Source organism: Antedon mediterranea, chromosome 10, assembly GCF_964355755.1.
Source record: "Antedon mediterranea chromosome 10, ecAntMedi1.1, whole genome shotgun sequence".
In the NCBI taxonomy this organism is placed as follows: Eukaryota; Metazoa; Echinodermata; class Crinoidea; order Comatulida; family Antedonidae; genus Antedon; species Antedon mediterranea.
This window is the reverse complement of record NC_092679.1, coordinates 11,272,099-11,416,277: the sequence shown is the minus strand read 5'-3', so window position 1 is coordinate 11,416,277 and position 144,179 is coordinate 11,272,099. Positions and strand designations below refer to the sequence as shown.

Genomic DNA, 144,179 nt, shown 5'->3' with positions numbered 1-144,179 from the left:
TTTTGAAAGATTATTTAAGTATTTATATACAAATTCACATGTGATGTGTTCAAATTCAAAATTATTTTCGGTGAAAGCATCGATTTCATCATAATTTATATCATTTATCGGCTCATGTATTTGTGATGCAAGATTTAAACCTATATTTGAGAAAAATGTATTAATTTCATTTGCGATGTCCTTGGCTTTATAGAGGACATCGCCATTATCATTGCAAATTGTTTGAATAGTTTGAGTTTTCTTTTTTGACGATATAATATCTTATGGTATCCCATGTTTTTTTTACATCGTTTTTATTTTCTTTTATACTTTCTTGAATAAAATTAGCTTTACTTTTACGTATTAATTTATTGCACATATTTTTATACTTTCTGTACCTTTTCCAGAGTGATTCATTTTTAGAATGTTTACATTCTCTTTTGAGTTTATCTCTTTCTCTCATATTTTCAATTACATCACCAGAGAGCCAAGGAGCTGTTTTTTTTACGTACCCTGTGTTTTTTCCAAGGAGCATGTTTATCTAAAATGTTGGTTAGAGTAGTTTCGAGAAGTTTGGCACTCTGACTTACGTCGCCACTGGCGGTAATACCATTCCAATTTACCATTTACCATGATATAGGTTTATTGGTACAAATAAGCTTGCCACTTTTCCTTTCATCCTAGTAGGCTATTGAGTGTGACAAATTTGTTTATCAAACACTAATTAACACCTACCAGGTTACATACAGAGACTTAGGCCTAGCATAATGGCACAAAAAACAATGCATCAATTTATTGAACATAATGACAGGCCTGACGATCGTGATAACAGAAATAGCAGTCAAGATGATTATCCTTCACCTACTGGGGATGAGAATGTAAGCGATAAATCTATGAGTAAAAAACATAAAGCAAAACGTCCCAGACCAAAAAGTAGCTCGAGTCTGATGTAATGAAGTAACACGGGGTTGGGTAATTCTAGACAGAATTAAGGAAATAGAAAAGAGGTTGCTACAAAGAAATAGAGATCTTGAAATACAAATTAAAGAGTTGGACATAAAAATTAATAAGAGAGTAAATGAAGTGGAAAAAAGAATATCAGATGTAGAGAAAAAAGTAAATAAAAATATGGAAGAACAAAATAAGAAGACGGTTAATGTGTTCAATGAAAGAATTAAAGATTTAGAAACTAAGCAAGATAAATTAGATGAGAAGGTAAATAGAGTAACGCCAGAGATGAATAAAATAGGAGAGAATAAACAAGTTTCAGTAGTTCTTGAAGATATGTTCAAAGAATACGAAGACAAAGAAAGAAGAAAAATGAACTTGATTGTATATGATATAGTTGAATCTAAAATAGAGGATACTACTAAAAGAATGCAAGAAGATCTAGTAAAAATACAAGAAATGTTGGAAGACAAAGAGTACCATCTCGAAAAAAAATAATAAGAGTAATAATAAGAATAGGAAAAAGAGAAGATAAAAAGAACAGACCAATAAAAATTGTATTCGAAGAAGTAAAGGAAAGGGAAGCAGTTATGAGGTTTACAGGACATCATAATATAAAAGGGATATCTAGAGATAGAACGAAGAATGAACGAGAAAAATATGTTATGTTGATCAAAAACTGAATGATCGTGAAAATAAACCCACATAGGCCACAATCGACAGGAGATAAGCTGAGAATAAAGCACACTGAATAGATGCATGATTTATATGTAATAAGATAAGATAAGATTTTTTTTTTTTTTAAATAAAAAAGATAAGAGAGAAAAGGAAAGGAAAGGGAAGGGAGAAAAAAGAAAAAGAGAAAAAAAGGGGGGGGGGTGGAATGAAGGAAAAAGAGAAAAAGGAGAAAGAGAAAAGAAAATGAAAAGGAAGGAATAGAAGAAAAAAAGAAAAAAATTCCTGCTATGTTTCTACAATGACGATTGTTAATTTGATTTCCTAAACACATAGAAAGAGAAATATATTTCGAGGGATTATCAAAAAGCTTTTCTTTTTTTTTTTCTGATTAGAGTTTTTTAATAGCTGCTAATCTATTAGATGTTCAAAGACAGTCAGTTTCATTTTGACTGACGATTGGTAATTTGATTTTCTAAACACATAAAAAGTGAAATATATTACGAGGGAAAATTAAAACGTCACTTTTTCTATGATAAGAGTTTTATAATAGATGCTAATCTATTAGATGTACAAAGATAAACTTGTCTTTATTACCTTCTGTTTAGTTTGTCTTCCACCAACTTACATTGAGGGCGTCTGACTAGCTATGGAGTAAGACGTGTACATATCGAGAGCTCCTGAAAAAAAAATATATATAGCAGTTTTTGTACCTAAATCGTCTTGTCGACTGCAATAAACTGTAAGTACATTTCAATAACATCCTGACTATCAAGATCAGCTAAATGGAAAAATCTATAGCTAAAGTAAGCAGGATAAACAGGAAAATATAACGTATCACCTGAGATCGGTAGCGCCTGACGATCGTAGTAAACAAAAGAACAAAGGTGCCGATAGTAGGAAAGGCGGGAATAAAACACAGGTGAGGAATGCATACCTGTTTCGCTTGACGATATTCATTCAAAGCTAGATACAATTCTAAATAAACTAGACTCTATGGAAACAAAAATATCAAAGGTAGAAAACAGATTAAATAAAGTAGAAGAGGTAAATGTTACAAATAAGAAAAGTATAGAGGAGCTAAAAACGTCATTAAATATGGTAGACCAAACCTTTACCGAACAATTAAAGAACAAAGAGTCAGAAGAACATAGGTCACAAGCAATTGTAAGGCTTGAAAACAAAATAGACGATTTAAGGAATAGATCATGCAGGAATAATATTGTGTTTCATAACGTTCCGGAAAATTACGGTGCAGGAGACAACATGTCAAGCGAGGACGTAGTCAGGTTTATCCTTTTCAACCACATGAAGCTTGAAGAAGCAGTAGACATTGAAATAGAGCGAGCACACCGTACACCAGCACGGAAACAAAAATCACGAAAAGAATATCCAAGACCGATCCACGTGAAACTATTGAGATATGGAGATAAATTGCACATACTCTCAAATACTGCAAAAACGCTGAAAAACAACACGTTGAACGGACATAAAATCTTTATTTCGGACGACCTCTCAGCAAGGAGAAAGAAATTAAAAGATACGCATCTAGAAAATATAAAAGCAAAATCAGATGTTAAATTTGCGTTCATACCGATGTTACTTCCACCATGCATCCGATACCAAACTGTCCACAGTAAGAAATCAAGAACACGCAGGAGATGCGCAGCTAGTAAGGATGAGCCCAACTAGATTTGAGAATATATCATTAACATACTACCCGAACTATCTGAACATGCGAATGATTATTCTCTATTTTTGTTGTTTTTTTCTTTTTATTTATTTTTTTTGTGTGTCTTATCGCTCTAATAAAAAGTTATTTAAGTCTGTTCTTTTGCATATTGTAATAAATATATTAAATTACCATGACTGAGTTAAACATTTTTACAATTAACTGTAGAGGTTTAGGAGACAAAAAGAAAAGATGTGATGTCTTTGAATACTTAAGAGAGAAAGAATGGTCCATATATTGTCTTCAGGATATTCATATAAATAAAGAAAGTGAAAATATCATTAGGGCAGAATGGGGATATGATGTTTTTTTATTCACCTGGGACCTCAAATTCTAGAGGAACGGCCATATTGTTTGGTAATAAGATGCAATTTAAAGTTCATAATCAAAAAACAGATACAATTGGAAACTTAGTAGCTCTTGACATAACAATTAAAGAGACACGTATTACTTTAATTAATTTATATGGCCAAAATAGAGATAACCCACAATTTTATACTGATATTGAGGATATCATACATAATTTTGAAAACCTTTATACTATAATTTGTGGCGACTGGAACTTGGTTTTAAATCCTAATGTCGATTACCTAAACTATACAAACACCAATAATCCGAATGCATGTAACCAAGTTATAGAACTAATTCAAAATGACAATCTAATTGATATTTGGCGAGAAAAAAACAGGAATACTAAATCCTATACATGGAAACAACAAAATCCATTCAAACAAGCGAGATTAGATTTCTTTTTAATCTCTAGAGACCTTACGCATTTACTGTAGTTACAAATTGTATTATTAAGCCGGGGTATAGGACCGACCATTCAATTGTTCTACTTTCAATACAATTTAACGATATTAAAAAAGGTACTGGGTTTTGGAAGTTTAACAACTCATTACTTAAGGATATGGATTATTGCACTATTGTAGAAGAAAAAATAAAACAAATTATCGATCAATATTCAAAGAAAGAAAATCACGAGGATGTCCGAGAGTTTAGTATAAATAATCAACTTTTTTTAGATGTACTTTTGATGGAAATCAGAAGCGTAACACTAAAATACTCTAGCCAAAAAAACAAAAAAAATAATGAAATCGAAAAGAAACTAGTAAAGGAAATTCTGGAAAATATTTTTAATTTAAATCCAAAAGAAAAATCTTTTTTTTTTTCTTTTTTTTTTTTTATTATTTTATTTTCTATATTTCATAAAACAGTATACATTACTTAACTTGGTTACATTACAAAGTAATACAAAATAATAATAAAGTAACCTTTTCAAGTTACAAAACATATATGGCTATTTTTATACATAAATATCAACAGCCTAGCTATTTTTAAAAACAATGTACTTTTCAATTTCTTTATACCTCTCATATACCGATTTAAAGTGATTTATGTGAGGTTTTTGTTCGTTAACTTTGCAGTTATAAATATATGTATTAGAAGATTTGACGGTTAAAAAAGAAGAGTTAGAGAAAATACGTAAGATCAGGATAGCAGGAATTATAATTAGATCAAGGGCACAGTGGTGTGAAGACGGCAAAAAATCTATCAAAAATTTTCTTAACCTGCATAAAAGAAAACGATTCTCTTTTAGTTAATAGCCAAATAGAAATCAAAGAAAGCATATATATTTTCTATAAACATTTATACAGTGAACACCCTATTGATACAGCCAAGGCTGAGGAGGTTTTAAAGCGTGCTAAACAACTTTAGCTGAAAGTGATAAATTAAAAATAGAAGGAAAACACACATTTGAAGAAGTTAGTAAAGTCCTCAAACAAAATTAATGAAACATAACAAAAGTCCTGGCACAGATGGTTTTTCAGTAGAGTTTTTTAAATTTTTGTGGAAAAGTCTGGGACAATTTGTTGTTAACTAATTAAATTATGCATTCGATACAGGTCATCTCTCAATAAGTCAGACACAGGGCTTAATAACACTATTACCTAAATCTGATAAACCACGTGAATTGATTCAAAACTGGAGACCTATTTCACTTTTAAATGTTGTATATAAGATTGCCTCATCATGTATAGCCGAAAGAATAAAATGTGTTTTAAATCTTCTAATTAATGAGGACCAACAAGGTTTCATGAAGGGTAGATATATAGGTGAGTGTACTAGAACAATGTACGACATCCTAGTTTACACCAAATTACGTAATATTCCTGGTCTTGTGTTAATTATTGATTTTGAAAAGGCTTTTGACACGGTTTCCCACACTTTTATGAAAAAAGTCCTTTTAAACTATAATTTTGGTGATGATATTTTAAGGTGGATTGACATTTTTTATAACGAATGTAAATCAAGTGTTCTTGTAAATGGTTACCCAACACCTTTTTTTAATATATAAAGAGGATGTCGTCAAGGCGACCCTCTTTCACCATATTTATTTATTTTATGTATATCAGATCAAATGAGTACATGAAAGGTATTAATGTAGAAGGCACCGAGTTTAAAATCAGTATGTACTCTGACGATGCCACTATATACATTGATGGCTCAGAAAATAGTATGCTAGAAGCATTTAGGCCTAAAGAGTTAGATAGTTTTTACAACATATCTGGTTTAAAGGTTAACTACCAAAAAACATGTGCTATGTGGATTGGGAGCAAAACGCATTGTAAAGAAAGAATTTGTAAAGAAAAAGATTTCTATTGCCCAGATGATGGACACTTTAATCTTCTTGGCATCATGTATTGTGTTGACTACACTCAAATGCCAGAACTAAATTATAATAAATTTATGACATCTATACAAAATTCACTAGCATAATGGTCAAAAAGATATCTCACGCCTCTTGGAAGGCTTACTATTGTAAAATCTCTAATTATTCCAAAAATAAATCACATAATTCTAACCATACCAAACCCCAATAAAAATTGTGTTGCAAAGCTCAATACATTACTTTATAAATTTATTTGGAAATCTAGTGAGAAAATAAGTAGAAAACAAATTTGGAAAGGACGCAGTCAAGGCGGTTTTAATATGGTTCAAATAGAAGATTTTTTTCAGTCCTTAAAGTTAACATGGATCCGGAGATACATGTTTTCTTCGGGTAAATGGAAATCTCTTTCTAATTTTTTTGTTCCTCTTATGAGTGGTATAATATCGGGAAAAAGTGTTTTTTTAACTTCTGAAAGGAATGCCTTTTGGAATGATGTTGTAACTGCCTGGAATAATCTGAATCAAAGTAATTACCCAGAAACAAATATAGATATCCCAAGAATATGTTTGTGGTGAAATAACGAAATAAAAGTTGCCAATAGGCCAGTGTTTTTTTAAAAATTGGAAAGGACGCAGTCAAGGCGGTTTTAATATGGTTCAAATAGAAGATTTTTTTCAGTCCTTAAAGTTAACATGGATCCGGAGATACATGTTTTCTTCGGGTAAATGGAAATCTCTTTCTAATTGTTTTGTTCCTCTTATGAGTGGTATAATATCGGAAAAAAGTGTTTTTTTAACTTCTGAAAGGAATGCCTTTTGGAATGATGTTGTAACTGCCTGGAATAATCTGAATCAAAGTAATTACCCAGAAACAAATATAGATATCCCAAGAATATTTTTGTGGGAAAATAACGAAATAAAAGTTGCCAATAGGCCAGTGTTTTTTAAAAATTGGTATGAAGGGGGAATAGTTTATATTAACGATGTATTACATTCAGAAAAAAAAATCTTTTATGTCATGGGAACATTTCAAAAAACATTATAATATTCAATGTAATTTTTTACAGTACCAAGGTATAATTAATTCAATAAAACATAGTAACTAAACTGCAAGCACCAATAATTCCTTTTCATTTAGATATTTTTATTAAAAATCCAACAGGGTGTAAAGCTTTTTACAACAAATTTAAAGAACATATTTTTGTCAGACCGAAAAGTATGAGAAAATGGGAAGAAAAAATTAATGTCAATAAAACAGATGAGGAATTGAAACAAATGTACAAACTTCCTTTTAAATGTGACAGACAAACTGTCACACAAAAAAATCTTCTATTTGAACCATATTAAAACCGCCTTGACTGCGTCCTTTCCAAATTTGTTTTGGAACAATGGTTCCAATATAGAATAAATAATAGAATAATTGCAACAAATGTTTTTTTGACAAGAATTGGTATTCGACAAAATGAAGCATGTACTTTCTGTGATGTACCTGAAACACTTCCTCATCTGTTTGTAAGCTGTAAATATGTAAAATCACTATGGTCAAATATAGAACACAAAATTAGTATTTCCTTTAAAAAAATAACTTTTACAATTGATTCGCTTTTGTTTGGAGATATTTCACAATGTTTTTCTGTTAATACAATTATTATTCTTACAAAGTATTTAATTTATAAATGTAGAATTGGTAAAACTTTGCCAAGTATTAAGGCTTTAAATATTTATTTACGTAATTATTTAATGATGTTAAGGTATATTGCAAGGCAAAATGGAGAATCTGATTTTGAGAAACAATGGGTAGACTTTATTAATTTATTGTAATATTAATCTTTTTTACTGCTTGTTATAGAAAGACACGTCTTTTTGTTTATTTTTTCCTTTTTTTTCTTTTTTTTCTCTGTATGAAATATGAATAATAAAAAAAAAGAAAAAAAAGGTTTATATCTTAATATTAATCTAATTTTACAACATCACAAGGGGCTTCCATCCGGGATGACCGAAACGCAACTGGTGCTGACCAACCACAGTTAGTCGGCGATGGACGCCCTCTGCCATACTTTGTTTGGGATTGGTCAACGGCAAGCAATGTTTTAGCAGTAAAAATGTTGGTAACAGCCACATCCTGAACAGACGAAATTATGTTAAAAGTGGCCGTCAATGGACAACAGCGTTGATGGATAAATATATTTTGGCAGGCAAATGATCTTTATAGACAATAGCTGGCAAGAAGAGTCTAGTTAGATGACTACTGTTGGTGAAGAAGGAAACGGGAACCCACTTCACTATTTTTTCCCAACCTAAATGATGAAGTCTTCAAATAGTGGGGTAGTCGCCAGCCTGGCATACCAAGGTGATACCTCTGGACCCAGAGGGGAAAGTAATGGGCAACAACTGTTTTCCTACGGAAGTTCCTGTAATGACGCTCCACAGGCTGATGAAAGGAATGAAACAAAGGAAAAAATTAATTTAAGACATAACTTGCGTACCGGAACATGGAATGTAAGAAGTATGACTGATCCTAGCAAACTGCACATTCTCCAGAGAGAATTGAATAGATGCAAAATTCCGATATGTGGCTTATCAGAAGACAGATGGATTGGGAAAGGTCATTTCAGAACAGATGATGGATGCACTGTGTACTTTTCTGGCTCAGATAGACTAAGGCGTAATGGAGTTGGTTTTATAATGTCAAGACAATCTGCAAAATCTATTCTTGGATATAACCCAATCAGTGACAGAATTATATCCATTCGTCTTCAAGCAAAACCAATCAATATCTCAATAATTCAAGTGTATGCTTCAACCTCTTCAGTAGATGAGGAGATAATTAATTACTTTTACCAAAACTCCAAGAAACTATTAATAAAACCCCAAATAGAGACATTGTTATTATTATGGGTGATTTTAATGCCAAAGTTGGAAGTAACCTGGAGAAGAATCATGCAATGGGAAGGTTTGGGCTTGGCCATGCTAACGAGAGAGGTGAAAAACTGGTGGATTTCTGCATTGAGAATGACCTGGTTTTAACAAATACATTATTTCCACAGCACCCACGACGACTATATAGGCCTACTTGGATATCACCAGATGGAAATTACCGAAATCAAATAGGCCTAGATTACATTTTGATTATACATCGGTGGAGATCAAGTGTCAAAGTGGCAAAAACGTACCCAGGAGCAGACTGCGACTCAGATCACCAACTTTTAACTGCTGAAATCCGTTGCAAACTAAAGATAGTAAAACGAGACGCTCTACCACGCAGATATGATGTTAAACAAATAAATGACCAATATCAAGCTGGAGTCAGAAATTCTTTTAAAGTAATTCTTAAAAAGGAAAAAACATGGAAACAGAATGAATTGTGGGAGTTGACAAAAAATGCAATCTCATTAGCAGCTCGGAAAAATTTACCAAAACTAAAGAAATGCCGAGCCCCTTGGATATCGGACAAGGTGGTTGCACTGGCAGATGAGAGGCTGCAAATAAAAGCAAATGGTTTACACAGTGAGAGAGACGGCAGTCAATATAAACATCTTAGTAGAAGTATCCAACGTGTTACTAGACAAGATAAACGGACCTTTCCTTAAAAGAAAATGCAGAGAGGTTGAATCGCATTTCGTTACCAATCATTCTAGAGACTTCTTCAAAGCTGTAAAAGAAATTACTGGCAAGAGGGCTGTAAAATTAAATGTTATTAAAGATGGGGACGGTACGATTCTAATTGAGAGTCACCAAATCAAGGATAGGTGGAAAGAATATTGTCAAAGGTTGTATGATAGTAAATATTCAGACCAAGTTATAAAAGCAATGGAGGTAGATCAACATGACATGCCAAATATACTAAGATCAGAAGTGGAATTTGTAATAAAGAAAATTAAGGATGGGAAAACACCGGAATATGATGATATTCCAGCTGAGCTTCTTAAGGAGACAGGGGATGAAGGTATCACTTTAATGCATAATCTATGTAACTTGATATGGACCGATAAGAGCTGGCCAACTGACTGGGCTAGATCAATATTTATACCGCTCCCCAAGAAAGGAGATACAAGAGAATGCAAAAACAATAACAAAACTATCTCTCTGATATCACACGCGAGTAAAATTATGCTGTAAATAATTGTTGAGAGGACTAAACAATACATTCGTCGTGAAATTCCTCAAGAACAAGCAGGTTTTGTGGATGGAAGAGGTACAAGAGACTAAATAGCAAATATTAGAAATATAATGGAAAGAGCTATTGAATTTAACCGTCCGCTATATATATGTGCTTTATTGATCAAAAGCTTTTGATACTGTCCAGAATCAAAGACTCTGGAATGTTTTAATAGCAATGGGCTTTCCAAGACATGTAGTAGAACTCCTCAGGACATTATATGATAACCAGGAAGCTGCTATGAGGACTGCATGCGGCGACAGTACTTGGTTTAAAATAAAACAAGGGGTGAGACAAGGTTGCATACTGTCTCCAAACTTATTTAATGTCTATGCAGAATATATTATGAGATTGGCTCTATAAAACTGCAATAGCGGAATATCTATTGGTGGCAGAACTTTAAATAATATCAGGTATGCTGAAAATGATCATGCAGGAAACCAATTAATTGAAGTTGTCAACCACTTTAACTTCCTTGGTTCGATGATTTCAAACCATGGGCGGATGTTCCATTGAGATCAAACGTCGTCCCGGCAATAGCAAAATCATCAATGTGTTTAATGCACAAGATATGGAAAGACAGAAGCATCAGCAAGGCAACAACAATTAGATTTATCGCAGCTCTAGTTTTCCCAATTGCAACATACGCATGTGAAACATGGGTAATTTATTTAGTAAAAACTGCCGTATAAACAGTTCGCTTCATCAACCGGGCGCTACGATAGCGTGACCGGGCGTGTTGGTGTTTACGCGTTTTCACGGAGGATAGTTTAATAATATTCCTATGTTTAACTTGTTTCTGGTAAAACAAATAAATGTTAATGAAATTTAACATTTTATCCTATTAATAACATGTATTTTATACTAATTTATATCATAAAAAAAAACTGAATTTACCGGGCGTGGAGTAGTACTCTCGGCAATGGTAAAGAATAGGCCGTGCTGAGTAACGATTCGTTGATTTTTGGTGTTGCTGTGTTAGGCCTTTTTTGTGAACTAATTTAGCAAGTTAGTAAATAATTGTCTGTAAAAGTGAATGTACATTAGTTTGTTAATAAATATGTATTATAAAATGGTTTACAATTGCAAAATATATTATCATAATTCTATTTAATGTGACATGTATCATATCTATTAAATCAAGTCTTATTTAGTATGTATACATCCGCCCTTATGAGGGCGGGCATCACTATCTGGAGCTCTCTGTGACAAATTTCTCATGCAAAAATCGCGGAATACTCATTCTTGTGATACCGTACAGCAGACGACAGAGAGAGAGCTGAGACCACCCAGAGACAGAGACAACGACGCTTTGTTATGTGGTGATGATACACATCGATCTTCTTCTCCTAAGATATCCTCTCTACACACTACTAAAAATGTATCAGATTTATTTTCTACTGTTGTCATTCAATGTGCTTTTTGTGTCATGTATAACATATCCGTGCGGAAATTCTTCTGCTACGGCATCGTGAGTATATTATTATTATTAATCACCTGACCTGGTAACGAATCCGGGACGATTCGGCCCTGATGATTCGGCCCGGGACGATTCGGCCCACTTTTTTATCATGTTTTTAAAGGTGTTTAACAATCCGTATTTTATTGATATTGACAATGTTGATAAAATAAATTTACGGTGGCCTATAAGTGTCACGGCAATTTTTTCAAAAAAAGCCACGGCAATTTGAAAAAAGCCACAGCAAATTAAAAATAAAACATCACGGCAAATTAAAAATAAAACATCGCGGCAATTTAACAAAAATACCACGGCAACTTAAAAATGAAACACCACGGCAAATTAGTATTGAAACACCACGGCAAATTAATAATGAAACACCACAGCAAATTACAGAATGCCACGGCGGAAGTGAGTTACCACGGCGGAAGTGAAACCTTTGGAATCTTCGATTTTTTCTGAGGTAAGTCATTATTTGTGCATTGATGTAAATATTATTATTATTATTATTACTTGTATAGCGCACATGTATACAACATTAATTATAATCAGCGTCGCTTCACATCAATTAGTATCGTAAATATGATATTATATTAATATATTTAACTGCAGCAGTTTACGTCTTTATTGCACTCTTCTTGAACTTTCTAGGCCGGGCTAGACCATAGGCCTTATTACAAGGTAGGCCTAGGCCCTATAACATTCTACAATGTTTTAATATATTTACAGTATAAATCTGTTTTTTATATAACAAGTTTTTTTACAGTAGACCTAGCTACTACTGTAGGCCTAAGGCCTTAGGCTAGTAGTAGGCATAGCTAGACCTAGTGCAATAAACACGTAAATGCTGCAGTTAAATAAATTAATAATAATATAATAATTATTTATTTACTTCAATGCACAAATAATTACTTTACCTCAGAAAAAATCGAAGATTCCAAAGGTTTCACTTCCGCCATGGTAACTCACTTCCGCCGTGGCATTCTGTAATTTGCCGTGGTGTTTCATTACTAATTTGCCGTGGTGTTTCAATACTAATTTGCCGTGGTGTTTCATTTTTAAGTTGCCGTGGTATTTTTGTTAAATTGCCGCGATGTTTTATTTTTAATTTGCCGTGATGTTTTATTTTTAATTTGCCGTGGCTTTTTTCAAATTGCAGTGGCTTTTTTCAAATTGCCGTGGCTTTTTTCAAATTGCCGTGGCTTTTTTTTTAAAGTTGCCGTGATATTTTTTTAAAGTTGCCGTGACACTTATAGGCTACCGTATAAATTAGTAAAAAAACGTAATTTTATATTCAATTATTTATTACTTCGAAATACATTTCGACAATGTTTTCAAAATGTTTGCTTTTATTGCATCTTTATCCCTACTACTACTAGGGCCTAGTACTGTGGTGTCAGATGAAATCGGTCGCGTTTAAAATCGGTCGCGATAAAATCAACTTCCGGTATTTTGTATGGCGCGCTGCTAGAGCTATACGTTTGATGATATCGGTCGCGTTTGAAATCGGTCGCGCTATTTTGCATGGGACGCACTAGGCCCAGATGCATTTTTAATGAAAACGCTAATTATGTTTTTAGTTAATTTTGAATATAGAATTTCTAATACTATTAAAGACCCCTTCCCTGCAATTTTGGACGTTTTTTGGAAAAATACATATATATCATGTCATTCCTTGTCTTAAAGTTAAATGTACGTTTTATGGTAAATTATGATAAAAAGTGAGAAACAATGCACTACCTAAGTAGCTCGCGGCGATCGACCTCTCGTGGACGGTCTTTGGCCTAGCCTAGCTAGGCTTAGTTTTGTAGGCCTAGCTGGTAAACATCGATAACGTACGAACATCGTACGCTAGCTATATACCTAGCCTGACGTTGTATAGTTGCTGCATTAATTGTCTTTCTATTTTTGCCAAACTCCGTTGATACAAATTGGGGAAAACCCGGTATTTTCGCTGAAAAGTTAGGAGTTTTCCATTTGTTTTGGCCTCACGATCGATCGAAAAGTGGGCGAATTACAGGTGAAAAACAAAAATATCAATCCGCGTGCAATGCATTTTGGGATTTATAGCGGGCCGCTATAATTATTAGAATCAACTTATTTTTCACATTTTTAACCGTTTAAAGACGAAAAAAGTTATCGCAATAGGACCATATAGTATTATTTTTACATTAAATATAGTTTGTGATCTTAAATTAGATCTAAAAAACGTAGGGAAGGGGGCTTTAACATTTTTTTACCTCGATCGTTATTATTTTTTAAGTACAGTAAATATAAATTATAAATAATTTGGGTTTTCATTTTATCTTGCAGGTGTCAATGAATAATTATAATGTGTTCGTTTTAAAAAGTTTTATTGGATATTGTTTAAGTTTTTGAAAAGATTAGCATGCCACTATTTAAAGTTTTGAACATTTTGAAATAATTTAATATTAAACAAGTAGACGAGCCTATATTATGCAATAAAGGGAGATGATGTATGACAATGATTTTTACCTTTTATCCGCCACTCTTACGTGAGCACTGTTTTAGGATAATACTATAATAAAATAATGTGCCGTTATAAATCAATCTACCGGGCCTATACAGTACGACTATGATGTACAATGATAGGCCTAGATGTGAGAATAATAATGGATGGATAATAAAGGTGGACACGATTCTCAAAGAGGATTAAATATCAGTGCAAGATTACCTCTTTGAGAATCGTGTCCACCTTTATTATCCATCCATTATTATTCTCACATCTAGGCCTATCATTGTTGTGCTATGTCAACATAATGTCAATGTAGATTTACGAACGACGTACGGATGTGAGACACTGAGTTACTTACTTGTTACTTGTTTGCATAGCTATCCCCATTATTGAGGACATTTCGCCGTCATTGACATTATGTTGACATAGCACAACAATGAGAGACATTAATTTTGATGAGAAGGTCATGGAACACTAATAAATTTAAAAACAACTAAAAACCTGAGACCTTTAACCCTTGGTAGGTACCCTGACGGGTACTCTCCTTCCGGGTCAAAGGGAGTGGTACTTAATTATTTACAGAAAGAAATAAAAGATATTCAAATTAAAAACTATAGTATCGCCGACGTATATATACGTAAATTATATACATCGTTTCAACATGGAACTAGGTTTCACAAAAACATGTGCAGGAGGCCTATAGATGTTACAAACGATCGTACATGTTTTGTCCATGATTTAAAAAAGGGGAATCCCCCGTCAGCAAAATAACGTGCAGTTAACGGCTGCACGATCATACTGTAGAAGGCGCATCCACGATATGGCTTATTTCGGGGTTTATTTCAGTAACTCGCCTTTTAACGATCCGCATATAATAATCATTTTTACTAGAAACTATTTTAGGCCTAAACATTAGAAATAAAAATATACACGTGATTTGCCTCAACAATAATCATTATATACTTAATAATATTATCCTACATAACGTACGAACATAAATAAAATAGAAATTAAAATAAGGTGATCCAATAGTAAGTTTTTAACGACATGGATATGATATATCTGCCACAGTATGCATAAGTATACAAATGGATACGCTGGCTTTACGGGCTACACATTGTAACAATTATTGTTTTTAAATAAATTGTTCTCTTTTACGTAATTATTTGCATAATAAGACACAGACGTATATTTTCTATATAATAATTATATTAATTACAGTACATAATAAAATAGAGGTAAATTATTATATGCCTAATAAAATATTTAAACGTGTTTAGAAATGGCCATTTTGAAAAACACAGTCCTTCTCCGAGACCTGTGAAATAAAAAAAAAATTATTGATAATAAATATTTATTACCAAAATAAAAAATATCCACATAAATAATCTAGTTTCTACATAAAAAATGTCAATTAAATCTAGACTATATATAAACGAAGAAAATGTAAATCCCGCTAGCATGTATCTCGCTCCATACAAAATAGCGCGACCGATTTGAAACGCGACCGATATCATCAAACATATAGCTCTAGCGGCGCGCCATACAAAATACCGGAAGTTGATTTTATCGCGACCGATTTTAAACGCGACCGATTTCAGACGCGACCGATTTCATCGTAAACCCCTACTACTAGGCCCTACTGTAGTTAGTAGTAATTAATACCCATAGTCTCTCTGAAAATAAAGTTTTGGGAAAAAAGCTAATTTATGCTTATAAAATGCATATCAAAGCCGATAAATTTCAGTGTGCCTAATTGTCTCCGGGCCGAATCGTCCCGCTACCCCTAGTAACCAGACATCATATTCATATAGTTAGCCTAACTCGCCCCAACGCAAAGTCGGCCCAACGCAAAGTCACCCTATCACAAAGTTACCCCACCACAAAGTTGCCCCACAGATTTATTGCGTTATGAAGCTAGTACGCTGTTTTTAATCATATCGGTTGCATTTGATATTGATCGTGTTGTTACTTTGGTCGCGCTAAATGTCGTATAATACTAATTTAGGCATAGCACACACATTTTAAAATTGTATTCAGTGCTTATAAGATGCAGCTGGGTGAGAGGAACTCAGAACAGAAAAACCTTTTAAAATTGGACTACCGGTTGTTGAGTTATGTTAAATGTTACCCAATTTCAATGCCGATTTCAGCCAATTTCAAAATCGCTTTTTTGCCAATATTAAAGTCTTAAAAAAGTAAAAATATAATCTGTATATATTGTGAATTAACTTTTTCTTAGAATGAAACCTTTGGTTAAAAAAAAAGTAGGAGCTGTAATGTCCTGAAACATTTTTACGTGCTCATGAAAACTGCTAAAATATTTGTTTTTAATGTAATTGAAAACCAATAAAAGTCTAGCTAAGTAATATGCATAATTGATGTAACTTCAGTGTACAATATTCCATAACAAAGAAACTTGGCACAGTTTATGTCTGCATACAGTATGTCTATTTTTAAATGCAATTTCAAGGTAACAGGTACAACATTATTCAAATTATCTACTTAATATGCATTTGTATGCAAAATGAGCTCTTACTTAGATTTTGTTTTCTCTCTTTTTCTATGGATATGTTATGTCACCATGATATTTTGAAATAAAAAGATGAATGAATGAATGAAAAAGCCTAATTACTCTAGTAGCTAGATCAACTTTCGTATGCACTTTGAGGTCCAGAGAATTTGACTTCAGAAATTGGTTTAGGGTGGTCAAACAATCATATTTGGCTTGGTTACACATTTTGAAAATGTGGCGAAAGGTCAAAAGGTCAAGGTGAAAGGTCATAAGACCAAACATAAATATGTCCTTAAATCTCAGCAACCACTTGTCACAACGAGGTAATTTTGGTCTTAAATTAATCAGAAGGTATACATTTATATTCAGTCTAATGGGACATTTTAGTAAAAAATGACCGGAAATGCCATTTATGACCTTTGACCCACAACCCAGGGCATGTATGTATCTCCGTAACTACTGGTCGTAGACACTTGAATTTGGTTTTAAATTGTTCGAAATATATGTTTTGTTATTTGTTACACATTTTGAAAAATGTTACAAAAGGTCAAAGAATCAAGGTCAAGGGTTATTTGAACAAATAAAAAAGGTACTTTTATCTCGGCAACCACTGGTCGCAGCAAGTCAATTTTGGTCTCAAAATGTTCAGAAGGCATGCATTTATATTCCATCTAATGGGGCATTTTAGTCAAAAATGATAAGAAATGCCATTTCTGACCTTTGACCCACATACCAGGGCATCTTCATATCTCATAAAGTACAGGTCGTAGAAACTTAAATTTGGTATCAAATTGTTCGAAATATACATATTTACATTCATTGTAATAGAAAATGTGGTTAAAAGATGAACAGAAATACTCTTACTAATGTCTCAAACAAAAAACATATCTACACAACTTATCCTTAGACAGTAATGTTATGCAATAACTGATACTTTAAATTGTTTTAATTTCAAGTACTAGTTATTGCTGTCCCCGAGGACATTTTGATAGAAACGTTAAGCTCAACAGTTCTTTTCAGAATGCTAGAAGTAACTTGCCATATGTATCCGATTAAACGCCCCTGGCATTTATTGTTCAAAATGGTTTTTAGGGGGAAAGGAGGCATCTTTATTTGGGGTATAATATGGTAACATGTATAATCAAATAAATACCACCTAGATGGGAAAAAATACTGCACAATTAATATCAAAAAGTGATAAAATTATGTCAAAAAGCTTGGTAAATTGTAGATTATGGTAGTTAATGAAATGTGTTGACGTGATACAATTATTGTGTAAATGCATGTGGCATGTTTATTCCACATGGTGTTCTATTTGAGGGAATGGTGGCGTTTATTTGAAGGAATACTCTAATATTAATAATTGTATTTCGTTTCTCAACTGATAAAAGGTACTTTACATGATTCGTTTTCCTCTTTATGCTTTTTAACGAAATGTTTCTGTCTTTTAAAATAAAAGTGATAGATTCCATTAAATGGATCTTCACCTCTAGGTGCCAGTATAATGATATAAAACAATGACACATCATTATCCTGACACGATTGCACTCATAATGGATCTTCATTCTATCATCTATTTGTTTGTAACTACAATTTGACAACAATCTTTTGCATAGTTTTAAATGCCAATACATAGTTTCATTACTATTGTACAATATGTCCAGCTTTCCTGAAAACACCCTTGTGTACTGTAGTACAGTGTTGTAGTATGATTTTATCATGATAAACTTCTGATGCTTTTATTGTCAATGCATTCAGTACCTAAAACATGTCAAAGTTTCTAGTGGTATTGATAATAAATCTCCAGAAATATATATTGTTTTATTATCTACACTGGGAACAGACGTGTATATGTATAAGTTTTGTCGTTGACATTCAAAACTATTATGCAACAGTGTTACGTAATAATGACAATGACTTGGTCTATTATTGTGGTCTCCGATACCTTTTATTACATGATTGTACTTCCTCCAGGATAGAATGAGGTTTAATCCCGTTATTATTCTTATTATATAATATATATTTTTTTTATATATAAACAAATCAGGCAAAGAACATTAATTCTAAACCGCCCGGTGATATACTGAAATTTAATTAATTAATTTGAAACGATAAAGATGAGGAAATCTGTGAGAATGAGAAAAAGTCGCCCCAACCGAGACTCGAACTCGGACCGCCTGCTTGATATGCAGATGTCCTAACCATTAGACCACTGGGGCTTTCATGGTATTGTTCGAACTCGATTGGATAGCGACTCTTTAACATTCTCGGCGTGGTACGGCGGAACAGCACTAGTCCTCAGTTGTACGCACGCGCACCAGAGATCAAATTGATACGACCTCATCTTACATACAGTATTTTTATTCACGAGGCGGGATCTCCGAAGAGATACTTTTATATATATAAACAAATCAGGCAAAGAACATTAATTCTAAACCGCCCGGTGATATACTGAAATTTAATTAATTAATTTGAAACGATAAAGATGAGGAAATCTGTGAGAATGAGAAAAAGTCGCCCCAACCGAGACTCGAACTCGGACCGCCTGCTTGATATGCAGATGTCCTAACCATTAGACCACTGGGGCTTTCATGGTATTGTTCGAACTCGATTGGATAGCGACTCTTTAACATTCTCGGCGTGGTACGGCGGAACAGCACTAGTCCTCAGTTGTACGCACGCGCACCAGAGATCAAATTGATACGACCTCATCTTACATACAGTATTTTTATTCACGAGGCGGGATCTCCGAAGAGATACTTTTATATATATAAACAAATCAGGCAAAGAACATTAATTCTAAACCGCCCGGTGATATACTGAAATTTAATTAATTAATTTGAATTTATATATATATATCTGGGGTGTATTTATTTTGATTATACATGTTACCATTATTACACCCAACAAAATAAACGCCTTCCCTGAATAAATAAATGCCCGAGGCTTTTATACGGGTAACTACAGTAAATTACTTCTAGCATTCTCAAAATGTTCGGGGGTAAACAATAATTTCTAGCATTATTATAAGCAAAAGTAGGCCTACAATTATTACAAACAGTAAAGGATTTGTTTTAATTCCTACAGTATAATGAAATCATTAGGCATCAATTATTGCATAACATTACTGTCTAATGATAAGTTGGGTAGATATGTTTTTCATTTAAAAGATTAGTAATTAATAGTATTTATGATCATCTTTTATCCAAATTTTCTGTTAGAATGAATGTAAATATGTGTATTTCTAACAATTTGATACTAAATTTAAGTTTCTACGACCTGTACTTACAGAGATAAGAAGATGCCCTGGTATGTATGTCAAAGGTCAGAAATGTCATTTCCGGTCATTTTTTACTAAAATGTTTCATTAGACTGAATATGAATGTATAGCTTCTAAACATTTTGAGACCAAAATTTACTCGCTGTGACCAGTGGTTGCCGAGATACAAATACCTATTTGTGTTTATTCATATAACCCCTGGCCTTGACCTTTTGACCTTTTGTAACATTGTTCAAAATGTGTAACAAATAACTAAATGTATATTTCGAACAATTTGAGCCCAAATTCAAGTCTCTACGGTCAATAGTTACGGAGATACAGACATGCCCTGGTTTATGGGTCAAAGGTCAGAAATGGCATTTCCGGTCATTTTCGACTAAAATGTTTCATTAGACTGAATATGAATGTATACCTTCTGATCAATTTGAGACCAAAATTACCTCGCTGTGACCAGTGGTTGTCGAGATTTAAGGACATAATGGTGTTTGATCTTATAACCTTTGACCCTGACCTTTTGACCTTTCGCCACATTTTCAAAATGTGTAACCAAGCCAAAAATGATTGTTTGACCACCCTAAACCAATTTCTGAAGTCGAATTCTCTGGACCTCAAAGTGCATACGAAAGTTGATCTAGCTACTAGAGTAAATTAAATGTGCATAAATGATGTAACTGGAAAATTCAATAACACATGACCATCAAACTTGGTATAAACATTGTATGTTTATAAACGTGTAATCTAATATAGTTATTAATTTTTTTTTTTAACTAATATGCAAAAAAATAGGCATGTTTTATGAAAATATTTAGGCCTAGCCTCTAGGCCTATTCTATCTGTATATCAATATTATTATTAACTGAAAAATGTAATGGCCTACTGTAGGCCTAGCTAACTTTAGGCCTAGCAATAATTCACTTTTTGTAAAAAATGTATTACATTTTATAAATCATAAATCTTACATTAATGTTTCGGCAAAATCCACATAGTAAACCCATCATGCCTAGTTAACCAGGCCTAAAGTTGGTCCGGAACTGTTTTACGACTAGGCTAGCCTAGCTAGTAAACTGATGATAATGTCCATACCATTTCTAAACAAGTTTGTTGTGTGAAACTCGGTCACTTACAATGAAACACCAAAACAATTAGGGTATACTGTACATACAATAATAAAAATAATGACTTCATATTGAAAATGACTCGATTATTTTTTATTCAGATAGCAAACAAACATGCCAATCCACAAAAACCTTTTTAATGCTTCGGCGGCATAGCTAGCGCGTGACCGATACACAATGCGCCAAGCAATCACTCGACGCGCTACTGTTATGCGCGGTGTATGTTATTTCGACAGGTACCATTTTGACAGTCGTTCGTAACCAGATTAGTTACTTTCAAATAGTAAAATATTGACGGTCCAGACCGAACATAGTGTCCATATTTATAGTATATACCAATAATTAACCTATCTACCGGATTTCGTAAAAAAACGCGAAACACGAAGATCTTCGTATTTGGCAGTCAAAGTGTTAAAAGGTAATTAATATCAATCAGAAATTTTGTATATTGTACATATGTACAGTAAGTATTGTTGAAGCACTTGTGGTTGCCTAAAATAAATATTAGACCATTTACTTTTTTTGAACTGTGTCTGACATGGCTCTAAATTTGGTTACAGGCAGAAAATTGTGAAAAAGCATCAACATTTTTTCACTGCCTTTTTACCTAGACAATATTTACCCACTCACATTTATTTTTTGTACCACTTGTTAACACATGTCTGGTGTATATCTGAAGAGATATGAAGGCTGTCTATTTATAAATAATTTAAAACATCTAGACCAGACACAGATCAGGAATTGCAACCAGTCAAACATCACATTATCATTATGCAATAGCATCATCATTTGTATTTAAAAGAAAAGTTGCATTATAATTAAATGTTGCCTACAGTAGGTCAATGGTCACTGTAAATATCAACGTTTTCTGCCCATTTTCGGTCTGTATAACCAACTTTAAAGCCATGCCAGACAAAGTTGAAAAGAGTTAAATGGTTTAATATTTCATCGAGGCAACCACAAGTGCTAATAACAAATGCATACTGTATATACAATATACGGTAAAGCTTTTCTGATTGTTCTTACTTACCATTAAGAGAGGGGTGTCACGAAACCTAAGACCACGAAAGCTAAGACCCCGTGACACCCATTAAGAGAGTCTCTAAAAATGAAAATTAATTAGACCGGTACAATAAATTAAATAGAAAAGTATTGACCCTAGATACCAATTTACAGCTTTGTATCTTAAATTCAAAGTGTCATAAATCATTACAAAACGCAAAATATTCAATTACTAAATTATTTAATTTATATACATAATTTGTGTTTGAATTTTTATTTTACAGGTTTTAATGGAGTAATATGCTTTTTGAAAATCATTTTAAAAATAGTTCCTTATTTTGAAAGTTTCTAAGAATGTTAATTTAATATGATTTTAAAATTAGTTACCAATAGCCACAATTACGAATCTTTTTTCAACAAGTGGTTACCAGTTCATTTTTTAGGATAATATAATAATAAATGTATAAAAGTGATATACTGTACTGTAGTAGTAGGCCAATCGTATAGATTAGTTAAAACATTTGCATTTATTGACAAGTACTGTATGTCTATTGTTATTTAATATTATTATGGTTATAAATCTCATCGCCGATATGATTATTTTATACATGCATGCGTACACGGACATACGATGAATACACACACACATCATCATTTTTACGACATATTTGGTAATATGATGCAATTTTATAATGGATAATGATGGGATTGCCTTTCTGTGGTTATTAATCAAATGTTCATTGTAATACTAATAATAGTAAACTGAATGTTTATTAATAAAAATTGTTTCATGTAGTTTGTTGCATATAAAAAGAGAGACACAGACATAGCCTACGGTCCCTGTAAAATTTCACATTTAAATAATTATGTAACTGTACTGTTAACATACAGTATGCTAAATAATATTATTATCTTAAATTGTCATTTTTGAATGCACACATCTTTCTCCTAGACCTGTAAAATAAACAATTAAAAAAAATGTATTATTAATAATAAATATTCATCGACTAAAGTAAAAATTATTTAGATTTTATCACGACCAAAATTAAACAAGACCGATTTTGAATGCGACCGACATCGTAACAATTTGGAGTAATGCAGAGCAATTACGGGTTTCCCCGATAGTGAGCTATCGTGTAAGTGCGCCCGACAGTGAAGTAATTACGTTGGGGCTTCCTCTTTGTTGCCGATGTACTGTGCCCTAAGACTACTGGTATTACATGGCGGGGCTTTCCCTTTGTATGCCTACCTGTTTCGTGTTATTTTGTGTTCAAATTGCCCAAGAATATCAATTGCGTGATTTGACGCACTTATTTATAAACTATTTTAACGTTTAGGGGCGACTTTGCGATGGGGCGACCCTGTGTTGGGGCGATTTTTGCGATGGAAAACTTTGTGATGGGGCGACTGTGTCTGGGCGACTTTGTGAGGGGCAACTTTGCGATAGGGTGCCTTGACTAGAATCTGGCTACTACACTAGCTAGGCATACAGCAAGCACCCTAGATAACAGTATACTGTAGGCTGGGCTGGGTATTCATGTAGGGTGCTGTATTTCGCACCTAACTTGAAAATGAAATCTCTGCTCATCATAATATTAATAATGCTGTGGTTAGGGTTCTGGCACCGGTATTCAACTGCCCATTGTTACATACACAGAATCCAACATAGGCCTATGCTAACGCTGAGACGATCGGCCCAAAAACCTATCCAAAAAATCTCTCTAGGAATGGTGGGTTATTAAGATGATGATGAATAAAGACAATTGATCGAGAATTGAACCTACAAAACCACTAGATCCCTAAAATTTGTGTTCATTCTGCCGGAACTTTATACACCGCATTATTTAATGTTATGAGCAATTTGAAGAAATTTCAAAATTTAAAAAAATGATATTGTCCTGGAAAAATCTTTAAAAACTGATTAAAATATTAATCTTCATTTTTCATCTTCAAGTATTACAGTATACAAATAATGATGTTTATGAGTGTAATGGTATAAATAATGGCATGAGGTGAATGATGAAATGTATCAACAAGGCGACAGCCAGGCAGCAATACGAAACATCGACAGTCTGAAACTCATGCTAATTATGTTTTTTCCAACGATTCCATGTCTTTTAGAAATATTCCCATTAATCAAAATCATAAATTAAACTCGATCTAAAGTTATTATTTAAATGCCTTTTTTATCTAAATTAGTATATATATATCTCCAAAAATGTACTTCCATCGCTAAACCAGTCACAACAATATAACATTGGCAACGAAAGTACAAAATAAGTGGCGCTGAGTGTTGTATTTCAAAAGCAATAGAATTAAAAAAATATTTTCCAAACGCGAACAGATTTTTCTTTCTTACACAAAAAAAGTACTATTATATTAAACGATCGTTTAATAGTGTGTACTATTGCACGCCATGTGACCCACAATCGTCCAATCAAATGACAGGAATTTATTTAGGTGTTACCTGTATATTACTTATTATTAAACTATAATTATACCTCACTTAAGTTTTTATGTTATATCTTCTTTAAGAAATGATTGGGATTACCTAACATTTTCACAGCATTGGCCACCATCATTTTGCATTTCAGTTTCTGATCAAAATGTAAGTTTTATTTTATAGGGTCCTACAAAACACCACCAGATACCTACCAGAGTAACAAATCCTACCACCCGAGAGCAGCCACCTGCTTCGAATTGATTACTAATGGTATAAAGCTGAATTCTTTCAAGTTGATAAAGTTGAAGTTAAAAGTGAATTTCTCGCCGTCGCAATGCCAGAATCGAATGCATTTGATCACCATAATACTAAATAGTAACGAAATGAACGTGTTCATCTATTTCTTTTGTGTATTGTATTCAGTGGTCAACTGTGAGGCGCTACCAATGGTTAAATAAATTAATTTCTGTAAACTGTAACATTTCAAAATAAATAACGCTTTCACATCATTTATTTGGTCAAATAAAAGCAGAAATTCTTTTCTGTACACTATACATTTAAAAATGAATACATAACTTCACACAATTTGTATTTTTTTGTAGTAGAAATTTGTATTCTTTTGGTTGATATTTGTTTGGTCCTTTTTTAATGAAACCATATTTATTTTCCATTTTTTTTTAAACCATGTTCGTCGCATCCAATTAAACCTTGTTTTGCAAAAAATAGCCTCCATTCATTTTTTGCGTCATTTTTTTTTTTGTACTAATTTTTTAAAGATGTCCGATTGTACATTTTTCTCCAGAATTTGAGAATGTAAGCTGAAAACGCTTGACTAAAAATCCAATTTACACAACCATTTTTATTCATTTTGTTGCCAATTCTATGGTTTCATTAAAAAAGGACCAAAAAATATCAACCAAAGAATACATTTCTACTACAAAAAAAGACAAATTGTGTGAACATACAGTAGTTGTATAGGTTTCACAGTTGACCGCTGAATATAATACACAAGAGACACGGATGAACGTTTGTTTCGTTATTATTATGATGATCAAACTCAGCTTTTGAAATTTATAATATACCATTAATAATCAATTCCAAGCAAATGGCTGCTCTCTGGTGGTATGATTTGTTGCTTTGGTAGGTATCTGGTGGTGTTTAGTAGGACCGTTTTAAATTATAATCTAATGTTCAACTGTAAATTGATTGTTAATAGGAACAAAGAAGCCCAAATTTCCTAGTTTCTACTTCAAGGCTGTGTAATATGATTTTCATTTTTTAAAAATCAAACCTGTTTAGTACTTTCTTAAAAATGTATTTAAAAATCACCCATTTATGATTTTTCTTTAAAAAAAATCTCTGCACAGAGGTGGGATTCACAGTGAAAGTGCAGTAAATGTGTTAATTAATTAGGTAAAAAAAGTAAGGATTTACTTCAAATTTAATATGTCTGTCTCTTTGTTAGAACAAATGTGTTATACCAAGTGATGTAAAAACCTGGACTATACATGGCCTTTGGTAAGTACTAATTTAACACTGTTATTTAGGACATTTTGTTGACAAACAATTGGCCGACAGCCACTCAACAACAAACAGACAAGTTTGCTGATACTATTTTTCTGCCATTTATACGGTTGACTGACACACAGTACAATTTGATTGGCAGACAATAGCCCGAAAGGTTACATTTTGGAGACAGGATACTTTGCTGACAATATTTGTGGTCATCAGTACACATATATATGCGTTTTGAACTAAATTGAAAACGTTTAAACATGTTACGAACACCGGCAACATTAAAATAGCCTTAACTTAACAATGATTTCAACTTTACTAGGAATATATCTTTTATATATTTTGGTATTAAGACATTGAAACCGTCCATTTGAAACTGCCAATTCAATTCAACACATTATTACAATATTACTTATCCTTGAATAGAATATAATACAAATTTTAATTTAAAATGAAATAATATGGTGACTAAATTTACTTATGATGGATGTCCGATCTTCTTGTAGATGATAGTGGACCATGCACTATGCTACAACTGTAAAAGGAACTAGTTTGAAACATTTCGTTCCAATTTAAAATTTTCCTTTATAAAACAAGACAAACTTCCTGTGTTACTACTGAACTGTCAATATAAAAAAGTGAATACAAGAATAAATATATAAACAATTTCTGGCACATGTAATTAACCATTAAAAATGATGCAATATGTCCCAGGCCCGTATCCAGGGGGGTGCGTTGGGTGCAGACGCACCCCCCCCCCCCCCAAGTCCCAAAAGGTCCACTATTTCCTCGGTTGGTATTTTTTCTTGTCTTGTTTAACTAAAGACAATATCATTATATATATACAAAATTTACATTATCAATGGTATACAAACAAAAATATGTTAATATAAAACGAAAAAATACCGGTAATTAAATTACAGAATCTGAACTGACTACAAACTCGATGTAAAACATGCGCAGTCGATCATGTGACGACAAGCAATAGCTTAGCGCTTCATGTACGCGGTACGCAGTTAAAGTGTTTGCTGGAAATATAGACACTATCGAATACGGCGCCTCAGACAGCGTCGTACAACGCTGTCTGAGTTGGCCGAAAGCATTAAGTTCTGGTGTCCATCGTTCAACTAGCTCAAGCCACAACAAAGAATCTTAAATCAGTCTTTAGAACGTCAAATAACGCAAATTTTGCCAGGGCCTTCGGCCCCTCGACCCTGACCGGGGGCCCTTGGCGGCCCCCTGGCCCCCAGCCATTGTTGCTCGCTTCGCTCGCACCCCCCATTACAAATGCTGCATACGGGCCTGTGTCCGGATGTTTACTGAATGACAAAACAAATGTAAACAGTGTTGATGTCTCCATTTACACCCGACAAAGCAGCCAAATGCCTAAAAAACAATGAAAGTCCAGGAAGTGACCAAGTATATTCTGATGGCAAAACATGCACATATGGATGTTTTTAATCACATAGCAGAACTATATTTAATACCAAGTCATATTACACCCAATTCCAAAACCAGCCAAGAAAAAGGGTCCACCAAAATACATCAGGCCCATCATACTGTACCTGTCGGTTCTTGGGAAAATATTAGCAATATGTTTACTAAATAGGATAAATGACAGGTTAGATGAACATATCCCTGCAACACAAGCAGGCAAGCAACCTGTACCACAAGAGGCAAAGCACCACTGAATATGTGCATACCTGCAAAATGTCAGCAGAAAAAGCCATAGCATCATCAAATTATGAAATAGGGAGTTTCCGCATTAGCACCTAAACAATAACGGATGACGGCAACATTCTACTCATTTGCATAACAACATAGTTCAGCAAACAATTGCTTCAACGTACTGTACTTGTTTGTTTTGATTCCGCGCTTCGATGAAAAGTGCAACACATGTGTCAATATGACCAGTTCTTTTGCTATGTGCGAGGGAATACACTTTTAGATATACTGACACACATAATACAAGATGGCGAAATCCAAATGTTGAAAGTTTTGAAAAACTATGTAAATGTGTTTGGATTGGGAAGCAACAAAACGAACAATCCTTTGTTACCACACTTGCAGTACCACAAGGTATGGGGGTGGCGATGCTATTCACACTGTACTTAGCAAAGGCACTCGATCAATGAATTTTAAATAGAAACAGTATTGTAAGTATAGTAATGAACCTCGTAAGATTTTCGGCGAAAATTGCCATGTTGGCGAAATGACCTGTTGGCTAAATGTGCTGTAGGCAAAGTTTCCTGTTTGGCAAATGTCCTGTCGAAGAATTGTCCGGTCGCAAAAAAACGTCTACAGTACCAAGTTGACGTGAGGTTTAGTTAATTTGGAACATAGTTGATGGGGGTTGTTATTTTTCATAATTTTTTAGGATAATGGAGTTAATTTTGTTGTTTTTTTATAGGCCATCACTGGAAAATGGAACAAATCCAGAATACTGCTATTCTCCACAAATGTTTAATGATTCGACTATAACTGTAAGTAATGAACTGATTCAGAATAAACCAAGTTCTGTTGCTATGTACTGACTTTGGTATTAATTCAATTTAAGAAATGTATACATTTTATTCAGTGTACAGTAATTTCAATTTTTGAAGCATATTGTGTAACTGTATTTGGAATTGGCAGGTGTATGTGTGCATTGTTTGCTTTTTACATGTGACCTGTAGTTAATGCTTCATGTACATGACAAATGAATTTAGTTGAATAATAAGAGCTGTTTACAAACACACGGGCAATATGCAGATATTTGTTAAAAGTTGTGTGTCAATAATTTGAATGACATCTATTATCAAACTCAATATTTAGATCACAAAGCCAGCTGTCAGTGTCAATATAAATACATGAACACTTTGTTAAAAGCTATCTTAATTTATAATATATTTTTTGGCAGCCTTTGGTAAAACAACTGAACCAAACATGGCCAAATCTAATATTGGAGAATCCATTTACAGTATTCTGGTAACTATTTCTTCAAAAAGGCTTTTATTTCATTTTTTTCATTTGATAATATTTGGCAACGCATCATAGGTTAAAATACATAAAAAGGATAATTAATAAGGAATTTGGATTGATAGGAGCAATGCAAAAGCTTATATGCCCTTTACAATTAAAAAAAGTTTCCAATAAAATAAAACAAAAACAGACCAGCAAATTAGATAGATGAATTCATAAATTTTAACATTAGAATAAATCAATAAAACAGAAATGGGCACGTAGACCTACAAATAATTGATCTATGTTTAATTATGGTATTGAATTGAGGTTTGTGTTATTCGCTACCAGATTTGCTTACAACTTCTGTTTTTTTAATTTTGAGAATCTTATTTGCTTTAACAAACTCAATGAGGAAGTTTCTTATCCATTAATTTACAGAAAGGAACTATTTTCAAGTTTTAGCAGTTTAGTTCCTTTGGTTGGTTGTTTTTATTACAGGCCATGTATTTTTAAGTTTAACTTCCAACAAAATACAAAAATACAGTAATTAATGACAGGAGTTTATTTATGTCATCCCAATAATTATACAAATATAACAACACAATTTGAAAAGGATTTTAGTTTATTTTTAGATGTTCTTACTTTCTAGGCAACATGAGTGGTGCAAACACGGAACCTGTGGTGAGAACACTTCAGCAATAAATGGTGAATTGAACTATTTCCAGAAAGGAATTGATCTACATAATAACTTGAGTCTGACTAAGTATGCACATTTTTTTGCAAATCTGCTATGTAATGTAATTGCAACTGCAATAGAATCAAAGCTCAAAATGTGTTCCTCTATGGCAATGTTCCCATCCAGGTTGCCTAAAATCTGCCATTCAGGCTACACCCATATCCCTCAGGTACTACCTCCTCGAGTATGATCCCATCCTGATTACATTCACTTTCACATACAAGCATCTCTCATGGATACAGTAGGCCTTGCCTATGATCTTGGCCGAGGTTGGCAAGTAAATAATTTCTCTAAATTCAAATAACTCTTCGGGCTTGTTTCTGCTAAAAATGACTCAAAATATGGTATTATTGTTGTTATATATTATTATATACCTTATTTTGAGCTACCCCGTTTCTGCTAAATTACTTCTTGGGTGGTGTTCTTAAAATTCTAATTTTTTTACCAAAACTGCCATTCCTGTGTTGGAAGTTTGTTTGACCTATCTTTTCATTTTGAATTTTAGTTCTTACAGACATTATACTTTTGTTAGCGTGTTTTGGGACAAGTCAATCCCAAATTTTGCCTTAATTCCATTTGAGTTTATAAACTTTGGTGTCCTTTTTTAGTCCTTCGCACATTTGTATAGCATAAACTGTTTATACAGTATATTCTCCATACACATATTGTCCCTTGCTACCCATGTGTGCTTGAGTAATTTAAGAAAAGCACAGCAAACTATCACCTCATGTCATGGGTCAAAAAAGAAAATGGGTTACATTATATTGGAATATACCGTATAATATAATATCCACAAACGATCACGATATTTAGACCCATTTCTGCTCCCAAAAAAAACCTCTCTGAATTGTTTATTCAGTCAGTAGCCTAGCCTATAGCCTTGGGCGAATTTTGTTTTAAAATAAAAAATAGAGTAATTTCTCTAAATTTAGATGAATTGTTTAAACCAAACATTAGTTTTGCTGTATATTCTTGTATATTGCTGTTTAAAAAAACAACACCCTCTAACTTTTGTAAATATACTGAAGCGACATGGGAAACTCACAAATTCATGGATAATTTTGCATCATCAAATTAGGAAAACACAGGCTAGCCGAGCACAAGGTATGACCATGAACCTGATCCATGATATGACCTAGGCCGCAAACTTCCCATTGTATTTGAATGAATATCTTTAGATAGGCCATTGGATCGTAGGGAAATTGTTCAATGTCATTTTAGTACTTCACTTAGTACTGCTGTAATCTATCCTTTAGGTTTATAACCCTGTGTTCCAAATCAATGGGTTAATTTTCAAACCAGAAGGAAATGCAAAGGAAACATTGTCGTTTCACCTTTGCCTTAATGACCTTTCCCAGGCCAGTTCATCACATTGATACAACTTGCCAAATTATGATGAAACTATTCTGAAGACACTTACAGTAATGTTAGGCAGAAAATCATATCATGAATGGAATTTGCTATATTGACACTAACATGTTGATATTGATACACTTATTTCTGTAGTATAAAGCTTGGTTCCCACTGGGACGCAACACAAGCAAGTTGATCAATGACAAGCGACTGTTCGAATAATATATCGCTTGTGATTGGTCGACTCGATTGCGTTGCGTCTGTAGTGTGAACCAAGCTTAGTTGGTACATTACTCAAAGCATAATTTAGTTTATTATCATTTTACTGCCTACAAATCTGGAAGTTAAAGTACATTAAAGAAACTTTTAAATGATATTTTTCTAGTCATACAATTTTTCTTAAATGATTACTTTAAACAATTCATTGGTTATCCGCACTTGGCGGATAACCCCTTGTTATTGTCATGAGATTTTTTTTTCTATATTCTTCTTTCTTTCCACAAAATTTGTTCGCAGCGTATCTCTAATTCTGGCCAACATAAGATGATTGTATAAGTTTGTCATAAGATTGACCTATAGATGTGTACGTAACTTTGTTATATGACTTTAGCATCGCGCAGCGTAAGTTACGCATGATTTTATGAATTTCGCACATTTAACATAGATCGAACACCATATAACAATTTCAATTGAAACTTAGCAAAATTTTAATTTATATCATGCGCTAACATTCTGTGGAAAAAAAATGACATGCTTTACTGAAAGTTATGCGCGTTTAAAAATTCAAAATGCGAAAATCAATTTAATCAACTTTCTAAGCGTTTCATGTCATTTTAAGCAAGTGAAAACGCGAGCGCATATTTTTACGCGCACGGAACGCTAAAAACATTTTAAAAACGCCTTAACTGTAGTACTAATAGATTAAGAAATTAATTAACTTACAACTAGGTATATATTTATAATGCAAACTTTGACCAATGATTCCTTGTACAATACCCAGGGGCAGACCGCTAAGTATAGTGGGGCCTGTGGCTAAGCGATTTAGGTAAATGATGGTACAAATAAAATTCAGGATGAAATGGCACCTCCCAAATGACTAGGCCCGGAAATGACACTCCTATGTATGTAATTTAACAATACGATCATACTTTTTTTGCCAGGAACCGTCGATTGTTTGATCGTTCTCACAGAGTCGATGGTGTTTTGATTTGATTTGCATTCAATGTGTAGTCAGTGTTCTATTTTTTTTTATAGAGATAAAAAGACATGGCTGTTAAATTTTAAGGGGTTTAAGCCTGTTTATCCGCACCTGAATACCTAATGTTTTAACGCTATATAAATGTTTGATTATTGGTTGTTTTTTTTCAGTGTCCTTGAATCTGGACATATTTTGCCTGGAAGAAATTATTCCCTGTCGAATATTAACAGTGTTTTGTTTAAGGCGTTTAATGTAACAACAAAAGTATTGTGCTTCTATGTAAGTTCAACAAATTTTAATTGAATTTGATTTAAATCATTTGAAATTGGGAAATAAACCCAAAACCTCAAGATCACCAGCCTGGTATTCATAACTCTAGACCATCAGGCATACACTGATGCTTAGGGTTAGATTTGATCCCAAAGAAGCAGCGAGTACTGCACAAACAGCATGATAATACTACTTCAATGTAGATTTGCATCAAGAAGCTAGATAATTGGTCAGATGTTGTCCATGCTATTACTACTGAGCCCTTTGTTTTTTGTAAGGCAAACACCTGACCAATTTCTAAACTCCCTGATGCAAAACTGCTTCGCAGTAATTAACATTATATACATAACATTTTGAATTGATCATCATTCCTCCAAAATTATATTATATCATTTAAACTATAAAACAATATTTTCATACATCACCAATTTTTAATTTCTATTTAGATTATTAGATATTTTGGAATCAATGTAGCAAGCACAACTAAAGTATCTCATAATAATTTTACAATAAAAGTTCAATGCAGAAATACTGAGCAAATTACACTTTTCTTTACTGCAAAAATATACAAACAAATAACAATCAAGAAAATGACGCAGGTACCCCAAGATTTATATAAATTGTTGTGTTACGTTAACAAATTATTTGCTATTTGTCCAGTTTCTTATGGTAGTCATACATTTTCCCTTGTTGCATCCTGTATTTAAAACATTCACCCACTTTTAATTCATTTAAAATTAATTTAACAACTTACTGTATTTATTTAGCAAATTTGAGGACGTGCCTTTGGTAACAAAATTGTGGGGACTTTATAAATATATTTATATTATTTATAAATGTTGATTATTCTTATTGTTGTTGTTGTCTCCGGAGATGTTTAATCACAGTTTTTAATGTGTATAACAAATCAATTTATCACTGATGAAGATAGGTAACTAAAGAAATATATTTCAAGTGCAGCTACCAATAAAAATTTACATTGTAAATTTAAAAGGTGTTGTTATTTTTATCAGATGTCCGTATATTTTAATACTATTTAAAATAATTATTGTGGTTTTTTGTTTATGAATTAAGAATAAAGAACAAGTAGTTCTGCAGCAAGTTGAGATATGTTACAACAAGAACTTCACTCTGAGGAATTGCCCAGGCTCAACACAAAAGAGATTGACAAACCTAGGTAACTGCAGCTCAAAGAAAGATATATACTATCCACCTTTGAATGAGTACAGTTTTTTTGTACATTAGAAGATAAACAAGATGAAATACCAAAGAAATGCATCCTTTAATTTTAACCGAAAGCTCTGAAGGTTTCGTCAAATTAAATAATGCATTGCTACAATTTATTTTGTAATATTTCATAAACTAATTTTTTTTTAAAGTTATCCAGCATAGTTTAATATTGTGTGGGGAATAATAGATTCTCAAATTTTAAGAATACTCTTGTGGACACATATGATTAAAAAAAATAATGATTGAATGTAGACAATATGTATAAAATTAAATTTTTAAAAATGCCAGAATCTATGTTTGTTTTCCTGTTTAACATACTTTAATGTATAATGTTAGTTTGATTCAATTTATTCATTTATAAGAAAGTGTTGATTTACTGCTACTAAGTAAAATCAGTTGAATGTTTAAATATAATTAGGCTACAGTACTATAAAGAGGTCACAGAGGAAAGCAACCATTTTCAGTATAATAAATATACTGTATTATTTTTATTTTTTAAAAAGCACTGTGTTATCAGTTTGTATTTATCATCATTTCTACATGATTATAGAAGTAATTTAATCTACATTTACCAAATATATTAAGAAATAAACATTATATAAGAGGAACATAGTATGATTTATCAGGTCAAATACTTGTGTTTTTTTTTTTAAACATACCAACTTTTTTTAGGTTCAGCGTTAAAGTTAAAAATGTCAGTGTTTATCTTTAATAAAAATTGTGTACTTATTAACTTAAAACATATGTATGTTGTTTCTTTTTGTTTAAATATACACGATGTGGCTAAATTAATTCATGAATAATACATAATTTCCAAACATTTTCTAACTAATTTTTCTTCTTTTTTTCCTCTTTAATATCATTTATAATTTTAACATTTAGTATCCTACCATTACTGGCATATATTTGTTAAATCACATTCATTTATATTTCATTTAGTATTTTTTGGTTAAACCATCTGTTTGCATTGTTTTCTGTATAGTTACTGAACATTATACAAAGGATTATTTACTTTCTTTTTTTGTTTATATTATCTATTTACAAATCCATTTGTATAGGCCTATTGATTATAATTACAAACTTATTGTTTACTCATTGACTGTACTTTTATACTTAACTACATACATTAAATTCATTGTATAGTATACACTGATAGTTTCAAGTATTAACCTACACACCCACATATATGTAAAGAAATACATATTCATATATACATAATAAGAACCTAACCACTGAATATCCCAACATTCAAACGAATAGTATAGGATTCGAACTTACTCTCTAATCAATGTTAGACACAGTCTAACTGATCGGTCGGATGAGCCAATGATGAACATTTGATTTCTTAACCGTATAGATTTTAGTCCCTGAACAATATTTGTTTTCACTTGACGACAGTCAATAATTTCCCTTTGTTGGCAATTCTCATAATACTGAAAAATAAGACGGTGTGGACTGAACTTTTTTTTTCTCTTTTATATCAGAGGAACAGTCCCAATGAAATGTGCAACAAGTATACAGTAAATAAATTACAGAAAAACCATTTACAAAGTATGCTTTGTCATGACAAACCACTGAAAAGGTATTCAAATATAAAACTTATATAGTAAGTAAAAACAAAATATTAAAGTAAACTGAAAAAGATTAAAAATTTAGAGATGTAAAAAATTAAGTTTGAGAAGGAATTGTATTATATATATATATATATAACATTTCGTGTGGTCATGGTCAGAAATATTTTACAATGTTTGTCGAAAATAGTACTTGATAATTCATATTTATCATGGGTTAATTGAATTGGTGTAATTTTGAATTATCATCGAGGAATAAAGTGGAATCTGTTTTAACATCTCGTTAAACATGTTTATCATATTATAAAACCACTACAACAACAACAACTACATCCAGTATGTTTTACATAACAAATACTGCATGTTTGAGAGTTGAATTAGTTAGTTTTTATTGATTCAAGAAAACTTTCGGTCTACGGTAATTGGAACTACGAATAATTAAATAAGTTTTGAATCCCTGTTGTGGCACTGGTTTTTTGGAATCGGTTGTGAAATTATTCATTTCCGCCTATATTTCAGGACATCTGCATGTTTGTTACAATTCAAAAATGTCTTCACCGTTGGCAGACCTATACCTCCAAATCTATGCTCAGGCCACTATTATAACTTTCATTGTAATATAACAATTACAGACACAGAATAACTGTCCGTTGATATCTGAATTGATTAATTTAGAAACGGCAAAAATGATTAAATCTAGTACAACGGGTTGGTTGTAATCATTATAGGCCTACAGAAATGTCCTCAAAATTTTACTTATGATATTTTAGCTGACGATCACTGAAATCAATCTTAATTTTACTTAAAATCTATCTAACTCGGCTTCTTTCTAAGATTACCTAGTATTATTTTTAAAGAATGTACTGTCCCCAAAAACTTTTTCAGATCAGATTTTGAATTGGCCATTCGAAGCTATAGCTTTTAATAAAGTTATTCAATTTCATTCAATTTTTCCACGCAAAGAATGATTTCACTTATAAAGAGACAAAATAAACGGTTAAATTTAGCCAAACAAAATAAGTACTACCGTATTATAATATATATCCAAGGAGTGACGGGTAATTTGGTGCTTTTGAGTGTCTGGAGCAGATCCAGGATTTATAGGCGTAGGGGTCCAGGCACTAACACAACTTACTATAGAAGCGAATTTTGTTTGACACCATTAGATTAGAAATCGTACTATCCAACAAAATGACAAATAGCACCTCTAGTTGGCCGGAGTAGAACAATATTAATGGACACTCTTTGTATCGCACAGCAATCGGCAAAACATCGTAACTTTTTCCGGCAGTAAACCATTAATCCATGGCTAAACATGGGTGACATAACATTGGATAACATAACATGGATCGGGACCGCGGGGGGTTTCGGACACACCAAGTCACTGTGAGCCACTGGCACAACACAACACATACACCCCACACACACACCCCTCCTCCCCCCTCCCACCCCCCATAATCGGACTCGGAAAGCTTAGCATGTATTGGCTTATCTTATGATAACCATAAATGGCGTGGTTTTGATGTAGTCAAGCCTCACGTCGGTATATTCACAAAATTTGATAAAAAATGAAATGTAATGGTACATGCTTTTTCTCTAAATGATTTGAAGAATAAAGGAGGCATGATATCACTTTAATAAATATTTCTCAGACAAAAAAGGCACATTGCACGTGGAACTCTTGGTGTATGAAGACAACCCAATAGGTGTGGTGAATTTTAAGGGGCGCCGTTCGGGACATCACTCATTTTGTCAACAAAATACAATTATGTGACACATAATTTATTCTATTCGAAAAAAACAATTCTGTAACGATAGAATTCATTCTAATTATATGGACAAAATTCATTCTGTGTCAACAAAATACATTTTGAGACGACAAAGTTCATTTTGTGTCAACAAAATTCAATTTGTGTGGACAAAATTCATTTTGTGCTGACAAACTTCATTTTGTGCTGACAAAATTCATTTTGTGTTGACAAATTCAATCAGTGTCGACAAAATTCATTTTTTGTGTCGACAAAATGCATTTTTTATCGACAAAATGCATTTTGTATCGACAAAATTCATTTTGTGTGCTGAGCCTACTCAAGCATGAGACAGAAGGTTGTAAAATGTAGCCTCAAAGATTGACAGTTATATTAATTTTATTTCACCGACCTTCTCTACAAACACTAACACTTTAAAATTAATTTATTTACCATGAATATAAGAACAGATTATTTAAGCAACCGTCTAATAAATAATATAATTATGAAAGTCTTAATAAAATAAAATTTGATGACCGATACTGAAAAGAACGACACGCATTTTAAGTGTAATGATGCATCTTTATTTAAAAACCCCATGCGTCGTCTATACCAAGTGTTCTTGTTATTAAAGAAATTATTAATTTCTCTAATTGGGATAATAGAGATATAAAAACTGAAATAATTGCCTGAATAAATGACAGTTTGTGCGCGCCATAGGTTCCGATATTGCAATTCCATGGTTTCTTTCTCTAAATTAGTGTCGTTATAAAAAAATTGATATAAATGTACGTTTTATATAGTATTACTATAATTAGTACCTGATACAATCTAGGCCTACTTCTAAATAACTGAACAACGTGGTTGTTCACCACCGACATATGGAGCCTCTCAAGTAGCTTGCCACTAGTGTATTAACCTCCCGACCTTTATTTTCCCATCGTAAAATAAGTAAGAATCATAGCTTTTAAGCCAATAATTTGAATCACCTTAAAAGGACCAGTTATATATAGCTCATAATAATACACGTTACACGACCAACAGAGTCGTGTTTGCACGCGACTAAAAATGTCAAAACTAATTTATCAAAATTACAGTAGTAATTGAATGTATATAATATACTACAGTTATATTTAGGCCTATATCATTTATGAAGTGTATAGTTTTAAGTTTTATAAAATTATTTTGGTTGAAGTCATTATATCCATTATTACTTTAAGTTGTGATCTCTAATTTTCTTTAACTTTTTATATCCGAACTATAATATTTTATGGTATTGAGTGTATATTATCTTAATTTTAAAATTATTATATTCATTTTATAAGATTAATAAATAATATTTCAATAGATAAAATTATTAAATAGGCCTAAACAATCATTGTAAAATGTGTAGGGCCTACTTCTGAAGTTCGGCTAATGTTATTTTCCGATATTGTGAAATAGCATATGAATAATTAATTATTAATGACGATGTAGATATCAAATGCGTGCTCAATTGTCAAATTATGACTACTGATTATATCCGATTATAAAATAGATTATTAATACTATATAGTAATAATTAAATGCAGATGCATGCAGCTATCATTATACGGTACGACTGCACTGCTGAAAGATAGGAAGTGATGTGTCCAAAATAGAGAAGCTGTCCAACAAGGCCATATAGATGGCTGCAGTCGCGTGCTTAGTGTTTACCGACCGACCGATCAACCTACCAACTGACTGAAATTACTGAACATGTTTAAAAATGTTGAAATGTTTAAAAACAGTTATATTTTTTTAATTTACATGTGCGTAGCCTGTCACTTTTGACGTGCTCGTATAACGTAATTTCGAGTTGAAAAGTAAGTCAAGAAAACAGAAATCTTTGTAAACGCTTAAAATTGCCTGAAACGTACTCTTATTTCATCGAAAATAAATTTTGAGAATTTTAAGCGCGCGTACGCATGCGTTACATGCGCTACGCACGTAATTGTATTGCCATATGATGATTTATGCCCTGAAATTTATGAGTACCAAATTTTATTTAATTGTGATTCATGGTTGTGAAGATATGATTGCAAAGGTGATTTTGTTAAATCGTGCGTAGACCGCGTAATTTTTTATTGCGCACCGTGAAAACAAAACCACATCGATTCCTGGCCATAAGGAATATACTGTGAAAAATTGACTTAGCTAGATTAAACTGATATCAAGATAAGGTCAGAAAGCGATAAAACGCATAGTGATACCGGACCGACAGGCAGACCGACAGACCGACATAGTGAACTATAGAGTCGCTTCCACGCGACTAAAAACAGAGAAATCTGATTTGTCCAAAATGGGAAATTTATGTCCAGAATTCGGAACTATTTACGGCCATTGACTTTGTTATACACGGAGTATTCCTTTACTTTGAAATATTTGTAAGCTACAAAATGGAACTTTGTGCTGTGTGAATATTAATATAGTGTGCGCCTCAGAAAGTCACAATGTGCATGAGCAGGGCAGACTTGCATTTGCACTTGCACAACGTTTTGTAAACTATTCTTAACAATTGCATGGGAAGAACACAATGAAATTTATAATACTTTTAAATTACATGATTGATTTTTGTACTACATATTTAAATATTTAAATATGTAGTACTTTTTACCTTAATTTGTACTTTAATTTCAGTATTGTTTTATTTTTCCTTTTTAATCACTTGTACTTTCATTTATATTGTAATCAATTAAGTGTTTACTATTATAGTTGTGTACTATTATATTATTTTGTTGCACATCCCTTGTGGATAGTGCCCCTGTTAAAAAAGAGATACAATAAAGTTATTAGTATTATTATTCTACGCAGAAACGTTTAAAAAAGTGTTTAAAACGTTTTAGAAAAACCAAACCTAAAAAACGTAATTTCAAACATTTCGATTACGTTTATCAAACGTTCTGTGTTGCTGAGAACAAAATGGTACAGATTCATTGGCACAATTATAATATTATTTGTTTTACTGATTACCTAATAATCAGTATGATCTTATTAATGTACTACTGTCATCTTTATTAAATATGCTACCGTTATTGTTAGATTTAGAATTATGTTTGTTATTTGTAACTGGAATAAAAACTAATTTCTTTATACTTTCTGTATCTATAAAATCGTTACAAATTATTCAATACCCACCTTAGAAAATCCATGTCCATATCCAGGGAAGGATACCTAAACAAGAAAAATTTCTTACAAAAAACGCTGCTCGCTTGTTGACTTAATAGTTTTAAAGATATATTGTCCCTCTGAAAAATATTTTTTATTTCAAATTTGTTTTTTAATGTCATTTTATTGTCACATAATAGTTATTCAAATTTGTTTTTGAATGTTAATTCACGTTAACTAAACAATCATTTACCTAAAAGCAAAAAAATATTTAAATTGTCTGTCAGATAATGGTTTTGGGGTTATATTATTATTATACAGAATTATATATTATTTAAAATGTTCGGGTGCATGCGGCTTTTGGCCTTAATGGAAGCCTCCCTGCTCCTTTTGTATATTTTTTGCTTTGTATTTTTTTTTCTTTATGGATTGTGTAATATAGTGTTATGAGGTTCCTGACTTGTAAAGAGGACTCTACTCGCTTGACTGTAATAACACATATATTGTTTATTCAATAATACGTTATATACTCAAGACAATACAATGAGAAACAGAAACGGAGGATACGATGATGCTGTCGGTGAGGTGTGAGGTGTGTAGGTCTGCTTCTGGAGAAGTGGCTGTGTGAGGTGTAGATGTTCTTCCGAAGAAGTGGCTGTGAGGTGTGTTGGTCTGCTTCTGGAGAAGTGGCTGTGAGGTGTGGATGTTCTTCTGAAGAAGTGGCTGTGAGGTGTAGATGTTCTTCCGAAGAAGTGGCTGTGAGGTGTGGATGTTCTTCTGAAACTTGGGGGTATATTGGCTCAGTTCATTAGCATAATGTCATTACGTCATTTATGGAGCTAATGATTGGTCCTAAGTTAATCCAGGGGTGTTTAAAGATGTATTGTCCCTTGAAACACAAAAAATGAAGTCAAAATATTCTTAATTTAAATTGGTCATATCAAAGTAATATTAAAGTTATTCACTTTAAGTCGAAAATTTGAGCCAAAAACATCAAGTTTACGTAATTAAGAGGTAAATTAATTTGATTACATTTCGTCTGGAAAATCGTCAAAATGAAAGTAAACAAAGATTTCAAACCATGAGTATGCATTATGCATGATGCTAATTAGGATTGTTTACAACTCGTCACGGTTGAGAAGGTGTTCTCACACAGATCGCGAGGAAGTGTTATGATTATGCTTACAGAGTAGCCAAACAAGCGCGTTGCATTATGAGATATGTTTTGATCAAAAACTTTGACTGGAAGTCAAAGTTATTTTTTTTACAAAAAAACGTCTGTATTTCAGTTAAATGATTTTTTTTTTCCGACTAATTTTTGGTGAAAGTTAATAACTATTATGATACTTCAAAATGACCCACTTTTTTTTCGAAATCTTTATTTTTTTTTTTTTTTTTGGAATTGGTCAAAGGGACAATACATCTTTAAGTAGAGGTGATTAACGGTATAAAAGGTATTTCAATGATGGATAACACTGTCAAATCTGTACTTAAATATTGTCAATCTCTCCTGGTTTAACGATGGGAGAGGTCGTAAGGTTAAGCTAAGTGTTTTCTTTAGGGGTTCAATTATAAACTAAATGGACTTTTAAAACACCTGGACAAACTCTCCTCTGGACTTTCTGGGCCAAGTTTGTGAACTTATTTGAATTCTAATACAAAGGTTGATCCTTAATTATAAAAGTATATCATTATATTACAGGATCAAATAAACTGATTTGTGACTTGTGTGTGTGTTATAATTAAACGTTTCTGTTCTTTTTTTTTAAAGTAAATAAATATTATTTTTTTTGTTACAGAAGTAAATAAATTTTGTATTTGAAGTAAAATACAACAAGAATTCATACTTTGATATGTCATATTGTGCAATTTAAAAATACTGATGATATAATTATTAAAAATGATGTCCAAATAATATTAAAGCCAATTAGACCACTAAACAGACTCACTTTAGTTTATTTTATTGCTAAGGTCACTTCATCAAGTAGATGCTTCAAGTGTAAACAAATTGTATTGTATTACAAACAAAAACTTTACTATTATATGAACTGTTTTGATAATAATTCAATAATTATCTGACAGCGAATCACAGTATTATAATTTCGGTCTAGATTTCAGCCTAGACAGCTAAAATAATGTTTTTATTATTTGATAGTGAATTATTATAATACTGGCCTAGGTTGACAACAAGAACAAAGTCATTATTTATTAAATAAGATTATTTACAGATTACACGCATCTCAATAATACTGTATTTATCATAAAGGTTTTTTTTCTTTTCAATTTCAATCTTGTCTATCTTTTTTGTCGTATTTTTATATGGTGTTGGTTTTATTGTAATATCACGAACTGGTAAAAACAATCAATATTGATTGAACGCGTTGCACTGCACATCAGTCTCGTGTCTAAATAAAGTAAAGCCCCAGTGGTCTAATGGTTAGGACATCTGCATATCAAGCAGGCGGTTCGAGTTCTCATTCTCACAGATTTCCTCATCTTTATCGTTTCAAATTAATTAATGAAATTTCAGTATATCACCGGGCGGTTTAGAATTAATGTTCTTTGCCTGATTTGTTTATATATATAAACACAACAGGCATAGAAATAAATTCCAAACCGCCCGGTGATACACTGAAAATTATTTAATTAATTTTTGAAACGATAAAGAAGAGGAAATCTGGGAGAATGAGAAAAAGTTGCCCCAACCGAGATATATATATCAGCAAATGTTTTTATAGACTTTCTTCTCCCAGACGTGCTTTGGGGTTTGTAATTTGAGCATGACCCGTCCTAGTTTACAAAATCTAAAAAATGTCAGCCCCTCTAGAACTACTATATAACGTCTGCTTGATATAGCAGCGTGAAAATTATATAGAAATAAAGCGTAAAAAGTATTAATTGAAAACTGCAATTAATTCTGCAGCGTGCATGGCGTATAGTTGTTGTCCGTTTGTTGCTGAAACATAAGGCACAAAAAGAAGCAGTATTTTACCAAATCAGCACACTACACGTCTAAACTAATACATGGGACATCCCTATTTTCCCATCTTATTATAATTAATTGTATACTAAACCAAAGCGGCCGCGAGCGAAAGCGGCCGCCAATAGAATCTATGAAACGCCAAGTACGTCATACTGTCGAATAACTAGAGAATAAAAGCATTGTGTTACTAGAAACGTCTCTCATGTATTTAAAGAATATTACATGGTGGCAGCGGTGGGATTGAAACATATAATAAAGTCAATCGATAAGCTATACTAGGCTAGAAGAATAAATAGGCTAGCGTACACGCCGCCGCACGAATAGAATAGTAAAACGTGTTGTTGAGAGTACACACGTGACGTGCGGAGAGAACTGAATTGGATTTTGTATTCGGATAGCAGAAGGCAAAAAATAGCCCATACACATTTTGTTACCACTGTATACAACAACTGACAATATTAAAAAATTAATATTGATCATGGCGAACCTAAATCAGCCAGAACCAATAAATATATCGACAGGCAACATATCCGAGAATTGGAAGAGATTCAAACAGAGATTTGAACTATATAACATTGCCAGTGGAATGTCACGAAAACCAAGTGAAACGCAAACGTCATTACTACTCCATACTATTGGGCAACAAGGCTTAGATGTATATAACGCATTTAAATTTGAAAATGAAGCTGAGAAGATGAGATTAAACACAGTTATGCACAAAGTTGAGGAATATTGCAACCCCAAGAAAAACATTACATTTGAACGACACACTTTCTTTTCACGAAACCAGATACCAGGTGAGAAGATAGACCAATATGTGACCGACCTAAAGAACAAGAGCAAGACATGTGAGTTTGGAGAAATTGAGGAATCCCTCATCAGGGATAGAATTGTTTGTGGACTATTGGACAATCAATTGCGTGAACGATTGCTTAGAGAAGATGATTTAAATTTAGATAAGTGCATGAAAATATGTAAGGCATCAGAAGCGTCGAGAAACTTAGGGAAAGAGCTCAAAACTGATCACCAAGTAGCGGTAGATCAATTAGGTATGTCTAATAATTATAAACATGATAGAACCAAAAATAGAGATAAAAGTAAACCATGCTCAAGATGCACTAGATCACATGAATATGGTAAATGTCCAGCTTTTGGCATGTCCTGCAATAATTGTGGTAGGAAAAATCATTTTAGTAGAGCATGTAGGTCAAAACGTAATGACAAACAAAAGGGCAAATATATAAATGCACCTAACAGAAGTAAGAGAAACGTGCATGGTATAAACAAAAGCAATGATAGCGATTGCGACAGTGAAGATGAATCTAATATTACATTTGAAGCAATTAAAATAAGCCAGATAAACGCTAAAGATGGTGACACAGAAGTGTTCACAAATGTCAAAATTGAAATAAACCGTAACAAACCAACTTTCCTGAAAGTAAAAGTAGATACAGGTGCAGAGGGTAATATATTACATATATATATTAGAGAGATGCATTTCTCCAATATTTGATCCATCTTATGTTGAAAAACGTCTTGGCTGACATTCAGTCCAAATGGTAATCTTAGGAATCCAGTTATCTTACCACATTTAACACTCCAGGGTTTGGAAGATTCAGATTCCTAAGATTACCATTTGGACTGAATGTCAGCCAAGACGTTTTTCAACATAAGATGGATCAAATACCGTATTGGAGAAATGCATCGGAGCCACAGGCATCGCAGATGACGTTGCTGTATTTGGGAAAACAGAAGAAGAACATGATCGAAACTTAATGGACCTGATGGAAACCGCTAGAGAATATGGGCTTGTATTCAATGCAGAGAAATGTGAAATAAAGCGACCGCAAATAAATTTCTTTGGTATGATATATGATAAAGATGGAGTACATGCTGACCCAAAGCGCATTGAAGCCATCAGCAAAATAAAACCACCAACGAATGTTAAAGAGTTACAAAGTTTCCTAGGCATCGCCACGTATATGAGTCCCTTCTGTCCCAAGCTGTCAGACAAAACAGCACCCCTCCGAGAACTTCTGAAAAAAGATAATGTATTTGAATGGAATGGCTCACAACAAAAAGCATTCGAAGAGATAAAGTCAACAATATGTAACCAGACAACACTGACCTATTTCCAACCTAACAAAAAGTTGAAACTACAAGTGGATGCATCCCTGATTGGAGTGGGAGCAGCACTCATACAAGACGAAAAAGTTGTTGCGTTTACATCAAAGGCATTAACAGAAGCGGAACAAAGATATGCGAACATTGAAAGAGAACTACTGGCGGTAGTATACGCAGTAGAGAAGTTCCACACATATGTGTATGGAAACTCATTCATTGTGGAATCAGACCACAAACCGTTAGAGATGATCCAACTAAAAAATCTAATGTGTGCACCACCAAGACTACAAAGACTACTAATGAGACTACAAGGATATGATCTGACAATCAAGTATAAACACAATGCTTTTATTCTCTAGTTATTCGACATCATTGTTATCACAATCATTAGTGAGGTCCTCTAAAACATGGCTTCAGTATAGAAGACCTCACGAATGATTGTGATAACAATGATGTCGAATAACTAGAGAATAAAAGCATTGTGTTACTAGAAACGTCTCTCATGTATTTAAAGAATATTACAATACAAATGCACGTCATTGTAGTACTGTATTATTACTACTAAAGTCGAGGTGACCGAAAACGGCACCTGATCCTAAATATTTTGACAAGATGTTGGTCCTCATAGTATATGTTTCATACAAAAATTGTTTTACTTTCATATCAATTATAATACAGATAACCGAGAGTCACTAAACTAACAAATTCCGCAGTTTATGTGTGTTGACCTGTTTGTAGGTTAGACGATATTTGTAGGAGGCCTATGTAGCTGGCCCTGTTGGTAGTACGAATCCTCGATACTGTACTTTTTTTCGACTAAACCCGTCAGAAAATGTATATAAAACAACAATATAAATATTATTATTGTTGTCGTTGCCTTTTTTATTGCCGTGTTGGCGTTCCATACACTTTTTAATATTTTCTTTCAAAGTGGGAAATTCCCTAATAAATATTGAACATAATAAGAGTTTGCTTATTACGATTCCATATTCACAACAGCACAGAGTCATGCCTTTTCTTGTACTTTTCGTAATGGTCAAGGACCAATCACATCCCAAACACAGTGATCATTTCTAAGAATAAACATACGGTACGACGGATGTACGCGAACAGCACAACTGTCAAAAAGCAAAGGTTTTGCAGTTCTACTCTCTACTCACTGACGACTAGCATAACAACAATAATAATAGCCTAGCCTAGGCCTAGATCTGTTTATTGACTTCTAAGTTCTTGGTATTTTAATAAGGTAAGATAGATTCAATCAAATTTTGATTTTCAATAATTTACGATGATCCATCGCGCGTCGTGTTTGCTGGGCTTAGCAGCCTAACTAAATCATTTTGATTGTTGCGACACCATCTCATTCATTAACTAGCCTAGCCCATGGAGGTACCTCCATGCCTAGCCTATCCAGTAGTACTGTAGGCCTACCGGTGTCAGATGAAATCGGTCGCGTTTGAAATCGGTCGCGATAAAATCATCTTCCGGTATTTTGTATGGCGCGCCGCTAGAGCTATACGTTTAATGATATAGGTCAATATGCAATAAAGGAAGATTATGTATGACGATGATTTTTACGTTCGATATCCGCCACTCTTACGTGAGCATGGTTTTAGGATAATACTAATAAAATAATATGCCGTTATAAATCAATCTACCGGGCCTATACAGTAGGACTATATGCAGTATGCTGTACTACAATGATAGGCCTAGATGTGAGAATAATAATGGATGGATAATAAAGGTGGGCACGATTCTGAAAGAGGTAATCTTGCACTGATATTTAAACATTTAGATTTACGAACGGCGTACGGATGTAAGACACTGAGTGGTACTTAATTATTTACATAAGTGATTATTATAAATGAAGAAATAAAAGATATTCAAATTAAAAACTATAGTATCGCCGACGTATACGTAAATTATATACATCGTTTCACCATGATGTTTCAAACGTATGGTTATTAGTAATAGGCCTATACGTCATCTTTACATGGCTAGGGACAAACGATCGTACAGGCTTTACGGGCTATACATTGTAACAATTTTTAAATAAATTGTTCTCTTTTACGTAATTGTTTGCATAATATTAATAAAAGACAGACGTATATTCTCTATACAGTATAATATATTAATTACAGTACATAATAAAATAGAGGTAAATTATTATATGCCTAATAAAATATTTAAACGTGTTTAGAAATGGCCATTTTGAAAAGACACAGTCCTTCTCCGAGACCTGTGAAATAAAAAAAAAATTATTGATTATAAATATTTATTAACCGAAATAAAAAATATCCACATAAATAATCCTAAAGAATATCAATTAAATCTAGACTATATAAACGAAGAAAATGTAAATCCCGCTAGCATGCATCTCGCTCCATACAAAATAGCGCGACCGATTTCAAACGCGACCGATTTCAAACGTATATCTCTAGCGGCGCGCCATACAAAATACTGGCAGTTGATTTTATCGCGACCGATTTCAAACGCGACCGATTTCAGACGCAACCGATTTCATCGTAAACCGGCCTACCTAGCCTAGTTCCAATGAGGGATCGACTTTCTACTACTACTACTACTACTAGCCTACTAGTATTATGTAGTACTGTACTACTAGAACTACTGTTACTATACTGCACTCGGCCTAGTAGGCGTCTAGTAGGCCTCTAGGAATTCGATCCAACTCGGCCCTAAACCGTCTCTGCCTCGTTCAAGTCGGCCCTAAAGCTTGGTTCCCACTTACGCAATGTAAACACAACTCAAAGCGTGTAGTCAAATGACAAGCGACAGTTCAAATAATCCATCGTTTGTGATTGGTCAACTCATTTATGTTGTGTTACGTCTTTGTGTTGAATCTTTAGTAGGAACCGAGTAGTCAGTCAGCCCCACGTCAACTCGGCCACACGTCCACTCGACCTCAGGTCCTCGGACTCACGTCCACTCGGCCTTACGTCCACTCGGCCTCAAGCCATACTTGGCCTCAAGCCATACTCGGCCAAAAACTATCGATCAAATCGGCCCCATTAAAGTATGGAATGCAAAAAGTCCACACGAAGCGAATTGTTAAAAAATAAAATAATTTTAAATATATTTATTTATTTTTTTTATTTTGCTGTATTAATCTAATATAATAATATCTATCTAGCCTAGGCTAGGCCCTAGATTATTTTCGTTTGTTCGTTCGTTCGTTTTTATTTCACAATGCATCAAACTTAATAGTTTTACATATAATTCAAAGTATTAAATAAAAAATGCAAAGCCTGGAAAAGACCAAATAAGCTCAATATAGAGCTTTAAGCCTGGTTTCACCAGTACAAAATACATTAATAGACCAAATAAGCTCAATATAGAGCTTTAAGCCTGTTTTCACCAGTACAAAATACATTAATAGACCAAATATGCTCAATATAGAGCTTTAAGCCTGTTTTCACCAGTACAAAATACATTAATAGACCAAATATGCTCAATATAGAGCTTTAAGCCTGGTTTCACCAGCACAAAATACATTAATAGACCAAATAAGCTCAATATACAGCTTTAAGCCTGGTTTCACCAGTACAAAATACATTAATAGACCAAATAAGCTCAATATACAGCTTTAAGCCTGGTTTCACCAGTACAAAATACATTAATAGACCAAATAAGCTCAATATACAGCTTTAAGCCTGGTTTCACCAGTACAAAATACACTAATAATTGTATCAAATACAATAAACAATAATTAAATATTAATTAAAGTAGTAGAAATAATATTATATATATATATATTTTTTTTTAAATACACAATTACGCTACAGGACAACACAAACACAACAAGAGGACAAACGTAAAATAAAGGGTATAGTATATGTACTATCATATATACTTGCAGGAGGTGAGAACAAAAAAAGTTTAATGAAAAAGTTGTATTAATACGATCTGTATTGTGATAAAAGGAATTGTTTATAATTGGATTTGAATGTATTTAAGTTATTAGTATTTAGTAAGGATTGACTTAAATTATTCCATACTAGAGGACCATGGTATTTGATAGAATTTCGGATTGTGTTATGGGTTAAATTTATTGTGGCGTAATTGTTGGCATTTCTTTTATTATAGTTGTGAAATTCATTATTTTTGATGAAGAAATGTTTGTATATTATTATATTTGGAAGTTGATTGTTTGAATATCTGTGCATAAGTGTGGCGATTTGTAATTTGTTAATATCGAAGATGTTTAGGGTATTAAGTTTAAAGAAAAGGGACTTTGCGTGGGCTATATAGTGAGAATTGGTACAAATGCGAATAGCCCGTTTTTGGAGTTTAAAGACACCGATGTTTTTTGAAATTTTATTAGGTTTGTTATATGGGTTTTCCAGTTGAAGTTATTATCTATAGTTACACCAAAGAACTGAGAATAAGTAACCCTTTTGATAGGAGTGTTTTCTATATGGATTGTGTTTTGATTGTCATTGCGTGTTCTATTTGAAGAAAAGTGTATATATTCAGTTTTGTTTATATTTAGTGAGAGTCTATTAAGTTTAAGCCAGTGAGATATGTTTTATTTCCTTATTAAAAATTCTGGTTAAGGTGTTGTAGTCAGGATGGGAGGAAAAAATGTTTGTGTCGTCGGCAAACAGGACGTATTCAAAAGAGTTGGAAGCGTTGATAATGTCGTTGACATAGATGAGAAAAAGTAGAGGACCAAGAATTGATCCTTTGGGCACACCGCAGGTTATGGGAAGAGCTTCTGAGGAGTAGGAGCCGAAAGAGGTGATTTGTTGTCTATTTTGAAGATAGTTAGAAAGTAGAGATAGAGGAGTTCCGCTGATACCATAGTGACTTAGTTTAGTTAAAAGAATTGTGTGGTTAATAGTGTCAAATGCTTTAGACAAGTCCAAAAATAAGCTAATAGTATGGTGGTTTTTAGATAAGGCGTTAGAGATTTTACTTTGAATGTCAAGGATTGCAAGATCGGTAGAATGTTTTGGTCTGAAGCAATATTGGTTATCATGAAAAGATTTATGTGAAGAAAGAAAGTTGTAAAGTCTTGTATAAGGCGTTCAAGTATTTTAGAAAAGCAAGGCAAAATTGAGATTGGACGGTAGTTTTCAAAGGAATGTGAATCAATTTTTTTATGAATAGGAATTACTTTGGCGATTTTTAAGGATGATGGAAATTTATACACCATTAGTTAGTGATAGATTAAAGATGTGGGTAAGGGGTCTGGTAATAAAAGGTCCAATTTCTTTAATAATCGTGGGTTCAATATCATCAAGGCTGGCACTTTTACTGTTTTTTAGATTAGAAATTATTTCAAGAATCTCTTTACCAGATGTAGGTAGGAAGAAAATTGAATTTTGAGTGGGATTCCTTAGATAATCAGTAAAGTTGCCATAAGTAGCCGAAATTTTTGAAGAAAGTTTAGGTCCAATATCAGTAAAATAGCGATTGAATTTATTGGCAATTTGAGATGGGTCAGTAATTTTTGTACCATTATCTGTAAAATAACTAGGTAGCGTCTTTGTGGTGTTTTTACAGAGAATGTTATTAATTATATTCCAGGTTTTTTTAATGTTATTTTTATAGTCGTTAAACTTATTTGTATAGTGTTGCTTACATGATGTTCTTATTAGTCGTGTGAGTTTATTTCTGTAAGTATTAATGTAATTGGTTTTATTAATCATATTTGGTGTTTTTATATATTTTTTATATAATTTATTTCTAGTGTTTATAGATTTGATTATACCTTTTGTTATCCATGGTTTACAAAGTTTACGTTTGTTAATTTTAGTTCTTGTCTTTGGGAGGTGAGTATCATATAGTGAAGAAAATCTGTCGAGAAAAATATTGTAGGATTCATTTGCAGAGTTATTTTGGTAGACATCGTCCCAGTTCGTGTTCATTAAGTTAATCCCTAGAGATGCTATATTTTTTGGGTTTATCTTTCTTGAGTAATGTTTTTTGTTACATTTTAAATTTTTTATTTGATTTGAATGAGAATTTTTTAGAATTTGGAATACTGGAAAGTGATCAGTAATGTCGTTAAAAAAGAATACCAGGAGTTATTTTTTGGTCTATCTACTTATTTTTCACATTTTTAACCATTTACAGACGAAAAAAGTTATCGCAATAGGACCATATAGTATTATTTTTACATTAAATATAGTTTGTGATCTGAAATTAGATCTAACAAATGTAGGGAAGGTGTCTTTAATTAAAATATAGTCTAAAATTCTTGATTAATCATAAAGCAGGGCCTACCTGGTATTAAATACACTGTTTTAAGGATGTATTTTGATTATATTTTAATTTTTTTTTATTATAGTTTTCCTTCTGTAGTTGATTTACCTTATCAATCAATTAATTAAATCCACGATCAAACAATCAACTTTTATTTCAGAACAAATTCCGTGGCCTCACTGATGTACAGAACAAAAATCATAATATTAAACTACAGTAAACTATAATAATAGTCGGGTTCAAACAGGTTCCGTGTGCAAATTGTGATGAAAGTTGGCAACATGGCTAGATATATTCAGTGGGTCAAAGTAAACCAGAAAAATATTGTTGTCCAATCTGTAATCCCATGGGGGTCCTTTTCTGGACCTTAAGATGGTGGCCAAATGCATACTTGTTCATATGGACATTTATGGTGTAATGATATCAGACTACAGTAGCATGTTATAGGTGAGGGTTCAAGTCTATCTGTACCACACTGATTGCATTCTTAGGCAAGATACTTTACTCGCATTGCATCGCTTTTCGGATGGGATGTAAAGCCGTTGGTCCTGTGAGTGCGTGCATGTTAACAAAAGAGCAGGGGATCGTCTCCGTTTTCTGATCTAGTAGGTGCTGCACTGCTGGCTGTCATGGAGAGCCTAATCCAAATTTCCTCAGTTTCCAGAGTTAAACTTATGGTTCATTTACCAGAATATACCTTTACCTATACTACTAATCGTGTTGTGCGCGTGGTATGGTAATCAATAGTTAGAATCAGTTCCAGTATCGCTGGATCACTCTCTTCAGTTGCTTTCAAAATCAACATAAGCACTTTTGCACAATTAGTTCATTCTAGTTGAGTTCTGTGTCGACATAAGCCCCACTTATAGGACTGGTCATTATAAAACAAATAATGAATGGAGAGAACACACAGAAAAATACCTATTTTGATCTAGTCCTCTGTCAAATAAAGTTGAACTTGACATAGTCAGAAATATTGGTTAAAAGCCTGAACATTCTATTTAACAAGATAGGTGAGGTGATTTTTTAGGTTTACATTAATTTACAACACACACTACAGGTACTACACATTCCATTGCTGTTCTTTTTTTTGTCCAAATGCACAAAGAGTAGGAGCTACTTCTGGTATATTGCCGAATTTACTACGCAACCCACTATGAATAATTCAGATTATTATACTTTTGTTGGTTATCCATGTCATTGTGCAATTCACTGAAAATTTATGCTAAAAAATTTGATATACATTTAAATTCATTATATTTCTACCTAGCTTGCAACTGAACCTTCTGCCATGGAATTTGGAAATAAGTTTATCTATGTTGCACAAAAAGGGGATGAAGTTGATGTAGAAGATGAGGAACTGATAAATCTTGACGAACACCTTATAGACCAAGTATTCGCAGCAGGTGATGATTGTGAGGTAACAATTTGTTTTTGTGACACTAAACTAAGTATTGGAATAAAAGTATATATGCGTGTTTAATGGGAATATTGATTGTAATCATTGTTTGTTAATCTATGTTCACTATCTAAAAATAAAAACTTTCTTTTACCTCATAACTGTAAAAGGTTCAAACAATCAATTTTCAAGTCTGCTAATTTTTTATTTATGTCATGCCGCTCCTATTATCCTATATGTCTTGTATTTTTAAATAAACTAAAGCAATGATTGATCATATGAGAGAACCTTTTTCTCTAAAAACACTGGAGTTTATATTTAAATAAAAATTAATTAAATTAAATGAAATTGGTACCTTTCAGTGTTTCACATTGACCGTCCCAGTGTGTCTTCACAGTGCACCCACCGGAGAACATTCAGCTGTTCAACCCCTGTGGTTTGAACTCTGGAGTAATTTTACCATTAAACTCTAGATTGTCCTCGGAGTTTTGCTAGTTGATTTGACAGAGGTATAGGTGTGGATGGAGGATTTTTCAAACAGGGAGCGCTAACATATAATATTATTAACTGTTTTCTGTCTAAAAAAAATGCATCAAAAAGAAGTTCATTCTTTCATTTTAGCTGTTTTATTTTTTTGCAGACCTGTCTACTTGATATTTTAGACACAGCAGGACAAGAAGAGTACTCTAAGTTGAGAGATCAGGTAAACAACATTTGTGCTTTGACATCATGCTCATCATAAGAAATTATATTGACACGATTACATACTGTAGACATTTTATTTAAGTAATACATTTGCGCCATAAATACAAATTTGGCATATTTCATGGCAGGTCAAAATAAAGATTCATTGATTACTTTTTGTGTTCAACTGATAAATTCTAAAATAATTGTGCTCAACTGAAAATATTTTGAATTGAAAACGTTTACCAACATAAGCTTTTTCATTGAGAACAATCCCAATGGTCAAAAATGAAAAAGTTGTAGTCAACGGTAAAGTCTCAATCGAATATGACAAATGTAAGATATGGAAGTGTGGGTTAGAGTTTACATGCCATGTGATTTTCATATCCAGACTACTGTAGGTACTGTAAGAATACAATTTTTGGTCTACATCCAGCTATCGGGCTCAACAATTGCTTCTATTAGAAAATTGTCACAGATCTAAAACAGTTGTGGAGAGGTGAAGTGGGGGAAGAGTGTTAACCGTTTGTTTGCCATGTTTTACAGTATATGAGAGATGGACAGGCATTTCTTATTGTGTATTCTGTCACATCGTTAGCCTCATTGGAGAATGCAAAAAGAATATATGAGTTTACGACAAGGATCAGAAAGACGAAATCTGTCCCAGCAGTAAGTACATTATTGTTTTTAACCGAATCAGATAATGGCTACTTATATCTAAAGGTTACGCTTTGTGCAGCTGTGCTAAGGTGAACTGTATAGCAGTACCGTAATTGAATACATTTTCATAAAATGTTGTACTGATGCAAATGAATTCAAATATATAAGAATGGTCCAAAATTTAGATTCAATATGTATGTAAAGTAATTCATTACACAGCTGTAGTTTGCTGCTGATTTGGGATCATACAGGTTTCTTGTATTTTAGTTTGTAAAGTTGATTGTTCTGTTGATATTTTCTTTGCTTGTTTCCATCAGAAGGTTTTGTCTAATGTCACTTAATATCTAAATTTTATTTTTAAATTATAAATTATATTAAAGCATTACTCAAATCTGTAATATAAAAAATGTATGCATAATTTTAGATTTATACGATTTTTTTTCTAGGTGCTCTGTGGAAATAAGAAAGACCTTGATCAGAATCGAGAAGTCAGTTATGAGCAAGGAATGGCTGCTGCCGCACAATTTAATCTTCCCTTTTTGGAAACTTCTGCAAAAACAGGCGAAAACATTCAAGAAGTTTTTAAGACTCTTATTCGTCAAACACCACGTACTAGTATTGAATACAAGGTATGAGATTACAAGAATTATCAAAGTAATAACAAATTTATAATGTGCTTAAACTGTCTTTTCATATAATGAACTGGACTAAGTGTATCAAATTAGTTCCAAACGAACCCAAGCTACATTTCTAGTTTATAATAATTGAATATGGTACTAAATTATGGCTTCTCACACACAAAAACTAATAGATAAAATCCAAAGAGAGGTCCATGGCATGTACCCTTCCCCATAATTGGAAAGAATAAACTTTATTAAAACATTTTTTATTACTTTTATTTAATTAAAATTGTGGCGATTTCATACGTCATTACTCTCTAACATTTTAAGTTAAAATATGGCCTGTACATTGTCAACATTGTGTTTAGGTGGTGGTACTCGGTGATGGAGGTGTTGGCAAATCTGCTATTACAATACGATTTACCTGTGATAACTTCCTTGAAGAATATGATCCAACTATTGAGGACAGCTTTCGTAAGCAGATCACAGTATCGGACATTCCTAAGGACAAGTTGAAATCAGCTAGTGACAAAGGCAAAATGGTTGGCAAGAAGAAGAAGGGAAAAAAATGTAAGAAACATCAAACAAATAAAATATCAAAGATATATAATTTAATAAAAATAATAACTAGACATGAAATTTGTCATTGAGGTGGTATGCGTCAGTGCAATGACGGGCAAGCGTAACATGCACATGTTATACCCCTTTTACACCGCCAGTAAAAATGCTGAGTTGATCCGGAATTATATAACCCGAGTCGTACCCGGGACGCAAAAATGCGAAAATGTAGGCCGGTGTAAACGACGTAAAGATTTACCCGGGTATGGGTATAAGTGATGCGGAATGTGTTCAGCATCAAGTCAACCCGGGACGCACCCGGGATGAACCCATGTTTGCGGTGTAAAACGCTCAGCGTATCTTTACTCGTTTGTTTACTATCCTCGCTCACTATAGTATTTAATTTACATACAATTAAGATAAGATTGATTTTGTTTCTTCGCTTATTTAATAAATAAAACTTATGGTTATTTATTATTCATTTTTATTTCAAGATATTACTCTTCACAAGTAGACTAAATTTGTGTGTGTATTGCCATAAAACAAAATTGTAGGAGGTATAATGAGCAGACCGTTACTAGGGTCTCTCTTCGTGCAAGAGAGGGCGATATTTCGAATGATCTAGAACAATAAACGGGTTGGTATTTTGCAGTGTAAATACACGAAAACCTGTGTCATTCCCGGGTTAATGAATCAGGTGTGAAATGGAAATTTATCCGGACACGACACAGGTTTGTTATAAGCTCGGCGGTGTAAAAGGGGTATTAGTGCAAAGAAAATTGACTATGCCATCCTAGCCTATCACCTGAAGTAAATATGTTTATAGTGCAGAATTGTGTCCATTTTCTGTTTAGTGATAATGTATAATTTTTTACAGTGTAGCAGCATATGTGAAATTATGGTATCCACATATATTCTATTTTTTTAGCAAGGCCCATAAAATACCCCCCACGGGGTTACAGATTGGGAAACAACGTTTTTCTGGTTTATTTTGACCCACTAAAGATATTTAGACAAGTTACCAACTTTCACCACAAATTGCACACGGAATACCTCTTTTAACCTGACTAAATGTTTGAGAAGAGAGCATGTGCCATTCAACAGAATAGGCCGTCACAAAATACAGGAAAAAAACGTTAAGAAAAACAATAGGTGATGTTGTACCTTGCATTGCCTAATAGTAGTTCATTCTTATATAATTCATAAGCAGGCTCTCATTGCACCATAAACATTATTACTCCGATCATTGCAGCGCAGTTGTGTTTTGATGCATGTGGTCTGATATTTAATTTAGTACCTCTTTTTAAGAATTAGCAGTCTATTATTATTAATTAAGAAATGCCCTGAGAGAAAATACTATTTTGTTGTTTTGATTCATTAATAAACTACCTTTAAATAAAATTTCAGCCTTCGGGAAACATAGGATTGGTAAGCAGTATCAGTTGTATTGCTTTGAATAAATCAAAATGATATAAAATTCACTATATTGATTCAGTTAATTTAAATGCCTGTTTATACTAAGAACGATAACGAATGACGATAAATAGATAAACATACATTTTTCTTGCATAAAACCGAAGAAATTAGACACTTTTAATCCTAAAACTACAAAATAACCACTAATGCATAAGTCTTTGATAAAAATAATAATAAAAATCCAATCAAATGATGCCATGATCAATAAGAACAATAAAATTGAAATAATTCTAATAATGATGTCATTTGATCGGGCTTGTGAAAACATTATTTTAATCAAAGGCAGCATGCGGTTATCATAGTTCTGGGATGAAAACTAGTCTATTTATTTTATGAAGGAAAAATGCACATTTATCTCATCATTGCAGATAGTTATCATTTTAGTAATGGTGGGCCTTTAACAAAACAAAAACTATACATTCTTACACTTACAGACTATTAACATAAATATTTTGGTATTTGCCTGGATTTTTCTAGTCCATTAAGTGTTTACAGGAATTAGTCTTTGACATCAAAATGAGTCATGATCAAATATATCGAAACTTCTAATTTTGTGTGTTCTGTCTCTCTATTTGGAGTTAATATTGTTTAAATTTCTTTTTCTATTAAATCTTCTTGAAATAGATTTGCAGCCAATGAAATCTTCAGACAGGAATGTTAATGTTGTGGTGTTATCACTGAGTACATTGGAAGAAGAACCTACTATCATGGCTGGAGAGCCAATGCATTGTATTAAATGTAATGTTGTGTTATCACATTTATCACAGCTTCAAAAAGCAGATGAAACCACAACTTGGAAATGGTAATAACTACTTTTATATTTGAAATTATTTAACCATCAACCACTTTTTGTGTGTTTTAATTACCCGATTTTGTGTTTTTAAGATTTCATACAGTTATTAACAGTATTATTAGAATATTGTTTGTATGAGAAGTTGACTAAAGTGCAGTAAAGGCAGGGGTAATCCAAACTGCAATCATAATATCGGTGCACTTTCAAGGCACTCCTGAGCCATTATTCCTATGGTACATGAGGTTCAGTGTACATGTCTGGCTTGTGTGCACTTCCAGTGCACCTCCAAGAAAGATACCCTGGTGTTCTGAAGTTTATAACTGCATTAGGCTAACAACCCTACCAGTTGAATCACTTTGTTATGGCAAGCACAAGAGTGGCCATCCCAATGGGATGAAAAAAAAACTAATAATAATATGTATCAATGGAACTACAGTATGTAAATTTAATGTTGTTTCAAATGTAAATTGTAAAATATTTGTCTTTCTTTTATTCTATCAGTGAATTCTGTTCAAGTGAGAATAAAGATATCGGTATGGATGTTGAAGAGGTATTTTACACATTTTTATTACCTCTACCTAAAAGGTTTTTGTTTGGTTTTTTTTCTGTGAACAGTCCCGAGCCCACAATTTTGTTATATAGGAAAATTATACTGTAGGCACTCTCTGACTCTAGAGTATATGCACTTCTAGTCTCATAGTTTTCATTTATTATTATAATGCCTTTGTAGTAATGTCCAGTTAATTAAAAACTACTGAATGTCATGTGACATTCATTTTTCCCTCTCTGAAAATAGTTCCATGAACAATATTGTGGATAGGCCTACTGTATTTATTTAATGGTGTATATAATTTATATAATTTATTTTAGATTTCAAAAGAAAATTCAGTTGATTTTCTGCTAGAAGCATCACCACACCTTGCCAGCAGTGTCTCTGACAATGCCACCTCAGTTGAAAGTAATCAAGGTGTTGTTATTTACTGTATTGATATCAGCACGTCTATGCTATCACAGACTACAATGCCTGATCTTCAAGGTAAAACAATTACATCTTTAAAAAAAATACTGTAAATTCCATAATAAACATTCCACAAATAATTTAAAAAAAAAATTTTTTTTCCTATTTTGTTGCCTTACATTGAATTTTACCATAATTTTGTTTGAAGTGAAAATGATGAATCATGGCAAGTCATTCTTTTGTTAAAAAATGTTTCTCTGTGTACTTTTTTACCCTAACTAAATAAATTTGTTAAGCTTCAACCAAACTGGCTGATCAATCAAAACACTAAACACTGCCAAAAATCATTTGTTTATAATTATGTTCACATATTTAATTGCAAGTTTGTAAGATCTCTTTAGATTCATTGATTACCAGCTTTTTTTTTGTATTGTATGATTGATGTAAATCAAAATGTAAACCAACCAACCAAATGACAATATCTCACTGTATAAATGTTGTAGCAATACCCATGGTATGTAAATGGCTCGTTGTGGCCAATATGATGACATCTTATATTATTTAGTAAGTTTGATGGTTTGTGTTGTAGGATTGTGGAATGAAGTAAAGTCTGGTAGTGAACGACAAGTATCTGTTAACCGTATTGATTGTATGCGGATTGCTATTGTAAGGTAGGAAAGATCATGTTTTCTTTCTCCACAAGTAATGTCTTCCAAAATTAAAGCTTCACATTTCATGGGTATTTGTTGATCTTGGAAATGGAAGAAAAAAAATGTATTCAATATCACAGAAATTATTGTCAATGATTTTAGCCATGTTCGTGGTTAGACGCTCCTAATCTGAGCCAATCAGGTCATGAGCGAGTTTGTATTTATAAGAAATTTGACTACCACTCACATATTACTGTATATCACACTTTTTTGTGATCGTGGTATCTGCCTGCTCTTGATATATTTATGTACTGTTTTTCTGACAGGCAACTTGAGCGTTTGCAATTGGAAAATCCTAAAAAGCGTGTTAGTTTGGTAGCCTTCAACAACACTGTAATCATTTATGGTGATGCCACAAATCCTCACACAAGTACCACTCAACGTAATCTTGAGCGAGTAAATGTACAACAACTTCTGAATCTGGGAAAGGGTTTGATGACCGATATTAAAGAAATTGACCATTCCTTGAGGTAATGAAACAATAAAAAATGTTCGGTTTGGCATTTTGTTTACTATTTGTATCTGCTGCATATTCAGAGTATGCTTAAAATATACAATAATATACTTTCCAATTATTGTGTTTTGATGATAATATTGATTTGTATTGTATTATTAATATGTAATGATAAACTGGGTTAATTGTGTTTAATGACTGTATTTGTTTGACATGATAATGTGTGTATGGCTTTTCAGTATGTGTACTTTGTGCATTCTTGCCATCCTCCAGTACAATACATCCTTATTAAAGATCACCCTTAAAAGATAATTTGTTGTAAATAAAAGATAATTTGTTGTAAATAAAAGAAACAGTATTTATCTGACCCATAGTTTAAAAAAAAGAAATAGTCAATGCATTTCTGGTTAATTTAACTGTTTTTTTCTAAGCAAATCATACATTTTTTCTGAAAGTGGATAAATTTATTAAAACTACAAAATAGTCTATTCAAAGTTTTATTTTTTTACTCATATTAATTGTTCATGTTTTGAAGAAAAATACATTTTTAATGTGGACAATATAATCTTTATTTGCCAGTTCCCTGAAGTCTACTGTTGAAAATCTGAAGGTTGCAGGTTCAACAGCCCTTGGGCCTGCTTTGGCAATCTGTGTTGGTATGGTATCCAAGATTCCAGGTTCTGAAATTGTTCTTTGTACTGATGGAATTCCAAATATTGGAGTTGGTAGCATGGAAAGAACTAATTTGAGAACATCATTCTATAATGAGGTATGTCCTATACATTCTCCATTTTATTGTGATAATAATAGCATTATGTTAAAAATCTTAAATTTTTCAGCATATGTATTCTACCCTGATTCTATTTTTTATGTTTTCAAATCTATTTAAAATATTGACTCTTTAACTTCAGATTGGAAACATTGCATATGAGCAACAGACTAAAATATCCATCATTGGAATAGAAATTAAAGAGAATCAACATGAAATGGAAGTTGTTAGTGAGGCAGCAGCCATTTCAGGAGGAGAAACAAATATCTTACATTCTACCGAATTAACCAGACAGCTGAGAGAGATAGCACAAAATGTCATCATAGCAACTGATGTTCAAGTCAATATGATCCTTCATCCTTGCCTGGAGTTTATTGATGAACAGTCTAACTCAAAAGTAGGAGGGTGTTTTTTTTATTAGCTAAGGAGCAGAAGAAGTAATTAATTTCGACATACTGTATGATATCATCCTATTTATTTATAAGGCAGCGTGCATAGTTGCATTAACATACTTATTTGGTTTCGATATTGAAGAAGAAATATGCGTATTAGAACATTAAGCCTCGAATTTCTTACACAATGCACTTTGCTCAGTCATCTTTAAAGTGGATGTGCAAATCTGAAAGTCCCTAATATTTTGTGGAAGAATGGCCACGTTTTTATCAGAAAGAAAAGTGCCTAATACTGTATTCTAAAACACAATACCGTAGTTTTTTTTAATCAAAATAATTCTTTCTTTGATTTATTATATTTATAGGGTACAAGCAAGATCCAGCAAACACTAGGCTGTGTAACAAGCAAGAGTACCCTGACATTCAGTTTCAGGCAAAAGAATGATCTTAACTTGACCAAGTTACCATTTCAGGTAAAATCATCATCTGAGCTATTGGTTCACTCTTTCAATAGACAAAAATGTTTTTCTTAATTTATCATTTTTGGAAATTAAGTTTTAAACAACTGCATTAGAAACACATAATGAATGTAAATGTTATATAATCATCCCCAAGCTAAAATGAACAAAACATTAGATTAGGGTCTATACCCACGACCCACAGAAGCCAGTAGTGAAGTGCCTACCGAGATCAGTAGGCCCCAGACAATCCCCTTCTCTTTTCGAATGGTGTTCCATGTTCTTGAACGCACTGTAACAGAACAAATGGAGAAAATGTAAGATAAAAATTGTCTTAAAATTTTACTTCTAAATTGCAGTGGCCGTATTCACCAATCTCACTTAGGCTAATATAAGGGAAATACTTACCCTTAAAATTTAAAAATTCCATTAACAAAGGGAAACACTTAAGGGGTATTCACAAATGAGTTAAGGGATTCACTTACCTAAGGAAAACACTTAATTTAAGGGTAAAACTTAAGGGTAAAAATAATCATAAATATTCATGAGTTGTCCCATTGTCCAATCACAGAGAATTTAATTCCCCTATGATCCAATCACTTTCCTCTCTAAAACTAATTTGCATATTTAAACAAGAGTAAGGGGTTGGGGGACGGGGGGAGGCTGAAGAGAAAACCTCAGAGGTCCCTTAAAAGTTAAAGGGAAAATAGACCAAGTTAAGGGTTTCCCTTAACCTTAACCCCTTTGTGAATACCACTTAAGTGAAACCCTTAATATTTTCTTGATTTAAGGGAAATTCTTAGGATTTAAGGGAAATATCTCAGTTAAGTGTGATTGGTGAATACGGCCACTGTGTTAAGCCTTCCATGTGAAACCTACAATGAAGACAGAAAGAATAAATCAAAACATAACTTTTAACAAAATTGCTTTTATGATATTAGACTCAAATAAAATACACAAAAAAAGATGGAAGAAAGATGCTACGTGTTATCAGTGACGAACGTGGAGTCACCAAAAGTACTAAAGAATTTGAAGAGGTAACATTTATTGTATTTAATAATGAAATGCAAATGATGCTACAGTAGTACAATACATCCCATTAAAAATATTCTTCAATAATGTCAATTCATAATATTCCAAATTTATGGGATAAAATGTATTCTTTCACAATTAAAATTATTAATTTAAATGTGATGTTCTTTGGTGTATCCAATTAAAGTACAAGAACTATGTTTCACAAAGGCTGCTTGCGCTTTCTCAGGTAGACTGTGGGTGTGATCTCCAATCTGATCTGTGACATAAAAGAAAGATCAAAAATGTTCAATAGTGCTCATTGTTTTGGTTCTAGGACACCTACCCCCTAGACAGTTATCCCCCGGATGTTTACCACCCGGACAACTACCCCCTTAGGACAACTACCCCCCGGACAACTACCCCCCGGACAACTACCCCCTTAGGACAACTACCCCCTTAGGATAACAACCCCCCGGACAACTACCCCCCGGACAACCACCCCCTTAGGACAACTACCCCCTTAGGATAACTACCCCCCGGTCAACTACCCCCCGGTCAACTACCCCCCCCCCCCCCCCCCCCCCCCCCCAATCCAAAAGTAGACAAATATATAGGACCGGTTTCTGTAAAAATGAAATCATCTGTTTTTAACGGGTGTTTCGAAACTAGAGACCCGAGACCAGAGACCTGACACAAGACCCAATACGAAAAGGGAGACCTATATTTGGGTCTCCCTTTTCGTATATTAGGGTCTCCCTTTTCGTATAGTGTGGTCTCTCTTTTCGTATAGTGGGGTCTCCCTTTTCTTATAGTGGGTCTCCCTTTTCGTATATTTAGGTCTCCCATTTCGTATATTTGGGTCTCCCTTTTCGTATATTTGGTCTCCCTTTTCGTATATTTGGTCTCCCTTTTCGTATATTTAGGTCTCCCTTTTCGTATATTAGGGTCTCCCTTTTCGTATAGTGGGGTCTCCCTTTTCGTATAGTGGGGTCTCCCTTTTCGTACGTGGGTCTCCCTTTTCGTATATTTAGGTCTCCCTTTTCGTATTGGGTCTCTGGTCTCGGGTCTCTAGTTTCGAAACACCCGTTTTTAACCGATTATTCTGTTTAACAGCACGCTAGACCCTAGATGTGCTAGATTTAAAGTACCGTATTTATTGAAAAAACGGCCTGGGCTGTTTATTGTTTAGGTGGTTTTTAGGTGGACATTTATTGGAAGAAAGTTGTTTATTCAATGGGAGGGGGTATAATCTAATGGAAATAGACGCCGATTATTCCATATGATGTTTCATGGGAGTGACATGGTCACCGTTTATTTGAGGGGAATTTATTTAAAGATCGACGTTTATTCGGTGAGTGAACATTGAGGTCAAATATCAAAAGTGATATTATTCTTCAAGTGTACAAAAATACATATATGACAAATTTGAGACAAAAATTAATTCTTTTAAGACCAGTGGTTATCGAAGCATTTTCCTGACGCAAAAATTATTATTATTATTAGCGAACCCAGTCTTTACAGTAAATACATGGAGTACTATATAATACGTTCGACTATCCTATGATCATGTGTGACAATCTTCAGTTTATACCACCAGGCTATATTTATGTTCAATCTTTTACTCTTGTTTACAATAATGAATAGTAATTCGTCAAAGTAACGAATTAAAATATAGTTATTAATTAATAGTTGCAGAGTCAGGTTGTTGAATGGTCTGGGTGGTTAGGGTGTTCTAAAGGGATAGTTTTCTGGGTGGTAATTGTCCGGGTGGTAATTGTTCCTAGGGGGTAATTGTTCCTAGGGGGTAATTGTCCAGGGGGTAGTTGTCCTAAGGGGGTTGTTGTCCTAAGGGGGTAGTTGTCCGGGGGGTAGTTGTCCTAAAGGGGTAGTTGTCCTAAGGGGGTAGTGGTCCAGGTGGTGGTTGTCCGGGGGGTAGTTGTCCGGGGGTAAATGTCCAGGGGGTGAATATCCGGATACGCATTGTTTTGTATTTCCTGTCATTAATTGGCATATAATACTTTTTATATTCTCATTTTATCTTGAATGATAGTTCTGAAACATTTTTTTTTTAATATATAATATTTCAATTGTTAATAATATCAGAACAGAATATGTAATGTGAACAGAACTATTAATGTTTTTATTTTCTTCTTTGGTTATAGCCCTAGATTAAAGCTCAGGTACAGGCATGAATTTTAAATATAATCTCTGGTTAATTGTACATAAATCAAATATTTGTAACAGAAATCAAGACAAAAAAACATGAATTTTGGTCAAATACAAAATTTGGCAAAATTCTGCCATAAAAACCAGGAAGTAGTAGTTAGGTAATTTAACCTAATATAAAACATGTCTGGTGACTCCCTAGAAGGTGAAAAAAGATAGTGGGTATACGGTGGATAATTTTGGCTATAGCATGAAAATAAAAATCTAAAGTTGAATAAAAATACCAGAAATGTAAAATTCAAGTTATATTACCTATATTTAGTCATCTGATAACACTTTTTACCACACCGTTTATTTTTCATAGCTTTTTAAAATGCCTCTCTATTTACAAAATTTGTGTACAAAAGAATAGAGATTTTACTGTGTAATTTGAACTATCCCCCCACTGATAAGAAAGTGCTTATTTTAAACAAGCTTGTGTAACACAAATAAAATCCCAAAAAATTATGAAACATAGGGGAAACTATAGATCGATAATTATTGGAATGTATGATCAATAGAAATTTTTTGCCCACACCTGGCCTTTAATGATTCCAACTCCATTCATATTTCTACTTCATTTTTTAGAATGTGGATATTACTGTTGCTGGTACCGCAGCATTACAGATATCTTCCAAGTTATCCAGTGATAAAAATTCCACGCTAGCACGCATAAACATGTAAGATTGTTTTACTTGTAGCTACAAATGTATATACGGTAATAATAATAACTACAATTATCTTTATATATATTTAATGTGATAGATAGTAATCACATTAAATGTTCTTCTATAAATTAGATCAACCACCTCAGAAATGTTTTATATGATGGGAAAAATATTTACTTATTAATGACATATTTCTCATTTTATTTATTTTTTGAAAAATTAATCATTATGGTTATGTGTTTTGATTGAAGACAAAAGACAAATGCTTTGTTTCGGCGAACTTGTGCCAAGACCAAAGATTATGAAGCTGTAGGAAGCTTTGCAAATTTTTCAGCTGTTTATGCTGGACCTCAGGTAAATATGTTTTTTTAGGCTATTTCTAAATGCATTACGAAACTTTGACAGGCAACTGGCACTGACCTAGGCTAATTCTGTTATTTCCATTCCATTTTCATGTCTTGTAGAGATTTTCCCATTAATTAATCAAAATCATAAAAATGATCTAAAGCTAATTTAAATGCTTTTATTTGGTCTGAAATGTACTTTCGTCATGATACACATTGTATCATCATTGGATTTCTAAAGTAATGGTCTTTACAAAAATTTCCAAACGAACAGATTTTTTTTTTCATTTACCAAAAAATGAAAAATGTGTACTATTGCACGCCATGTGACCAACAATCGTCCAATCAAATGACAGGAATTTATTTAGATGTTATATATTACGAACTATTAAAAGTGTTATAATTATATTTGAGATAGAGATATCAATCGAATCTGGTAAAAGTAAAATTAATTTTATACTTCCCTGATCAAATTAGCCCCTAGTCACTGAAAATATCGAACATTGGCTACAAAATAAATAAATAAAAAATAGTTACTATGTTAGCATTGTTTCTTCACAGACAAAGAGCCCAGTATACAGCAGTGCCAAGCCGACTTTGGAGAGTATGGTTAGCAGCAAAGGCAAGCTTGCCTATCTGAAAAAGAAGAAGGTGTCTAAAGATGTACAAGAGCAGTATTATGGTTACAATTCCTAGATACTTGTACATTGACAATAGTTTATCTTACTGTCATTAATAAACATGTTTGTCTTTTTGGAATTAGCAAAATTCTCTTCAATAATTAGGCCAAAAGGTGATACAAATAGTGTAATAATTTGTCAAGTACAACTGTCAAATTAGTGCAATGGCAGCTCTAAACATTTTTCACTTTCCTATTAAACTATTATTTTTACCACTTGAATGTCAAGTCAAGAATCATTGTTATCATGGTAATCATCTGTTCTCATCTTCTCTCATTGTAGCACTTTACTGATGTCCTCACCAATTTTCCTATCTCCTTTCCTCTGTGCTTGTGTAACTATTTGAACTTTATACTGCATTTGATAATTCTTCCCTTGCCGCTATGCAATTAATAGGGAGTTTTCGCACTAGCACGTAAATGTTCACTTTAATGCCAACATTCTATTCTTTAGCATAACAACATACTTTAGCAAACACTGGCGTTCGTGTACTTGTTCATTTTGATTTGCTTCAAGACTGAAGTATAGAACATAACGCATGTGTCATGCACAAAACGTACACCACTCGCATTAAAAACAAATTGAGTGGGTAATTTAGGTGCTTCTGCGAAAACTTCCTAATATTCCCAAAGCGTACTTTATTTGTTTTTTATTCATCATAAAAAAAAACAGAATACAAAACAAGTCAATAAAATGGAAAAAAAAACCCACATGAACCCTTAAAATTATGATAAAAAAGTCAAATTATCATACTGAGATGAAAAGCGTATATCTAGACTAGTTCTAACATTGTACACAAAAAGACCAATTTAAAACTTTTTGATATTTGATATTTAGTCATCAATTCATTGGGGTGGGGGGCAGGCAGGCAGCCGGCCCTGATCTTCCTAAATTTTGCTAAATGTATTGCAAAGCATATTTCAGTTTGGCACCTAACATTTTTTTTTTTAGACCCTGGGCCCCCTATTTCAAAATCCTGGATCCGCCACTGTGTGTATATGCCTGACATAAGCAGTTTGCATAGCAAATGTGTATAGTTCGAGAGAGCATGGGAATAACTATTTACTAATCAGATGCCGTGAATTGAAAGGTGCCGGTAAATGATATTACAAAGTAATGTTTATAGATGTGCATGTGTAAACATATATAAACATATTATATAGTGACATAATTATACTATATATATATATTGTCTGTGTTATCAATCGATAGTTGAATTTGTTCCATGTACGTTGCAGGATTGCCTTGTTGGTTTTGTTTTCTCTTTTTATATATTATACATTATAGTTATACTGTATTAATAAAAACATAGATATCAGAGCACTTTTTATAATGAAAAAAATGTATTTGTGCAAGTTCATAATGTTCATAAATGTGCATATATTGATTGTTCGTTGAATTTGTTCATATTGTATTTTTTTTTTTTTACTATTTTACTATAATGATCCTCATAACAGGATCATTAATACCTTATTGATTGATTGAATGAATAAATTAATTTTTAATTAAATTAATTGTTGAGGCTTATAATATTTTGCATTTCAAATACAGTAACCCATTACAGTGCAATATTGTGGATATTCTCTTTTAATTTGTATACAATTTTAGCTGTCAAATAATCTTTCTATATTTTATTTATTAACATTGCATTTAAAATGATTGTTACAATTTTATTTAAATGACATTGACAGTATTTGTATTTGGTTTTACATTTAAATTGCATATATTGTTGTTTAAAGATGTATTGTCCCCCTGAAAAAATAATTCTTAAAAAAATTTGTGTTGAATATTCCATTTCAATGTAACATATAGTTATCCACTTTGACCAAATATTGGATCGAAAAAAAAATGTATTTACCTGAAAAACATGTAATTTAAAGCAAAAAATGGTCAAATTGGCTGCCAGCCAATGGATTTTTGGTTGAATTTAACCATTTATTTAGTAATTTTATAAGTGAAAACATTTTTTTTTCTATGGAAGTGATTAACTTTATTAAAACTACAAAATAACGTATTCAAAGTCTGATTTAAATTAATCTTGATTTTTCATGTTTCGGGGAACAATACATCTTTAACCTTAAATTGTGTACATTATAATTGTCATTTAAAAAAAAATATAAACTAGATTTAAACAAAAGTAATACAGTATTCAGAATAAATATATGAGGATCAAATTTATGATTTGGAATTTGTGAAATGTTTTTTGTTATATACAGTGTTTATCTTATTTATTCGGATGAGTAAATTGCAGAGAAAACAAATTTGCACTACACTATACAGTACTATACTTTTTTTCTAAATCTCTTTCAATTTTGTTTAATTAATTTGAATTTCCTTTTTCTTTGACATATCAATATTTCATGATTGCCAAAAATGTTTTTTCGGGTCGAAAATTGTGTATGCCTCTCAGTTAACTGTAATCGCGTACTGAAGGCGTTTAGTGTGCGTCCGATAGAATGCGATCACAGTTTGCAGCAAATTTGTTTGCTCGTGTCAGCAGTTGGCTCAGCCTAGTGTGCGCTGGGCTTAAAAAAACTTTTAATAACATAAATTTTAAAACTTTCTTTCACCCAATCCCAAAACGTCATCATCCATCTTCTTTTCAATTTATTTAATACAGCAATGTAGTTGAAAGATTAAGTAAAATGAAAATATTTATGTAGGCCTATAAACATAATTGAGTTTCATGATTTATTGATCACTTTTTCAGAAAAACAATTTGTTTTTTGGTTGTTCTATTCACTTCACTTCAATTCAAACATGTTATCTATACTCGACGGTTAATTAACAATACAATACTGTATATCCAAATTTATAATCAAATCAAATTTCAAATATGCTTATACAAAAGTAACAGTTATTTAAGTTCGATGGGAAAAAATGTAGTAACAATAACAAACACATTAACAAATTGGTTTAAAATCGTATTTGTAGACCCTATAGGCTATATAGTAATTAATGAAATGCCAACTCAAAACATTGTAAGATTTAATTTAATATAATATTGTTTTCAAAATACAATATTGAATTGTAATTTTGTAATGGTTGCTCTTTTGCTTATAAATAATTAGTCTGGGTTCCAGACAGAGTTTTGTTTTAATATTAGTAAAGAGATAAATATTTTGGCACATATGGCGTTTCATACGTATACTACTTGTGTTTGGATACTCCAGACAAAAATCTAAATAAAAACAAATAAATAAAAAAAGACAATGAATACAGACTTATTTTCAGACAAAAATCGAAATAAAAACAAATAAATAAATAAAAAAGACAATGAATACAGACTTGGGCAAGTCTAATCAATTATGTAGGCCTACTTTCAAGAGTACCCCTACGTTCCTTTGTTAAGTATTATTGACTTTGTGGTTTATTTAATCTTTGTTTACCTTATTGCATAACATAGGTCCTTCAGATACCTCCTTTGTATTCGGTATGCGGTTTTGGGACGTAGTTCTACTAAAATACCGAAAAAAGATTGTAATAAGGTGGCGTGCTCTTCCTTATGATTTCAATATAAGTACTGTAGTAACCAAATTGAATTCGTGTGTGCGAAGGTGTTGTGGGATTGTGCAATACAATGATAATAATATACACTCACGCTTCCTTCATAATTGTTGTGTAAAACCATCGGAAACAATAATATCCGGTACACTAAATAAAATATTAATCTCACTCAAAATATGACAAGCTGTGATTGGTGAACAAATGTCATGTTTCAATGAACACAGATGAGTGTACGTTCTTTCGCGGTTACTTTTCCCAATACAGTATTTTGAATGATGTCATCAATTGTTCGTGTGGTATTTGCTGTCACTTGGATATAGACTGTACAGAGCAACAGGCGGGAAATAGTGAAGCAGAAAGAAGAAATATTAACTTCTTACTTTTTGATATGAATAATCTGAAATGTGTTGTTATAGGCGATGGCGGAGTCGGAAAAACGTGTATGTTAATAAGCTATGCTACAAACAGATTTCCACGGGACCATATACCCACTGTTTTCGATAATTACTCGGGTAAGTAAAAGTTTTAAGATTCATATTTTATACATATCTAGGCATATATTATATTGTATTGAGAAGCAGGAAGGCCATTAAACCAGGGAGGTATAAAAATATTATTATTTTTATACCTTCCTGATTAAACTACTAATAAATACTATAGTAAACCTTTTTATACGGTCCTTCCTTAAATACGAATGGAGCCGTAAATTATAGGCCTACATACATGCGACTGTCATTTATCGAACTTGTTTTAAATTATTATATGATTAGACCACTTAATTGATTACATCAAGCTCGAGATGAGGGAAGAGGAGGCCACGATCCTTCTCTCTTTCTTTCCTATGAAACTCGCCAACGGTAACTAAAAATTAAAAATATTACTGGTGTATTATCATTATTAAATGTGTCCTTAAAATGGTATAAGTAAAAATAGAGGGAAGTATGGGGATGAGTACAGTGAATTGTTTGTTGCGGCGATCACGGCATAGGCCTTGTTAATTATTTTGTACAACCATGCAAGAGTGTAGGCTATGGTACATGATATTGTTAAATGTCCTCTCTGTTTTTCCAATTCAATGCTCATCTTTCTTAATTATTTTATTTTCCAGTGAATGTATCAATTAATAACGTTATATATAATCTTGGTTTATTTGATACGGCTGGCCAAGAAGAATACGATCGGCTTCGCATCTTAGCATATCCAATGACTGACATATTTCTTATTTGCTTCTCGGTTGTGGAGCCAGATTCATTTGAAAATGTCAGAGACTTGTGGGTAAAAGAACTTAAAGAAAATAACCCGGACACTCCATTTTTATTAGTCGGAACCCAAAGTGATCTTCGTGACGACGGATTTACAAAGTCTCGTCTCCAACGTCAAAACAAGAAAATGGTATCAGTGGAAGCAGCGGATAAATTAGCCGAAAAGATTGGTGCTGAATGTTATGTCGAATGCTCTGCATTAACACAAAAAGGACTAAAGGATGTTTATGCTGAAGCCATGTTGGCAATTTTCGCCCCAAGAAAGAAATATAAAACGCACTGGTATAGTCGTTTCATGAAGAAGCCAGCATGCATGTCATCTTAATATTACGTCAACAATTTATTATAATATCGTGCTGAGATTATAGAAGAAGTGTAGTGTTCTACGACCCGGGAATTCATAATGGTTATTTGTTATAATTATCATGGTTGTTTTTTTATTGAAACGACTTAAATGCATTCTTTACATTCCTATTAGTAAGCCCTTGACCAAAATATGATTAGGCCTATGAATTGTAAGGGGTTATTGAGCTATTCTACATATGAATACTATTACAATATCATAAGTGATACGGTAATCATGTTGTATTGTATCAGATTATCAGAACTTTAAAGAACCTAACTCACTTTACCACGTTTGAATAGAGGTAAAAAAAGAGTGTGAATGCATGGAGACCGATGGGTGTGTCGTCATGTGGGATGGGGTCGTCCTACTCCTACTAATTATATTTTATTGTTCGTGACTGTGCAATACTTTAAAATGGAATTTACAAGATGAAAAAATCGATGCTGACGACGTATTTGGGCCACGATGACTAGGACTAACTTAATAATAATTTAATTTAATAAATAAAAAATAAACATAAAACTATATTTATTTATTTGCAATTAAAACATGCCTATAGTTGAGTTCTAAAGTTGTATTATAACTTAGTTTCTATAACTAGTTTGACCCATGCACAAATATAGTGATATCATCGTAGAAATTATATGGGCGCATCACATTTTTCACTATTGTGCTGAGTAGTGTAGAATTATAGACCTATAGGGACCATCAATAAATTGTTGTGGATGAAATTTACGCCTAAAGTAACATTTCAGCAGAGGTACGTACAATATGAACTGTAATATAATGTGAAACTTTATCTTAACGTTTAATATGGTCTGTCGGTACAAACACAACATTAATATATATAACAAGTCTTAAAATATAAAATTACAGTGGCGTCCTGCAATTGAAAAAAATAAACAAGTTAAAAGTTAAAACACATATCAATGTTGATACAGATACAGATTTATTCAATCCTTCACATGAAATTCACACGGTTCAAGAATACAATGATGAAATTAAGAAACAACAACAAATTAAGACAGATCTCTGAAAATATTCATTATAAATATTGTATCCCAGTAGGGACAAACGAATTTCTCTATGGGTTCGTGCGTGTCGACGCTGACCGAAGTCTATCGCTCCGTTCAATCAACCTGGAGGCAGGATTGAGGATGGGATGGATCTGCCATAAGCCTACTGTATAGCAATTTTCATTTTCACCCTCTCTCCTGGTAGACCATATCAACGTCGGCATACACTCGCCAACTATCATCCAGGGAAAATTTTCATTTAAAAATTTTGTTTAGCAATATTGCTAATCAAACTGATTTTTAAGTCGAGAAACATAGTTTGTATTGTATTTTTTGCTACACAATTTTCAAAATGTGTAGCAATAAGGTTGTTTTGTATAGCTTTTTGCTACGCTACACTGGCGAAAATGTTCCCTGTCATCCGCCCAGTCTGTCCATATTTCCTCTCATAATCTCTCCATCTGTAGGCCTATACATTTAGCTCAGTGCACCACATAATATGGAATTAAAGAAAGTGAGCCATAAGTTGTGAACATCGTAGCTTTTGAGTTTACGTAGACAATACATTCGATCGAGAGTTTAATTCTTTAACAATGTGATCAACAATGTATTCTCCACACGAAAACGAACTGTAAAAAACAACTCCTATTTATACGACGATAACATTATTTACCTCCGCTAATGAGGTATATGTAGTCGATCGCATTTGTCTGCCTGTTTGATTACTCAAAAAGTTATTGCAAGATCTTTTTTACCAAACGAAAATACAGATAGATATGTGGTTAGGGACCACCACTCCATTACATTTTGGAGTCAATCCGGACCAGTATCCCAATTCTGGACCACTTTTTAGTATTTTTTTCAAACCTGCTACTATTAAAAGATAGGACACAATTTTCAAAAGCCGGCGAGCAGTCTTAAATTAATAAATGTAAACTGAAATTGCATTTTCTAACTAATAGTCCAAAAAACGTCATTTTTGTTAAAAAGATAAAAGTTATATTTTGTGATTATTTAAAAACATTTGATTAAATGTAGGACCAGGGAGTTGTTAATAACTAATAACAACTCCCTGGTAGGACTACTGTTTTTTTTATACTAGTAGTTTTAAAAAACCTATTTATTTTTAATTCACCCGTTTGTTTTGGCGTTGCTGTTCTATTGTTAGTCAACTGAAACTATTAGTGGTTAAAAGGCTGGCTACATAACCATTACACCAAATTCGCATGCACATGGTTGGAGTGAAATTAGCCTAATCCCACACAGCATTAAGACTCAAGAATAACAAAAAAATTATTTTGTTTTTCCGGTGAAATCTTATATTATGTAGGAGAATTTTCAGTAGGCGGATGTATGCACTTTCGAAGTGCCATTCTATAGTTAATACATAGATATCTCCTCTGCTGCCCTTCTTAAGGCCAACTCAGACAGCGACTGATTGGTTGAATTCAAGATACGTACTTACGTTCGTATGATTTGTAAACACGGAAGTAATAGTAAGTTTAATTGATTAATAATAAACCGATAAATCCGTTTGTTTTACCTAATAAAAATAAAACAAAATTTAAGCTTGTATTTTTTTTAAATAATTGAGACTATGCACATGGGATCCATGTCAGTACAGAGTTGGTAGGCCAAACCATACATTTTAGTAGGCCTATTAGTATCTAAATATGGGTCACTTAGTAGAAACTTAGGCTTAGGCTAGACCCAGATCCTTTACGAAAATCAATCACAACTTTATTTATTTCTTTAACATTTTAACTCTAGGAAATTCTGGTTACAGTCAACGATTTGAGTACGATAATGACCCTTGTCAATTAAACCGATTAAGGAAACGCTTCAAACTTAAATTAAAAGTTTAGTCAACATTTTCTCAAACTTCTCTCTTCATCTCAACTCAACTCAATTTACTTTCATTTAATTTCATTTCATTTATTTATTCGACCAACAAAACATACTTTGATTTCTTACGTTCTTGAAAATTAACCGTGTTTTCATATCGAAAACTAAGTATGTCAATTTTGAGTTTTCTTCTTTTTGGGTAATTTTGTACTAAGCTAAAGCCAAAAAATGTGTTACTATAAGCTGTTGGTGTTTCTACGATTGTTACTAATAGACCGGCAGCCCAGAGACATTTGGTTAGATGAGCTAGGTACCAATATCTGACTATTTGAGTGTGTTGGGGGTCACTTGAAGTGAATGAAAATGGGAGTCTGCCGGGTACCCCCTGCTGCGTCTAGACCGGGGGGACCCCGAAACGTGCTAAAAAATCGGCACAGGTTAGATGAGAGAGATACCACCTAATTTTACCACCATGGGATGCCCATTGGCATCCTTATAACAGTATCACAAACGACAGACTTTTTCTCTGCTGCAAAAGGCCCGCCAGACCCCCCCCCCCCCCCCGAGGGAGGGCCTAAAATGGGGTTAGCATAGATGAGTGAGGTACCACTCAAAATCAATTCCAAACGAACAAGTTGTGTTCATACAATACTAAATGGATAACAACAGACTAATTGTCTGCTGCACCGCAAGTGCGAGACACCCTAAAGTTAGACTAGAGGCCCCCCTTCCCTCAACTAACCCAGCTTAGATATTGTAGATACCACCAGCAACCAATGTTATATGATTTAGCACATGTAGGCAATACCAAATGACCTATTACAGACTATCTGTACACTGCCTTGGCCCTGGCAGACCCCTCTAAAGTTAGACTAGAGACCCCTCTTTCCCCAACTAGCCCAGCTTAGATATTGTAGATACCACCAGCAACCAATGTTATATGATTTAGCACATTGTAAGCAATCACCAAATGACCTATTACAAACTATCTGTACACTGCCTTGGCCCTGGCAGACCCCTCTAAAGTTCGACTAGAGACTCCATTCCCCCAACTGGCCTAGCTTAGATCTTGTAGATACCACCAGCAACCAATGTTATAATTATGATTTAGCACATTGTAAGCAATACCAAATGACCTATAACAGACTATCTGTACACTGCCTTGGCACTGGCAGACCCCTCTAAAGTTTCCCCATTTACCCCAAGTATATAGCTTACCTTAGATATTGTAGATACCACCAGCAGCAAAAAAAAAACCACCCAAAACAACATATTTAATTAAATAAAGTTTAACTTTAACCGAACTAACACAAAACAATTGAAAATATATCACATCAATGACGATAAAATGACCATTACCATTTTAAAGGGAAAAATAGTTTAAGAGTTTCACTTCAAACTTAGGCCTATATAAGCCAAATATAAACAAGTACGGATTCGAGTAAATTTAGCATTCCTGTTAAGAATTGTGAGGATCTGGAATTCCTTGCCTTTGAATGTCAAAGATACATTCGTCTGTAACTCTTGCAACCTATTTTAAGAGAAAGCTTAGTAATCACCTTAATCAAATTCAGGATTGTAGTAACTTAATCCAAAGTGATTTGATTAATTAATAGTTGGTAATTTTAAATGCTGTATATTATAATCTTAATCCTCTATATATATTTATATATATAAATCCAAAGGCAAATAACTGAAAAAATGACAATGCTGTGGGTATCAGTGGCTGAATCTCAATGGAGATACAAACAAAAAGTGAAAAGCTAAATCAAAAGGATAAAGTAAAACAGCCAGAAACGTTAGCAGAGCTTTCGGGCAACACTAGCCCTTCATCATTGCAAGTGAAGGATAAGAGCTGGCAAGTGCTGCCTGGGTGGACAGGAATAAAAGAAATACAACAAAAGGAGACAGGGTGGAGTCTGAATAAGAGTAGAAAACAAGGAAGGTAGCTTGGTAGAGATACAGTATAAACAATTTTGGAATGAAACTAAACATGGCCAACAGCCATAAGTCGCGTGCTAAAACGCATAGTGATACCGGACCGACAGACAGACCGACAGACCGACCGACCGCCGACATAGTGAACTATAGAGTCGCGTCCACGCGACTAAAAACAGCTTAAATGGTGGTTAATATTGAAACTTAAATTTAGGTAGACAATGGAATAATTTTACCAACCTGGGAGTATGTTTCTAATGTTAAGTACAAAAGGTTTTGTGGTTTTAAGTTGTAATTCCCAGTGGTTTTCCTTGTCTTTGCAAGTTTTGTCGCTCCATTTGACACATGGAATATTGCAATAACTCTGAAATTTGTTATCGAGTGACCAGATGAATTAAAATGTTCGGCTATAGGTTGAACAAGCTTTAATGTGTTGATAGCTGATCTGTGTTGTGTCATTCTCATACGGAGAGTGTTTTTTGTTTCTCCGACGTACTGTTTGCCACAAATATTACAGTATATGAGATAAATGACGTTTTTGGTTAGACAATTAATTGATTGTCTTATCCGAAAAATGCGGCCAGTTTGGTTACTCTTACATTTTTCAGTAGAATCAACCAATGAACAAGTTTTGCAAGATTTGCCGCAAAGGTGACTGCCCAAATTTTGACTGTCATGAGAGTTAATTTCACTCTTACATTTGGATCTGACTAATATATCACGAAGGTTGGGAGGTCTACGAAATGCAATAATGGGTGGTTCCGGAAAAACAGTCCTGAGACGTTCTGTGGACTGTAGAATGGGCATATGTTTCTCAATAAATTAATAGCCCCGTAATGGAGGCAACCTAGGTTGATAGGTTTGTAATTTCTACTCCGGAGATGTCCGGTTAGTTCTTCGGTACGATTCTGAAAATCTAAATCTGAAGAACAGATACGTCTAATAGGTAATGCTTTACTGTTCGGTATGTTTTTAGTACAATGTTGGGGATGACAACTGCTAGGGAGCAGGTACATATTTTTATCAGTGGATTTACGGAATAGGTCAGTTTTGAGAGTACCATTTTCTATGGTCACTATAGTGTCCACAAAATCAACGCTACTAGTGGATTTGGTAACTGTAAATCTTAGGATCGATGGAGTGTTTTTTTTTACCATCACAGAAACAGATTTTGCCACCTTATCCGCAATTTCCGGGGTGGGTTCCGTTGTGAGTTTACGATATATAATGAAGCTGTCTTAAGGATTCCTCTTAATAAAATTTGATGTCCATAGCAACAGTGGCAGGACCTTTATCAGCGGGTTTAATGATGATATCATTACACTGACGCAATTTGGCAATGGCCTGCCTCTCTTGTTTTGAGATTGTCACGTTTATCTGGACTCGGGACGTAGTTTTGTACATCCTCCTCAATAGCCTGGATAAATGTTTCTAAAGCTGGACAACGATTTTTAGGTGGATTCCAGGAACTTTTTGGTTTAAATTTGTTAACGTTGCCTTCGTTTTGTGTGGTGCTGCTGTCTGAATCAGCAAAATATTCACGTAATCGTAATCTTCTAGAAAAAGACTCTATATCCAAAGATACTTGTTGTGCGCCGACCTGCCTTGGTTTTGGGCAGAATTTAAGTCCTCGGGAAGGAAGTTTTTTCTCTCCTTCGGAAAGTCGACAATTAATTTCAACAACTGAATCAGAGGTGTTGCTCTGATTCTTGTTATATGTCCCAACGAACCTTCTGCAGGGTTTCCTAAAAGCCCTGAAGTCATCCGAAGGTAGAGTCATTTGTGTTGAAATGACCAAGTCTGCATGGTAGACCAAATTTGTGATGTTCCCTTCGGGCCATTACCGTTGATTGTTTACGGCAGTCATTGGCGATAATCCAGAATTTGTTTTGAAACTAGGATGCAGGAAGTTCTCTTTTCAACTTCTTAGTTCTAGAGTGAATTTCAACGTCAAACTCAGTGAGGATTTTGCGGCAATTGTCAATTTGGATCTCATTGAGATCTCTAATTTTGTTCAAATACCTTTTTAAATAGATACAGTACTACATATCTACATAAATAAAGTACATAAAATAAAATTATATATATTTATATTTTTTTTTTTTTATATTTTTTTCGATCGAGATACGGTAGTGTTCAGTCTATCTGAAGATCGTTTAACGTAAAACACCGTGTAATAGACGTCCGTGTTCCATCTACTTTATAAAAATATATATTCGCTCTTGATTCCAATTGAGCACGTTTGCAGCCTCAACGCATCTATATAAGACTTGCACTGATGAAGGGCTAGTGTTGCGCGAAAGCTCTGCTAACTTTTCTGGCTGTTTACTTTATCGTTTTGATTTAGCTTTTCGCTTTTTTTTTGTATCTCCATTGAGATCCAGCCACTGATACCCACAGCATTGTCATTTTTTCAGTAATTTGCCTTTGGATTTATAAATATATATATATACATATGAATACAGGATTAAGATTATAATATACAGCATTTAAAATTACCCACTATTAATTAATCAAATCACTTAAGATTAAGTTACTACAATCCTGAATTTGATTAGGGTGATTACTAAGCTTTCTCTCAAAATATGTCCAAGAGTTACAGACGGATGTATCTTTGACATCCAAAGGCAAGGAATGCTAAATTTACCCGAATCCATACTTGTTATATATATTTGGCTTATAATATATAAGTTTTAATTGAAACTCTTAAACTATTTTCCCCTTTAGAATGGTAATGGTCATTTTATCGTCATTGATGTGATATATTTTCAATTGTTTTGTGTTAGTTCGATTAAAGTTAAACTTTATTCAATTAAACATGTTGTTTTGGGTGGTTATTTTTTTGCTGCTGGTGGTATCTACAATATCTAAGGTAGGCTATATACTTGGGGTAAATGGGGGAACTTTAGAGGGGTCTGCCAGTGCCAAGGCAGTGTACAGATAGTCTGTTATAGGTCATTTTGTATTGCTTACAATGTGCTAAATCATAATTATAACATTGGTTGCTGGTGGTATCAACAATATCTAAGCTAGGCCAGTTGGGGGAATGGAGTCTCTAGTCGAACTTTAGAGGGGTCTGCCAGGGTCAAGGCAGTGTACAGATAGTTTGTAATAGGTCATTTGGTGATTGCTTACAATGTGCTAAATCATATAACATTGGTTGCTGGTGGTATCTACAATATCTAAGCTGGGCTAGTTGGGGAAAGAGGGTCTCTAATCTAACTTTAGAGGGGTCTGCCAGGGCCAAGGCAGTGTTCAGATAGTCTGTAATAGGTCATTTGGTATTGCTTACAATGTGCTAAATCATATAACATTGGTTGCTGGTGGTATCTACAATATCTAAGCTGGGTTAGTTGGGGGAAGGGGGGCCTCTAGTCTAACTTTAGGGTGTCTCGCACTTGCGGTGCAGCAGACAATTAGTCTGTTGTTATCCATTTAGTATTGTATGAACACAACTTGTTCGTTTGGAATTGATTTTGAGTGGTACCTCACTCATCTATGCTAACCCCATTTTAGGCCCTCCCTCGGGGGGGGGGGGGGGTCTGGCGGGCCTTTTGCAGCAGAGAAAAAGTCTGTCGTTTGTGATACTGTTATAAGGATGCCAATGGGCATCCCATGGTGGTAAAATTAGGTGGTATCTCTCTCATCTAACCTGTGCCGATTTTTTAGCACGTTTCGGGGTCCCCCCGGTCTAGACGCAGCAGGGGGTACCCAGCAGACTCCCATTTTCATTCACTTCAAGTGACCCCCAACACACTCAAATAGTCAGATATTGGTACCTAGCTCATCTAACCAAATGTCTCTGGGCTGCCGGTCTATAACTACATCGTGCCATTATTAGCTGGTGTTTTGTAACATATGCCCCTTTTCCGTTCCATACGCACACAACTTTCTGAGAGGCTAACAGCTAGCTCTCGATCATCATCGTGTGTCGGGCATGGGTCTCTGGATCATCGGATCAATTTCAAAGAAGAGAACACAAAAAAGCGCGGAACTGAAGAAACGTCAAAACGTCTGAAACAGGCATTTAATTAGTAAGTATGTAGACATGAGTATAATGGGCGATTGCATACGTAATGATGAATTTGTAATTTTTCCAGTAATAGATTTGCAGGCCTGTGTAGGAGGCATTTTCTTTTTTTTTTTTTGCATGCTGTCTGCTCCTTCTCTACGATCGACTCCTCCGAGCTGCCGCCGACGGCAGAGGGTCCTACTATACTACTAGTACTAATGAGACTCAGAATGTTGCAAATACCTACCAAACGAGAGAAGGCTTAATTAATTATGAAAACACAAATTTTGTAGCAAAAATCATTCGAATTTATGTTAAAAATTAAAACGATGAGTTTAGCAACAAAAACAAACTAAACATGCGTATCTATGGCACGCCCATAGTGCCTTTAATAAGAGAACAATGAGTATTAAAAAGCAGCAGATCGTTATAATTTCTGTTTTTGATCGTTTTAACAGAATATAATAATTCAGGAAAACATCACATTCTATGCTCGCGCTAAGGTCAAATTTTCGGCAAAAGGTTTTGAAAAACAGCCAAATTTAAAATCCTTCAGCCAAATTTAAAAAAACCATAAAAATTCGCAAAAATGTTCATCAAATAAATAATACATGTATTTGTTGGTTATTTTACTTCTTTTACATTCATATAATTTGGACGGAAACCGCCGACGAAACGGCATCGGGCCGGTGGACCTATGCTCACGTAGAGAGAGTCGAGTCTAGCCTGTTTCGGCGGCCTACACTATAAATTCTTTAATCCTACCTTGGAATACCTACAAATTATAAAAACAACGACACCTAGGCCTAGGCTAGGACACCAACAAAATATATGCAAAATAAATATATATTCCATATTAAGATATAACACAGGGCTCGATATTTCACTAGTCCGGCGTACAATGTCTAGTTAAAACTGCTCTGGGTTAGTCAATCTTCCGCCCATCAAGCCCGGGTGTCTAGTGTGGAAATAATTAGGCTAGAGAATATTTAGGCCTAGACTTTTAAAATGCATTATTAAAATACTCTAGCCACTGGCCTAATTGTTTGTAGTTCATCATTTTTATAGAGTGCCTTCGCAATCACGTTCCTCGTTAACGAAGGAGAGCAACTAATCACGCTCCTTAAATCAGCGTGTCAAGTCACCAATAAGGGGATTCCCCTGTCTGCTTTCAAGTGCCAATTTACTTCCATTACACCTCACAGTGTATCCAGTGCGGTGTCAGATAAATGCCTCAACTAGTCTTTTAAGCCAGAACAAGTACCAACCAAATGGTTGCTTTTATTGAACAAATCAATTTTAATGTATAAAATATAGTTAATACAAAAAATTTTTAATAGAAGTAGGCCTATGTTTATTAATTAGAGGAAGATGCTTCACTTCTGTCTTTGGAATTTTAATTAATTTTTTTTCTCCGAAAAAAATCAACCAATTTGGTTACCCAAATTTAGTGACAAAACATGTGCTCTAGTCTCACCATCCCAGCAGCTGGTCTAGCTCTTCGCCGTATGTAAACACAGCCAAATACCCTTTCCTTAATTACATTTTTAAGATGTAATATTCAAATGATATACTTAGTAACTTGTCATTAATATTTTTTTTGTATTACTTTGTGAAATACAGGTACTTTTTTGTTTTTAATTTCTAGGCCTAGTTCTAGGCCTAGCCCTATATTATTTATTATTATAGGCCTAGTAGCCTAGCTAGCCAGAGGTTAAGTATGCCTGGTTGGCCAATGGCACCCAGTCAAGTTAGGCCATGGCCGGATTTCTATAAAAAAAATTACCGCAGTATAGTTTGAAGTCCATGAGTAGGTGCTAGGATTTAGTGTGTGAGGATAGTGGGGTTGGGTGGTCATATTTTATTTGAAATACAGTACAAGGAGAGCAATTTAGTGCATTCACTCATTGCTTTACATGATAAACTTTTTGTCTGTGGCACTACTGTATTTATAAACTAACTAGAACTTACAGTAGTTTAGTTAGTTTTGATTCAGGTGTGCGGTATATACCCAGTAAGATTTAGTCAATAAGCGGACTAGTGAAACATCCAGTGGGCTAGTGAAACTCACATTGAACAAGCCCAGTGGTCTAGCTAGTAAAATTTAAAAAATCGAGCCCTGTAACATAGGCTTAGGCCTTTTAAAATGATTACGACATGTGTAAAGAAAAAGGCCCAACCAGAATTTGGAGGGGAAAAAATATGTGAGCAGTTTTAGAGAGAGAGGGTATTATGTTTCATGTCGTGTGACACAAAATCCAGGTACACGATCTTATTAATCGTCATCACCCAGCCACCCTCTCGTACTGAGTTTAAAAAAAACATGTGAAAGATTGCGGTAAAGCAGAGAGTATCGCGTTTCATGCCATGAGACCAAAAAAACTAATCATATCGTTCTGAAACGTACTGTAGGTAATACAAGAAAATTATCAAGCAAGTATAACTCGGTGTCTAACATACCGGCGTTCATAAATCTAATCATTTTCCACCTTTATTATCAATCCATTATTATTCTCACATAATCATTTTACATATTATCCTAGGCCTAGGCCCTGTAGTTTGATTTATAACTGCATATTATTATCTATATATTTTATTTATATACAGTAGTATATAATACGGTATCTTAAAACCATGCTCACGCCAGAGTGGTGAAATGTTAATCATCCTCATGCATCAGCTTCTGAGCTGGTGTCTAATCTAATGTTTATAAATGAACAAGGTGTTAGCTTCTCTTATGGTGAACAGTCATGACCAGCGGAGCGTAAAAAAAAACAAAAATAACCTACTGTAGTGCTTTGAGGGAATATCAGGACACCTCATTCTTAAATTCTTAAACGGAGGGTCGTATGTGAAAAAATATTACTGTAAAATGTTAAAAGATTGGCCTACATCACTGTATGATTGAAAGAAATAAAAATATTTTTTCACTATCGAAAAAAACATAACAGTGTATAAGAATGGGCACCACAGAAAAATTGTGGTGACAAACGCCGATGCATGTACCGATATTGCTTGTTATCTCTGCAAGATGGCGACTTCCGTAGCACAAAAATTGTCTGTAATTATTCTGGATAGGCCTATAATAAGACGAAGACGGCAATAGTAGACTATGTTTTAAAAGCACAGCATTTTCTCTCTAGCCTTCATACATTCGCGATCGTCTATCAATCACACTCTCTCTCCCCAGTAGTCTCTCCATGACGTCGAATACTGTCGAGGTAGGCCTAGCATTTATTGTTTCTTTTTTATAGCTTGAAAATCAAACAATGTGTAAGGAAAGACTTGTCTTTGAAAATGCAGCAATGTTATTATTATATTTTAAAATTTTAAAGTACAAACTAGATTTAATTCGTCACTATGACGAATTATAGGTTATATGCATTGATTTAAATAAAGATAATTGATTTTTAAAAGATATATTGATTGATTGATTTTCTCAGAATCTTTAATTATTTATAATATATGATAGGACCTTGCTAACGCGAACACCATAGCCGGTATCACAATCCGATCAAAGATCCATATGCGTATAATGTCATAAACCACATTTGTTGTTACATAATAATAAAGACATAAGTTAATTTTTATCTAGATTTCATTATAAATCATGTGTATAATCCAGGGATGTAATTGTGCAGGGCGGAGCCGGGCGGGGCCGCCCTGCCTAAAAGCCTCCCGCCCAGTCTAAAGCTAATTTTAAGGCCTTCCGCCCAGCGTCAGACGTACCTGTCCGCCCACCCTAAATTCCTTTTTTTTCCGCGAAATATCGGGCATATTCTAGCTAACACAAGCTCACATCGCACAATGCAGCTAGCCTAGCACAAAACACACAGCTTTGAAAATCAACCAAGCAGAACTGTCATGTACTTAATGCTGATTGGACGGTACGCTCAAGTTCCACTTGAGTGAACATCACAACCTAGCATGCAGCTTGCTAGCTTTGCATGCTGTGCGCGATTTTCTTATCTCCTCTGTATGAATGAATCATGGAGAATATTAAAAAAAAACGGCGAATTAAACTGTAGGCTAATCAACCGTTCCACGCCGACTGCTTTGTGGAGTAACTTCCCGACTACGTGTATTTATTAAAAAAACATTGAATTGAAACATACTATATATCTTGTACTGTTATTATTTTTTATTTTGTGAATTACATCATTAGCGCGAGTATACTGTAGTATGGCTCGGATGATAGCCTAGATCATTCATCGCCCAGGCCGCAGACCTGGCGAAATGTACGTTCGTTCATGTAAGTACATCGTGATGTTTTTCTACGTGGTTGTTGTGCGGCATGAATATCAATAAGAGGTTTTTATCTTGAAAAAATATTCTCGGCTAAATCGAACAACTTAATTTAATTCATGCAAGCTAGCTAGACCTAGGCGTTCTTCAGGGGCAAGTTAACCACAAAGGCAGTTATGTTTAGGTCCAAATGGTAGGCCTACACTTACACTGTCAAAGCATGGAGGTATAAACCGGGAGGTACGTATAATTACGTCCATGGTAAAAGTAATGTTTTGCTTTATTAAAATCATTCACCTGAACAATGATAATATTATTAATAAAAAAAAATGTAAAAAATTACACATATAAACCATCATTAAAATGAGTCTTATAAAGGTCAATATAGAAAATTTTTTCAGGGGCCTTCGGCCCCTGAACCTCGACATTAATGCACCCTATCAGCGAATGGTACGTTCCATATTTTGAACACGTTGTTTAGTTTTCCTCGCTCGAGTTCGACCGGCTCGACGCGAGATGTGTGACAGCAGCGATGTCGGAGATTGACATGTCCTTTTCCGTCGTAGAATATCTGGTTTTACACATTAATTTAACAACTTAAAATTGATGTAATGTGCGGAAGATTTATTATGCAAGTATACAATGCAAATGCGTTAGGTTAAAATGTACCGAGGAAATTTATTAAGCTAATTTACCAACGTTACATTTGACTCTGTATACGGCGGCCGAAAGTCATTAACTGCGACCGAAATACTTTAACGGGAGCGACTACTGATCGCGAGTAAGCCGTGACTTGGCCTAAACTTTAGCTCCGTATTTCAATTTAATAACGTAATAATACGAAAAGAAAACAATTTTTATAATGTTATATATACTATTCAGGTAAACAATTAATTGTTTTAATTAACATTGATTATTTTAAATGAGTTTATTTTGACCCATATTGTGCGTTTGCCTTAAAAGAGCATATCTTACTTAGCAGCCCGGCTTAGATTTGGTGTCATAATCATATGGGCCTAAAATCTTGTTTTACGTATTCAAAAGTTATATATAATAGTATTTATGATTGAAATTATAAATATAAAGTATATTAAAATATTCTAATAATTATACTTACCGAAAATTAGTGTAAAAGAAAGGAAACAGTACACACCGTTTTTAACATACTTTTTCATTTTTTTTTTTATAATTTTAAATTTCACCATTAAAAAAATTTTTTTTTTTCATATACACATCTGAAATATATTTATTAATGAAATATACACTACATTCTAACAAGTACAAAAAAAATTAAATGAATTAGTACAGTAGTTCAAAAGTTACAGATCATTGAAAAGTTGCAGTTTTTTCATTTTTTAGGGAATTCCAGCAAAAATGGGCGTTAAATGCTTTCCTACCAATTTGCGGACCAATAATTTAAAAAATAGGTTTCGTTGAGGCTCCAAAAAAAATAGAGTTGTACAACTCTGTGATATCTATAGGTTTAACAAAATTCAAAACTTTTAACTAATTATTGTAAAAGTTATAACCTTTTAAAAATGCTTCCAATTTCAACTGCAAAAAACACCATTTTTAGGCAAAAAATCGTATATTTTTTTACCACTTTAAATAACCATAACTTTAGAACGGGTAATCGGATTTCAATCATTTAAATTGCAAAATGCTAATTACATTAAGTTCTTTATGGTTAACTGAAAGAAAATGTAAAAAAATTAATCTGAATTTTTTCATTGGGATACCTAATTACATACCGAAATGAATTATAATTTTTTACTATGATGACATCTTTAAAATGTATACAAATGATGCACTGTCAAACTACATACTTTTAACTTTAATATATGAATTTTTGAAGGAAGAAAGTTAATGTTAAGTTTGTTATTTTGGCCTAAGAAAATGTCATAATTTGTTTGATTGTCGAAATTATTTTTTTAAAATTTAATATGCAATTAATGATGACTTAATCAACTTTTGTTCTCTTTATTTGATAATAAATCATACATATGATACATACACTTCAAGAAAATGAAATAAAAAATAGGTGTTCCCCTGCATTCTGACGATATATATTAATTTTAAAATTTAGCATATTTTCACCATTTTGTTAACTTATACGTGCGTAGCCAGTCACTTTTGACGTGCTCGTATAACGCAATTTCGAGTTGAAACCTGAATCAAATATGATGATATTATTAAAGAAAGATTGTAAAACAGAAATCGGGCAAAAAGAGTGCGCATTAACGTTTAACGCGCAGTGCGCGTGCAAAAATCTGCGCACTCATGGCAATTTTTTAAATGCTTAAAATTGCCTGAAACGTACTCTAATTTCATCGAAAATAAATTTTGACAATTTTGAACATTTTAAGCGCGCGTACGCAAGCGTTATATGCGCTACGCACGTAATTTTATTGCCATATGATGAAATATGACCTGAAATTTATGAGTACCAAATTTTGTTTAATTGTGATTCATGCTTGTGAAGATATGATTACAAACGTGATTTCGTAAAATCGCGCGTAGACCGCGTAATTTTTTATTACGCATCGTGAAAATATAACCACATCGATTCCTGGCCATGAGGAATATACTCTGAAAACTTGACTTAGCTAGAATAAACTGATGCCAAGATAATGCACGGACAAAATAGTGCTAAGGAAAGAATAAATAAATAAATAAAGATTTTGACAGAATCAAGAGGTTATATGCATATCATGCATATAACCTAATTACATTAGAGCAAACATGACCTGAAAAATGATCCAATAGATTCTTGTCATTCATTCCGATTGAATGAAAGGTAAGTCTACTGTAGGCAATCCTTGCTAGACTACATTTAGTTGAGATTGCAAGGCCTTGGATAAGCAAGGATACCTATTTGTTTAATTAAATAGCAATAACATCTAAAGAAAGTATTTACCTCTATAGCTTATACTGACTATAGTTAAAAATTGAATTGTTTTTTGCGTCATCATCATGTAATTTAGTAATTTTATCGTCACTTACGACAGTGCAAAATTACAACTGGAGACTGAATTAGAGGCACGATGTTCCACCGGCAAACTAGCTACACTTACCTACGCTAATAAATATTAAAGTAAAAACTAGACTAGGCCTACTGTAGGTGTATGTTCAGTTCATCGTCTACAAATGGATGCCGATAGAAACGTACCGTACAGGTATTTCATTTTTGTTTACAAAAATAACACTACAAGACATATTGTGTAGGGCAAAGAGAAACCACATGTTTTCGCGCTTGACTTCAGTATCTTCCGTTTTTAGCAGAGAGTTTTTATAAGCTGAAGGCTAGAGGGCGTACTCCAGACTGAAAAGTGATTCCAACAGGAGGGGGAACCAACAAGATGACAGCCGTAAATGTGTTCAAAAACATTTATATAAAAAATGGTAATCCAATTAAGACCTTATACATTACAACACATTCTTTTTGAAGCACAATGTTTTTTTTATAAATTAAATATATTGTTAATCGCATTTTTTGTATACAAGGATTATATGAAATGCGTCCGTGTTCATACGCTTAATATGCTGCGTTGTGTATCGATCTCATGCAGATAGGCTCAACACAGGCGTATAATTGATTGATTGATTGATTGAATTTATTTGATGCTCAACATTAAAATAACAAACAGACAAAAGACAAAATAACGAGCATCAGGAACACCCATTAGGCCGGAAAAACCAGCCCATTTCCAATGGGGTCCAATAGTAGTAGGTATCCCAATGAAGCGGATTTTCGTTACCGCGATTTTAACACGTTCGTGAAATTTCAAAAAGTGACGTGTTTTTGAAGTTAAAAATATACTATTTCTTATATACACATGTGAATAAAAATTATGTCTGGAAAGATCTTGTTTAAGGGATTATTTTCATATATTTTTAATCTATGTTTATTAAATATTTTAATAGAAAACGCGAGTTAAAAATGAGGTACAAAAGCCGGCGAGCCGAAATCCGCGCGCTAAAAATAACTTTGGAAAACACCTACCCATTTTCAAAACACGATCGCACGAGGTCCATAATAGGTGGTGGAGTAATTTTTGTTGCATGTTATCAGGCTTTAAATACTCTTTATTTTGATATGTAAATCGGTTATTATTATTATGTACATCCGCCTCAAATGTCAATTTTAACGATAAAAATTGAATTTTTTAGTCTTTCTCATTATCAAAATCTGGCTAATTTAGTATTGAATTGAAGCTAATTTATATTTCTGTTTGATAAACCACATCGTTTTATTTGACTTTGCGTGGACCTCGTGCGAAGAGGCCAACAAGACCAACCACTGAAAAAAATAATCCCTACCATAAATATCAGTGTTTACCATTTTCCTTACGGGGGGGGGGGGGGGGGGATTCAGTTCTCCGCTTATTACTAAATTACCGTCGCCCAGACAATGTGCATGGTATGCATGTATTAGCGCGTTAATTAATGATTGGATAACCCCTGCAGTGGACTGTTCCATTTTCTGAACTAGTCTTCGCCGCACACGAGGCATGTCGAAAAATGTCGCCTCTCATGGAATATTTGCTTCGAAACGTCAATTTTACCGATTTATTAAATTATTTAATAAGTGGAATATTTATAAATCTACTATATAAAGCAAGTACGTTAGGAAGAAATGTACCGAAGAAATTTAAGAAGCTTTGATTTTGCTATGCAGCGGCCGTAAGCCATTCTATGTAGGCGGCCAAAACGCGCTTTGGCCTGTGTTGCCGTTGTATGTCTACGCTGTTTCTAGGCCTAAATTTTATTCCGTATATTTCAATTCAAAGTGCAACTTTCGGTTAGAATTATCGAAAGGGAAATAAAATTAAACATGTTACAATTATACCATTGAGGTAATTACTTTGTTAAATAAAAAATTTCTTCCCGATATTTCTTAGGCAGAATTTTCGTCAGGCTTTTATTTAGACCTTAGCTAGGGGCCTATATAACTTAACTTGTAGTAGGCGCGGCCGAGTCCACGTTCGGCCCGGCGCTCCAAATGGAATCGAACACATAATAAGCACGGGCTTAATTCTTATTTTTGGCGGTTCGAAAATCAATTAAAATAATATATGATTATAAATATAACTTTAAATACTAGAATTATTAAAAAAATGTATACTTACGAAAAATAATATTTAATGAAAAGAAACAATACCCACACAGTTTTTTAACGCAATATTTTTTTTTTTCACATTTTAACATTTTTTAACAATATTTTATGTTGTATTTCAGAATTACCTACCTGTCAATATAAATAACCTTACTAAAATACATATTACATTTTATGCAATGCAAAAAAAAAGAAGTTAATTCACACATTGGTTCAAAAGTTATGAATCATTTAAAGACAGGAACTTTTTGGGCATTTTTGAGACATTGGGAAAATCACGCGTAAAAAGCCCTCGGACGAATTTTGGAGGGCGATATCTAAAAAAAAAAATGTCGGACACCCAAAAAAAAAAATTCTTGTACAACTCTGTTGTATCTATGGGTTTGGAAAAAATAAGAACTTTAAAATTATTAGTATAAAAGTTATAACCCTTCAAAAATAGGTTCAAATATAATTAGAAAAAGTGCCATTTTTCAAGCAAAAATCACTGTTTTTTGGGCACTTTAACGGACCATAACTTTTGAATGGATAATCCGATTTCAATCATTTAAATTGCAAAAGTTTATGTTCAGTAAGTTCCTTCTGATTAACTGAAAGAAAAAGTACCATCATTAATTTGAATTTTTACATTGGGATACCTAATAGTAGCGACGTACTACGTAAGGCATATCTGATTGGCCGATTGCAGGCGCCGTCTTGTTGGTTCCCTCTAACATTGGAGTTTGGAGTCTAGCCCTCGGCTATAAAATCTTTTGTTTTCAATTTCACGTTTTTTAGAAATAAATATTAAAACTATTGCTCGACTCCCACTCGAGCTTGAAGATGTACTGTACTACTGTACTTTTAATAATGGCCTTGGTGCACCTTTCAAGTTGGCCTTGTTGCCCCTTAATGAAAAACTGGCGGCAAACTGGCTTTGCCCCTAAAATCCCCAAATTTGAGGCCTTGAGTTTACCATTTCCTTCTACCCCTTTAAACTGTAAATTCAGCATGATTGAATTTGTTAGAATTTAGCTAAAGGTTTGTATTTCATTTGTGGTTATTTTGTAAACCAAATTCAGTGATCTGTAAACAATTCTTTTGTTGTGACCACAGATATTGTGTTTACAGTAATGTATGTCCTATGACTAATTCTAATTGTTTACTGGAGGAGGCTTCTGGTTTTTAATTCAAGTAAAGGCCCATATACACTAGTACGATAAAGATCGATGATATTGATAATTAGACAAATATGCATTTTGCATACATAAAACAAAATAAATATAAAAAACTTTTCATTCTAGAACTATAGATTATCCATCTATGCTTCCATTGATGATAATAATATTTTCACACGTCCAATAAAATGACGACATGATTAGTAAAAGCAATAATAAAAACAATACAACGATTTTATAGCTTATCTTCTTTCTGTGACATGCAAACTCTAGAAAAAAGTAGAGCTATTCTAAAAATTATTAACCATGCCTTGTTCAGTGGTTTCCGAGCTCATGCCTCATGGGCGTCGCTTTCGATGCCTGGCATGTAGAACAAACCGGAAAAGGAATCATTTTTGCCAGTGGCCATCCGACTCTTAAATTCTTGAAAACTTTGACTCTTGTTATATTGTACTGTGTATTGTGATATTTTGTATACATTTTGTAAGATCATTTTAATCCAGACCTTTTTATTTGAATTGCCCCGTGTGGGATGATTAAAATCGACCTGAAATTTTTATTTTTTTTTTTCCAATTCACACAAACCCATACAAATAAAAACAAAATGTATAGTATTTTGAGAAAAAACGAAATTTTAAGATACCTTGGTAAATTAGCGAAAATTACTCATGCCATTGCAATATTCTATTTTAACGGCCGTCGGAAGCCTCTATATTCACGACGACGATATCGAGGGCGTGTATGCTGCCCAATAGTCAGTGAATGATCGACGGCCTAAAAAGATACGCGAAGCGTTGACACTAATACTAATTTATTCAATATCTAATGTTGTTGAAATATAGGTCCCTAAAATTTACTTTGTTTGTTCTAAAACCCGAATTTAGAAGGCCTACCTCCCAAACCTTTACTAGGCCTACTGTAGGCCCCCAATCCAGCGCACGAAGTCGATCCACCACCCACCCACATGCGGCGGCGAGGCTCCGTTTCATGTGCATCCAATTCAAGGACCAAAGCGATATCAACAACTTGCTGCGCTCATTGTCAAGCCAAAGTAAAATATGAATAAAATTGGTTTTCGAACTGCCTGATTTGTGACAAATGAATTATCATCTCATATTACTAATTTAATTCTGCTAAACTAAAAGCTAAAGAAACTAACACATTTTAGCAGTATAAATTACGAACGATATACAAAATACACGAAATTAAAATATGGATACGCATCATTGCACACGGCGCTGTATCCCAGACAACGTTGCCAGGCTAACTTCGGTATTGCCAGGAAAAAACCGTTGATTTGAAGATTTTAAATCGTCATTTACTCGATGAATAACCGTTTATACGGTAATGACTTTATCTAAAAAAATTCTAATTACGTTTCTGCAAATGCACAAGCATTTTTTGGAAAATACTCCATAGATTTCAAGAGTTATAGCCAAAAAACTGCAAATTGTCCATTGGAGGGATAGGAATATATTTGCAAAGTGAATATTTTTGATTTTCAAATGGGGCTTTCCCCAAAAGGGCCAATTTATATTTTGTAACAATATACATTCTAGCAACACTTAATAGCCCCCAAAACATCATTCTAAATAAAAAAAATCGAAAACCCATTTCAGGTCCATTTTAAAGATTTTTGAATTGAATTGAGTTATTTTAAATTTGTCCTGTTTCTACTGCCAAGAAATTAGGGGTAATTTAGTAACATAATTATTTAAATCTGTTATTTTTTTTACAGCAGAAACAGGCCCTATATTATTAGTTTTCAATTTTTTTTTTTAAGATCATAATATACCTAAACAAAAGCAATAATCCGCCATAATATCTGTCTTGTACTGTAGTATGACATTCTGCCTAAAATTGTTAAAATAATAATAAAAAGTAGTTCACAATTGGGATTTTGGTCCATGTGTGTCATTTTGAAATTGAATAGAGGTTGGACATTTAAAAATAGGGGGTGGAACATGTTGTGCCAGTAACTTTTTTAAAACTGTCACAACACAACTCCTTGGGATGCCTATGTCTAGGGTAACAAAATGGAAGCCTAAACGTGGGTTGGTACTAATACAGTGGCGGATCTAGGGGGGGTGAATAGGGTGGCTAGCCACCCCCCTTAATTCTAAAAAAAAAAACACCTAGGGCCTACCCGCGATTGACCGTCGCGCTAGACGTGGATTAATCTTTTAATTAAGAAGAGTAGGCCTACCTAGGTCCTACTACTAGGAGGGTTAGCATTAATAGTTGTGTAAATAGGCCTAGGCCTACACAGTGAAAGAGCTAAGAGTTCAATTACTATTATGAATTCAAAGAGTTTAAAAAGAAAACGCGATTTAAAATCTTCGGACAATACCCACAACTGAGTTATTTTCAAAACACATGCACTCCTAAAACTACCAGCATCACGTTGTCTAGCTCGCTCCCCGGCCCCTCCTCCTCCTCCTCGTGTGAATGCTGACGTCATCACTCTCCAAAAATATACCATTTTCCATTGCAGCAGTTAATTTCCGCCGCCCTGGTCCGTGTGTGCAAGCGTAAGCGTGGGGTGTAAATATCGGGAACTTTTTTCTCGCGCATGAAGGTTTTTTTGTATAATATTATGGTATGCAGTATAAACGATAAAAATAAACGAGAAACATGGTGTTCTTTTATTATTTTATAGGCATAAAATAAACATGAAATGAAAAAAGTATGTGGCGTATTTGGCGTTTTTTGATTTGTGTTATAGACACGGCGATTACTGCAATCATTGTATACCAAATTACATTGAGTTATTCACCCGGCTGTAGGGTATATATCTCTGAGGTTAACAGACCTCCAAAACACGGTACATACACAACACATGCACTATTGAGGCATTTTCGGAGTACCGCATTACCAAATGTTCATTTTTTTTTAAGGTTTTTCGATCAAAGTTTATTATTAGTTCGTCGAAAAAGATCTGTATGTATTTAGGAAGGATTTATTTAAATTTACATTATGTAATATTTGTTATTAAGTTTGATGGAAACAGTTTCTCTAGCCTATTAAACAGTGTGTAAGCATCTATTTTTTCAAAAATTTTCCCAAACCCTCCCCTGATCGGTGCTACGCGCCTCGTTTGCCACTTTCGTGGCCACCCCCCCTTGTCAGATCCTAGATCCGCCACTGTAATAGAAATTCAGTATTTTATAATTGTACAGATTAACCATGCGATGTATGATGTGTAGTGCTTTTGTTTGCATACGTCTGCAAATTATTGATTTTTATTTTTTTAGATACTATTCAGATGTTACCAACAACAAAGTTTGAGTCATTTTTGAGGAGTTGGATCGGTGTAGTTGGTGTCATGGCATTTGGAAACACACTTAACTGTTTTATATCTGGAAGTTCAACTGTTCAGAGACTCTATGCAGGTTCTGAAGACCAAGGTACGATTATTTCGAGACACAATCAACAAAAGTCATCCCCAGCCCCCTTCTTAGACTTTGTCCTCGGACCCTCTGCACGCAGGCTTGGTATGTGTGGTTGAGGCTAAGTCTGTGGTTAGCAAAGTTAAAAAGGATGATCTCGACATTTTTTTTTTAGATATCGCTCTCCAAAATTGGTCTTAGGGCTTTCTGCGCTCATTTTTTCCAAATATCTCAATAATGCCCAAAAAGAACCCGTCTTTAAATGATTCGTAACTTTTGAACCAGTGTATGAATTGACTTTCTTTTTTTTTGCATTGCATAGAATGTAATATGTATTTTAGTAAGGTTATTCTGGGGTAGCACTAACATTTCATTTTGTTTAGCCATTTGGCGAAAGTCAAAATATTTTTTTTAGTCAAATCAGTTTATCTATAGCCAAAATGGCTAAAGTCAAATTTTTCACGCTGCTGCTCTAGCCCGCTACGTCCCATTAGGACTACTCAATCAGAAGCTAAAGCAAGCAGCAGTTATAGTTCTAAGGACAGACAGTTTTGTGAAAATGGAAACTCCACTATGATTTATTGATTCCAGCTGCTACAGTAGACCCAAAAAACGGCTGGGAAAGAGTCTATTAGGACATGTCATGCTAAAATTACAAATCCCTATATTCACTGTCAGTGTCAGATATTCATTGAATTATTATCGAAACAGTCCATTAAAGTTTGTGTTTGTAATAGGATACTTCACAATTGAAATATCTAGGGTGATGAAGTGACCCCCAGATTTGACCTTAGCAATAAAATTAACTAAAGTGACAGAAATTGAGTATTCACTTCTGTAACAAAAAAGTAATATTTATTCACATATAAAAAATGAAAAGAAACCCAAAAACCATTGTCTGACAGACAATTTAAGTATTTGTTGCTTTAAATTACATTTTTTCAGGTAAAATAACTATCTATTATGTGACAATAAAATGACACATTCAAAAACATTTGAAATAAAAAATATTTTTCAATAAGCGAGCAGCGTTTTTTGTAAGAAATATTTCTTGTTTATTTAGCCAAATGAATCGGTTTATAGCCAAAATTTAAAATTTTTGAAATATAGTGGTAAAAACATTTTAGTCAATTTATCTATGTCAACAACAGGTCTATACACTGTTCCCTGAACATTTTTGTAAGGCATTGAGATAAAGAACCATGCCTAAATCACTGTATGATTAAAAAAAATATTTTTTTTTTGTATTTTTTTTACATGATCAAAACAATTGTTCAAATTGTTTTTAATCATACAGCATTCATACAGTTATCAATTTAATAAGAAATATTTTACAGTTTTCTGAAATCCCCTGAACGCTATGTTACTTTTGTTTTTTACGCTTGGCTGGTCATGTTGGCGTGTGACGGCTTCCATGGCGTACCATGCGAAAATCGTGTCCTTAGAATCACCGCCGCGCAGCGGGTTAATGTTTTTAAATTGGGTATGCTCAAGAGGTGCGAAACTGCAGAACCGCCGAAAATTCCTAGCAAACGAACACTCGTATCGTTGTTAAACGTAAGATAATATAGGCCAAAGCACAGAGTAGGCCTACACGTCTTTCCATCCCCCTCAAGGCTGCGCCAAAGCGTTTCTGTCAGGGCGAGAAATTTATCCCGATTATTATTTATTTACACAACACAGATGCACGTGTGTGTTTAGCTAAATCCCCGTTAGACTCTACCATTTCCCGCATGTTGTTTTGTTTACACTGACGCACGAGGGAAGTTTATTAAGGGTAAAATATGAAACTACATTAAATTGGAAGACTCTAAAATGCATAACGCATACATTTTTTATTTCGATAAGATTAAGACGTCATTCATCAAAGATACTATAATGTTTCTTTTTAATCTGAAAAGTACACCCCTATCGAAAAATAGACAATCCAGGTAATTAGCCGACCGTCGGCTACGTAGTCGATCGTTTGTGCAGCGCACAACACGTGATAGTTTGGGTAGACTTCATCATCCATGTGTCATGTAACGTCTGTCTCTCTGTGCAGTCTACCTCTGCTATCTCCATCTTTTTGAAATAACAATGAGACGCCTGGTACAATGAAACAAGTTGACGAAAAATGGAGCTTGAAGTAAACAACGTGATAACGAACAAAATAAATGCTTGGAGATCGACAAATGGACCTTTCAGTTGGACTTTATGCTTTCGCTAAAATGATTATTTAATTATCTATTTTATCATATGTCATCGCCAAAATGGCTAAAGTAGACGTTTTATTTTTCGCTAATCCAGAAACGTTTTCGCCCATGGCGACTTGGCGATCGGCCAGTGCGAGCCTAGTTATTTATATTGATGGGTAGGTATTTCTGAAATACAACATAAAATATTGTTAAAAAATGTTAAAATGTAAAAAAAAATATATTGTGTTAAAAAACTGTGTGGGTATTGTTTCTTTGCATTAAATATTATTTGTCGTAAGTATACATTTTTTTATAATTCTAGAATTTAAATTTTTAAATTATAATCATAAATATTATTTTAATTGATTTTCGAACCGCTAAAAATAAGAATTAAGCCCGTGCTTATTATGTGTTCGATTCCATTTCGAGCACCGGGCCGGGCGTAGATTCGGCCGCGCCTACAAGTTAAGTTATATATAGGCCTAAGCCTAACGCTAAATTCGGCCGAAGAAATATCGGGAAGAAAGCAGACAAATTTCAAATTAAACTAAGTAATTACCTCTATAATATAAAGTTAATATGTTTAATTTATTTCTTTTTCGATTATTCTAACCGTAAGGTGCAATTTAAATTGAAATACGGAATCAAGTTTATGCCAAGATACAGCGTATACATAAAACAGCAACCATGACCAAAGCGCGTTTCAGCCGCCTACATAGATAGGGTTACGACCGCTGCATAGCAAATTTAAACCTTCTTAAATTCCTTCGGTACATTTCTTCCTAACGTACTTGCTTAATATAGTAGCTTGATACATACTCCACTTATTAAATAATTTAATAAATCGGTAAAAATTGAGGTTTCGAAGCAAATATTCCATTTTCTTTAAAAAATACTATTTTGATAGATTTAATATACGTTTATACAAATGTATTGATTTGCAATGAATGGAACATTCCAAATTATTTGGTTTAACCATGCTTGCACACCTCCATGGTTTAACAAAAGTAGGTAAATTTATGGGCCCTTGGAGAATAAACATAAATAGTATTGTAATGCTATACAATACTGTAAATAGGTATTAACCACTTTTGATCGCCATTTGAATCTTTATGGTGTGTGTTGGTAATGTTAGATATAATATAAACAAATATACAAACTAGAGGGTACTCCGAGAGTACAAACCTCCGCCTACTGTAAAATTCCTCTACATAAAATGTCCCTGAAAAATATATATTTTTAAAAATTAGTTCTATGTGTAAATAGGCTAACGTGCACACTAAAGTTGTGGATGAGAGTTTGGTGTAATGGTTATGTATCCAGCCTCTCACAGTTGAGGTTGCTGGTTCAATTCCCGCTGAGGTTTTTTTATTTTTATTATTTTTTTTATGTGGACCTTGATCTTTGACCCTGACCCTTCAAATTTTAACCACAATTATATGATGGGTCATTGATCATTGTGGCTAAGTTTGGTGAGAATCGGATAAAACATGAACATGTCCAAAACCGGGGTCAAAGGTTAAAAATGTGTGGTTCTAATATCTCGACAACCACTTGTCGTACAGATTTGGTTTTGGTGACAAATTGTTCAAAATATACATATTTATATTCGGTCTAACACAACTTTTAGCGAAAAAATGACCGGAAATGCTTTTACTGACCTTTGAACCAAAAATGACCAAAAAAACACATTTTCGGGTTAAATTATTCTTTAAAATGCAAATGGACAAACTGTATGGTATCAAATGAAAGCATACATAATGTGCTACCCACTGCTACCCAACTTGTATTGAAAATATTTAATTATGACGCTAATTGTATGGAAAATGTGCATATTTTGATTACTTTTATAGAAAAAATGAATATTTGGTAGCAAAATTATTATATTTATTTATATAATATTAAATAATTTAAGTGTTTGGAAAAACTATTTGGTATCAAATGAAAGCCCATAAAATATTCTATCCATTGTTACCCAACTTGTATTAAAAATTTGTACTTATGATGCTAATTTTGTTAAAAATGCGCATATTTTATAATTTTTTTTCAAAAATGAGTATATTAAATAGTGTAAATTTATTTTGGTTTATTTATAATATTAAATAATTCAAATGTTCTTTTAGTATCAAATTGTTCAGAATATACATATTTATATTCAGTCTAACACAACTTTTAGCGAAAAAATGACCGGAAATGCTTTTACTGACCTCTGACCCAAAAATGACCAAAAAACACATTTTCTGGTTAAATTATTCTTTAAAATGGCAATGGACAAACTGTATGGTATCAAATGAAAGCATACACAATATTCTATCCATTGCTACCCAACTTGTAATAAAAATCTGTAATTATGATGCTAATTTTGTGAAAAATGTGCATATTTTATTGTTTTTTTTGACACAAATGAGTATACTAGTAGGTATCCCAATGAAAAAATTCAGATAAATTTTTTTACTTTTTCTTTCAGTTAACCATAAAGAACTTAATGTAATTAGAATTTTGCAATTTAAATGATTGAAATCCGATTACCCGTTCTAAAGTTATGGTTATTTAAAGTGGTAAAAAAATATACGATTTTTTGCCTAAAAATTGTGTTAAACCTATAGATATAACAATTAAATTATTGGTCCGCAAAGTGGTAGGAAAGCATTTAGCGCCCATTTTTGCTGGAATTCCCTAAAAAAATGAAAAAACTGCAATTTTTTAATGATCTGTAACTTTTGAACTACTGTACTAATTCATTTAATTTTTTTTGTACTTGTTAGAATGTAGTGTATATTTCATTAATAAATATATTTTAGATGTGTATATGAAAAAAAAGAATTTTTTAATGGTGAAATTTAAAATTATAAAAAAAAAAAATGAAAAAGTATGTTAAAAACGGTGTGTACTGTTTCCTTTCTTTTACACTAATTTTCGGTAAGTATAATTATTAGAATATTTTAATATACTTTATATTTATAATTTCAATCATAAATACTATTATATATAACTTTTGAATACGTAAAACAAGATTTTAGGCCCGTATGATTATGACACCAAATCTAAGCCGGGCTAAGATGCTCTTTTAAGGCAAACACACAATGGGTCAAAATAAACACATTTAAAATAATCAATGTTAATTAAAACAATTAATTGTTTACCTGAATAGTATATAACATTATAAAAAATGTTTTCTTTTCGTATTTCTACCCGTAAGTACGTTATTAAATTGAAATACGGAGCAAAAGTTTAGGCCAAGTCACGGCTTACTCGCGATCAGCAGTCGCGCCCGTTAAAGTATTTCGGTCGCAGTTAATGACTTTCGACCGCGGTATACAGAGTCAAATGTAACGTTGGTAAATAATAAATCTTCTGCACATTACATCAATTTTAAGTTGTTAAATTAATGTGTAAAACCAGATATTCTACGACGGAATAGGACATGTCAATCTCCAACATCGCTGCTGTCACACATCTCGCGTCGAGCTGGCCGAAGTCGAGCGAGGAAAACTAAACAACGTGTTCAAAATATGGAACGTACCATTCGCTGATAGGGTGCATTGATGTATTAAACGGAAAACGTCACAACAAACTAGCGCGTACTTTACAGTACAATATTTTACTCACTACAATATTCACCGGATTAGGCTGTCATCCGCCGCCCCTAATTTCGCAAAGGGCGTTTACGTTGAGGGCGCTTTTTAAAAAAAAGTTTTTTTATGATTTTTTTTGGCCAAAAAGGTGTAAAAATCGAGTGTGCGAGGATGAAACAATAAAAATAATAACGTAGCGTATATTTCGGTGTATAATCGCACTTTTGACACGCAAATTTAACCTCTAAATTAAGGGTGCGTCTTATACACCGAACATAAATGCCTCAACACACAGATATCGCCACCTCGTTGGCTAGGCCTGGGCTTTTTAAGGTAAGGCCTAGGCCCATATTAGTATTACTAAAGTCTAAATAAAGAGTAGGCCTAGCCTAGCTACAGTGTACTAGCGTAACAGCAACCTGCTAGTTTTCAAGGCATTTTAGTGTGATGTTATACTAAATATGATGAAAAGATTTGTTCATTATGGAGCTGTTTTAGGCGCTCCGATAAAATTTCATTTGTTGTAAACGTTAACGATTGGAATAGTATTATAGTTATACGCACGACCGTCGTACCCCCAGCGTGAGCGAGCCCTTCTTGGCAACCACATTGTGTACACAGTATTCGACTAGTATATTCTCCAGTTGATTATAGCATAGACCTAGCGTACACACTTCTAGGATACATAGATACTAATCGAATACGATTGTCCGTGAAAACGTGCGCCTCTCGATAAAAGGATCGAGCGAGGCTAGCCCATGCACTCGATGTTGCAGGTGCGAAACTCATGAATAACAAGTTAGAAAGAACTGACGGAATGGGGGACTTCCCTTCTTGTTGAGGCTGGGCGCGGCCGTCTTATACATCGATGATATACAAAATACCGATATTCTACTTTCAGTTAGGGGGTGCGTCTTTACACAGGTGCGACTTATACACCGAAATATACACTAACTTCTATATATTTAATTAGGCCTGCTAACAACGACCTACTGTGTAGTAGGCCTAGCCTAGGCTAGTTTAGACACGGGGCCTAACGCGCCCAAAACAGAATTAAAGTGTGAAACAAATTATGAATAGATGTTTGAGCTCGTTGTTTTATTCAGTGTGTTTTGTTACTCTCAAATTCGCGTACAATTAACAGAGAAATTAACATTAAAAAAAAAAAAAAAAAAAAAAACTTTTTTCCACCCGCGGGCCCCCCCCCCCCTACCAAAAAAAAAAAACTTGACAGCAAAGAAACAATTTTTTTTTTTAGGCCTTATAATGGTTCAATCTTCGAAATTCTGAACGGGATTTACGCCTCATTTACCATTTTAAAATGTAGTTCGCACAATTACCATGCACAATACGTTTGTAATCTATGTTTTATCGTTTTCAATGTAGATTTAGCTATAATTTAATACCAAAATCCATAAATATTTTCCATAAACGGTGATTCAAAATTGTTTTTTTGTCATCAAAATTGATCTTTCGTTACGAAAAACCTATTTATAGAAGACGATTTTCACATCATATTAAAGCTCATTTAAAGCCTGATAACATACAACAAAAATTAATCCGCTAGCTTCAATGGTAATTGTGCGATCGAGTTTTGAAAACTGATGGGGATTTTCCGATGAGGTTTTCAATGCGCGGAAATCGGCTCGACGGGATATTAGAACCGTTTTCATTTTTGGGTCAAAGGTCAGTAAAAGCATTTCCGGTCATTTTTTGGCTAAAAGTTGTGTTAGACCGAATATAAATATTTATATTCTGAACAATTTGACACCAAAACCAAATCTGTACGACAAGTGGTTGTCGAGATATATGAACCACACATTTTTAACCTTTGACCCCGGTTTTTGGCATGTTCACCCCGGATAGCAAATTTGGCACATATTCCATGTTGTTCCTTGGGGTCAAATTATCCTATAACAGTTAAGATAATCTCTCTTCTATATATAAATTTACGTAAGGGCAAAATTCGGTAAATCGCGCCTTACTTCTATAATTTTTACTCGATGGTATATAAAGTTGGTTCGTACTTTCGGTACTGATTTTAACCACCTGATGTAACCCTGTTTACTAATTAAATTAAGTTAGATAATAAGTTATTGACGGTTAAAACGAATTTAGGTTCCAAGATTTGCCCCAAATAGGGGTGTTTTCCGACCGTGGTATACACTGTATAATGGATGTCCATCTTGAAAAATACCCGCCACAAAAATGCGAGGAGGCTTCGCATTTTCCTATCTCCTCCTACGATAATTGTTTTTAATAGCTGAAAACCGGTTGAACAGCTAGAGTACACCATCATAATGTTGAAGACAGGCCGATTTTCTTTAAAAAATACTATTTTGATAGATTTAATATACGATTATACAAATCTATTGATTTGCGATGAATGGAACATCCCAATCTCTCAGTCTGCCAGAGTTTGGTTTAACACAAGTACTGTAGGTAAATTTATGAGCCCTTGGTTTAACACATACGGTAGGTAAATATATGGGCCCTTTGAGAATAAACTTGCGAGATTGTGGATAGGCTCTACTGTTATATATATAAACACATTATTATATACAAATAAACTTTATACTGACAGTTCTTTCTCAACGTTTGTATTAATTAATAATTACCAAATATAAACGTCGTAGTGGTGTATCGTGACATGGTACTTTAATATTTCAATCGATTATGACAGTGACAGTTTTAACTAAACTAAATAAAGAATGTTCTCTAATATAATTAGGAATCTCTTGCCATACACGGGGAAAATTAGTGTACAATGAATATTTAAAAGAAATAAATAAATAAATAAAATAAAAAAAGTATTAAATCGCAAATGTTTTACTGTATTTAGAGGTATATTATTTATAGGCCTATAAAACATGAAAAAAATATTTCGTTACTGAGTGGATAAAGAATATATTTAAAAATTGTTCCTCTTTGTACCTATCCGCTTTCCCATCCCTCAACCCTAATGTTACATACAAAACACAAATTGGGTTTCTTTAAATGAGTCCAAATCAAAAACTTGGACTCATTTTGTGATAAGTTTCTCCTTCGGAAGTAATTCCCAGGGTGCTAATTTTAGTTGACTACATAAATCATCGTGTCTATTTATTCGTTTCTGTAAACGACAATGTATAGGCCTATAGTCCTGTAGTACGTACATTTGAAATCGCCAGTTTTGTTACGCTGAAATTACTGTGTATTCGAGAACCATCTGTGGGCACGACCTAGATGGTAGGCGAGCGAAGCGAGCGTACCATCTAGTAAATTAAATTCATACAAATCTGACCCAGGTCCTAGACTATAAAGAATATATTAAAAAATTGTTCCTCTTTGTATATCTATCCTCATCCCCAACCCTCAATTCTAATGTTAGATACAAAACACAAATTGGGTTTATTTAAATGAGTCCAAATCAAACATTTGGACTAATTTTGTGACAAGTTTCTCTTTTGGAAGTAATTCGCAGGGTGCTAATTTTGGTTGACTACATAAATCATTGTGTCTATTTATTTGTTTCTGTAAGCGACGTTGGTGGTGGTGTGTTTCGCCCGTCTTTTTCATTTTGCCTTCTTACAATACTGATGTGAAATGAATACTGGTTACTGTAAAACCGTAAGTGTTTTCATTCATATTTTATATACATCACAACCTAATTGAACCGTCCAAGCAAAGACTTATATCTTAGCCTAGTCCTTAAACTAGACCTTAAACTAGGTCTAGCTTAATTAGACCTACTAGATGGTACGCTTGCTTTGCTCGCGTACCATCTAGGTCGTGCTGCCCACAGATGATGGGACCACAAAAATAACGGCGGGATATAATGAAAAAAATAGTGGGATGGCAGTGAAATCCCAGTGGGTAAAATAAACTCCTGTGGGATACCAACAGGATACAAACAGGATTGCAGGATTATAATAAAAAAAACCTAATGGGATGATGTCACCAAAAAGTGGGATGCCAGTGGGATCCTGACATAATTCCCGGTGGGATATCACATGAATCCTGGTGGGAATCCTGATCGCTTTTAAAAAAAAGCCTGGTGGGATTGTACGAATCCCAACCATAAATCCTGGTGGGATTTTATGCAAAGCGGATACATTAAAATTGTTTATTAATTAAGAAGTAGGAGCTTAATAACTTAAGTTCTTGGTATTGTAGGCCTTCTTTGATGTTAATTAACCAATTAATTAGTATTTTCTGTCACCCATTGGTGTTTGTTGTTTTTGTATAATTCGATCAGTTTATCTTGAAAATGGTTCCATTATGGTTCCGAAACGTCGATCTTCGGAAACGATAAGGAATACTTAAAACTTGACGGGAACGTTATTGAACGTGTCCATGAATATAAATATCTTGGCACGTTCATAGATGATAAATTGAGATTTGATAAGAATATTGATGAGATTGTTAAAAAAGGGAATCAAAGGCTGTACTGGTTAAGAAAACTTAATACTTTTAAAGTTAGTAATGTCACACTTAAGTTGTCATCCAATCTATTCTAGTTGTAACATGTATTGCCTGGTTTGCAAATCTAACAGAGAAGAATAAGACTAGACTAAGTAAGGAGAGTGTGCAAAACCGCTTCTAGAATAATTGGTTCAATTGTTAAAGATGTTGATGGTGTTTATGAAAAACAAACGTTGAGTAAAGTCACAAAAATTATGGGAAACAGTTCTCACTCATTACACAATGAATTTACTGTAAATATATCAGGGAGAGTTAGACCACCACGATCAAATACTTCACGTTTTAGACTATCCTTTGTTCCAAAGCTATTCATATTTTTAATTCACGATTTAAAAGTTTGTAATTCCGATGCCTTCACTATTCATACCTGGACAGTATATTATAAATTGTTTGTGTAATTTGTTTTATAAGTATTTTAAATATGTTTTATATGGTCTTTTTATATTTATATTTTTGCCAAGGAAGACAATTTTCGTAATGTAATCTTACTTATTTTATGACGAATAAAATTTTATTTATCTATCTATCTTCTTGTTTTTTGTCATTGAATTTTATTGTAAATTTATATAGTAAGCATCTGTTAATTTGTAATTTTGTTATTTGAAGATATTTATATAAGTAACTATTTTATTCCACTGAATAATACTTTTTGAAAAGGTCATGGGTCAAAACCAGTAGAACAAATTTAAATTACAAACGTTTTATACCACACATTTTTTTTGTCAAACTTTGTGTTATCACTTTTAAAATATTATTAAAATAATTATCATGAGGAGTTTTCTTATTCTTCAGAGTTCGGAACGGGATTGAATGATATGATTTTCACCCGATGTCACCTATTATTATTTTACTTAAAAAACTTGCTCTCTGTCTTGATCCCAGACAAATCATTATGCAGACCATAAAAATATATGGTCTTCGAAAAAATAATATGAAACATTGGGCTTTAATCTTGTGTATCAATTACTGTCCCCCTTCGTTTACTGTCAACACGATTATAATAACTACAGGCATGCAAGTAAAAAATATATATTTCTTTTAGGAACTTTGCAAAATGCTGATTAAATTACTATGCAGTTAGTGCCACTTTATGACTATTTTTTCATAATTATCTTTAAATTATAAATGAAAGTTATAGAATGCATACAATATGTGTTGACCATGAACTTGAAATAAAGTTGATTGCTTCAAGGTTTAGCAGGATGAATACAGTTTGAGATGGTTTAAACTCTTTGAATCATTTCCCTGATTCTACTGTAATTTGTTTTTCATAACATTGAATAATGATGTACAATTGTATGTTTTCTTATATTGATAGTGTCACTACATATGCAATTATTTACTCGCCAATGATTGATAAGTGACTCATTTTGTAAGTTCTGTATATTGCAATAAACTTTCCAAAATGATGAAGTTTGTTCAATTATATAAGATAAAATAGAGTGTATATTTTTTAGTTTAATTACAGTAGAACTTTAAAATTGTCCCCTTCATATAGATGTTCCCTGTTAGACTCAGCCAAAAAAAGTTTTCTTAATACGGTATTAATAGGGGTTTTTGCAGAGAAAAATCTGATATAAAAGAAAATGAGTGAGTTCTGGCCAGTTCTCATTTTGAAGCTTCAAAATGCTGGAGAACGGAGTACAGTAGTTAAGATGGTTCTTTCTCTGCATCATCTTAATGTTTTGGGTTATTGAATCAAGAAATTAACTAAGTAAGCATTATAACTATATATTTATATGCATGTTTTTGCTTGTCAACAATAAATAGATTATGTCATTTGTTGGAAGTCAAACAAAATTAGTAATTGAATTTATTATTTATGTTTTTACTCCAGTTACCTCATTGGCTGTTAGATTGTTTGGAGTCTGGACCTTGCTTGCAGCTGTTTTACGTGTTGTGTGTGCATTCTACATACATAATAATCAGTAAGTAAATTTTACAACATTTGTTGTTAAATGTTAACATTTGCATCAGAATTTTAAACGATAAAGATGAACAAATCTGTAAGAATAAGAAACCGTCGCCCCAACCGAAATTAGAATCGAGAACCTTGTGTTTAATATGCAGATGTTCTAACCATTAGACCACTGGGACTTTTATGATACTGTTACAACCCGATTGGATATTGACTCTTTAACAGATATATGTCATTGATTCCTGGAGATACACAATCATAATTTTGCAATTCCTTCATCATGAGATACAGTATATTGTCCCCCTGAAAAACAATTTTGTTAAATTTGTTGTTGAATATGGTATTTAATTGTCAGTTATTCACTTTGACAAAAAATTTGATCAAAAAACAAATATTAGTGAGGTTTCGCAATCTTACGAATACGATAACGGTATCCGTTTTCGGATACCGTTTTCGTAAGTCAGTAAAAATCTGTTTCTCGCACGGCATCGAAATATTAAGGGTGTTGTCCAAAATATGACTGCGGTAAATTTGAGCGAAGCGCATGTACGTGTTGCTTGGTGCTGGGCTGCCTAGGCCTAGCGTAACATCAAAGCGAGTGAAGACTTTAAAAACTGCTACAGTAGAACCTGTGTTTTACGTACCCTGATTTTACGTTCCCTCGATTTTACGTACGCTAAAAATAACCGATGACGTCATCATTTTCTTACATTGAGGGCGCAATTTAACAACAACAAAGCACACAAAGCCACAAGCATGGCTGTGTGAGGAATTCTGCTGTGTGTGGGACAAGCTACGCACGTGCATTCCCCATAAAGCAGCGACTGTTTTTTTTTTATAGAAAACAATTATATTTTACACTTTATTTAAACATCGCACAGCCTGTATATACTGTACTTTTCTAGTTAGGCCTCACATCTTGCTAGGCCTGCTAGCCTGGCCTGAATAGTCTAGGCAAGGCCTAGCTAGTGACCACCTGCATAATGTACAGAAGGCAAACACGGCCAGCTACGATCTTTACGTATTTGGGGTCAATTTAAGGTCAACCTTGATTTTACGAATCCTTTGTTTTACGTACGCCTTTCGGTCCCGTACCGTACGTAAAATGGAGGTTCTACTGTATTTATCAAAATTGACCTGGCATTTTAGTAAATTACTTTAGTAAATTACTTTCAATAAATCTATAATTATATTATAATCATGAATCATTCCTGATTCAAATGCAAAATGTGCAAAATAGATAAAAAACTATACTCGTTTTGTAGTTACGAATATGACTGGTGATATTCGTCAACACAAATACACTTTATGTATATGAAATGGGGATCAGCTCAAAAGTTTCACAAACGTGTGACGTACCCGTTTTCATTATCGTATTCGTAAGGTTGCGAAACCTCCCTAATATTTACCTGAAAAAAAGTAATTTAAATTTAAAAAATAGTCAAATTGGCTACCAGCCAATTGGTTTTTTGTTGAATTTAACCGTTTATTTTGTCATTTTATAAGTGAAAACATTTTTTTTCGTTGGAAGTGATTAACTTTGTAAACTGATTTTTTAATTCATTTTTTATGTTCTCGGGACAATACATCTTTAAACTCTAAATTCTTTATCCAGCTCAAATTTTTTGTTGGCTGCCTAGGTGTAACCCTATTTCTGTGACTCTGATGCCATTGAATAAGGACTTTTCAGCAACAGAGCAGCACTTCCCTCTAGGAACCATAGTTATTGTTCAATATATTATTCATGAGCAATATTTTCTAGATTCAACTAATTCAAATTAAGAGACAGAAGGAAGGTTGTTGTATAATTAGACACAGAATCACACAAATACTATCAACACTGAGAAGGATTTCAAGAAGCAGCCAACAGGATAATCATGAAGGAACAAAGTAGAATTTACCAATCTAATATCATTATATTAACCTATTTATTTTGTATTTTCAGGATTTACTTGCTTACATTATTCTCATTTGTGTTGGTGTTTGTACATTTTATGTCAGAGTTGTTAATCTTCAAAAGTGCAGTTTTTTCTGTTGAAATAGTATCCCCATTGGCAATATCTGGTAAGATGGTGAATTCCTATTTTTTTTTTTACTTTTTATTTTTTTCCAGCCACAACTTCAATCTGACCAAATAAACAAAACTGACCAATAGCAATGATTAGAAATGCATTGAGTTGCTGGATTTGAAATCCTAATTAAGTCACTGCCACTACTGTCAGTGTCAACCTGTCTGAGCCAAACAAATTCTGGAAAACTCCCTGACATCATTTAATGCATACTGTCCAGTCAGTCTGAGTAAAGCAAATTCCGCAAAACTCACTGTCATCATTTAATATGTACTGTCTAGTTAGTCTAAGCAAAGCAAATGCCGCAAAACTCAATGGCATCATTTAAGGCATAGTGTCCAGTTAGTCTGAGCAAAGCAAATTCCACAAAACTCAATAGCATCATTTAATGCATACTGTCCAGTTAGTCTGAGCAAAACAAATTCGGCAACACTCAATGACATCATTTAATGCATACTGTCAGTCAGTCTGAGCAAAGCAAATTCCGCAAAACTCAATGGCATCATTAAATGCATACTGTCCAGTTAGTCTGAGCAAAGCAAATTCGGCAACACTCACTGACATCATTTAATGCATACTGTCAGTCAGTCAGTCTGAGCAAAGCAAATTCCGCAAAACTCAATGGCATCATTTAATGCATACTGTCCAGTTAGTCTGAGCAAAGGAAATTCGGCAACACTCACTGACATCATTCAGTGCATACTGTCAGTCAGTCAGTCTGAGCAAAGCAAATTCTGCAAAACTTAATGGCATCATTTAATGCATACTGTCCAGTTAGTCTGAGCAAAGCAAATTTGTCAACACTCACTGACATCATTTAATGCATACTGTCAGTCAGTCAGTCAGTCTGAGCAAAGCAAATTCCACAAAACTCAATAGCATCATTTAATGCATACTGTCCAGTCAATCTGAGCAAAAAAATTCGGCAAAACTCACTGACATCATTTAGTACATACATTACATAAATTTCTAATTTTAGCAATAATTTGATTTAAAAAAATCAATTACCAATGATTTGTACGTAATATTTAACTTTAAGATTGATTGATTCCAAATCCAAAGGTTTTGAGTGTAGTATCCATTTTAAATTATTTTTGGAAACATATATTATGCCATTTTAAGTTTAGGAATAAACTAAGTCTGGATGGATTTTGAATTTTTGGCTTTAAAAATGTGATATTAAGAAAAACTGATATAATATCATTTTGATAACAAAATAAAATATGCATTTCTTTATGCTATATCCATGGATCACATGATATTGCTCCACTTAGGTTTGGTATCAAAACATGTTCTAAGAGAGAGAGAGAGAGGTAGATATTGACTTACTATTTACTTACTTATAAGAAACTAAGCGGTTTTTATAAACATCAACATATTTACCTACAAAGGGGTTTGAACTCTGAAAAATGAATTCAGTAAAAAAACAAAAAGAGAAGGTATTCATAAAAACAAACGATGCAAAGTTATAGTATATTTTGTTATAGTTGAACATGCCTACATATTATACAGTTTAAAATATGAAAGCATTAACATCTTTATTTAATGTTTTAGGAACATCAGTAATTTTGATGATTATTGGAAGATGGTTTATTCAGACACAGAAGGTCAAGAGAAGATAAAAACATCTGTGATCGGTTCATACAAATATAGTCTATGAAATTTAAAATAAACAAGAGAAATCTATTATTGTTGGAGACACATAAGATATGAAGTTATAAAACGAAATAAAGCTATGATTGTGGGACAAATTAATAGTTAAGGAAAGCTGTATCAATTGCCAGAGATGATCAGAAAGATAGCTAAAAGTTGTAATTACAGTATACCAATATCAATCGGATATAAAAACGGCTGTAACTGCAAAGAAAAATTATAGAAGTTATGGAAGCTGTATTAATGCCTGAGACTGATAGGATTAAATAGGATACCAATAAACAAATCCTGTAACTGCAAGAAATCAATATTTTAAAGAGAAGTTGAGAGAACTGCTATTGATCGCCAGAAACTGAAGAGACTCTGAAAAGATAGTTCTGAACTGCAGAATACCAATACGAATAATACAAAGACCATAAGAAGTTAGGTACAGCTGAATTAATTGACACAGACTGATAACATTTATTCTGAATTAAACGTATATACCAAATGATATAAATAAAAACTCTAACTGCAAGAAATCAATATTTTAAAGAGAAGTTGGGGAACTGTATTGATTGCCACAAACTGATATAATTGTGAGAAGACACAGTTAGTTCAGAATTACAATATACCAATATAAATAATACAAGATTTAAAAATGCTGTAAAGACCAACAAGAAGAAAGGTTTAGGAAAGACTGATAACATTTATTATGATATGCAAGATACCAATATGTAATAAAAACTGCAATTGCAAGAAATCAATAATTTAAAGAAGTTGGAGAACTGTATTAATTCAGATTTCTGATTTGATATATTAAATCATTTATAAATTCTTACATGACGTACAATTTCCAGAGAAAAAGAAAAGAAAGAAGGATTTAAAGCTGTATTGTGGGATATATAAGAAACAATTACAAATATGTAGCTGTAGAGACCAAAACGATTTATATAGAAGATGGGGAAGCTTCAATTACAATAGCGAAAGAAAGGTAGGATTGCAGGAGACAATGAATAATATTAATGATAGGGAAAGCTGAGGAGGAAGAGGAGGAGATATTGATTTGTGAAGGTAGGGAAAGTAATTACATTATAGACAATAGGATACATTTTGGAATTGCTATAGTGAGTATGGCATCTTAATCATGATTAATGACAAAACGCTAATCTATACTAAGTATAATAAGTATAACATTTTCATTTATACTACTACATTTCGCCAACGTTCAGTTTACTTTTTTTCGAATAGGTTAAAGCTTAAAAAAAGAACATAACGGACATAATAAATACATTATTTACTGTAATTCTTAATTAGTCTAAATTTGAGTACAAGTACAGTAATGGCCTAGACTGATACTACAAACAGATTCATATCCTACCTTTCCCCCTTATCTTGTACAGTCCTAATGCATGGATGTAATTGTGCTTAATGGAGGGATGGTCAAAGGCTTTCATCAACCCTAATTCCAACATACTGTAGCAACAAAATTGTTGATGTACGTCTGAAATACTTTTTTATTTTGTTCCCGGCCACAATTTTATATCTTTTCTTTCTTGCTTTACTTTCTTGTCTTGTTTTGTGTTTTTTGGTATTTGAATTAGGTGTCACAAAAACAGTTCATACTGTCAGAATATTATCTAGCCATAGCTTATACATATCATAATGTTATGGCATTTGTAATTTGTAGCAGTATCAGAAACTGTAATTTCGCTGATTGATAATTCTTCTTTTGTCAAATAGTTCACAAAAGTCACTAAGTGTCAATATTTCTTGAATTTGTTCCAAAAATGTTGTGCATTCATCATCATGCATTCTTCAATGGCCCAAAATCTCACTTCAAGAGGCTATAGCCAATGTGTTATATTGTGGAAGGCATAATATATCAACACCAATGCATTTTTTGGCTAGTTGTATTGTCTCTAGTGTTATATGCCTGGATGTAAGTATTAAAAATAACAAAACTGATTGAACTGGGCAATGTTCTTTATAAAGAAATCCATAGTATTATATACAATGATGCTGAACAACCAAACAGTTATGCAGGTGGTATGTTTGTCACGTGTGTTATAACAAAAGGATCTAGTGTATGATCCAGCAGCATTACCACATATTGAAACTGTTCTTCTTCTCCTTTGTTGCCATTCTCTTAGTTGGCCAATATAATGGATTTAGCAGTTCTAAATTTGACCTGGTTTGTTTGTTATTCTAGCTGAAACAAACAAAGTATAACAAGTAATTGTCAAAAAATAATTTAACACTAATGTTGGAGTGTTTTTATTGAAACTTGGCTAAAAATTAACTATAGTAAATAACCTAGAATTTGTTATGTACTTTTTACACATATAATTAAAACCTACATTGGAGTTTCCAAACTCTCTTCCCTTTTGCATCGCTCCAATTGAATAGCATCTCAACTGCAGGCTTTTTTCATATGCACAAGAAGTTTGTTTAGTTCTTTTGAAATTCCAGTTACAGGTCGTTTCACTTTTAGAAGTTTCCTCTCCTTTACCATTCATGAGTAGATCTCCTCATTTTCTAACTTTACAGTCATCAAATTCTACACAAAATCTTATTTCTTTCATGCTGCATGATTTTTCATCTCCTTGATGGCTTAATTTGATTACAAATCTATATGGTTTAAGGGCTAAGGGCCACAGCATTAATTGGCAGTTTGCTACCATTTTAGAACTTAAGGGGTCATCTTAAGGGTTGGTTTCAATGATGAATTATACATACAAATAAGGTTCAAACTTGCTCACAAGTCACATCCCATACAATGACCAAACATTCACTTTCAATTACTGAGTACTCTTTTTGTATATACCTAAATTGTGTACATGTATACAAGCAACAATTCTTACCTGTCCATGCTTTTCTTATAATAGCAATGCTAAACGCAAAGTAATGTTGAATCATGTAAACAACTTTGAATGTTACATAATAAGATTTTTAAACTTATTTAACTATGTTGAGTACTTTTTTTGTGTGTACAATCATAGTGTTGAACCCTCGGCTCCAAACTGAGTAGGCGTTCTGCTGATAATATATCTGGATCATCTACCACCACCATTGGTGTTGGCGAATGGACAATGCATGGTACATGATTTTCTGTGCTCTTAGCTTTTCCTCATGGCTGGGTTTTTAAGGTAGTGTATTAACAATTAATTCAATTTTCTGTAAATGTGGAAACATATAATTTTTGTTACTTGGCCTTATCAAATTGTACCGTATTCAAAACTTTCATTTTTCATAATTCAACTGTCAAGAAACCATGCATAGTTTCCGTCTAAAATCTTTTATTTTTAATGTCATCTTTGTTAAAAAACATTAATGCATTTGCATTAACTTAATCCACCCTATTCTGCTTGTTTATCCATTTTTCTGTTTAATGTTGTTCATGTACTCAATATGATTGTTCATTTTGAATCAATTCAGCACCACAACAACTGCTGTGGACTGTTTAAATATTGCAAATGGCTCATAACTAGCAACATACCTCACATATCTTCTAATGATCAGTGGTTTGATTTGATGTTCAAGAAGATAACTTTGTACAGTTCAGTTATTATGTCCATAAAATTGATAAGAAATACATTTTTTACTTCACACTCTTGCTAATGATTAGATTTCCATGTATTCCTTTATGCTATCATAATTTAATTAGTGGATTTCCTGACCCAAAGGGTCACTTACCTGACGATTGTTTAACATACAGTACCCACTACCAATTCCTATATCTTTAAGCTGTTGCAACATCAGTTGCGACCCCCTCCCATGCACTTTTTTTTCCTTGAGCTGCACAAGCTGCCATTGACACTGAGATTTGTGTCGCTTTGTTGTGACTTCTACCATGCCTGGTCAATATGTAAATTAATGCTGCAGTAATTTATAATGAAGGTACCATAAATGAGTTGTCTACTGTATAGTACTAATAGTGTTCTTTCATTTTGATGGTAGTAATACAAACTCTCTCCGATAATTTTTTTTTTTTTTTTAAATGACTATTATTTTAATGTTGTCACTGTAATTGGATATCTTCATTTCTTGAATCCAATTTGTTTTATTTTCAAATTTGTATGGCAGCAGACACCATCTTGAACAAAAAGACCATATGGTTTGAATTGTTTGATGGGAGTAGGAAAGCTTTGTTGAAAAGATGTTTATAATGCATGTTGATTGTCTTGGATGTGATGCCCTCTTCTTATTGACACTGAAATGAAATATTAATTTGGTGACAGTTGATTACCTGGAAAAGGTCTTGTATTTTTCTTCAACGGAAAGGATTCATCTCATATGGTGACATTGGTATTGGGCATGCCTGGTACTTTATTATTCTAACTAACATATAACTGGGTGTCATCTGAATAGGTATGGTATAGTATGCAGCAATAAAGCACCAATGTGCTAACTGCTGTACTTTGTTATACAAGCACTAAATAAATACCAGTTGACTTGTACAAAATAAGCAGAAGTTATGTCATTATGATATTATACTTTACTGTAGGTTGTCAAACCTTATAGACTCCAATTGGCAGTTAATGACATTAGAGGACTTGACATCTTCATCATTTATGGTGTTTAGAAGCAGCCAACTGCTATCTTTGCAACATAACAATTTACTTTATATACATACTTTGGATGTAAAGATGGCCGCTCAGAACAAACGTGAGCAACAACTCCCAACTCAATTGCAATGTCTCTCAAACCTACTTCTCCAAAATGTTTCTCAATCATTGACATGAATTACAAAGAAGTTCACATTATTTAAGGACTATTCTTCCTTTACAAATTTTGTTTGCTCATCAAATTTCAAATAATACCATATTGTTACATTTTTAAAGTTAAATAAATAGTTGATTGCCAATGTAAAATTTTGGACTGTTTATAGGATACTGTGTTTCCAAAAAGGTAAGTATGCTAAAACCGTCGCCTAGTACTATGCTAGGCAAGTTAAGTTGAGGCAAAAATAAAGTGATTGTCATAGATTTAAAACAAAGCATAGGGCAGAGCATGATTAACAGCTAAAAAAATTGTATTATTTAACTATTTAGTTGAATAATTGCTAATCCTTGTTACACATGAACGTCATTAGAAGACATTACTTGTAGTTGTACCAAACAAATGCTATGACTATTTTTACAAACACAGAATCTTCTCTACCCCAAGTCATTTTCAACATATTTATGGACAAATCTGAACAACTAGCTATAGAACAACTATGTGGCTGTGATACGACACTTTCATAATGCACTTTTTGGTACTGTACAGTACATTGAGATTTTAAGTGTAATGAGCTATATAAGAATAAATTAAAATAATCATCTGTCAACGAAGCAGTAGTTTCCTACCAATAATTTCCTATCAACTTTATTACAGAGGAACAAGAAAAGATAGTGGCACATGGAAAAAAGAACAGATCTAATAAAAATGACATTAAAATTTAAATAGAAAAGATGAAAAATAAATTTGTTGCATAGGAAAAACAAGGTTTGCAGAACACCAAGGGATTGCCAGAACTGTGATGAACTCTCATAATCGGAGCTTGGTGGATAATATCCCAAGGTCCTGAGTTCAAATCCTATCAGATGTTAGGATTTTTCTCATGTGACAAAACAACTCCACTCCCATAGACTTTTTGTATGTAGAGCATCCTGTGACTTATGTTTATTTTGTGAACTGGATTTCTACCTTTGAGATGGATAGTGAGAATGAATTCGCTTATGGTTATCCTTGGCAATTTTCCTTAAGTACAAAAAGAAGTTTACTAGGAAGATGTGAATTCACAAAATAAACACAGTTCATCATGATATTGTGTTTTTTCATCTTCAGTGATATGGCTGTACATGTTTATCTGGGATTAGCACATTCAACTCATAGATTATAATGTCATTGCTAGACTAATCATCACACCCTGCCCTATGTGAACTTTGTTTGTCCAATCTGCTTGGTTTATACACTGTTAGTGTCAGTCTTGTGATGACCAATTGCCTTAGACTGTGCTCATTTTATTTTTGCCTGAACTTTACTTGGTAGCATTACTCCAGAAATGTTGGACATTCTGAACTGTACTCATTCCTTTTTGGAAATGCATGGCATACTGGGGAACTTACTTTGCCAGTGTTTTTCACCATTAAAATCATATCTGTATTCAAAATTTAAAATAATACAAGAATGATTGGTATTAGTATTACATCCCATGGATTGAAAAATCTTATGCGACATATCCTATGTCAAAAAACAGCAGTATTTCACAATTAAATTAAAAAAAATTCAAAATGTTGATAAAAACACCTGTAACCAAAAAATGATTTAGAACATGTCATAATAAAACATGCAGCAGGGACAAATATATTTGCACTATTTAGCCCTACTATTATACTAATAGTAGGGCTAGTGTACTTTTTTCAAAATGTTTTATATCATTTTAATTATAAGTTCTACTGCAAGACCATGAAAAAGGAAACATTTTGGTGGTTGAATGGTCAGGATTGGTCAACCCATTGCAGAGTTATGACTAATTAAAGATGACCAAAATAAGGCGATTTCGTATACGAAAATGGTACAGAAAAGGCTAAATTATATGGCTATATGCACTAAAAATGCATATTTAAGTTATAATAAAAATTTGTGAGTAATCATTCTCAAAACCCATTTTCTTACTATTTTGAGAGCTGTACAAGAAATAAATTTCAAAATAATTGATTGTAGCAAAATCTGCCATCCGCAACACTGAAAAAATGACAAAAATGGTTTTTGTTCAATAACTCCACTTTTCCTGATCTAAATTTAACCAAATTTAGAACACATACATTTGACACAAAGCCACATTGTTCAGAGTTGAAAATATATCTCTAATTATATTTTTTAATTAATTAGAGTAATTTTCCACCAAAAAAATAGGAAATTTGCCTAATTAATATTCGTAAATTCAATATCTTATTCATTAATTGTCCGATCTGTACCAAATTTGGCAACATTGGAAATGTTTTAATGTGTTGTATGGTAAGCAAAGCTAGATGATCTGGAATTTAAATGAGTATAAAATAATAAAATATTAAATTTACATAATTAATGACCGACGACCGCATATAAAAAGTTAATTTTATATTACAACTTTGATGCAAAATATTTGTTGAATCATCATCATCTGTTTCATCGCTTTCATCTGTCCTCTCATCACTGCTGTTATCGTCTTGGTCATCATTGTGTGATTGGGACTGTAGCTTTGGAAACTATGAACTTAATTAGAGCATTCAAGGTTGACTTCAGCTTTTCTACAGAATCCCTCTCTTGTGGTGTACTGAATGCAAGTCCTGTTTTCAGGGAAATTGGACACTGCTTTGTCAGGCTGTATTTACACTTTAATTTAAATAGGTTATATGTTTCCTGAGAGCTTCCAGTTTAGATGTCTTTGAGTTTTGACTGTCCATTAGTTTATTAATGTCTTCTGATGACCTGCACTCTCCCATTTTTCTGATATATAGATATCTTTGTCTTGTCAGTTTTTCTCGTCTTTGTCTTTGTTTGTCATGAAGTGCCTTAGCTGACAGCATGGCATCTGTTTTCTGCTTGAGGTTTTGTTTTGTCCTATTGGTATAATGCTTTGCCCATTTGTTTGTAACTTTTCCAATTCTCTTCATAACAGTATTGAATTTCATGGGGTCATTCTACTGTAGATCTCGTAAATACTGGCTTGTGAAATTCCTACAAAAGGCCATCTTTCCTTCTGCAGCCATTACCCCCAAAGATGGTGCGTGCCCTTTCCATTATGTGAGCCCAGTAGCCCAAGTCATTCTCACCAATTTTATTGGCCTTTTTTATGTCCTTTGTTTCTTGCCATAATTGGCCAGGCATCTCTCCACTATACTGTCCTCCCTCAAGTTGCTCGGCATGTCTTCTCTTAAATAGAACCTGTAAATGGGTACACTGTGTTTGAAGAACTTGTTTGGTCAACTCATTAAATTCGTCATTTTGGTTGATGTACAACTCATCAAACACAGCATCCTTCACGGTTTCCACTCTGACATCTGAATCACTGACAGTAAAGACACAAGACAAATGTTTGTCTAGCAGTGGCGTAGCATCCTTACTCCAGTCCCCTAGCTTATTGTAGATATCCTGTCTGTCCAAGTTGGAGAATATGTACATGTTTATCTTCTGTTAGCTTCCAAAATGGCTCAGTCAGTTGTTTATGAAGAATGCCTAGGGCTTGTACGCCAGCTAGGAGCTGTTCACATTGAGTGTCAGCCAAAACAGTTTGAAGGAGCTTATTTTCTGCCTTCACCCAACCATTCAGGAACAGGTCTCTTAAGTGATGTCGGTGGTAGAAGACAGCTGCTGCATTGCTGAAGAGGACATTGAACCGGTTGGCTCTAAACGGAACGACTTTGGTATTTGGGATGTTGTTAATTATTTTGTAATTCCGAAATCCAGCAATGCAGCCTGATTTTTACAGCATCAGACACTGTTCTAACGAGACGTTGAATTGCAGAATCAGAGTGTTTCCACGAATAATTACTATCTTTGTCTTGAAAAATGTTAAGTCTCTCTACACCAAGTTGCCCAAATTTACCACGCCATGTATTTTCCAACTCCTTCGTTTTACAATTCTTTAAGAAATTGATATCCGCGTCTGCTATTGCGACCTTCTTGTTAACTTTCTCAATCTGTCTAAGGGGCTGCTTGGTTACTGTACTAGTCGAGGCAAAGTCATTAATGATGTGGCCAAACTTCCGAACAGAAAGTAAAATTAACACGAAATTTGAAAGCAACATAAAAACTGTTAATGTCAGACATGTTTCGTCATATTCTTATACGACATCATCAGTGAAGTGAGCTATACGCATTTTCATTTGAGGTTTAAATAGGTTTGTTTGTGCATAACAGGTGTAAATAAATAAGTAGTATTATAATACGTACTAAACTACTACTACTACTTTGCATTAAATACTTAAGTTAATTGCATAGCTTTGAACTTGTTTGTTGAGTTCTGGACTCTTCCATTTGATTTTGAGGGCTTCTTTAATTTGTAATTGATAGTTCGTGTTTGCTTTATCAATTATTTTAAAACAAGTTTTGTTACTGTGTGTCTTACAATTCGTATCTTTAATTAAGTGTTTATATACTGTATGTGCAAATTTTTATCTCTATGTAAATGCTCTTTTATCCGCGTTGTAAAATGTCGGGAAGTTTCCCCAATGTAGGAGGTATTACATCCTCCACATGTTAACTGATATACAACGTTGGATTTCAGATCATTACTAATCGGGTCTTTGTAGTTAAAAAAGCTGCTTATTTTAATTTTAGTGGTACTAAACACCACATTGATATTTAAATTAATACAATATTTGTTGCATAATATATTTATTTTTTCTTTTGTATTACGAGACACATTACCGATGAACGGTAATTTGTAATAAAATTTTCGACATCATTATTTGGAACCGGAACTTTGTTGTGTTTCTTATCCAGGTACTTTACGATTACTCTGTCAATTACACTTTTGGGATAGTTATTCGTTAACAATATATTTTTGAAAACATTCAAGCCATGTGTTATTAATTTTGTACATTCTATCTAACAAAGTGCTTATCAGTCTAGTTTTATAAATTCCCGGACAAAAACTGAAGTAACTTAGAATAAGTCCAGTGTATGTTTTCTTCCTAAATGTCAATGTTTTGGTGTTTCCATTTTCCAATCTTGTAATTAATACGTCCAAAAAACTAATCTAATTATTTTGTTCCTTTTCAACCGTGAAATTTATATTTGGATGTCTAGAGTTAAAAAATTGTTGGAATCTTTCGGTTTCTTGTTGGTTGTTAATGAAAAATGTGTCGTCTACATATCTTAAATATAAATCCACTTTCGGACAGTTTTCATTGGTTAACCACGTTTTTTCGTTATGTCCCGTAAACAAGTTAGCAAGGATGGGTGCAAGCGGCGACCCCATACTTATACAATCAATTTGTCTTTTAAAACAAAAGTGTCCCGATGTTGCTATAACAAGTAATTTCGTGAGCAGTCCTTCGTTTAAGTAAAAAGCAGGAGAGCACTAAATTTCCGAGGAGAGCAATTGCTCTCCTAATAAAAAATTCTGGGGGTTTTCGAAGAAAATACATCAAAAAGGTGTTTTAGGCAATGTTTGCATAATGGAAAAAAAAAAAAATTTTACTACAAAGCTTAGTCTTCAAACATATTTTTTTATTTATGTTTATTTTTTTACATTTATTTTATTAAGTAAAAACAGTTATTAATATAACAGTTACTATATATACAATGAACCAGCGCAGACTTGGCCTTTTAATACAGTCTAGTGCCTATTGACAAATAAAAAATGTAATACACAGTACTAAACATGCATAATAACAAGACAGCAGACAGTGCGATTATATCAATAAAGTTATCTTGTATCTTGTATTTTGTATTTTAAAAATGTCTTCAAAGTTCACCGACAGATTACATAGGTCTTCTGTTTTCGTCACTTCCTTCCCTTAACCGTAAAGTTTCCAACTAGTTTCTCTGATCGAAATGCATTTATTGGCGTGTGTGTAAGTTACATTCACAAAAACATGAAACTCACCATCAACACAACGGCCAAATTCAAGACCGTCTGCATATTTAATAATTTTATCCCAGTTGATTTTCTTGCTAACAGAAACATCTTCTGTAAATTCTGCAAGATCAATATTCAATGTCGATTTCTTGTTTTTTTTTTGCTTTGTCCCACCATCTGTTTCAATATTCAAAACTGATAAAAAACTTGTGAACTCAGATTGACTTAATAGTGGATTTATTGTGTCCCAACTGGTTATCTCAAGTAGGTTATTCGAACCTATCAATAAAATACAAATACAATACTACGTAAATCTTAGAACGTTTAACTCAGTAACAAAGGGATAATTTAAATTAAAGTTCAGCTTATTATCAAAGTGTATACTCAAACTTACACTTTTCGACAAAACCAATAAAAGTAGATCAAAGCAATAAAGTCTCTCCTTATCTTTCTACACTCAGAAACTTCTAACCACAAAATACCATTAATCAGGGATCAACATTCACGAGCCAAACCCCAACCTCAGCACAATAGAAACTCTAAATGATATCGATCCGTGTTATGTACTTGTGCAGAACATTACTAACATTTTACTCTTACATTCCTAAATAATCTTACATTTTCCTCACAAAATTCCAAGTTGCTGAGGTTGGCTATACAATTATTATGATAAAAATCAATACAGCAAGAATCAGGAACACAAGGTGAATCAAAAAATATGATAAACTAATTTTAAATCACTAGAAGAATCGTAGAAATGTATATTTGGTACCAAAACGAAGGAATTTTTCGCGGGCTTCCCGCGGGCACAGAAAATACACATTTAATACACTACTGCTCATGAAAAACATTATGCGTGTGTGCGGGTATAATTTCTCCACAACAATTCCGTGTATAATTATCGATAGAGGGCCGAGTTTTAAGCGGCGGATTACGTGGGTATGAAAGACAACGCTGCTATCGCGGTAGTTCGCTTCCGCCTTTGAAAATACGGTATCGCACAGCCTCTTTATTGGATTATCGCAGGTGACTAAGTTCGAGCTTTCTTCTTCTTATTTTTGTAACTCGATACTACAAATAAGTTAATATAGAATATGGTATAATTAATGATAATTGTATGTAACTACTGTGTAGCAGCTCAGTGTGTCAAGAAGCAGAGTAATTGGTCAGCTTGCCCTACTACTCTGACTAAGTTTGTACATTATACTAAATTACATTGATAATTCTTGGGTATGAATGCCAGGGTAGTGATCTGGAGACCATAGGTTGGAGTCCAATCTATGATCCCTGATCATATAGCTTAGATAGCAGTAGGTTCTTCTCCACCTGGCATAGGACATGTTAAGTCAGCTCTATGGTCCTGTGCGCACAACTGCCTATAATGTTCTTATATAAGTACCACTGTCGTTTATTTGCAAGGCCGGGTGGTTTGAATTGTTGAGGCAGTTCCAGTGGTGGAACTACCTTCAATAGTTTTACAATCTTCTCCTCTGAATCAGCAAAGTCTTGGCATGTGATGACACTAGGGGTATTAGAAGAAAAACTGAGATGGTGGAAGGATTTAATCCTAACTACTGGTTTAAAGTAACCTGCAAAAATGATTTTCAATTATACGTTGGTACAATGGATTCTCCATCTTCTGTTCCAACAAACTGTGGAATATTCACTACAGTATTGGTGCTGGAACGGCAAGTGTCTGCAATATCATTTAATTTGAACTGTGGCATACATTTTATCGTTGTTTAAACAGGCCAAAGCACCAGTCAGGGGCAAACTTTGTGTGTCCAGCCACCAAAAAGTGTACCTTGATTTCCTTATGCAGGCCATGTAGTGCAGTATAATATAATGTATAAGAGTAAATACCACAATATACTTATTCTTATTTTGTCCTACAAAATATTGACCTGATTAGAGAATCCCTCACAGTGGATCCCAAAGACGCCACACTTCCTCAAGAAAAAAACTGGTCCGGGCTGTTTATAGATGGATAGAACAGCTGAAATAAATAGAATAAAGATTGTATTTAATAAAAACACTAATAAGTGTCCAAAGGAATGAAAGTCACAGATAGAACAATGTACAAACATAACAATGGTGGTTAAAGCAGACCTCCCAACTTGGATTGACAAAAAATAGGAAGATTTTTTATGTAAAAAATATATTATTACGACGCGTTATGCGACGCGCGTTACACAACAAAGATATACAAAAATAAATTGTCTGTTTTTCAAAATGCTACAATACAATATTTTATTTTCATCTTTCATCTTATGTACATTATTAACATAACACATTTAGTGCCTTTGAGCATTTAGCTCTGTAAGTTGTTTTTTGGTTGCTTTCTTTGCGTTAGTAAGCACATCTTTACATTTCATCATTGAAAACATATTATAGATGACAAATTTCGTTTTTGTAAAAGCACAAGTTAACGGAGTACTTACTCGAACGTTTCGATCTCTATCAGAGATCCTTCTCAACTGACTGCGGAGTGTTAATGCAGCTTGGTCATTCTTGACGTCATCTGTTGATGACGTTGTACGCCTCCGGTTGTAGGTTGGAGGTTGTGCGGGGCTCGGCCAGGTGATGTGTCTATCAAATCATTGTACAAATGCGAGAGTTCGTGGGCTCCAGTGTCCCGGTTCATGGTCTTCTCTTTATTTCTCCTTATATGTAATGATTCTCTAATCTGTCTGTCTTTGCGTTTAGGCTCTTTGGTTAAGATGGTAGCCTCCCAGTTCGGTACATGATTGTGTTTTATGACATGTTCTGTAATGGCAGATTTGTGTATGATCGAAGATGTGGATGTTCTGGAGGCCCTAGTCATTACTCCCCCCGTGTTTGTTGTAACATCTTTTTTGTGATCATTAATTCGTGTTTGTAATGCCCTCCCTGTTTCCCCAATATAAACTTGTGGACAGTTGCGGCAGGTGACTTCGTAGATTACTCCACATGTATCCATCTTCTCGATTTTATCTTTTGGGTGGACGAGGCTATTCTTGATTTTATTTTGGGGTAGGAAATAGGTTCCGACATTGTGATAGGAGAGAGTGCGTCGTATTCTTTCTGCCATTCCTTTTACATAGGGGATTCCTATGCTACCTCGCATCTTGATCTTTTCCTTCTGTGGTTCGTGTCCTTTGTTCTTTTTCCTTTTTCGGTTTTCCATAACTCTCTGGAAGGACCACTCTGGATACTGGCAGTTGTGTAACGCTTTCTTGATGTTATCCATCTCAACTTTCCTCAAATCCATATCTCCCACTACCTTCTCAGCTCTGTCCACAAGCGTGTTTATAAGCCCCAGTTTGTGTTCGAGTGGATGATGTGAGTTGAAATGTAAATATTGGTCTGTGTGAGTGGGCTTCCGATAGACTGAGGTGGTAACTGTTCCATTGTCATTGAGTGTGATGAGCATGTCCAGGAAAGGTATTGTGTTGTTTGTCATCGATTCTGTGGTGAACTTGATATTGTCAGTTATATCGATGTTATTAAGATGTGTGTTAAATGTATGTACTGTACCTATGGGGATGATAGCTAATACATCATCAACGTATCGTTTCCAATACACAGGCTTGATGTTAGTGGGTGCCGTGTTTATGGCTTGATGTTCGAGCCACTCTAGATACAAGTTCGCCAATATAGGACTTATTGGGCTTCCCATAGCAATGCCTTGTATTTGCCTATAAATGTTACCATTGAACGAGAAATAGGTTTTGTTCACAATTAAACCGAGGAGCTCCATTATGTCTGTCACATGTAGTTTAGTTCTATCCAGAAGTGTCGGATCTGTTGTTAGGCGATTTTCGACAACTTTGAGGGCCTCTTCTACTGGTGTTTTTGTAAACAGAGATACTACGTCAAACGAGACAAATGTTTCACTTGGTTTGACTATTATTTCTTTTAGTTCACTCGCCAACTCTCCTGAGTAAGTTACATGATGTTCTGTGTTTCCGACAAGCGGACCCAGGATTTTGGTGAGGAATTGTGCAACGGTGTAAAAAACGGTGTTGATGTTATCTACTATAGGTCTTAATGGCCAATTTGGTTTATGTATCTTCGGAAGACAATACAACCTAGGTACAATTTCAGCCGTGGGAAACAGCCATTCTTTCTCTCTGTAGTTGATTTTCTTTTCTTTGAACAACCTGCCTATGATGTTGACCACTTTTCGTTTATAGTTTTGTGTTGGATTACGTTTTAGCAGTTCGTAAACATTAGTGTCGCTCACCATGGTTCCCACTTTATCTTTGTAATCATTAGTATTTAGGATGACAGTAGATCTACCTTTATCCGCTGGGAGAATAAGAATAGATTTATCTTTCTTCAAGTTGTTTATGGCCTTTCGTTCTTTGGGGGTTAAATTTGAAGGTGGTAGAGTGGTAGATTTTACAATAGCTACAATTTTACTGCGAACGGTGTCTTGTTCTTCCAGGGGGACGAGATCAGCCGCTTTTTCAGCCGCTACTATGAGATCGTCAATGGGCATGGATCGTGGGCTCGCCGCATAGTTCAATCCCCTTTGTAATGCTGATATTTCGTCCTCACTAACCAACTTACTAGACAGATTTACCACCCATTTTTCTCTTAAGATCTTACCGGATAAATCCTGTTCTTGATGTAAATCTCTAGCTGCGTTTTCTGCTTTGTTTTTCCACCACAACAGTTTGTTTTGTTGTCGTGATCGGCATTTTAAGAATTCCGCTTCACACACTTTGTTTACGTGATTACATACATTGGTGATGTCCCCTCCGTTGGGAATTAGCGATACGATTTCCTCATTTAAATCTTTCTTTTTGCCTTCTAACTGTGTGATTTTGTTGGTGGTGATTCTTATTCTCTCACGTAAAAGCTGTCTTTCTGCATGTTTTATTATTTCCTCTGCTTTAGACGATTTGATCGGTCGATATAATTTCAGGCTCGGAGGGGTAATGTCCAACCGCTTACAATGAAGGGAGAATACCCGGTGATTTCTCTGCCGTGAAATTTTCTTCGCGATATTTTCCTGTTTGCGTACGATGTTGATGGTTTCTTGACCATATTTTTCTCTTAAATCTTGAAAGAATTTCATTTAGCTTCGATTTTGTATAGATGACAAATTTCGTTTTTGTAAAAGCACAAGTTAACGGAGTACTTACTCGAACGTTTCGATCTCTATCAGAGATCCTTCTCAACTGACTGCGGAGTGTTAATGCAGCTTGGTCATTCTTGACGTCATCTGTTGACACATCACCTGGCCGAGCCCCGCACAACCTCCAACCTACAACCGGAGGCGTACAACGTCATCAACAGATGACGTCAAGAATGACCAAGCTGCATTAACACTCCGCAGTCAGTTGAGAAGGATCTCTGATAGAGATCGAAACGTTCGAGTAAGTACTCCGTTAACTTGTGCTTTTACAAAAACGAAATTTGTCATCTATACAAAATCGAAGCTAAATGAAATTCTTTCAAGATGAAAACATATTAGTTTTACATGACAACAAATTAACAAGTGTTTTATGACACATACTAGCTCTATATTGCGTCCTAATGTGCCCCATGACACTGAAACATCTTTCCACATCACAGTTTGAGTGTGGTAAAATTAACAAGAGCTTCATTAATTTGGCTAGCTGTGGAAATCAAGGATTTCCAGTTGATGCACAATTTACTTTTGAAATCCTAAACCAAAAATCATCAGGTTGCATGGCCAAATATCCAGGCAATAGTTGCTGAATGTTCGTTGCTCTGAAATCAAGTTTCTTACCACAATATCATCAAGTGGAAACTTTTCCAAAATTTTGGTATAACTCTTAAAAATCGATGTCTTTCATGCTAGTACATTCTCTGATTACCTCAGATTTTACAAATCTAATGGCAATGCCCTTAAGGAGCTCCTCCACATATGTGCTTAATTAAAAGTCATCTCCTCCTGCTTATGAGCTTTTTTAAGTACTTTCATTCTCTCTTTGGCAGCTCTTATAGTTGTGTTTATTAGGTGTGTACTATTGAATTTTTTGTCCTATCCACAAATGGTACAGAAAATGGGGCATCGGCCACCAATTCCCCCTTTGATCTTTAGCTGTGTTGATAAACTCTCATTTGCTAAAATAGTGTACTTCTTGGTGCTTGTATGCTTTGGTAGGCTTTTCTTAACTCTTCCACCATGTCATTTTATTAGTTTGGTCATTTTGTCATGGTTGTATGATTTTCCTTCGTGTTTTGGGACGGTCCCACTTGAAACAAAATTATAATTTTTGAAAAGTTTGTTCTCTGTGGCATGATCCTCATTAGTAGTACTAGTGGTAGTTTGATTTTCAACAACCGGGCACTTCATAGCCAAGGGATTGGTAAACTCTGGGATGCCGCCTTCAACTAAACATCTATTCTTATAGGTCAGAAAAGCCTGAGCAGCAAGTTTGCCACTACTAGTACTATCACTCATAATTTGAATTTCTTTTGTATATATTGTTCATGGTACATAGAATGGAATCATACGCCTCCTCAGACTTCCCACCACTTCTGGTTGTGTGTGTATAGAAGAAGCGATTATATTGGTAGTTTGCATGTTCACCTCCTTCTGATTGCATTCTTCCTAGTGAAAATGGAAAGTTTCCATAAAAGTTGGGGCAATGTCCACCAGCTTCATCATGTAAGATATTAATTCAAATAAATAATAAAATTACTTACGCCTTTAAACTCATCATCTCATCCTGCTTTTTCAGCTGTTATTATCTTTGTATTCTTTGTATCCATCCATATTGATCCTTATGCTTTAATGTTGGTATATCATCTTTACGCAGGATAGTTATCATGGAGTTGAAATGTTTCCATATTGCTTGTACCAAATCATATTCATTATACTGCACTTTCAGACCTAGATTTGGTTGGACATTATCTGGAAGCTTATTTTTAATAATAACACATTCACACCTATGTGCAGGAGATGTGAACTCTGATCAAAATATCTGGATTTTTATAAAGTGCGGCCGAGAATGTGGGAAACCTTTCTGGTGGAACACAGGAACCACCATCAAATTTCTTTGGTAAGCTGTCCAGAACAACATACTGACCATTTACATGCACAATATTTAAGAAATGACAAGGCTCTGTTAATATTGCTGTTGTCAACTGATAACATGTGGCAAATAAATTCATTTCTTCTCCAATTCTGATTTATCGGCCATACACTTTGTTGCGGTATGCTACACAGCTTGTTGGTACCATTTAGACTTGACTGAAATGACTGACTGCCACTACACAACTTCTGTAGAGCACATAACACCTTTGCAGTGTGTTTTCATTTTGGGGCATAAGCTCTTGGCAATACAGACACTACCAATCCCAAACATCTTATTGGCATGATAATATATTATATTGGTATCTTTTCAAACATAATTTATTTTAGTTTATCAGCTCACCACCAGAAATATCAGCCTTAAAAACAAAATATGCCATAGTAATAAAATTCAATTAGAAAGTCTACAGCACAAGATGCTCCATGGTTATGCCCTGTGCATTGAATACCATTCTTAAAATATAAAATTCTATTCATTATAAAAAACTAAATCAGCATACCAGAAATTAAAATGTACAGAACTGACAAATCCTATGAAGAGTTAAACAAAATGATATTAAGTGCAATACAAGTGTAATCCACTTTTTAAAATGCACCTTTACGTATCTAGCAATTGAATATACAGTAGTAAAAAACAATTGCTGAAATTAGGATTTATCAGTTCAGCATTGCAATTTAGTAGTGTGTACATTTTTTGAAGTAAATCACACTATATTATCATTACAACATATTTAATGTGCGACATACAATTTTAAAATGGAAATTTAACACAAAACCTCTTCGCTGCAAAGGATTAAACATGGTTAAATTTAATAAATTGTGTACAACATTTACTGAAAACACACTAGGTACTGTACCATGTTTGAAATGGATAAAAATATAAAAAGTTAAACAAAGGGTTAAACAGTTATGTAAATAAATCACTTATATTTGTCTGTACAGTAAGTTTATGTGATTGTTGAACTTGTATTTGCAATTATTTACTGTAAATATGGGTTGCCATCAATTATGGACATTCTGTACATAAATATACTGTAACCTACTGTATGTGAAAAAAACTTAAACAGAAATATACCAACTTCGGACATTAAACAGATTGCAGTTAGTTAACAGGTAGGTTTAAAATATTTTGTCTATATTACTCAAACATTGCAATTGAGATCAATATAGGCAAATGGGTTTTAAACACATTCTTACAGTACAGTATTATTATTTACATAATAAATGTTTTCAAAATGATTGATTTATTATGTTTCAAGAAGTAGTAGTACAGTAGTAGACACATTACAAATTGATTCGTCCTCGAATCAATCTGAGCAAAAATGTAAAAATAAAAATGGGTTTAAGATTATTCATTCATGAATCTTCGATTTAAATTAAAGTCAGGATGCTTTTAATGCAAAGCAAGTTTGATAAATCCACCCGTACATTAATGCAGTAATATAATTAATTAACATAATCATTAAAATCCTTACTTATTCATTGGTGGTCATATTAGAATATGTGACAATATTGAACCAAAATAATATAAATTTTAAGTTTATATTTAAACACAAGGTCAGTCATCAACATTAGCTCAATTAATAGAGTTAATTAATAATACATTTTGTGGGTAGGTTATATTAATTAACATGTTCAGGCAAACGCACAGAATAAAAAACACATGCTTTCTTTCAGAGCTATGTTTGTGTTCCCTATTATAAAAGAAACGAGAAATTAATTTATTGATATCTTTAGATTCGTCTGTCTCTCCCAGTCTATAGTGAGACATCAACAAAATATTATATAAGTTGCATTGAACGTCAAGAATTACATTTATATATATGCCTACATATACTCATATTATGAAGTTTATTGTGCACAGTAATTATTTGATTTTGTCACATATGAAAAAAGCATAATATTAATTCAGTATACATTTTACTTTATGAATTTTTGCCTTACATTATATTCTGGAGTGCATGTTGTGTGCATTGATTTTGGTTTTAATTTAATGTAAATATACTTTTCTGGAATCGTCTACTTACTATACTTACTAGACGTAACAACAAAGCGGGCATACTATTTAGTATTGGCAAGTACTCCAAATTAAAATATGGATATTTATTATAAATAAAATAATACTAATTGTTGGTAAATATTATTGTATTTTTAAAATATAACATAAATAATAAACACTGTGCTTATAAACAGAATATTTATTTTGTTTATATTATATGTAAGCTTATGAAAACTATTACTATTATGTTTGTGCTATTATGCTTAGCTATCTACTTACTCCTTTCCAAGACAAGCATTGACTAAACAGGTTTTACCCACACCTTCCTGTCCAATTACTTTAAGAATTCCAAGATTCACTTCAATTAATGCTTCAATGTAAGTCTTCTCTACAAGCTTACCACGCGCAGTAATCGCATATGGAATATCTAGATCTGTTAATTATTATGTAATTTAATACAATGAACAGTTAAAATGAGCATTACTGTTTTTGAGTAAATACATTACATTAAACTTAATATATTTACACATTCTGAATTATAAGCCAATTAATGTTGTCGCCAATGGAGTTCCGCCATTTTAAAATATTACCCAGAAGCCGTGGGAGCTGGAGGGGCGGAAGTACCTTCATCCGGGTTTTTTTAATTGTGTAGCACTGTGTGCACTGTGTTTCGTATGCGTTTAGCTGTAATATCGAAAACAACGACGATTTGTTTATCCTAATTAAATTGATTTTTTCGAGTAGTATAGATTCTTTCTCTATTTCATTTGTGTTTGTAATTATCTTGGAAGTTATTGGTGATTTATCGAAACAAAAAAAATAGTACAAAATGGTGTTTTGTATGGCGTTTGGATGCAGCAATGCATCGGATAAGAAAGGCAGGAAGTCCAAAGGAATACGCAATGTTAGTTTCCATCGATTGCCGTTAAACAATAAGGATTTGCTAAAGAAATGGGTTGCAGCCATGAAGTTGGAAAAACCGCACATTAATATTTATTCCAGAGTATGTAGTGACCATTTTTAAAAAGAAATGTTTGAGGATGACTCCGTAAAAGTCAGTATTGTTGGTGCGAAGTCTAGGCCTACCAGGTGAAGCCAAATGCTGTACCTAAGGCTAAACAGTTTGTTTTCAGTAAAGCGGTTAGCCAAGCAAGCCAACAAAGACAGGAACCACAAAAACTACTGACACAAAAGCGATGGCCCAAGACCAAAAACAAGGTACGTAACATACCAAATTCTGCTTTTTAATGTTCGGCCACACATTGAGTGGCGCTACTGCAGTTTCGCACCACACTGTTATATCTTCGATTTCTCGCTTAATTTTTTTCTCACACCCACATCATACAATTTTGGGCCATTATGTAACATGTTCCCATGATTTAGCCACCGTTAATTACCTTTATCATAACAAAAAATGCATTTCAAAACAGCTTCTTTTTTCGCGACTACTTCGATCGAACTGTGGCCATTTTAGAATCAGAAAATTGCCAGAAATCAATGTATGTTTTATTTTCTGTTTTTATGTTTAAAAAGAGTGGTTTTTATAAAGAACCAGCTGTTGTACATCCATATCAAAACGGCGACGATATGAGTCCGTACATAAAACATTGATAGGAACCATTAATATGAATAATAATACTAATAATGAAATATTAATTTAACCTTTATTATTTCGTCGACAGCTGAAAACATTTCTTGCTTTTCAAAACTAAATAGGCCTATATGTGTAATCGGATTTTATAACACTGCCCTCTATAGTTTATACAATTTTTGGGGTAAAATGAAGCATAAATTCTGGCAATTAAGTGATAAATATAAGATGGCGAACATTTCGCAGTGTGTTGACAGCGAGTTCAGTATTGTTTAAAATGTTTTGAAAAGTATTGTTATTTAAAAAAAATTACTTAGTAAGTGGTCGAATCGTATAAACATGTTACATAATATTATGTTGTGAGTGTAAAAAACGAAAGTTTAGGTAAGAAATCGAAGATATAACGGTGTGGTGCGAAACTGCAGTAGCGCCCATTGAGTGAGGGGCTCCTAGGCTAGCTAGACTAGGATAGTAGAGGCTAGGCCTAGAGTTAGTAATACTAATAGTAGGCTACTACTACTACTCTAGCTAGTAGGCCAAGGAAAGTACTGTAGGTTACCGAGGTGAACGGCCAAACACAACAAGACTAGGCCAAAAAGTGTAGGCCTACACATTTATCTCAATTTAAATTTGTTATATAAATCTTTAGTTTATTTATATAGCCTAGTACTTATTTTATTTTTAAGACCATCAACTTGGAGAACTTTGTGGAAAGTGAGAATGCAGAATTAATTAGTGGATCTACAGACAGTTGACACAGCATTTGATGAGCAGATGGAAATTCCTGTTGGGAGGGAGCAAGCAACGACTGATGATGGTAACTTGAGTTTTTTAATACTAAATTAATTTAAATAAATTTTGTTTCAATTTTAAAAGTAATTTTAATAATTTTTGTGCTTTTGTCTAGTTTCTCACAGCTCTAATTGGATAATCAATACATATTTTTATAAAGTAGTTCTAACATCAAAAATTGCAATGGCATTTTATCTTTGCAGGAACTCTCAGGTTTGGCTTGGCATTCCCAAAACGAAAAAAACAGTGGGTAGTGAAGAAAGTCTACACAAAGAAAACTTTTTCTTTTAGAGAAAGGCTGATGGATAGTGTACGTGCTCGACACAATGATAAGGATATTGTATTAGGTGAACGATATGTAGGCAGACCTGATCTACCAAAAAATATTGCATCTAATATAAAGCCATCGAAAGAAGATACAATTGAAGCATTCAGGACCAGGTTTGAACTGGCATAGGCTCTATTGACGGCTTCTATTTACAGGGAGCACAGAATATATTTTTTAAAATTTATTTTTTATAATAAATCATTGGAAATACAACAATACAATATAGTAATTTGCCTAATTTACATATGTAAACAGAACAAGATATGCCTTTGTTGCAAATGCCATCCATATTATTAACTCGCACCACCATTGATGAAATACTTTATTTTGATTAATATGTAAATGAAACTTTTTTAAGTGTTTTATGCATTTTCATCATATTTTAACTTCAAAATTGTATCTACTTTTTCAACTACAACTTTTTTTAAGCACTTTATGCTTTTTATCATATTTTAACTTCCAAATTGTATCTACTTTTTAAATTTAAGTTTTTGTGCAATAATATGTGTATTCTATTTTTTTAATTGTTTGTTTATATAATATATATCTGTGCCAATCATTTGGAAAATAATTTCTATTATTATTTTATATGATAATGGACAAATAAAGCTTTTCAGTATTCAGTATGTCCTTGTTTATCAAAATAGGGTTATGTTATTATGTATTGAATGCTTTGTTCTGAAATAAAAATGGAAAAACTCCATGTATGGTTATATTCAACAGTTGTAATTAATTATTTTGCTGCAACAATTATGGTAATTAATACATGGAAATCTGAAACTTAGGTAATCATCGTTAATTATAGGTTTAACTAGACCTATATTATACAGCAATACTTGAATTACAAATACCTGGGCCTCCCTATAGAACAAGTTACAAGCGTACAGTCATAATCACAGTAAAGCAACAATTAAATTATTTACAACAACCACATTTTAATTTTCTTTTCCAACCACACTATAACTACAGTATTTACAATGCTAAAATAATTTATTAATTGGTTTCTGCTTCTTTGAATCCAACGTATTGTCCATCGCTGCTTGGGTATTCTTGTCGGATTCTCAGCACTACACACGCAGGAACAACACGACGAACTGCCTTGCCTAGGCTAGCTAGACGATTATGAATCCAGTAGGTAAACTGGCGATACGCTTGGAACCTAAAACTTTCATTAGGAATCGGTTCTTTCAGTTCGTGAACTCTAATATCACTACGGGCGACAAGTGCTGTTTTTAGAACTTCAGGATGTAAACAAACAAAGTCAAAATTAAAATGATCTACAATACATAGTTCATCTTCTAATCTAAGCCGTCCATTTTTTCACCCACACGTTGTTCATTTCATAACAACACAGGCATTCGTCGGCGCGGCGGCGGTGGGCATCGAGTCGCATCTTCCACATGAGCACCATTCTTTATTGTTTTTTCGCCATTCTCTATCGTCTTCTTGGCCGTTATTTTCTTCCATATTATCATCTGTATCATTTCTTGGTTTTCCTTTTCTTCTTGGCTCTAGTTGATAAGGTACTAGACCGTATTCCATTATTTTTTTGCTGATGATGTTTTATAAACTGACGATGAAAACGAGAATTTCACACTGTGTCCCAGCATGGAGATGCCGGAAGCGAAATGAGCCCCTTCAGTGACGTCACAGCCTCGTTTTCGATGACAAGATGTCTGACCATCAAAATTATCAATTCTATACTAAAAACGGCTGTTTGACAATCGATTTTATTGAAAATTACGTTATGAATGTTAAAAATTATCGATCAGATCGTGTTTATTACATTTTATCTACATGTGAATGATGTTTTTAATGCTTAATTCAGCATTCCTTTAAGAAACCACAGGAGAGGCTTCAAAGTACTGGTAATACAATGAGGTTATTAGTGGTTGAATGGGGTTGAGGGGGGTGGTGTACCCTGTGGGTGGGGGGGTGTTGGTGGTATTTAAGATGACAAAATTACTAAAAATTGATGCAACAACACAAAAGTTAAGGTACAGTATTAAATGCCTTTATTTAGAACAAACTACATCTTGTGTGATGTGTTCTGCGCTGCATGCGCATCATAAAAGAATTTGTGACGGCAATATTATCAATCACAGACAGTACTGTATGTCTTCTATTTACACAAATTCTTCTTCAGAAGATGACAACACATCTTCTGGCTTTGGACATGTCAGGTCCTGTCGACTGTCTTGAGCGCAGTACTGCCTGATTTCTTTGAATAGGTATTTTTCCGTTCGGTTGACATTCCAGATGGGCGGCAAAACAATCTCTTCAGAATCTGCAAATGCTTTTATAATGAAGACAGTCACAGTCAAACCTGAAGTGACGAAGAGATTTTATGTTTGGAACAGCCTTAAAATATAGATTGGGAAATGACTTCCAGTCCCTTGTTGGAACAAACACGTTCCCTGCCTCATTTCCTACCAGTTGTGGCACATTCACTTCTTTTTCCGTTGCTCTTCTGCAACAGTTTGCAATATCTTCTAAGCATGACACATGCGAATTTCTATATTGTTTAAACCTCGTCCATAATAGGTGCAGACTCGAAAGCACTTTTTATTAAAGATGTTCTTGGATCATATCATTTACAGAAAACAGGGGGCTTTTTCCTTTTGCCTGTTTCCTCACGTTTTCTTTTAGCTTTGGTGTAATGAGGCACTATGGACTCTCTCCTAGGGATATGCCACTCTTGTTATACGCTAGTCTTGCTTAAGTCTACGGGTGTTTCTTTTAACTCATCCGAAAAGAAATCTACCATTTGATATAGTAGTGCAAAAATGTGGTTACAGATTCCACCACAACCAGCAACACAGGAACAATGAGCTGAAAGCACCATTGCCATTTCATCAACACTAACAAAAATGTTTAAATATAAAGAATGGGGTGATTCAGTCTTCTTTATGCTCCTATCCCTTTGCAAAAAAGCCGTATACGAACGTATACGATTCGTTTACGTTTCATATAGGAAGTCCGCTTCGTATACGAAACGTATACGTCAATTCGGAAGTTCCTGCCCGCATAACGAACCGTATACGATCATTTATAAACAATTTCCTAATTATATGATCCGTATACGACGCGTGTATACAAACTGCGTCATATAATAATTACCAAGCGAAAAGGGACTTTCCCTCTTTTTACAAGACAATAGCATACGTTTACGTTGGCAGCTATCCAGGAGCATCTTGACTTCAATATAAATATTAGTGTACAGTTTGTATTTTTTTCAGTCAGTATATGTACATTAAATTCCCTATGATGATTTAGTTCATAGTTTTCGCGAATAAAAAAAATTGGTGCTGTATTTTACACCCAGGCTGTTCCGCCTTGTTTATCCCCTCAGCTATTTCTTTACCTTTGGTATATTCCATTAATAAGTGAATCATACAAAATGTGCTGTTATTAATTTGAAAGTGCTTTAATTAATATTAATGTACTTGGAAATAAATAAATAAATATTAAAGTGTGCCCGCAGTATATTAAATTTAAAACGAGTAAGTAAAATCCATAAATTATGATTTAACAAAAATGTAGAATACATGTGGCTCCCTATTATATTTGGAATGATCCAAATAAAATCGCCCAAAACGTGTACGTGTACTACATGCCTATGTTGTGTGTGACTATGTATGGATGCATTAGATTTCATTCATTTTCAACCATCATTGTTAGTTGTCCAACAGGATTTTTTGGCTACGGTTTTTAACTTACCATAACAAATTAAAAATGGGATGTAGTTACAGTAGGCTCAAGTAGATAGTAAATTTGATGACTTTTAGCAGCTAGCTAGCTATAGGCATATTAACATACAGTATCCACTCTAGTAAACTAAGAGTAACTAGGCCAGGCCTGGGAAAAATATGCGAGGAAAAGAGTCTGTGGTACACTCATTTTGACAAAAAATTAGCTAGCTATCTTTTCCCCATCTATTAGATTTGGTTATATTGTATTATTTTAATAACCTAATCAACAACAGTGAAATAGAAATACGATGCATTTATTCATATCATCATCGTTGCAGAATTAGGGGGTGCCAACAAAACATTCAACAGCCAAATACAAAGAGGCCCTGTAAGCTCCGACGTTTTAGAGCATTTTAGGAATACAGAAATCTTGCTGTAAATTTCCTAGAGTTGTCACTAATGAATACAATTTGAGACCATAATCTACATATAATCCATAAATTGCACGCTAAGGTAGTAAAACCAGGTTAATGTTAAATAATTATTTTACATCTCCCTGGTAAGGTACCCCACGCCTCCATTTTTATGCCTCCATCAAATGACAGGAAGCGGTATTCGTAAATTTGAAAAAAATCGTTAATATAAATATGTGAACCTTTGTAACGTTTTGTTGTATATGCGCGGGCGCGATACTATTTAATACGATAGGTTTTATTCAAACAACTATGAGCCTAGTTGCGAGGATACCGCCTTGATTGTAACTTCGTATTATTGGTCTCTATGCCGTTAGCTGGGCCAACTTCTAAATATAGAATTATAATGTTAATAAATTCGTGAATTAGACGTTTTACTATAATATTGAATATTTGTTACTTAAAAAGGATGTAATAAAATTGTGTACAATATTAGTGGCTAAAAGTATTTTTGTGCCCCCTCTGTACACACGCCTGCCGGATATTTGTTTATCATTTTAATGAATGTAGTATGAGTCTAACTCAAAATAATCTTTTTCAAGAATCTGATAACCATGACTCATCTTTTTACATAATATATAGCACCAGCATGTACAATCTAATGTAAGTGTCACACAATTGAATTAACAAAGGACAATGAATAAATATTCTGTTACAAATAAACAATTATTAATGAAATAGTTAGGGTATTGTTGGGTCCATGGGAAATCAACAATGTTTAGTAGACGTATTTAATTTGTTATTTACAGTTGAGGGTGGTTATTTTTTTAACATATTGGAATACCATGAAATAAAAAAAGACATGATTTATGATTTCTTAATCACCAAGCAGAAATACCACCGAGATAAATGAAAGCAATTCAATCTGATCGATATAATTGTATTTACTATAACCACTAATTTTGTCTTTTTATTTTTTTCTACGGAAGTGATCAACTTCATATTCAAAATCTGGTTTTATTTGGGGAACAATACATCCTTAAAATTCAGTTTTGATCGTACACAAGATCCTGTTTCTGCTGCAATAAAATAACAATTGATTTCTTGGCAACAGAAAAAGGATAAGTTTTCAATAACCGGTTAAATGGTAGCCTGAAAATATATAGTAGACACTATGTCTTTGATTTGTGTATTATTTACAATAAACGTACCCTCATATCATTCGTAATGTTTTTCTTTTTACGTTAAATATCCAGTTTATGCTGTTTTTGTATATATACATTTATTATATAATGTTAATGTACATTATCAACATGATCCCACTTCTGTTTTGGGTCATGGTTTTTATTACTCCATCTCCATGCTACAACACACTTCGCGGAATAATATCGCTTAACATAAACGATGTAATTTGACCACCAAAAGCTCGCACGTGGCGTGACAAACTAAACTGAGAGGATCGAACGTACCCGATGATATGCATGACTGGCCACCAGAGAGCCGAGCCGACTGCGAGTTGCAACCGAGCGACGCTCGGTCGTCGTCGGCGGCTGAACTTATTGACCTCTGTCATATGTTTATAAAGGAAAACTGCAAACAACATCGTCGATTTGTGAATATGTCCTTTCTAGGCATACCTATACCTGTTTAGCGTATTTAAGTGTTTTGAATTTTATCGGTAGCCTACCATAAGCCTATCTAATAAATATAGGAGAGCCTTATTTAATTTTATGATTCTCTACTGCCTACTAGTACTACTCTCTAATTAGTCTTATGTCGTAGCTCCTAGGGCTGCTAGGCCAGAGAGCCAGCCTACGTACGTATTTTTTGTAATGGCAATTTAAATGTTTTATTTAGCTCCTACGTACATTACTACTGTTATAATTTATAAATGGCCTAGTTTGTTCGTATACGATTCGTATACATCCCGTGTCTTTTAACACTGGTACATTTTTACGGAAGTTAGTAGCTGGTACAACAAAAACAGGCACATTATGGAATCACTCACCTTTTATTTCAATATTCACAGTGGTCGTGCCCAAATGTGACATAGACTCTCCACTTGCTGTTAAGATTTCCAATGAGTTAGTTAAAATGTTATCAATTTTTCCAAATATATCTGAATATATATCTTGATTAATGGTTGAAAATCTGTGATCCTGAATCTAGTAAAGCCATACATTCCTTGCCATTGATGTTAATCTTTGTTGGACCAATTAACTTACAGGTTTGTTGCGTGTCGCTGCCTACTCATTGGAGTAATTCTATTGTATAGTCCGCCTTGATCTGACCCACGAACAAACTGCTGTATCAACATCCGATCCCAATCAGGCATGGGACCTTTGCCTAAAATTGCTTCTGCTCTTCTAAGTTTTGCCTCTAATTCTACAGCAAATATTGAGCCGGGTTCATTGGGGCGTTCAGTCCGTGTATAAAATGTAGCCAGTGGGTCTCCACCGCACATGTCACTATATTGTTGTCTAAGTTCTGTAAATGCCATCCTGGGTGATTGTAATTGTTCAGGGATATTCAATACTAATTTTCTTGCTGATCCGCCCAGGTTTCTTACAATCGTAGAAAACTGCAAGCTCTGATGCATGGTGCTTGCAGCCATAGGTATTCCATATCACGGATCCAGTCTTCTACCAGTACCCCTCCTGTCAATTCTGTGAAAATAGGCACACTCTTTAATTGATTAATTTATTATATACAATTTATATGCCTTGTTTGCTTACCAAATCCATGTCTGTGTTTCCAGCACAATGGGTCATTTTTGACACAGCGCATATCAACTTACCAATATCTTCAGAATTCTTGCCAAAGCTCTGAAGATGACCCTTCTTACTCACTGGCTTTCCATAGGCATATACTTCCCAACAACCCCCATCTACAGAAATTGCTAACTTTACCGCATTTATTGACAATTGCAAAAACATGGAAATTCTCATCAATACAACTACCAAACCCAAGATTTGCTGCATACTTTTGGACTTCACTACAGTTGATTTTAAACTCTGGGCTGCCATTATCTTTAAACTCGGCAAGCTGAATGCATAATAAAACCTTTTTGTTCCGCTTTGCTTTATCCCACCACCTTCTTAAATATTGAACACAAATCTCACATATGAATTCGGGAAAACAATCATTGTCAATGTCATCACTGATGTCAATGTTGAAAGCACGTTGAATTTGCAATTGAAATCTACCTTTCTTGTAGGCATCGGTTTGTGTTACTGTTACTCTGCTAACACCACAAAGCCTGCAACAATTACTCATATCTTTCCTAAGTCAAAAAGAAAAATAATTAAAATACTGTACTGATGTATACATATTAATAATATAAAACTGCATGAATAAGTTACTGTATGCCTGGCCATACATTAATCATTATATTCGACACAGTAGCTGAATCTTCTGTTGGTGGACGTTTTAATGTGTGTGGCCTGTAGTGTTTGTCTTGGATGGTGTGCAACTGGTTGATGGTTTGTGACTGGTTGATGATTTGTTACTGGTGGATAGCGTGCTATCGGTGTATGACTTGTGTTTGGTGGCTGCTGCCATGCTGAATACTGTGGTTGTAATATGGTTGCTGCGACATGTACCACATCATATCCATCATGCTCCTTTGTTGGTCCATGAAGTCTCGCATCATTCGATCCTGTCGCTCCATAATTCGTTCTTGCCGCTCAGCCATCCTCTCTTCAAACCTACGGTCTTGCTCTTCACTCACTTCATTGAAACGATTAAGAGTAGACTCAAATTTAGTTTTCTTCTTTTTTTTGGTAGGCTATTATGCAAAGAAGGATTAAATGTTAAAAAAATTAGGTATCTGTTTTCAAAATAATTATAAAATGTGGTGTTTTTTTTTTCAGGAACTTGAACTTGTTTTAAACTTTTTAAGCAATTCATAAAATTAAAGACCATCATATATAATGTGATTTTTCATACCTTGTGGTCTTGCTTTTGCTGTTGGTGGCCGAATATTAAGGTCATCATCTGGCTCCATGTTTACGTCAGAATCATTTATTACATTGTCGTCGGGAATGTCATCGGGATTGTCGTCGGGAATGTCATCGAGATTGTCTGTAATAAAAAATATATATTGTTTTTAAGTAAACACTCCTTTTTTTTCTTGTTAAAAAAAGTCAAAATATTTAGGCCAGAAGAATGCGTTATTGGTGGTATGTAATTAATATTAACAATGTTATAACAGTACAACCAGCCTTGCGTCTATTATTGCCATTAATTTTATCAAAATAATATTAATACCTAATACTTATAGCCTGCATGTTTTCAAAAATTCTGACAGCAATGGCAATATAATTTATAAATGTAAAATGTATTCACTGTTATTGCTAGCACACCTAGGCCTATATTTAAAGGTTAATATCAGGAAAGAAATAGGTGCTGCATAGGCAGAATCATGTATAAAAATAAAACAGACAAATTTCTTGTTTCTGCCTCAAAATAAAATATTTATTGTACTAGTACTTTCAACCATAGGTCATCATCAGGTACTGATAGAATATTGGTAAAAGACGAATACATATAGAAAAAGGGTACATAGAAAACAAGGAGTCTATTATAGGCTATATGGGCGTAACAATGAACAAGCAAATAACAAATCGACAAAAGCATTAACAAACAAAAGGTATTACATAATAATAACTCATGTCAATCAGATAGACAAGATAGAACTCAATTCCTAAATAATTTAAATGATACATTAAGTCCATTGGGTTCCAAGTTGAAAAATTATACGTTCTTCTAGTCGTCTACGGTCACGTTCGGATGAGTTGCATTGTTTTATGCCAGTAACACGTATATCATTAATATATTATGGTTATCATGAAAATGTTCTACCACAGGAAGACCGGGTGTATTAAGATGAATGGAACGTAAATGTTCTACAAATCTATCCCCAAGTCTTCGTTTAGTTTCTCCAACATAGATTACATTACATTTCGTACAAATAATAGCATATATCACATTAGTAAAGACACAATTAAAATTATCTTGAATATCAAAATTCTTACGTGGTCCTATGATACTACTAGTACATAATACATGTTTACAGGTCTTACATCTATTTCTGTTACACTTAGTCATACCAACATCATTATGATTCGATGATTTTAATTTAGAATTCACTAACTGATCTTTAAGTAGGTATCCCAATGAAAGCGTACAGTGGGGTATCACTTTTGAAATATTAAAAAAATTTGAATAAGTAGTATGACTTTGATGGTAAATAAATCGTGTTCACTCTTAATTAATACTTTAAAAATTTATATTGTTTGAAAGTACTTGTTTTAATCTATGTATAAGTGTGTTTACAATTAAAATTAATGAAGTAGTTGCCGAGAAAATGCGATTTTAAAACGGTTCTAAAATCCTGTCGAGCCGATTTCCGCGCGTTGAAAAGCTCTTCGGAAAATCCCCATCAGTTTTCAAAACACGATCGCACGATTACCATTGAAGCTAGCGGATTAATTTTTGTTGTATGTTATCAGGCTTTAAATGAGCTTTAATTTGATGTGAAAATCGTCTTCTATAAATAGGTTTTTCGTAACGAAAGATCAATTTTGGTGACAAAAAACCAATTTTGAATCACCGTTTATGGAAAAATGTTATGGATTTTGGTATTAAATTATAGCTAAATCTACATTGAAATCGATAAAACATAGATTACAAACGTATTGTGCATGGTAATTGCGCGAACTACGTTTTAAAATGGTGCATGAGGCGTAAATCCCGTTCAGAATTTCGAAGATTGAACCATTATAATCCGGTGAATATTGTAGTGAGTAAAATATTGTACTGTAAAGTACGCGCTAGTTTGTTGTGACGTTTTCCGTTTAATACATCAATGCACCCTATCAGCGAATGGTACGTTCCATATTTTGAACACGTTGTTTTAGTTTTCCTCGCTCGACTTCGGCCGGCTTGACGCGAGATGTGTGACAGCAGCGATGTCGGAGATTGACATGTCCTATTCCGTCGTAGAATATCTGGTTTTACACATTAATTTAACAACTTAAAATTGATGTAATGTGCGGAAGATTTATTATGCAAGTATACAATGCAAATGCGTTAGGTTAAAATGTACCGAAGAAATTTATTAAGCTAATTTACCAACGTTACATTTGACTCTGTATACGGCGGTCGAAAGTCATTAACTGCGACCGAAATACTTTAACGGGAGCGACTACTGATCGCGAGTAAGCCGTGACTTGGCCTAAACTTTAGCTTCGTATTTCAATTTAATAACGTAATAATACGAAAAGAAAACAATTTTTATAATGTTATATATACTATTCAGGTAAACAATTAATTGTTTTAATTAACATTGATTATTTTAAATGAGTTTATTTTGACCCATTGTGCGTTTTACTTAGCAGCCCGGCTTAGATTTGGTGTCATAATCATACGGGCCTAAAATCTTGTTTTACGTATTCAAAAGTTATATATAATAGTATTTATGATTGAAATTATAAATATAAAGTATATTAAAATATTCTAATAATTATACTTACCGAAAATTAGTGTAAAAGAAAGGAAACAATAATTTTAAATTTCACCATTAAAAAATTCTTTTTTTTCATATACACATCTAAAATATATTTATTAATGAAATATACACTACATTCTAACAAGTACAAAAAAAATTAAATGAATTAGTACAGTAGTTCAAAAGTTACAGATCATTAAAAAATTGCAGTTTTTTCATTTTTTTAGGGAATTCCAGCAAAAATGGGCGCTAAATGCTTTCCTACCACTTTGCGGACCAATAATTTAATTGTTAAATCTATAGGTTTAACAAAATTCAAAACTTTTAACTAATTATTGTAAAAGTTATAACCTTTTAAAAATGCTTCCAATTTCAACTGCAAAAAACACCATTTTTAGGCAAAAAATCGTATATTTTTTTACCACTTTAAATAACCATAACTTTAGAACGGGTAATCGGATTTCAATCATTTAAATTGCAAAATGCTAATTACATTAAGTTCTTTATGGTTAACTGAAAGAAAAAGTAAAAAAATTAATCTGAATTTTTTCATTGGGATACCTACTTTAAGATTACGATCTCGTTTATATGATATCATGGGATGTACATTGAAAATGTTCTTAGTTACTGGGTCAGATTCCAAGATATGGTAGTTATCCATGACGATTTTTGCGATTTTCTTTGAAATAGGATGGAATGTTAGCTAAAGACGTACGATCAGACACATCTTGAACTTTAGGTCTGAGTTCTTCTTCATGAATACACACCGTCACTTACTTTATAAAAAAAATAATTACAACTGTATCATCAATCGCGTGGATCAGCCTGTGGAAATTTGTAAACAAAGTATGCGATGATGGGCTACATTACGATGACGACTTCCGGTAAAAAATTTACAGTGACTACCGGTTAAGTACACGGTTAATAACATGGTGTGTCGCTCTAACGCACCCTTAGCTACCCACCAATTTGATGGTCAAAATCGTCATGGATGGTCAAAATGGTTTTCACACTCGTTCGCACACACATGGCATTCAACTACTGGGGAATTAACTGGTACTAGCTCTGTTATTTTTTGTGCTCCAACACACTTTAAGTACCTACTGCACTTTGCAGACTTTTGTACTTAGGTACTCCCAAAGGGCCCATAAATTTTACTGTCATGCACACTTGTTGTGTGCTATACCAAATAAGGGATTGTGACTTAAAATTGTTACAATTTCGATGAGGTCATAATTAGCACCCCACATGTA

The 144,179-nt window shown here is 33.5% G+C and overlaps 6 protein-coding genes and 1 long non-coding RNA gene across 7 annotated transcripts; 6 read left to right on the top strand and 1 right to left on the bottom strand.

The window, feature by feature from the left end:
- Positions 1–8,311: 8,311 nt before the first annotated feature.
- Positions 8,312–10,529, top strand: LOC140061220 (uncharacterized). Its single transcript, XM_072107730.1, has 4 exons — positions 8,312–8,799; positions 8,886–9,514; positions 9,711–9,953; positions 10,297–10,529. Exons 1-4 carry the CDS (start codon positions 8,312–8,314, stop codon positions 10,527–10,529), a joined length of 1,593 nt encoding a protein of 530 aa, XP_071963831.1.
- An 895-nt stretch (positions 10,530–11,424) lies between these two features.
- Positions 11,425–34,455, top strand: LOC140060655 (ribonuclease Oy-like). The gene is made up of 8 exons (XM_072106957.1): positions 11,425–11,637; positions 24,549–24,621; positions 25,922–25,974; positions 28,382–28,454; positions 28,871–28,938; positions 29,564–29,677; positions 32,372–32,480; positions 33,546–34,455. The coding sequence occupies exons 1-8, from the start codon at positions 11,492–11,494 to the stop codon at positions 33,714–33,716; spliced, it is 807 nt and encodes a 268-aa protein (XP_071963058.1). The 5' UTR covers positions 11,425–11,491; the 3' UTR covers positions 33,717–34,455.
- An 11,830-nt stretch (positions 34,456–46,285) lies between these two features.
- Positions 46,286–68,497, top strand: LOC140059999 (circularly permutated Ras protein 1-like). The gene is made up of 18 exons (XM_072106017.1): positions 46,286–46,499; positions 52,752–52,901; positions 53,521–53,583; positions 54,111–54,233; positions 54,671–54,853; positions 55,213–55,414; positions 57,503–57,680; positions 58,173–58,221; positions 58,542–58,707; positions 59,219–59,300; positions 59,606–59,809; positions 60,373–60,562; positions 60,705–60,959; positions 61,320–61,427; positions 62,354–62,449; positions 65,220–65,311; positions 65,551–65,653; positions 66,205–68,497. Exons 2-18 carry the CDS (start codon positions 52,773–52,775, stop codon positions 66,337–66,339), a joined length of 2,358 nt encoding a protein of 785 aa, XP_071962118.1. The 5' UTR covers positions 46,286–46,499; positions 52,752–52,772; the 3' UTR covers positions 66,340–68,497.
- Positions 68,498–70,134: 1,637 nt separating this feature from the next.
- Positions 70,135–71,512, top strand: LOC140060695 (cell division control protein 42 homolog). Its single transcript, XM_072107010.1, has 2 exons — positions 70,135–70,342; positions 70,939–71,512. The coding sequence occupies exons 1-2, from the start codon at positions 70,219–70,221 to the stop codon at positions 71,415–71,417; spliced, it is 603 nt and encodes a 200-aa protein (XP_071963111.1). The 5' UTR covers positions 70,135–70,218; the 3' UTR covers positions 71,418–71,512.
- An 8,570-nt stretch (positions 71,513–80,082) lies between these two features.
- On the top strand, positions 80,083–111,238 carry LOC140060666 (ergosterol biosynthetic protein 28 homolog). The gene is made up of 5 exons (XM_072106967.1): positions 80,083–80,271; positions 94,022–94,174; positions 106,210–106,300; positions 108,236–108,354; positions 109,914–111,238. The coding sequence occupies exons 2-5, from the start codon at positions 94,033–94,035 to the stop codon at positions 109,979–109,981; spliced, it is 420 nt and encodes a 139-aa protein (XP_071963068.1). The 5' UTR covers positions 80,083–80,271; positions 94,022–94,032; the 3' UTR covers positions 109,982–111,238.
- A 9,055-nt stretch (positions 111,239–120,293) lies between these two features.
- On the bottom strand, positions 120,294–125,611 carry LOC140061219 (uncharacterized). Its single transcript, XM_072107729.1, has 4 exons — positions 124,063–125,611; positions 121,917–122,135; positions 120,574–120,825; positions 120,294–120,310 (listed from the first exon to the last, which is right to left on the bottom strand). The coding sequence occupies exons 1-4, from the start codon at positions 125,609–125,611 to the stop codon at positions 120,294–120,296; spliced, it is 2,037 nt and encodes a 678-aa protein (XP_071963830.1).
- A 3,862-nt stretch (positions 125,612–129,473) lies between these two features.
- Positions 129,474–132,740, top strand: LOC140060802 (uncharacterized). Its single transcript, XR_011847372.1, has 3 exons — positions 129,474–130,817; positions 131,877–132,007; positions 132,186–132,740. It is a non-coding gene; the product is annotated as an uncharacterized lncRNA (long non-coding RNA).
- Positions 132,741–144,179: the final 11,439 nt, after the last annotated feature.

Excerpts from the sequence above, each read along its gene's own strand:
- LOC140061220 (XM_072107730.1), top strand. The coding sequence starts at position 8,312 with ATGAAGTCTTCAAATAGTGGGGTAGTCGCCAGCCTGGCATACCAAGGT. Across the intron at positions 8,800-8,885 it reads AATATCTCAATAATTCAAGT|AGACATTGTTATTATTATGG; the intron begins GTATGCTTCAAC and ends AACCCCAAATAG. Across the intron at positions 9,515-9,710 it reads AAAAGCAAATGGTTTACACA|ATGGGGACGGTACGATTCTA; the intron begins GTGAGAGAGACG and ends ATGTTATTAAAG.
- LOC140060655 (XM_072106957.1), top strand. The coding sequence starts at position 11,492 with ATGATACACATCGATCTTCTTCTCCTAAGATATCCTCTCTACACACTA. Across the intron at positions 25,975-28,381 it reads TGGACTATACATGGCCTTTG|GCCATCACTGGAAAATGGAA; the intron begins GTAAGTACTAAT and ends GTTTTTTTATAG. Across the intron at positions 28,939-29,563 it reads AATCCATTTACAGTATTCTG|GCAACATGAGTGGTGCAAAC; the intron begins GTAACTATTTCT and ends CTTACTTTCTAG.
- LOC140059999 (XM_072106017.1), top strand. The coding sequence starts at position 52,773 with ATGGAATTTGGAAATAAGTTTATCTATGTTGCACAAAAAGGGGATGAA. Across the intron at positions 58,222-58,541 it reads TCGGTATGGATGTTGAAGAG|ATTTCAAAAGAAAATTCAGT; the intron begins GTATTTTACACA and ends AATTTATTTTAG. Across the intron at positions 59,301-59,605 it reads ATGCGGATTGCTATTGTAAG|GCAACTTGAGCGTTTGCAAT; the intron begins GTAGGAAAGATC and ends TTTTTCTGACAG.
- LOC140060695 (XM_072107010.1), top strand. The coding sequence starts at position 70,219 with ATGAATAATCTGAAATGTGTTGTTATAGGCGATGGCGGAGTCGGAAAA. Across the intron at positions 70,343-70,938 it reads TGTTTTCGATAATTACTCGG|TGAATGTATCAATTAATAAC; the intron begins GTAAGTAAAAGT and ends TTTATTTTCCAG.
- LOC140060666 (XM_072106967.1), top strand. The coding sequence starts at position 94,033 with ATGTTACCAACAACAAAGTTTGAGTCATTTTTGAGGAGTTGGATCGGT. Across the intron at positions 94,175-106,209 it reads TGCAGGTTCTGAAGACCAAG|TTACCTCATTGGCTGTTAGA; the intron begins GTACGATTATTT and ends TTTTTACTCCAG. Across the intron at positions 106,301-108,235 it reads TTCTACATACATAATAATCA|GATTTACTTGCTTACATTAT; the intron begins GTAAGTAAATTT and ends TTGTATTTTCAG.
- LOC140061219 (XM_072107729.1), bottom strand. The coding sequence starts at position 125,611 with ATGAAATTCTTTCAAGATTTAAGAGAAAAATATGGTCAAGAAACCATC. Across the intron at positions 122,136-124,062 it reads ATTAGCTATCATCCCCATAG|GTTACTTTAAACCAGTAGTT; the intron begins GTACAGTACATA and ends TCATTTTTGCAG. Across the intron at positions 120,826-121,916 it reads TAAGAACATTATAGGCAGTT|GTTCGAATAACCTACTTGAG; the intron begins GTGCGCACAGGA and ends TTTTATTGATAG.